We start from the raw sequence: 144,179 nt of genomic DNA on the forward strand, positions 1-144,179 counted from the left end.
ATAATAACAACTTTATTTAATGATATAAGTAAAAAATATAATAAATATGTAATATAGTACACATATTTAGCTAAATACTCTCTATAGCTCTTTTTTTCTAGCCAACTAACGTGCTATAGCCTATATTATGGTCATCAAATGGCTTTCCTGAGGTAAATGTTATGTGACATAATTGATCTCCAGCTGTTTTATTGACCCATTTGTTTGATTGATTGGTCGATATTATGTATGAGGAATATACATTTCGGTAAGTTGTACTGTATCTTTCAACATTGTTCATTTGTGTTTATTTACTAGCAAGAGATGATTTATTGATTTATTGATGATTTATTGCACAAGTCAAGTCATACATAAATGTTTAATTCATTCATTCATAACATGCATGAACGAAGAAAAAAAAAGGAACAGGAAGAAGAAAATCTTATGGTACCTGTCACTTATTTGTGCACATCAAAAAAAAAAAAAAAAAAAAAAACACACATTTCAAGGTATAGTATCAAAGTAGTATCGTGACAACACTAGTGTAGGGAGCCACACATTTTTTTTTTAAATTTCAAAGGGTGCCTTGACTGAAAAAAAGTTGGGAAACACTGACCTAAGTCACTTATGAAATTGCATTTTATATTTATGACAGAGCCAAATATACCTGTATATCACATAAGTGACTTATGATTACCTACACTTTGCTTATTTTAACCTGTGCACTTTCACCTGAAATGTTTTAACATCTAACCAGCATCTTACCGTAAGAGCTAAAATTACCATGGAAATTAAAAGGCATTTGATCTCAAGAAAGTGACATTTTACAAACTTTATTTGACACAAGGTAAGTACAACTTACAACATAAACAGAATAATAAACAGTAAAATAATGTGCAAAGAAAAACAATTACAAATGTATTTAGAACATCTGGACAAACTCCAAGAACAGAAACCCAGCCTAAAAGTCCCTTTGCGTAGGAAGCAGTTCCGGACATGATGATCCTTGTGCTGCGTATCGCCTCGAACAGGCTCCTCAAGTCCCTCTTCAGAATCTCCATCTGCCGCAGCCTGATGTCCTTCACCCCTATATGCAGCACGAAAGCTATAATGCTCGCATCACCATTCAGGGTCTCGGGTATCTGCGCAGTGACATCGAGAACACAAGCACCAGGAAACTGTGACTGTGCCCCTTACCTTCAGCTGAGGTATTGTGGACGTCATGGCCGACACCCGATTACCACAGTGTTGCGTTCCGTACCGCGAAGAGGAGAAAAGCGGTTCTGGGTGGAGATATTAAAGACCGGGGCAGCAGAGGGGGAGAGGTCCTGGGCCTGGTCCGAGTCTTCCCGCTGCTGAAGCTGACATGCAGATGGAGCTCTGAGAACAGAGGCCTCAGCAGGACAACTCTCCAAAGTGAGAGGAAGCCCAGCCACGTTCAGTGCTAAGAAATACTACAAGACTTATGTATCTAAAAATGTGGAATGCTGTCAGCTCAAAGGGAGACTAAGAACCTGATACTGATATCAAAGCGGAGATATGGGGAGTGGAGGCCACAGCAGGAATACTCTCTAAATCGAGAGAAGGCCTAAGAACACTCCACCCTAAAGGCATTTAGCCAAGGAGGCTCACAGAGAGCCTGGCAACTTCAGCACGACTCTCTATACAGAGAGGAAGCCTAGCTACGCTCCACATTACAGACCATCAAACCAGGGAGGCTAAGAAAATAAACATGTATTATTTGGAAATATTAAGGACATTAAACTATATATTAATTCTTGCAGAATTCTTTAAACATAAAGCAAAATGTATCCAGACCCACCTCTTTTGAAAACTTTATAACTGGAGGTAAATATTACTTCCTTAATATTTATGAGAAATAAGAATTAAAGTTGAGATTATTTAAAATTGTGAATGACCTAATGTTTTCAAATATTTTATTTAAGAATTATGTGAATTGGCACAAAGAGGAAATAGTAGTGAGTTGTTAGCTATATGCAGAATTAATATTACAATCAATTATTATAAGGTTACAATCAATTAACCTGTCCGCCCAGCAAACCTTCAGTATTAATTGTCTATCAATTCTCAGAAAGGTTATTTTCGTGGCCACTGAAAAATAACGTTCTTACTGTGTACAGTACTACTACCAGGGGGGCAATGTTCCGGAAAACATTGAAGCTTCCCCGGGCGCCGCCATTGATTAGCAGACCATCACCTGCTGTTAGCATTCCATTGACTCCCATTCATTTTGGCGTCACTTTGACAGCGAATAACTTTACATCTGAGGCGTTTAAAGACTCCATTTGTCCATTATTTATTTCTAAAGAAACACGAAATTGTATAAAAGGCTCCATTACCTTGTATCTTACGTTATGGCCCCATAGAAGCAGTTTTTGTAAAAATAGGCTAACGATTGCGTCATAACCACGCGACTCTCTGTCGCACAGTAGAGAGATTACCGTATGGACGGGAGGAGAAGCTCACGGGCAGTCGGGGGGATGTGGAGGCAAAATGAGAAAGTAATTAATCAGAATACTTAGCAAAAGTTGCTCCTGCTCCTAGCTCATGGACACCTCCTACTCACGCTCTCCGTCTCTGCAAGTTTCGGAAGGGAATGATTCAGATTTCTCTCGGCACAGCTACTAGAATACAGACGGGTTGCTCACGTCACATCTACGTCGTCAAGCTCAGTGTGAGTCTGCGCAGTACGCTCAGCCATCAGGAAGTGAGAGCTTCTAATTGACTTCACTTTTCTCTGTTGAATCCAATGGGGTCGCTGTGTCCATTTATTTTACTGTCTATGACTACTACAGCATGTAGCGAGATCAGGAATTGTTGTGACTTTGATTTGCAAACAGTATATCAGAATCAAATACTCACATGTAGTGTGTTTAAGTTTTATTAACTAAATCATGAACACATAACGAGTCTAAACAAAGACATACACACTAATCACTCATACACACATGGGTAAAATGCAAAGTGAAAGAAACTGAAAAAGAAACAGAGGAATGAAAGCTATGGAAAGAGTCAATTTAACCATCTTCAAGAACCATCAGTTTTCTAATTCACCTTGTTAAAAGGGGTGCAGTGTGTAAGTAACCTTGACTTCAAACAGAAATACATTTTCTACTGCCGTACTCTTTAACAAAGAACACAAACAGGGTCTCACATTTACATGACTTTTCATATGTAATTGTGAGTATGTTTTTATTGCATTGATCACAATTGAATTGTCTTTCTTCAGAGTGAATGTGCAGATTATTATTGAAATTCCTCCTTTTTCTCAACCTCGTCACACTGAGGAAACGTCATTTTCTTTCCAGAATGAGTTTGTAAATGATGTTTCAGGCTTATGTGATATGGGAAACTCATATCACACTGAAGACACTTGTAAGGCTTCTCTCCAGTGTGAACTCTCATGTGAATATTAAGGTTTCCTTTAATTGTGAAACTCTTTTTACACTGAAGACACTTGTAAGGCTTCTCTCCAGTGTGAACTCTCATGTGCAGCTTAAGGTTTCCTTTAACTGTGAAGCTCCTTCCACATTGAGGGCAGGTGAAAGGCTTTTCTCCAGTGTGAACTCTTAAGTGATACTCAAGGTGTGCTCTGTATGTGAAACTCTTTCCACAGTCATGGCACATGAAAGGCTTCTCTCCGATATGAATCTTTACATGATTTTTAAGGTGATTTCTGTCTGTGAAACTCTTCTCACACTGAAAACACTTGTAAGGCTTCTCTCCAGTATGAACTCTCATATGAATATTAAGGTCTCCTTTAATCGTGAAGCTCTTTCCACACTGAGGGCAAGTGAAAGGCTTTTCTCCAGTGTGAATTCTCATGTGATCTTCAAGGTTTGCTCTGTTTGTGAAACTCTGTCCACACTGATGACACATGTAAGGCTTCTCTCCGATGTGAATTTTTACATGATTCTCAAGGTGATTCATGTCTGGGAAACTCCTTTCGCACTGATGACATATAAAACATTTCTCTCCTGAGTGAATCCTCATGTGATGATTAAGGTGTGCTTTACGTCTGAAACTCTTTCCACACTGATCACAAACAAACGGCTTCTCTCCTGTGTGAATTGTCATGTGAGTCTTAAAACTTTCTTTTAGTGTGAAAGTCTTCCCACACTGTTTGCAGGTGAAAGGCTTCTCTCCAGTGTGTACTTTCATGTGGGCATTAAGGTCTCTTTTCTGTTTAAAACTGTGTCCACACTGAGAGCATATGAAAGGCTTCTCTCCAGTGTGAATTCGCATGTGAGTTTTAAGAGTTCCTTGTAGTGAGAAAGTCTTCCCACACAGTTTGCAGGTGTAAGGCTTCTTCCCAGTGTGATTTCTCATGTGGGCATTAAGGTCTCTTTTATGTTTAAAACTATTTCCACACTCAGAGCATATGAAAGGCTTCTCTCCAGTGTGAATTCGCATGTGAGTTTTAAGATTTCCTTGTAGTGAAAAACTCTTCCCACACTGTTTGCAGGCAAAAGGCTTCTCTCTAGTGTGAATTCTCATGTGGACTGTAAGGGATTTTTTCTGTGTAAAACTCTTTCCACACTGAGAGCATGTGAATGGCTTCTCTCTAGTGTGAACTATCATGTGAGTCTTAAGATTTCCTTTTAGTGAGAAACTCTTCCCACACAGTTTGCAGGTGAAAGGCTTCTCTCCAGTGTGGATTTTCAAGTGGATTTTAAGGCTGTCTTTTCGATTGAAATTCTTTCCACACTGTTGGCAGGTCAAAGGCTTCTCTCCAGAGTGAACTCTTATCTGGAGATTTCTAGTTTCTGTTTTATGAGTCTGTGAGTTACTACAGGATTTGTCACTAGTCATGAAATCATGACATTTCTCTTCAATTTCATTCAGTTCTTGACTCTCTTCTTTCAGTTCTTGACTCTCTTCTTTCAGAGCCATCAGGTCTAGGGTAAAAACAAAAACGAGTTAACACTAGTTTAATGGCACAAAGTAACATACATAAAAACATTTAGACATCTAAAACATTTAGTACAACAACATATTCTAGATTGTTCATAGGGACCTGATTATAGCACTTAAACACAGAAAAAGTCAGATTTTCATGATATGTCCCCTTTAACTGGAAAAGCTTTGGATTGGGAAACTGTCGTCTGGTCTAATCAGGGCTTATGTCTCACCTCCTTGAAAAAATTCATTCAACAGTTATGAGAAGTTTTTGAACACCCCGAGGGAGGAAAGAGTGTCGGGGATCAGCTCCTCTCTCTCATACAGGGGGAAAACACTGCTTCAGGGTATGCACTAACATTTCGTACTCTTACTGCTCAGATGGTGTGGGTGGATGACCCCTTTTACAGAAAGGTTTAAATGATGAGGTTCAATCTGAATTAGCCTGTTGCAATGTGGGGAGAACACAGGATCAATTCATCGCGCTAGCAACCTGAATTGACAATCTCAGTTGCTCCAGAAGGCCAGACCGACTCTCTCATCCATTCAGTCAAGCAACTCCCCGTAAAGATGCCCCTGAACCGATGCAGGTCGGAGGTATGGCACCTATCCACTGAAGAACGAGAACGCCACATAAGAGAACATCTGTGCCTGTACTGTGGCCAAGCAGGATATCTGAGAGCGAACTGCCTGGCTTGACTACCACAGCAGAATACTCCCAGGGTGAGTACATTCATTCTTCCCAGTTATTCTACCTCATGTATGGAAGTACCAGTAAAGATAACCTTTTCCACAAATGCTATCATTAGCAAGGCCCTTCTTGACTCTGGGGTAGCAGGCAGTTTTATTGATGAAGGCCTAGCCCGACTGTGCGAGATACCCCACTAATACCCCACTAATCCCCTGTGAATCTCCCTTGACAGTGGCAGCGTTCAATGGATGCCCCCTGGGGACCAGTCATGTTCGAAGCACCACCACCGACATTATCCTGCAAGTTGGTATTCTTCATATTAAAACCACACGCCTCTTTACTCAATGTAAATTTAAGCCCCAGTTCAGGGTACCACCCACAGTCTAATGGCCAAACTGAATGTTTAAACCAAGAACTCACAAGTTTTCTGAGAACGTACTGCCAACAGAATCAATCAGGCTTTCAAATCAATCAATCAATCAACCAGACTGGAGCCACTTCCTTCCCTAGGCTGAATATGCTCAAAACTGTCTTCAGTGAAGCGATATACAACGTGCGTCACCTCATTTGCGCGTGCAATTGAAGAGTACGAGCATAGTATAATGGCTGAGAGGACAGGAAAGTCTGTTTCGAGAGACTTCTCTTTCTGAGTCGAGAGACTTTTTATTTCAGTGTACACTTACTGTACGTCACTGGTAGTTTCTACTGTGCTGGGTTCTCTGAAGTAGTCGTGATTTGCCTCTCGCAATGTAACATCCTCTAAACACACCTCTTAAGCACATTGAATAATGTAAGTGGACTTTTTTGGGGAATTTTTTTTTTTATTGCGGCTTTGAATGATTACATAATCGCGATTAGAAATGCGATTAATTGTGCAACCCTATGTGTTTCTCCCACTTTTTATGTTTCTCTGCTGAAACCTGTCGGGGGCCCGAGGGAAGAGGGCGATATCCAGAGCCCACTACCCATAATCGTGGATGACGAGGAGCCATACCAAGTGTGAGATCTTCTTGACTCCAGACGTCAGGTTTGATGACTGCAATATCTCGTAGACTGTGAGCGGTATGGCACGGAAGAGAGGTCCTGGGTCAATGCAGAGGATATCCACAAACACACACTTAACACATAATTCCATAGGACTCATTCAGAGACCTGCCCCTCAACCCCGTGGAAGACCCTGGCGTCGAATGCACCCTCGCGTCAGGAGGCATCCTCTGGCTGGGGGTGGGTAGTGGGTATTGGTTGTGGGCGGGGGGTTTCTGTCATGAGTGCCACCCCAGAAAATCTTTCCATTGGCCACCGGAGGTCACCCTTTCCTGAGTATTAAACCACAGACTACAATTCCCAGAATCCTCATATACCCTAACTAATCACGCTCACACCTGTCAGTCATTTCACAAACTATTTAAGCCATGAGAACACTAGGTTCGGTGCAAAGTCTTGTATTGCCACAGCCTACATTTCTGAGCGTTTGTCTGTTTGATATACCTGTTTCTTGACCTTGTTTGGATTACGTTCTCTTGACCATTTGCTGCCTGCCTGTTGTTATTTTTCTGCCACAATTCTGCATGTGCAAGATCATATTTTGAGTGCGCAAAATGGTATTTCGCACACGTGTTAAATGAGTTTTGCAGAGAAATGTTTGTCTGGCAAATCTCGCAAAAGAAAATATTTTGAGCATACAAAAACTAATTTTGCTTTTAAAATACATTTTTCCGTATGTGCGCAGACGTTCTCTTTTGCATGCGTAACGTTTCACATGCTTGCTACCCTGATACCCGTCCTGAGAAAAAGTCTGAACCAAGAAAAGTCAAGAGTCTCCAAGCGCCGACAAGATTTGTATTTAATATCTATACTTCAAATTTCTGACAGAAAGCATCCCAGGTGAAAAAGACGTAGTATTAAATGTATTAAAAATATACTTGAAATACAAATAGTATGTTTATAATACACTTGTATTACTAACATGCTTATTTGAAGTGCATTAAAAATACATCGAATTTTAATTTTGATTTTAAAATTGCATTTTAATATATTTCTAAAAAGTATACTAGAAGTACATTGGTAATAAATATATGCTTAATTATACTTTAAATAAATATGCTAAACACAAGCATAATTTTAATATATTTCTGACAAATGTACTACAAGTACATTGGTAATAAATATATGCTTAATTATACTTTAAATAAATATGCTAAACACAAGCATAATTTTAATATATTTCTAACAAATGCACTAAAGGTACATTGGTAATACATATATGCTTAATTATACTTTTAAGAAATATGCTAAGCACAAGCATACTTTTAATATATTTCTGACAAATGTACTACAAGTACATTGGTAATAAATATATGCTTAATTATACTTTAAATAAATATGCTAAACACAAGCATAATTTTAATATATTTCTAACAAATGCACTAAAGGTACATTGGTAATACATATATGCTTAATTATACTTTTAAGAAATATGCTAAGCACAAGCATACTTTTAATATATTTCTAAAAAGTGCACAATAAGTACATTGGTAATAAATATACGCTTAGTTAAATTTTTAAGAAATATAAACAATCATACCATTTGTGTGAAGTTTTAGTGTATTTAAAGAAAACATACTTATGTTGCTCTTACTTAAAGTACATTTGTGTAACTTGTGTAAGAACATAGCAAAATGATTAAGCTTTTAGTGTGTTTAAAGTACTTTAAACACTTAGGCCTACTGCAATATATTTGTAATATTTATGATTTTATGATTGTAATATTTTAGATTTTTGTATAATGTACCAACTTCTAATGTATTATAAACATTTGTCAACTATTATTAAGCATTGCAATAAGCACTTAAAATTAATGTTGTTCACTTTTACTTGTTTGTAGGCTATACTTGTAAAGGGCTAGGCTGTTGTCCATTACATTATATGTTTTTACTACTGAAATTCCCACAAGGATATCAACATCATATTATTTTAAATGCATCATAGATACATTTTCCAAAGATGTTTAAATGTTGTCCAAAAATATGTTGTACTTGTTTAAATTTGAAAAATACGAATAACACACGTGACTAATCCTGATTGGTTCCAGAGCCGTTGAACGGCTGTGAATGGTTCTTGTGATAATAATGAGCTCACACCTCACTCAGAGCTTGCTGTGCGTTCCTTGAATGTGATTAGATTTCTAATAATTTAGATTAAGTCTAAATTTAAACTGGAGCGATCGTGTTTCTTTAGAGGATTTGGAGGAAACCACGCGATTCATAAGTTAAATCTCTCAGGTTTCATTAGCCTACGATATCTCAGTTTTTCTTTTGAAGATTAACGGAATTCTTAAATGTTTTGCAATTACTTAAGGTTGAGTGATCATGACAGCATTTAGATTTTTTTTTTTTATCTAACGTTAATAGAAAACGTAACTGTTAGTGTTGTTTTTATTTTTTCCCCATCTTCAAGTTTGCATGACGTGTGACATTTGGAACCTCATTATGTTTCTAGGTAAGATTTGTATTACATTTACTTTGCCAGTCGTATTTTTGACTCGGTGTAACAGCACATCTTTTTCAGTTTAGCTACATTCAATTTGACCAATCAGAGCCAAGCTTTTCAAGTCAAAGTCGAATCAGACTCGAAGAGATGAAGATACTGCTATCAGAAGTTACTGGTAAGTTTTAGTTGCTGTTTGCATAAATAAATAGCTCACTGTTTAGTTTTTTGCAAAAAAAAAATTCCCAACATATTTTCCTAGTTTCCTAGTCTAATTTGTGCTCATTCATGTAAAAATCTGTTTATTTAATTGTTTTTTGGGACAGCTGCAAGTCACTTGTCCTGGCTTACCATATTTTGCACTACTTCTAATTTCCTTAAATCTTTTTAACAGAGGTGAAGAGTGTATGTGTTTCTGTACAGCACTTTTTATTTTTTTTTACTCTCAAAGTCAAAGGGGGCTGACATTAGGGGGCTAAAACATTAATGCGAAAAATAAAGATTAGCATTTGTTGTGCATTATAATTATTATACTTGTTGGCTGGGTATACTTTTTCAGTTAAACAGTTAAATTGCCCTTTTTTGCTGTGATACAGTTCCATGTAGACTTCACAGTTGTTCAAGAGATATTTTATTAACTCCTTTTCTGAATTACATTAACATTTTATATTGAATGTCTACTGTTAAAATATATGAACTAAGCATTACATGCCATGTTAAAGAATTCCATTTTTACCAGGTGAAAAAGACTTACTATTAAATGTATTCAATATGTACTCAAGTATGTTTTTAGTACAAAACAAATGTACTTTAATGCATTTATAATGCATTTATAATACATTTAACAGTACGTCTTTTTCACCTTGTATGTGCAACATAGGGAAATGTCAAAACATCATACTGTGTTGTAATAAAAAACGTCTAGGTTACAACCTCTGTTCCCTGAGAACAGGGAATGAGACACTGCATCGATGACGCTATGGGGAACACCCTCCATGTGAACCGGTGTTTGAAAAGCTGTACAATCACGGCAATAGAATTTAACTGGCCACAGCCTGTGACACTACTAGTGCGACTCAGAAGTATTAAAGAGGCGCATAGAGAACATCGTTCCCCAATAGCATCATCGAAGCAGTGCAAGTTCCCTTTTGAAAGGGAACAGTTACTTTTTTAACAGAGGTTAATTTTGCTTTAATATAAAAATAAACTCCTCTTTTTCCCCTTTCACAGACACTGTGATCAAACAATTTCCAACATGTCTGAAATGTCCGGAAATGCAACAATGAGGCAAACTCAAAGACCAATCACTCCAATTTACTTGAAGGATGAAGATGGTTTGAGTTGTAACAGTACTGTAACTGTTTGCAGCTATTAATGACTGCACTTTATTGACTGTAGTTAGGTTTATTGACTTAAGTTAGTTTTTTTGTTGTTGTTTATAATACTTCTGGCAGATCACTGTATTTTGTTACTGTATTTTTTTTTTACACTTTACATGCTGCTGTACTGATGTACACTGGGTGTAGTACATTAAACTAGCTTTCAAAGTGTGTGTGTGTGTGTGTGTGTGTGTGTGTGTGTGTGTGTGTGTGTGTGTGTGTGTGTGTGTGTGTGTTTTATACAAATATTTTTTACTGTGTGTTTTACTGAATGATAATTTTTCACTGTATTTGTAATACATTAAAATATATTATTTTCATACTGAATGGTTTTATAAAAATGTATTTTTATTATACTAATAGTGGCTCTTATAGTGTTCTAATACATTATTAATAAGCTGATATTATATTTAAAATATACTGGGAACATATTAATGTGAAGCTAAAAATATACTTCAGCTGTGTAGTTCTAAAACATTTAAAGTGTATTAAAAATACAATTTAAAGAAGTGCTATTAAATTACACTAAATGTACTTAAAATAGTTCCATTTTAACACAATTAAGTATATTAAAATATATCACTATTACCTTAAAATTGAACTTAAATACATATAAAAGTATACTAAGTATATTTGAAGTTGTCTCAAAATAACACATTTAATTCATACTTAATACAGTACACTTAAAATACATAAAATATATCAAAATAAGCATAATTTAAATATATTTCCTTTTCACCTGGGCTAAGATCTTAAGTTTATCTTAAGAAGTACTAAAGAAAAACTTTTAGTATATTAAGTACAAAATTAGTGTGCGAAAATGGAGCACTTTAAGTAAATTAAGGAAGTGTACTTAAATAAAATGTATTTTAGTGCACTTTTTTAACCTAGGAATACATTATAAGTATAATTTGTATATATTAATTATATATTATTATTATTATATTTTAAATAATTTATTATTGTATTTAAAATGCATTAAAGATGGTTTCAGTATTACTAAAAGTGGCAACAAAATACTTTTTTAAAAAGCTGAAATAGTATATTAAAAATACACTTTAGTTCATCTTCAGTGTGTCTCAAAATAGCACAGTTGAGTACACTAAGATGATCTTAAGTTTATCTTAAGAAGTACTAAAGATAAGCTTTTAGTATATTAAGTACAAAATAAGTGCGCGGAAATAGAGCACTTTAAGTACATTATGGAAGTGTACTAAGTGCACTTAAATAAAATGTATTTTAGTGAACTTTTTTTTCACCTGGGATAACAGCATGCCATAACTGCTACATTCAATTTGATCAAACACAGCCAAGCTTTTCAAATCTAAGTCAACTGAAAAAAGACTTGAAGAATGACACCAACCTGTTTGTTCCTCAGTTTCTTCATGTTTGACACTGAATGTTTCTTCAAATTTCACGTCTTCACTCTCCTCTTTAATAAACGCCATCTTTGTTTGTTCCTCAGTTTCTTCATGTTTGACACTGAATGTTTCTTCAATCCTCACGCCTTCACTCTCCTCTTTAATAAACGCCATCTTTGTTTGTGTCTCAGTATCTTCATGTTTGACTCTGAATGTTTCTTCAATCCTCACGCCTTCACTCTCCTCTTTAATAAACGCCATCTTTGTTTGTGTCTCAGTATCTTCATGTTTGACTCTGAATGTTTCTTCAATCCTCACGTCTTCACTCTCCTCTTTAATTAACGCCATCTTTGTTTGTGTCTCAGTATCTCCATGTTTGACACTGAATGTTTCTTCAACCCTCAAATCTTCACTCTCCTCTTTAATAAACGCCATCTTGGTTTGTGTCTCAGTATCTTCATGTTTGACTCTGAATGTTTCTTCAATCTTAATGTCTTCACTCTCCTCTTTAATAAACGCCATCTTTATAATAGTGTGTCACGTGGATCTCAGTCGCTTCACCAGGAGTTTTTCTGTGTGTTTGGACACTCTGTCCTGTTTAAGAGGAGAATAATTAACAGTAAGAAAAACACGTCCAGACTAAGACATTTCTACACTGACCAGTGAAATGTGTCCACGGCATATTAACTCATGGGAACGTGATAATATGCAAGATGTAAATAAGTTCAAATGTTGAGGGAACGATATATTTTTCTCATGGCCACGAGTTAAATGTGTAAACAACCTGTGTGACCATAGCAACCTGGAATTATCATAAACGGATAGGCCTATATTCATATTTATTTTAAAATAAGGGTGGAATTAAGAAATCATTAAATTAACCTATATTATAGCCTTTTGTATTGCGTGCGATGTTGACCATGGCAGCATTAGAATGAAGTTTGTTATTATCAATAAATGATAAAAGAATATGTAACAACATAAAATATTATAGGCCTACGTGAAAGCACTTATCCATCCCATCTCACAGCATTTTAAATCCATTCACGATCGTGTCTTCATTTATTATTATTATTAGCTACTATTATTATGCATATTGAATCTAAATAAAATGAAATATACAGCCTAATATGATAAATTCCCATAAAGTTGACTTCCAGTGAAATTCCTGTGCGCCTACAGAAATAAAGTCAATTAAAGCTGCAAGCAGCATTTATCGGGGTTCAAGTAGTTAAGGCCTTTAAGCACAAGAGCATCAAAAGTTATTAAGTTTTATTTAACAAGCATGTAACCACTGACATAATAGATGGAAAAGACAATTTACACGCAATTTACCATAGGAAATATATGGTTTTAGAGCTTTTTAACAGTTATAGCGCCACCTATCGTCTGATCTCCATTTGCATGCTTGTTAATGATGTTATGTCACATATGCTCACCAATTTTTGTGAAGTTCTGAATTTTCATTTAGGATTTATAGGCTTTTTAGTGTATTTTGCCACGCCCATTTTATAAATGACCCTATTACAGCCATCCACATGCAAAAGTTCAACTTTTTTTTGATAATTATTGATCTAGAGAGTCCAGAGAATTGTCCTAGACTGGTCTGGTTCCGATCGGGCGAAAAACCTAGGACTCATTCGCAAAAGTAGGTTTTTAACATGTTTTCGCAAATATTTAATGAACGGTTTGATTGACATCAGTGGTTCTTGAGGCAAAGTTGTTCAGGATGAGGAGATCTATCAAATGATATGCATATTGTGTGGATGTGTGTAACACCACGTGATTACAGAGCCATAAAACTCATTAGCGCCAACTAGTGGCCAATTTCTTTCAAAATTCTTACAGACCTCTAGGGTCATGAGTTGAACACGCCCATCGAGTTTCGTTCCGATCGGCCTCCGTTAACCTTGTCTAATAGGTGCTCAACTTCATTGGCGAATGGCGGCCATGTTTTTCGAGATACGCCAATGTCCTCAAAGACATACATGGCACCTTGGACCAAGACACTGCATACCAATTTTCAAGTCAATCGGACTAACGGTCAGGTGGTTATAGCCTTTTTCATGTTTTTTTCCTGTTATAGCGCCACCTAGTGTTCAATCGTCGCGATTTTTTTTACTGTGACTCCAAATTGAATTCATACACGTGTACCAGGTTTACTTCTCGAGTTATAGCCATTTTAGTAAAATAGGCTCCTCCCACAACGTTCATTTTGCGTCCCCTAGCGACCATGAATCGAAATATTTTTCAATAATTATTGATATTCAGACTCCAGAGAACATTTCTGCACTGGTTTGGTTCCGAACCGGCGAAAAACCTAGGACTAGTTCGGAAAAGTAGATTTTTGAAAAAATTCTAAATGGCGGGAAAATTTGCATACCGGAAATGAAAGAGATATACAGAGATATTTGTTCTTTAGGAGTCCAGCTTTCCAATGATATAAGACACTTGAGTCTATGACATACGGTCTAGGGGCCCTATCTTGCACCCAGCGCAATTGACTTTGTTCACCGACGCATGTATCATTCCTATTTTGCACCCGCGCAAAGCGCGCTTTTCCCTCCACAGAAGCACGTCGCTAAACTAGGGAATGAACTTGCGCTCCCTGCGTTCAGCGCAAAAAAGGAGGCGTGTTCCGGCGCAAACGTTCCTTCATGCTATTTTGCAGGTTTAGAAAACAATTGCGCCACTAACCAGGAAAAAATAGTTTAAAGTCAGTGGCGCGTTGCGCATGTTATTCAGATGCTATTTTAAGGGCGCATGCTTGGCCATAATCAATGTAGCGTGTGCACAACGCGCATACACTTTGATTCTCTCATCTACACAGAAGCAGCAGTTTTCATTTTTGAAAATCATACATTATTACGATAGATAGATAGATAGATAGATAGATAGATAGATAGACAATTTATTATAAAAGCATACATCTAGCTTACACATTTACCCAAATTATCATACGCCTTTTTAACCGAAGTTAATTTGGGTGGGTTTCTCCATCCCCAACGTCCCTGACGAGAGCGTTGCTCTCCTTGGCTGTGAACCGCTCCTGGCGTGCGCCTGGCAAATCCGCCGTTATAATAGGAATCCGCTTTAGAACAAGCGCGTCTGCTCTTAAAGGGAATGTGAGATGATGCTCTGATTGGTTTATTTCACGTTACGCCCAAACCACACCTATGAATAATGAAGCTACTTCAGACCAACCCATTTTAGATTTGCGCCTGGCGCAAGAGTCATTTATCCCACCGGGAAAATAGCAACAGCGCCAAGACCCGCCCACAAAGTTACTTGCGCTTTGACACTTGCGTTTCAGATCGTTAAAATAGGGCCCTAGGAGTTATGAGCAGTTTTGCGCTTTTGATTGCTATAGCGCCACCTATGGGCCAATCGGGGTCATACTCTCTCAACCTCACCTCGATTTTTGTACTATCATCTGGCAAAGTTTCAAGTCTCCAGCACTTACGGTTTGGGCTGCACGATGCGTTTTACATATAATATAATATAATATGGACTTCCGGTTCCGGTTTGCATGGAGAAAGCTGCTCGTGTCTAAAGCTCCGCGAATCCTCCAATAATTTAACGAACAATATCTGTAATTAGACCTTTGATCCTTAAACTTGTTCAATATTGAGTCAACAATCAACTAGAACCCACAGCAATGCCAAAACTTCAGAAAAAAAACGACAAACAAAATTAAGAGACCGATGACCAGGGCAAGGCCGCAGGAAATGCTACGGAGCCGAGGCGAATTGGCGCTACTGCAGGTGCAACCCCTCCTAGTAATCAAGACATTAGCCGCTTTCCGACCGGAGGAACCTTTTCACAGTTCCTAGAACTATTGGCTAAAGTACCCGGATGTCGGCGTGTTCGCACCGCAGGAACTAGGAACGATTTTAGTTCTAGGAACTCCATTTGGAGGAACTAATTTAGCTCCTACTTCAGAGTAGGGTCTAAACCAGCACTATAGGAACTACCCGTGACGTTAGTGTACGCTGATTGACCGAACGCATGCGGAACACCAGCACCCGCCATTTTTAAAACAGGTAGAATGTAAACACACAGATTATAGCCTATATTTACTCCATAAACTAACTATACAAACATGGAAAACAGTGATAGATGGGTCTCTAAACCTTTATGCTGAAGAGAAAATCCAACGCAACTTTGAGGGGACCAAGCCAAACATGATTATGTTTATCTGCCCAGCTAGCAACACTGGACATCAACCACACAGCATAGGCTAATAATTTTTTTAAATTCTACTTTCTATAACAGTTCTATCTAATAACACGTTAAACAGTACTGTTAGACAGATCGCTAACTAATAAACACAGAGAATGCGAGCATTGTTTGCTCTGGCGTTCTCAGCGCCGCCAAAATAAAGGTCTGTCGCGCCGTCAAAATAAAAGTCACCGTGCTTGCGTCACTCCCTTACCCCTCCTACCAGTTCCTATCGCCACTTGGCCAGTGCGAACGCAAACAGCAAAACTGAGTTTGGGCGAGAGTAGTTCTTAGAACTGTTTAGAAGTGGACAGTTCCTAGAACTAAGTTCCTGTAACTACTTGGTCGGAAAGCGGCTATTGACCCAGTTAAGGATGCACAACCTAGTCGTACCACAAAAAGTTAATCTGCAGCTACTTTACATAGTTATTTAAAAAATCTCAACATGGTAGACATATGGCGATGTTTAAACCCATCAGCTCGAGAATATTCTTTTTATTCATCAGTGCATAAATCCTATTCCAGAATTGATTTCTTTATTATAGATTCCAATCTGTTAAAAATGGTAAAATCCACTCAATACCATAACAGATTAATATCAGATCATGCCCCATTAACATTGGATCTAAATTTAAAGTCAGAAAAAGGGACCTATAATTGGAGATTTGATAACTCCTTACTGAATGATACTACATTTTGTGATTACATAATAGAAAAAAATTGGGTACTTTCTTTCTGAAAATGATATTGGTAATGTGACAGACTCAGTACTATGGGACTCAATGAAAGCAGTTGTTAGGGGCGATGTAATCTCATTTCAAATAAGGAAAAACAAAGAAGATAAAAAGAGATTAAATGAAATAGACAACCTAGTTACTGAATTAGAGAAATGTTACAAACTTAATTATTGTTCAACTACTTTAAAAAGAATTGTAGCATTAAGGAGTGAATATAACTCTATTCTTGCTAAAAAAAAATCACTAAACCGCTAAATCAGATTAAACAACGCCATTTCGAACTAGGTGAAAAACCTCATAAACAGCTAGCTCGACAGCTTAAGCAGTCCCAAGCATCAAGAACCATTCATAAGATTCGGACAGAGAGCGGAGAAATATTAACCGATCCCAAACGGATAAAAGAACACTTTACAGAATTTTATAAAGAGGTATATACATCCAAAGGAAATATAGATACTAATGATATCAATCATTTCTTATCTAAGATTAATCTTCCCCGATTAAGTGAAGAAGCTGTTAAAAGGTTAGATGAGGAAATTAAACGAAATCAGCGAAGTGGTTAATAACCTCTCTAATAATAAATGTGCAGGCCCAGATGGGTTTAGTGCAGAATATTATAAAAAGTTCTGGGGGATTCTTGCCCCGGTATTTCTCCGCATGATTAACCACTCGTTCTCCCAGTTGAAACTCCCCCCCACATTGTACAAGGCTAATATAGTTTTAATACCTAAACCCGGACGGGATAAAATGAAGATGTCCTCATATCGCCCAGTTTCTCTTATTCCAATAGAGGCAAAAATTATTAGTAATATATTAGCTAATAGATTGAAACGATATATATGTTCAATCATAAACCAGGATCAGACTGGATTTATGCCAAATCGGCACATACAGTCAAATCTGAGACGCCTTTATAATATAATATATACGAAGCATGTGACAAAAGCATGTTTGATCTCTTTAGACGCACAACGAGCATTTGACCAAATTGAATGGCCTTATATGTTAACTACTCTAAAAAGATTTGGGGCTAAATTTATTCAATGGATCGGAATTCTAAATGCTAAACCAGAAGCTTCGGTACTTACAAATTTGACACTGTCAGCCTCGTTTTCACTATACAGAGGAACACGTCAAGGCTGTCCCCTTTCCCCGTATTTATTCGCAATAGCCTTGGCAGAAAGTGTTAGACGGAATGTTGAAATCACCCCCATTTTAATAAATGATAGACCCCAATATATATCTTTATATGCAGATGACGTGCTTTTTTATATATCAAAGCCTGAAGTGTCCATTCCTCCTAGGGATGTTAACCGATGACCGTTTGACCGATGGTTGACCGTATCAACGTTAACCGATCAAAGTTGTCGGTAGTCGGTAAAAAAAAAAAAGTGATCTCTAAATTAGGCTATTATAGACAGTGGACTAAACGCTACTACAGTTAGCCATCTCATTCCAAGATCTTTTTGTGTGAAGTGAACAAATCCCTCACACTCAATTTTTCATAACTCGCCTGTTTGTACTTAATAAACCAATAAAAACATTTGGCGTGAGGTCACAGCGTTTGGGTTTGCGAAAAGTAAAGGCTACAGGCTAAAACACTCGAGGTGAGAGCCAGGGCAGACGACAGGATGAAGCGTGCAAAGAAAAGTAGTGTGTGGGACCATTTCACCAAAAAGAATGACACAGATGTAAGTTGCAACTTGTGTGATACAGTGCTTAAATACAGTAGTAGCACATCATCTATGATGTATCACCTGAAAACGCGACACCCACAAGCCTCTTCGGGTGAGAAAGGTAGCCAAAGCCAACCTACCGTGTCATCCATGCTAGCTGGTAGGAAATGTGACAAACAGCGCTCAGAGACTATTACCCAAAAGATATGCGGAATGATTGAAAAAGACATGCTGCCCCTTGACTTTGTAAGCGGTGAGGGCTTTCTAGAGCTTATGCAATTCCTTGAACCCAACTACACAGTCCCGTCTCAACAGACCATAACCACAGCACCTCGGCGCCGCGTTTGCGGGACTCATGTTTTGCGCTGTAGGGGATTTTAAAAAAGTGACGTGAGTGGAAGGGCGGCAGTGTGTGTGTGTGTGTGTGTGTGAGCGGGAGGCAGAGCGGCAGAGAGATGCGACAGAGTTGCGAAATTGCAGGCGCGGCTCGAAATGGCTGGTAATGTATACGGGGTGTGTAAATGTAGGTTATGCTCAACTGATGTATAATTATGTAAGTATATATATTTTATTTAATATATGTGTGTATATATGTACAATATGTATAAGCATGTATATATTAGTACTTTGCATTAAAGTAATTTTATTCATTCATTTTTGTTTATTTTACTTTCCTCATGCTTATATGTTCATATATTTACTATATTTGAGCAGTCTGTCACATTGTAGGACTTGTACTTATAGAATTTATCTACGTTTGAGGGCTGGGGGGAGGCTTTGTTTTTGACACTTATTGTAGAACATATGGTGATTTTAATGTTTCCCTGTTTATGAAAAGCTAAATAAATAATAAAAAAAATATATATAATATAATATAATATAATATAATATATATATTAGGGATGATTCGCAATATTTGAATAGTTAAATAGTCGAACTGCGTGCGAAATTCGAACATAAAATAGCTTTTTTGAATATCGTTATATTTTCGTTCAATTCCAATGTGTTCTACATAATTGACGTTGCGCCCACTGTCACAGATCGCACAGCAGGGTATTTTCCTGTCGGGGACACAAGGTAAATGGAAAATTAAGACTACTCAGGACCTCACAAGATTGTAACTTGTATACACAGCACTTGTTAAAGGGATACTCCACTTTTTTCGGAAATATGCTCATTTTACAACTCCCCCAGAGTTAAACAGTTGAGTTTTACCGTTTTAGAATCCATTCAGCCGAACTCCGGGTCTGACGGTACCACTTTTAGCATAGCTTAGCACAGATCAATGATTCAGACGAGTCCAGTAGCATTTCTTTCAAAATGACCAAAGAGTTTCAATATTTTTCCTATTTAAAACTTGACTCTTCTGTAGTTAAACCGTGTACTAAGATCGACGGAAAATGAAAAGTTGCGATTTTCTAAGCCTATATGGCTAGGAACTATACTCTCATTCCGGCGTAATAATCAAGGAACTGTGCGGCTGTACCATGAGTGCAGCAGGCGTAGTGATATGACGCAGCGCCTGAAAATAGGTCTAATAGGTTAGACAAACTTAGTCCCGGTCACGTTGGAAGAAGTTACCGAGCTGGGGACTATTTTCAGGCGCTGCGTCATATCATTACGCCTGCTGGACTCATGGTACAGCCGCACAGTTCCTTGATTATTACGCCGGAATGAGAGTATAGTTCCTAGCCATATAGGCTTAGAAAATCGCAACTTTTCATTTTCCGTCGATCTTAGTACACGGTTTAAAGGAGTCATAACCTGCAATTTTCACTTTTCCACGAGAATCAATGTATGTTATGATCGACTAACGATTATACACTGGCCGGGAAGCCGATATTTAAAAGTGAAGCGTTTGTTTACCTCAGGGTAAATAAACCAGCGCGCGTGCACGCGCACTCAAATACAAGATTTTGATTTCAGCTCCCTCTTGACGTCATGAGGTAGTAGGATATACCATATATGGACACCGCGGCAGGAAGCCCTGCTTCCCCTCTCCCCCTCATATTCAGTTCAGTCGAGAAAGATGGAGAAACCGAGTGCACACCGGACTTGCTCTGTGGTTGATTGCCATAAAAAACATGTAAATGTGTTTTATCTCCCAAAATCGGACGAAACTATCAGGGTCCAGTGGATGAAATTCATTTTTAATGACGCTGTCCCAACAACCCTTTCAACTAGCGTATTGTTATGTGTGTGCGCTTTATTGTATATTATATAACTATGACAACATATCATTGTATTGATTTTTTATAGAATACATAACGATACATAGATAAATAAAACAAACAGTCAAGTAATAATAAACATAAAGAAAAACAACACGTTACCTGTCTAAAGAAGAAAAATATTGAATGTCTAAATAACGTGAAACAAGGCAAAAACAGCACATGATAGTAAACGTCTCATCTCAATAACCACTGTAAGCTGATAAAATAAGTAGACTACATCTCCGTTAATGTAATCGACATTAAATAAAAGGTAAACCTATGTGGGAGAAAATAGCAACAAACGGTTTAGCTCGTTACCGATGTTAATGTATGTCTCAGTCAAAATGCCGAAGTTACCTGCGTGTCAACCCCACTCCTTCCTTCAACCAATCAACGCGCCCCTCATTTGCATTATTAAAATGAGCGTCCACGACAGCCAAAACATCGCATTGATCTCGCGAGACAATAATGCCTTCAGAAATAAGGGTAAAAGTAGGTCTGTGTTTATTTTTTTTCCACTTTTCTTTTTTAGAAGGGCCTGAAAGACTATAATACAGCAGTAGGTATCCAATGTAATACTAGGTTATGACTCCTTTAACTACAGAAGAGTCAAGTTTTAAATAGGAAAAATATTGAAACTCTTTGGTCATTTTGAAAGAAATGCTACTGGACTCGTCTGAATCAATGATCTGTGCTAAGCTATGCTAAAAGTGGTACCGTCAGACCCGGAGTTCGGCTAAATGGATTCTAAAACGGTAAAACTCATCTGTTTAACTCTGGGGGAGATGTAAAATGAGCTTATTTCCGAAAAAAGTGGAGTATCCCTTTAACACAAGGCATGGTACTGTGATGATTACGATAAATGAGAAAATGAAACACTGTTTGTGAAATAAACATTCTTTTAAAAATTTAATGTTTTAAATATGTAAAATAGGGCTAGGCATCAAACCCCTTTGTCAACAGTGAATGTGTGTGCTAAATCTCATTTTCAAAAAATTGATCCTCATTACCAAAATGGCATTTTCATTACCGCAACATGTATCTTTTTTACAAATTAAGTAATAATTAGATAATCATATTTTGTTTTAAAATGTATATACATATTATACAACACTACTTTTTTAAGGTCTGCTACATAACAAATGTGTAATGTTATCTTTTAGTGAAACAATGAAATAAAATAAACTGTAAATCATCACGTATGTTTCGGTAATGAGAGAAAATAAGGAATTTAATCTCTCCAGAGTTTTACATAGCTTTGAGCATGAGTAATAAGAGTCTACTTTAACAGTAGCCAAAAATACACATTTTTAACCATTTATTTAATGTAATGTCATGTTGCGGTAATGATAATTTTTTATGGACTTCATCTAAAAAATGTAAATAATTGATATTTTTTTTTTTAAATCTTCTAAAAATAATGGTTATAGTAAGTTCAGACCATAATCTTATATGTGCAAAAAGAAAATTGCCTTCAAGGGCATTTTAAAAATTCTGATGCTGGACACCTTCTAAATCTGTTGCGCTCGCGTCTCCTCCCAGAACATGTTGACATGCATATTTTTTTTAACAAAAATATGACATATGCCTAAGCGTTAGGCTATGAATAGTTACACTGATTGAAACTAATTTGTTTAGAAATTTGTTTAAAAAGTAGGCAGTTAAAGTTGTTTAAGGCAGGTTCGCATAAAATCATCATGACATGCATTTATTTTATGTTTTGATCTAACGAGCATCTGGTTTGGCGATGCAGAAACGGACTGTCCTGCTTATTTTTTTTCTTCTTCCAATTAGCCTACCATAGGCCTACTATGTAAAGAAAAAGAAAAAGAAAAAAGACGAGAACATGTTACTTGTTCAATTAATGAACAGTTTGTTTGATGACAAATCGCTAAAGATGAAATTGGCCTCCCTTTCTGTCATTGGTACATGGTACTTTTGCATCCATTAGTATTTTTTAAACGCAAAGTTGAACACCAAAATTAGAATTTGAACTGTACACACCAAATTATGCACAAAAAATAAACATTGACGTATTTTCAGATTTTTGTTTATGACTTTTTGCCCCTTTATTGGACATTTAAAATATTCACAAATTAATATGGAAAATGTTTGATTTTACTGGTTTTCTAAGGCCAAATTAGAACCCGGAAATTATATTTTTCCCGCAGTGCTGAATGAGAAGAGCCATGTCTCTGGAACCATACAGAGAGGTGATTTATAGGCTCATGATAATATATGTGTCTGAAAAAAAAACACAGAGAACAGCAGACTGTTACCTGGCAAGAAGGATACAGTTACAAAGAAAAAGCAAAAAAGACAACGACGTGTGCTAACAAAACCACTGGTTGAGCTACATGCTGAATACCAAGAGATTGGACACACGCCTCTGTCTTACAGACATTTTGCAAGGTACTGCCCTTTTTGGGTAACAGTGGCAAAACCCAGGGACCGCAACACGTGTGCGTGCTTTGACCATGAACATATGAGGCTTCTCATAGAAAAAATGAATCAGAAGAAGATGCTCGAGCTCCTGTCTGCGATCGTGTGTGACCTCAAGAACAAAAAATGTATGTACAGAGTATGTCCTCACTGCTGCTATAATGAAGTTGAAACACCTGAGGCAGAGGAAGTGATCCTCACCTATGAGCAGTGGAAGAATGAAGCTGTGTCTGTGGATGGAAAAACATCGACACACTTTGTAAAAGTGACAGACGTGCTCAATGCAAGATCTTAAAACCTTGTTCAATGTCACATTGGATAAACTACCCAGGCACCAGTTTAATTGTCGAATGGCATTTTTGGCAGAAATTCACATCCCTAACATAAATAAATATATATATATATATATATGAATTAAAAGAACATATACATACATACATACATATATATATATATATATATATATATATATATATATATATATATATATATATATATATATATATGTGTGTGTGTGTGTGTGTGTGTGTATGTATGTATATATATATACACAAATTATAATCAAAATAAGCCTACATATCAGTGAATGGATTAAAAAGACTTTGGGATTATATGATTAAGTTTTTTTGTAGCTTCGATATTCTTTTAACATTTAGCCCATTAATAATAATAACATTATTGTAACTTCATTAGAGTGCGGTCACGGTCACGAGGGGCTACAAATGAAAACAGACGCTTATTTGTCCTCACTATAGGCTATTGGTGTAGTCTATAGAAGTACAGTCATACTTCACAACTTTACTGGCATGATCAGGCATTTACTGTACAGACAAAATATATACTTTAAATAACATAATATACAGAAAGTTAATAAGGTAAAGAGATACAGGGAATTAAGAGGAAAACAAAGTATCTACAATGAATAAATGCAACCAATAATAACAATATAAAAATATATTACATAATAAAAAATAAACGACCAGTGAATGGATTTATTAGATTGGATAGATAAAAAATTTTTATAAGGCATATTCTTCTAACATTTATTGATAACAAACTTATCCACGACATATAATCACAATAAGTGACCACATTAAAACGAAGTGAAGTTAACATATCCAGAACGCACCTCGAGGTGATCGGTTCTGCACAGACTTTGCTAATCTCATACGAGTCTATTAGTTGCCAGAGAGCAAACAGCTGATTCACAACATAGGGAGCGAAATGAGACGCATCTTTGTTATTATTCGCGTGTGGATGCGCTTTACTCACACAACACTATGTTCATTACTGTTATAAGATGCATTACGATGTTAACTTTAAAAATAATTCATTTCAGTTCTCTTTATTATTGTCTGAACGTGTTGTATTGATCAAAACACGTTAAATGATTAAAAAAACACAAACCTTTCTTCAGCAGAATCACAGATGCAGGAGCGCGACGCAGCCTTATGACGTCATATTCCCACACCAAAATAAAAGTTCCGTTCACTCGAAATAGAAATTTACATAAAGAAAACACTTTGAAAGAAGTATAAGATAAAGGATTGATTCAAATGATAAATCGCAGATTCCCAAAGCTATCAGTACCAATGAGATTGTTTTTTTTGTTTTGTTTTTCAAAAGCCGCAGGCTTATATAAGTATAATTATACCAACCATACTACTATTTAATTTATTAACTAAAACTGAATCCTTATCATGATGAATATATCCATCTTATTCCGTCTCAGTTTCTCCACAGAATCAATAGCCTATATAAAATCCATTTTTTTTCTTTGTTTCGTTAAAGTGCATTATATTAAAATGACTGTGACTGTAAAGAAGTACACTCATGATGGGTTTAACATGATGGGTGGATGAAATCTGATTTATATTTCATTATTTCTAATAAAATTGGAGACATGGAATTAGTGCTGAAATGTGACTAAACATCTCTTAGGCTTTCACATTCACAAACAGTTTCTCGTTTCCTGGAAATTGTTTATAAGAAAAAAGAATATAATTCACTGATAAAAGTCATACCTATACAGTTTCTATTGGCAATAATATGATAGCACATTTTTGTTACTTAGTTTTAGCTGTAATTAGGCCTAATAATATTGAAAAAAACAGATATTCTTTTCATGTCCAATCGTAAATATATATTTTTTTAGGAGGTTTTTGTAGTGGAAAATCATGTATTATTTGCAAATATTAAGGAGAATACAAATAATAATCATATACATTGTCTTGTTCTTGTTTAACTGTATATGTTGCACAGGGCGTGCAGTAATAAATGAGGAGACGTACAGCGAGTACCGAACAACTAGAAACTTTTTATTAGCTAACGTGCAGCCGTCTTCACATGTCACATTGTTCAAGTGACCCTGCCAGCAACAATATTTGCGGTGGCGCCGTAAATCACTGTCGCAAATATTCAGTGCTTACGTGAATATTACATCTCCTTTCTTTTGAAAGAATAAAAAAACACATTAAGCCAATGCAGTATGCATACTCAAATCACTGAAACATTACCCTAGCATAAACACAGGGGTTGCTGTATTTCACAAAACATCTAAACACCTGTGACAAACAATACTTATGAACAAAACGTCCATTATTCTCAGACAGCCCATACCAGATCTTAGATTCCATTTCTCTCATAGGGGCAGCGATCCGCCTACACCCCAGACGAAATACCAATCACAAATCAAGGATTGCTCTAGGTCGCACTGCCCGACCCGATCTGGTATGGTATTGTATGGGCTGGATCTCTCTGTCATTTGAATGCTGTGCTGGTACTTCAGTGTGTACCTGAAGCATTGATGAGGCAGTGCTGTTTTGCTCTTCCTCGATGTTTGCAGGAACGCGGGTATTTTCCACAGGCTCTTCTTTTGTGCTGAGAAGATGACGACGGTTTCTGCGATACACCCGACCATCTGAAGTGCAAACATGATAGGATCTTTGTGTGTCGGCAGGTCGTACAACGACAGCTGGTTTCCAAAGACCGTGCTCTTGAATTCGAACACGTTGTCCAGTGTGAAGCTGGGACAGTGGACGAGTCGAGCGATCGTAATACTTTTTCTGATGCTGCTGCTGCTTTACTCTTTTAGAGCGTGCCTCTGTGAGACTGACAATTTCGGGTAGGAGCTGCTTGATGGTGGTTGGCAGTATGGATCGCAGTCTGCGACTCATGAGAAGCTGGGCAGGTGACTTATAGTTGTCAACAGGTGTATTCCTATACTCTAGCAAACTGAGATGGGGATCTTTCCTGTCCATCTTGGCTTTTGTCAAGATCGATTTTGCGATCTGCACAGTCTTCTCAGCCAAACCATTGCTCTGGGGGTAATGGGGGCTCGTGGTGGTGTGCATGAAACCCCATGACTTTGCAAAGTCTTCAAACTCCTTGCCCCGATATTGTGGACCGTTATCGGATACAACTTTCTCTGGGATGCCATGTCTTGCAAAGATGACTTTGAGTTTGCTGATGACAGTGGCAGCTGTGGTGGTGTTGAGTTTATCCAATTCAAAGAAGCGGCTATGGTAGTCTACCGTAACCATGTATTCTTCGCTGTTCCAGGTAAAGAGGTCTGAAGCTATCACCTGCCATGGTCTGGTTGGAATTTCGTGAGGAATCATGGGCTCCTTGGTGTTTGAACAGCGTTGCTCCAGGCAGGTGTCGCATCTTTCGACCATGCGTTCTATTTCTTTACACATTCCTGGCCAGAATAACACATCTCGTGCTCTTTGCTTCGACTTCTCTATGCCCATGTGACCGACGTGAATGCGTGTGAGCATATCTTCTCTGAGTGATGAGGGTATGACTATCTTCTCACCTTTGAGAATGATTCCGTTGGTCAATGACAGTTCGTCTCGGAAATTCCAGAAGTCGCTGATGTCTGCAGGGCATTTTCTCCTCTCTCCAGGCCATCCATCCAGAATCACCTGCCTGAGCTGGACAAGCTGGCTGTCTAACTCAGTCTCAGCACGGATCTGTTGCAGCCTTGCGTCACTGACAGGTAAGCTTTTGTATACCATGTGGACCTGCATGTCCATTCCTTCACTGAGATTGTCGTTCCCTGCCTCTATGAACTTTCTAGAGAGGGTGTCTGCCACAGGAATCTCCTTTCCTGGCCGGTGTGTGATAGTGATATCATATTTCTGGAGTTGCAGGATCATTCTTTGAAGTCGTGGCGGAGCTGCGGCTAGTGGTTTTTTCATCACTGCTTCAAGCGGCTTGTGATCAGACTCCACTATGACTTTCCGGCCATATACGTACTGATGAAAACGCTTGCAGCCGAATAAAACCGCGTAGAGCTCCTTCTCTATTTGAGCATAGCTAACTTCACATTCAGTCAGTGATCTTGAGGCATAGCTGAGCGGCTTCCCGTCCTGCAGCAGGACTGCACCGAGGCCATATTTCGATGCATCCACTTGAAGGTGCAGTTCTTTCTGTGGGTCATAGTATGCAAGTACAGGACCGGGTTCCTTAGTAATGAGATCTTTCATTTTTTGGAATGCGGCGTCGTGCTGGGAATCCCATATGAACTCGCTGGACTGTTTGAGCAGCTGACGAAGTGGTGCATTGATGTCTGATAAGCAGGGTGCAAATTTGGACAGGTAATTTACCATTCCCAGGACTGTTTCGAGCTCCGCCTTGCTCTTTGGTGGCTCCATGTGCTTGATCGCTGAGACTTTTTCAGGGTCTGGCCTGACTCCTTCAGCGGATAAGCAGTGACCGAAGTAGCGAACCTCAGAGGCACTCACAATGCTTTTCTCATGGTTGAGCTTCACACCTTTCTCACGGGACCTTTGCAGCACTGCATGCAAGTTGTCGTCATGTTCCTTTTTGGTTCGACCGTAAACCAGGATATCATCGACGATTGCAACGACACCATTTAGACCTTCATATGTCTCATCGATTTTGCGTTGAAATTCATCCTGAGCTGAAATGATACCAAATGGAAGGCGACGAAATCTGTATCGCCCTAGTACAGTGTTGAATGTCGTTAGCTTGGACGATTCTTCTGTTAGCTTTATTGCCCAGTACCCTGAACGGGCATCTAAAACACTGAAGTATTTTGCACCCGTTAGCTTGGGCGTGATGTCCTCTATCGTTGGCAAGGGGTAGTGTGGACGCTTGATAGCTTTGTTGAGGTCGCGGGGATCCAAACAGATTCTGAGTTTGCCAGTTCGCGGTTTCTCCACGACCACAAGTGCGTTCACCCAGTCTGTAGGCTCTGTTACCTTGACTATGACTCCTTGTTTTTCCATATTTTGCAGCTCTTCTTTCAGTCTGCCACGTAGAGCCAGTGGTATCCTTCTCGGTGGATAAACAACTGGAGTTGCATCGGGTTTTAGATGGATTGTGCACTCCCCTGGAAATAATCCAATGCCATCGAATACATCAGCATATTCCTCCATGATGGACTTTTCCTCTCTAAGTGCGTTCACTGAGAGCACTAGCTTGATTAAATCCAGGTCCAGGCATGCTTTTAGACCTAACACAGGCGGTGCTTGAGTGTCGACTATGTAGAAGCTCATCAGTGTTTCTTTGTCTTTGTATCTGCACATCAACACACATGTACCTTTTACTGTGAGCATTTGACCACCATATCCAGTGAGGCTGTGCTTAGTCGGTGTGAGCTTGCACTGATCTTTTAGCGTATTAAATGTGTGCAGTGGAATGACATTCACCTGTGCTCCGGTGTCCAACTTGAAACTAACTTCCGTTTTTTCTTCACCCAGCAGTATGTCTGCAAATGCTTGTTCTGTGTCACATGACTTTTGTAAGACTGCATCCACGAAAAATTCTTCATTTAGGTCTTCTTCATCATGAGAAACATCTTTGCTCACTGTATGGACATTCTTTTTGTAAAATGAACGACACACTTTGGCGAAGTGGTTGGATTTCCCGCATTTGCCACATTGTTTACCTTTTGCCGGGCATTTTCCAGAAGGACCGTGAGCCTGGTTGCCACAGTAACCGCAATTTCTGCCGCGCTCCGTGACGTCATTGTTGCTTCGATGAAAGGCTTTCATTCCAGATTTTACTGTTCGCTTATGTGACTCTTTCTGCGAGATGACTGCGTGCACGGTTTGATCACGGGGGTTGTATGTGCTGCTTGCAAACGTTTTGAGCTGAGCCTGTGCAACTTCGTGTGATCTAGCAATATCCATGGCCTTGTCTAACGTTAACTCCGAGCCGACGCTCAACAGTTTTTCTCGCACTCGCGGAGAGTGAATGCCAAACACAATGCGATCTCTAACCATTTCCTCGCTGTCTGCATAAGCACAGTCTTTCACTAATAGTCTTAGTTCAGTCATAAATTGCTCAAAACTTTCGTTGGCTCCTTGAATTCTCTCATGAAATTTATATCTGGCGAATATTGTGTTTGTTTTGGGCATCACATATGCTTCGTACTTGTCATAATATGTTTTCAGTACCTTTGCTTCATCTGTTGTCAGCGCCCAGGTGTTGAATATATCTCTTCCTTTCTCTCCTATCCACAGGAGCAAGTAACTGCACTTTTCATCTTCACCTCGTTTCTTTAACGGACCCGCGAACATGAGCTCTGCATGTTGCCTGAACTTACGCCATGCATCTGGTAAGTTGGACGATTCCCAGTCCATGTGCGGAGATGGTACTGCTGCAAAATCCATTTTTAGTTACTTTTCTTCTGACACCATGTCTTGTTCTTGTTTAACTGTATATGTTGCACAGGGCGTGCAGTAATAAATGAGGAGACGTACAGCGAGTACCGAACAACTAGAAACTTTTTATTAGCTAACGTGCAGCCGTCTTCACATGTCACATTGTTCAAGTGACCCTGCCAGCAACAATATTTGCGGTGGCGCCGTAAATCACTGTCGCAAATATTCAGTGCTTACGTGAATATTACATACATATTAATGTAAAATTATACATAAATCAAAATTTATCAAGACCCAACTCCTTTCGAAACTATGTGAACTGGAGGTCAATGTTATTTTCTTTAGATTTATGTAAAATAAGAATGAGGGAGTCACATGGCTCTGGGGAAGACGACTGGTTGATCGATTTTCTCCGACCACCCTTACACCAAAAGTTAGAACACCCCTGTGAATTTAATTAAATCCAATCGAAACGATTCTGACCTGATTGCCACGGCGGACATGTTAGTTGAGGAATAAATATTGACCGTGTCAGGACTTTTTTCCACATAATTTAAAAGCCATGTAACTTGTAAGCCTGACTTTTGCGGGAATACATTTGTTTAGTCAGTATCATGTTCCTTTCATATCCCGTATAGTCTTCGATGGGACAAGGTCATTGTTATGTTATTTATTTTTCCCTCTGTTATTTTGTGTTCTGTGGGATTTGAGCATGATTTCCCTGGTTATGCCCAGAGATCGTTGGATTATGGGCCTGAGTCGTTTGGGGACAGGGCTCGTGCCAGAAGGAGAGGGGTGGTAACTCACTATTTGCTCCCTTTATGGTCAACTTTAAAGGTGATCTAAGTAACTTTTTTACCTTAACTGAACAGCTTCGGAGTCATTGGAATGGTTATATTACTTATTTCGGGTTGAATGGTGGTCGTTTCGCACCCCCCTGGTGCCCATGAGCGGAAAATACGCACTTGCAACTTTGAGCCGGCGGGCCGCCGCGTCAGGAAGTATCGGTTGATATCAGGTCTCGCGATGTAAACAATTGCTTTACGGCCAAAAGAAATCTGCTAAAATGCTGTCATTATTGCGCTCCCTCACGCTGTTTGAACCCGAATGAAGAAGATGTTTTAAAGAATGTCCCATCTGCTTTGATGTCGTTGATCTACTAGCCTCTGGTGTCTGAGAATCGCCAACAAGTTTTTACAACAGTGTTGTCAAATATCTATTCCGAAGCTGTGGGGGGAGCTCTAGAGAGAAACCTGCGAGCAAAAAGCGAGAATACAGCGAAGAAATCCCGAAACTACTGAGCCCCGCTTTAATGAACATCTATACTCCAAAATGTATGTGCAATATTGTACATCCCAATTAATGCTGATTTGAAGCAAATTTAGATAGGTTCATATTTTCTATGAGTGATTACAATTCATCTAAAGCCCTCGAACGGGCCTCCAGTGCAGCTTAGTTGATGTACGGAGGGAAATGAACTCTGGAGCCAGAGATTACACATTTTATTCAACAAGACGTAAATCATATTCTCGCCTAGATATGTTTGTAACAAACTTGAAACCATTTGTTTGTTTTGTTTATTTAAATTCCAACAATCAAAAACATGTCTAATCAATCAAATGTTATAATTGATTATGGATTAGATAAACACATTTTTATAAATTTGATCATTAATAATTTATTAAAATGTATAAGAATAATAGAGTCCTATGAAATGTATCATTTTCATGATTTTTAAAATTTATTTTATGATTTAAAGGTATAGCGGAGGATCTTTCCAAATTTTAGATAAGACCCGCCCTCTCCACTTTTTGAAAAGTTTGATTGATTCACCAGAATGATTGACAATTAGGAGGACCAATAGTTTAGACTACCCACCAGGAAGTAAAACATCCTCCGCTATACCTTTAATACAAACATATTATAAAAAATGGTGGTAATCAAATGAAAGCATAAACCTAACATTGTAATTAATGCTCTTTAAGCGTTGGATATGGTCATGTGTTCACGTCCTCATATTGTGATACGGCCAGTCTGGAGGGATGAGTTTATGATGTGTGTGAGTGCTGGTAGAAGTGTGGGAGAGAGATGGCTTGTAGAAGGTGTGAGGAGATGGGGTCTAGAGGGCAGGTGGTAGGATGACTGGAGTGGAGAAGTTTAGATACTTCTTCATCGGTTAGCGGAGAGAAGGAGGAGAGAGGGTTATTGGCTATGGAAGGGGTCAGTCTGGGTTCCTGTGTGTGTGGAGCTGGAAACTGACTGCTGATAGATGTTGTTTTGTTGGTGAAGAAGTTAGCAAAACCGTCAGCAGTTAAAGAGGAGGCGGGTGGAGGTGGAGGTGGAGGTGGTGGTGGAGGTGGACAGAGGAGAGAGTTGAATGTCTTGAAGAGTGATCGTGTGTTGGAGCTGTTGATCTTGTTGTGGAAGTAGGAAGATTTTGCAGCATGAACATCAACAGAGAAGGAAGACAGGAGAGATTTATACATACTCAGGTCATATGTGTCTTTTGATTTGTGCCATTTCCTCTCTGCTGCCCTGAGTTTGGTCCGATGTTCACAAAGAACCTCAGATAACCAGGGGTAGCGCGTGCAGGCCTGGAGGAGAGAGGGCAGATATTGTCTAGAGAAGAAGTAAGAGTGGAGCATAAGGTATATGTTGCGGATACCTCGGATATAAGGTATCTGTTGCAGATACATTCACATCCAAAGATGAGAATTGTGAGGGTGAGGGAAGAGATGACGACACAGCAGAGGAAAAATGGGCGGGAGAAAGTCGTCTGAAAGTGACTGGTGGGGTAGTTGGTGGTGCACGGGTAGGAAGTTGTAGACTGAAAGTAATGAGGGAATGATCTGAAACATGGAGAGGTCTCACCAGAATGTTGTCTGTGATGCAGTTGCGTGTGTAAACCAGGTCCAGTTGGTTGCCTGATTTGTGAGTACCTGTTAGCAACAGCTACAGCTAAGCACAAAGTTTTATTTATGGCTAATAGAAGTGTCATCCAAAAATGCTGAAATAGTTACTATTTCTTTCTGTTTGAGGATGTATCGTAACAAGATGCTGTACCTGTTTGTGGATACATCCTGACAAGATGTGACTTCACTGGAGCATCATAGCCCAACCATTTCTCGGGGAAGGGATGATCTTCTGTGGATCTGCCAATAATGAAGTGGAAATTAGGTTAGGTTAGGTAGTTTTATTTCATACCCATAGGTAAATTTGTTATGCAGTAAAAAAGAATTCAGTTGTCCACACATAATAGACATAACAACATACAACTAATACACATACAAATTTACAAGTAAGCTTCATGACAAACTGCACCGCAACACATAAATCTTTGCTATCCATATTAATTTACAAATCCTAAAACTTCTCTCGTACTAATATTATTTAAAACTTCAATTGCGGCTGGGACAAAAGTATTCCTGTACCGTCTTGTTTTCCATCTTGAGGCTGCAAACCGGCGACCAGACGGAAGTAACTTAAAATCAATACGTAAGGGATGCGACAGATCACTCAAGACAGTACTTGCTTTCCGATACAGCTGTTTTTTATAAATACATCCTAAATTCCTTTGATTTACACCTATTATTCTACTCGCCCACCTTACAATTTGGTTTAAAGAGTTTTTGTTCTTTACTGACAGGCTTCCATACCACACCCCAATGGAGAATGACAGAACTGATTCAATAAAAGCAGAATAAAATAATGTCAACATGCGTCTATCAATATGAAATTTTGCAAGTTTCCTAAGGCAACTCAAACGTTGGTGACCCTTTTTACATACCATTTCGCTATTCAGCTCGAATGACAATTTAGAATCTATAACTATACCAAGATATTTAAAATTCTCTACCTGATCCACAGCCTCCCCTTTAATAATCGTAGTGACATGATTAACAGGGCGTGTTCTAAAATCAATAATCATATCCTTCGTTTTAGTAATATTTAATTTTAGATAGGAATCATCGCACCAGGTTACAAAATCCTCTACAACTGGACCATGGCCAGACTCATCCCCCTGTAGCAGGCTCACTATCACTGTATCGTCAGCAAACTTGATAAATATCCTATTTTCGTGTGAGCTTTGACACATGTTGGTGTATAGAATGTATAATAAGGGCGAAAGAACACAGCCTTGTGGAGATCCTTTGGATAAACTTAGTACATCAGAAAAGCTACCATTTACTTTTACCCTCTGCGTTCTATTGGTTAAAAAGTCTAGTAACCATCCCACTAAATTGTGGTTCAACTTAAAATATTCTAACAGTCTCCTAGCTAATATGTGGGGTTGAATAGTGTTAAAAGCAGACGCGAAGTCAATGAACAACAATCTTGCGTGAGTATTTTTCCCCTCTAGATGCTTAGTCAGTATATTTAATAACATAAGTGAAGCATCCTCAACACTTCTATTTGCTCTGTATGCAAATTGCAAAGGATCGAGGACTTGTCCAGTCTTACTTAAAAGCTCAGATTTTACTAATTTCTCGAATGATTTCATCACTAAAGAGGTGAGGGCAACTGGTCTCAGGTCATTTAACACTTTAGGCTTGTTACATTTGGGAACAGGAATAATAATAGACTTTTTCCACAGGTTAGGTACTTTTTGTACCCGTAGTGACCAATTAAAAATATCAGAAAATATTGAAGTTAGTTGCTTCGCACAGTGCTTTAAAATTCTCCCACCTATATGGTCTGGACCCGGACTCTTGTTCTCCTTAGTGGAGAGAAAAATTTTCTCCACTGCTGCCTGTTCTAAGACCATATGGGAATCATCATTACACAGGCATCTTAGTTCTTCTACCTCATTTTTAAAATCAAAACTCTCAAACCTAGAATAAAACATATTAAGAGCATTTGAAAAGTAATCATTTGATCTAAAACCGTCAATACACACAGTACTCTTATTTACATTATGCTGTATACCCGCAATTGTCTTCATACCCGACCAAGCTGAACCTAAGTTATTATCTGCCAAGTTTTTTTCTAACTTAACTTTATATGCTTGTTTAGCTTTAAAGATCTCTGTTCTAACCTCCTTCCTCGCTGTTGCCCTCTCTAATCTATCCCCCTGCCTATAGCCTAATTGCTTGTTCCGCAAACTTGATTTGACTGATTTTGTCATCCATGGTTTAGTATTAGAGAAAACCTTAAATTTACGTGTAGGCACAATCATATCCTCACAAAAGGTTATGTATGAACAAACGACATCAGTCAGTTCATCAATATGTTCACAAGAGTCTTTGAAGACCTCCCAATCTGTACAATCAAAGCACCCTTGTAAACGGGCGGTAGAGTCATCTGACCACATTTTAACTTCTCTTGTATGGGGTTGTTCTCTCTTGAATAATGGTCTATAAATAGGAAGGAGCTGTACACAATTATGATCAGCAGATCCCAGGGCTGACAAAGGTACAGACTTATAAGCCCCCTTTATATTCCCATAACAGAGATCCAGCGTCTTATATTGTCTTGTTGGGCACGTGATGTACTGGTAAAAATTTGGCAAGGACTCTTTAAGTGACATATGATTAAAATCTCCCAAAATAAAATTCGGTGCCTCTGGTGAAATGTTTTGAAGTCCTTGAACAACATCAGATACAGTGTTCGATGCAATGACGTTGTTTGCTTTGGGGTGAATGTACACAACAGTTATAAAAATTTGTGGAAATTCTCGTGGCAGATAAAATGGACGAAGAGATACCGACAATAACTCCATATCGGGTGTACAAATGTTCTCCCTAACAGTCACAGAAGTACAATAGCGTTTGTTGACATAAAGGCATACACCCCCACCACGGGATTTACCTGTAATTTCTGCGTTCCTGTCTGTGCGAAATGGAATGCCGAAACCATCAACACTCAAGCCGTTGTCCAAATCCTGCTCAGTTAGCCAGGATTCTGTGAATGCCATTGCACAGCTGTTTCTGTAATCCTGCAGGAAACGAACATTTCCTTGCAACTCAACGTGTTTGTTCCGTAGTGACTGTACGTTTCCCACGATCAATGACGGCAGAGCGATACGTGTCAGCTGTTTACTCCGTAGTCGCTGACGAACACCTCCCCTTTTCCCTCGCTTTCTTTTCTTAACTTTCCCAGCATCATCTCCCGGTGCAGAATTACAATTCTCCCTCCGAAGTATGCCGCCTGGAAGTTTAGAAAGTGGGTACTGACCGCTGAGTAGACTCTGTGAGTTCCAAGCCAATAGTTGATCCCTGGTGTACTGAATCCTCGGAGCCGGCACCATAGTTCCATAGCAAACGAGATTCAGGTCAAACAAAATCCAACAAACGATTAAAATGATCAGCTCCATCTGACCCAATGGATAGTTTGTGTTAAGCACACTTTGTCATGAGAAAAAAAAAAAAACTAAACATAAAACATGCACATAGACTCTTCAAAACAACAAAATAGGACGCCGAGTTTTTCCTTCTGCTGGTCGCCGCGTGCGCATGCGCCCTCTATAGTGTAAAGGATCTAGGAAATAGGAAATGTATGGAAATTTTGTCAGTTTCTTTAGGTTTAAGACTTTTGACCAAAGCCGATGAGCTTAATCACCATTCGGAGGTGTGTGCAGATCATAGATGGACGACGCACCTTCATTCTCCATTGTCCCAATATGGCGCTGATATCTTGCGCTGATTCGGGAGCTGAGTCTGCGCAGTAGTGAACACTGGACCCGAGTCTGCTCAGTAGTGAACGCTGGAACCAAATCTGCGCTGTAGTGAACACTGGACAGAGTCTGCGCAGTAGTGAACGCTGGACCCGAGTCTGCTCAGTAGTGAACGCTGGAACCAAATCTGCGCTGTAGTGAACACTGGACAGAGTCTGCGCAGTAGTGAACGCTGGAACCGAGTCTGCTCAGTGGTGAACACTGGACCTGAATCTGCGCAGTAGTGAACGTGGGACCCGAATCTGCGCTGTAGTGAACGCTGGAACTGAATCTGCGCAGTTGTGAATGCTGGACCCGAATCTGCGCAGTAGTGAACGCTGGAACCGAGTCTGCTCAGTAGTGAACACTGGACCTGAGTCTGCACAGTAGTGAACGTGGGACCCGAATCTGCGCTGTAGTGAACGCTGGAACTGAATCTGCGCAGTTGTGAATGCTTGACCCGAGTCTGCGCAGTAGTGAACGCTGGACCCAAGTCTGCTCAGTAGTGAACACTGGACACGAGTCTGCGCAGTAGTGAACACTGGAACCAAGTCTGCACAGTAGTGAACGCTGGACCGAGTCTGCACAGTAGTGAACGCTGGATCTGAATCTGCGCAGTTGTGAATGCTCGGTAAAAGAGCATGGCTATCATGAAGTTATTCGTTCTCTCATTCAGGACATTGCAACTCTTGAGAAAAGTGGTGTGTATGTTGAACGATTAGCAGAAAGTGTTAATGGAGGGTATAGTACCAGCTGAATTGTCACTGTGCCTTAAGGATTTGATTGCCAAAAAATATATTTCTTTGGAGTCTTTGAACAGGGCTATTAGGCAGTTCCCTTACACATTTTCTGATAAAGCTGACAAACCACAGATCATTCCAAAAACTTCCTTCTCTAGGGGAACTACAGGGGGAAATGGCCATGAAAATTGGTCTTTACTGAGGCTGCTTCCATTGATGATAGGTAGGCTACAATATCCCTGAAGGAGACCAATCATGGGAGATACTGATGCTTCTTAAAGATACAATGGAGTTGGTAATGTCAGCACACTTTACGGAAGAGTTAATCCACTTCTTGGACAGCAAAATCTCAGAACATCGTGAGTTACTGCAGAAAACTTTTCCAAACTACAGACTTCGTCCCAAACATCATTTCGTTGAACACTATCCTCAAATGACACAAATCTTTGGCCCTCTAGTTAGTAGATGTGTGGACGATGAGGTTTGAAGGGAAGCACACATTTTTCAAGAAAGTTGTGCATGACACATGCAATTTCAAGAATATAGCACATACCTTGGCTGTAAGACACCAGAAAATGATGGCCTTCCACTTGGATTCCTCAACATTCTTCAAGCCTCCTTTGCAAATTGATAAAGTGAGATCAGTTATGGTCACATCCTTCCCTGAGAATATTCAGAGTTCACTGCATCAGCAAAGTGGCAAGCAATCTTCAGTGCTGGTTGCATCCTCTGCATGTGTTCATGGTGTCAAATACTGTGCAGATATGATCGTCTCCGTTGGTAATTGCTCAGGTCTTCCAGAGTTTAGACAAATAACACACATTGTTGTTATCAACACAGAAATTCTGTTAGTCTGCAGGATTTTGATCTCCTGGTATATTGAAAATGTACGTTCTTACGAATTGTGCCTTGGTGGGACAAGGTGTCTTACAGTCACCCATCTGTCTGAGCTTAATGATGTTTTCCCCTTATCTGCCTACCGAGTAAAAGGCAATGTGTATGTGACACTGAAACGTTACACATTGTGCTGAATGACAATATATCAAATGGCCACTAAAGTGAATTTTTTTTTTTTATTATTATTATTATTATTTTTATTTTTTAGGAACATGGAAAGATATAAAGTAAGACTCATCCTAACTGAACAGGACATAAGGACGTTGTCACTGGATGCAAAACCAGAAACTGTTGAAGAGCTGAAGATAAAAATCAAAGAAAAATGCAATCTGCAGTATGACTTTAATTTGATGTATGAAGATTCAGACTTTGATAATGCCCTCTGCAACCTTGAAGACATTGGTGACTTACCAGCTTCAAGAGCTGCAGTGAAAGTAATCCCATTGCTGGTTACTGCCGCAACCACCAACATGTCTGATGACTCCTGTGTTTCTGATGATACAGTGATTCTGCCCACACAAAGCTCATCTACAAGACACAATGCATGGCCAGAGATGTTTGAGATTCCAAATTTTTCTGTCGATGTGGAATTCAGACTCAGAGAGGCTAATCTTGCATATCTACGAGTCCAGACGTACCTGAGTGTAACAAGAGACATGAAGCATAATATTTTAGAAAAGCTTGCTGAAACTATATACAAGTTTGATGCCTATCCAAATGAAGAGCGGATCAATTCTGTGGCACTAGCACTCATAAGCAAACATCCCTGCCTTAAGGAGCAAGGTTCACCAGATGGATGTTCTAGCTGGAAGCATAGCTTGAAATTCAAAATGGGAAACTATCGCACGAAACTAAGAAAAGCAGGATTTGTAGAAGTTGGTGTAAATGGGGGCAAAACAGGTGGCCCGGGAATGGCATCAAAAGGACTGAAAAGGCCAAAAAGGTCAGAGGTAAATTACTTACCAGAACACCCTGAGGGGCAGAATGGAGACAGTCTAGAGGCTGCGAGACAGCTTCTGGTTGAAGAAGGTGGCCAGCTCTTTTTACAGAGAGACAAGTAAGTACTTACTCATATCCCTTTTTCCACCATGAGAAACCGCATTCTGTTTAGGTTTGGCTTTAGAATTGGCCTGTAGGCCAGACCATGCATTGACAAATTTCCACACTGTGCCATGCCTCTGTTTTTTTGCCTGTGTTGTAGGTGTTTGCAGAGTTTAACAGGATAGCCACCACAGATCTGCAGAATAACTTTTATGGTGCTGTGGATCGCTACACACCACGGTTTCTCACAATCTTCAAGTCCAAGAAAGGAATCATTGGAGAGAAATTGGATGACCTTATACAGCAAATTAATACAGGGGTGAGTTTACTGCAGCCTTAATTTTATTTATTGATCATGGTTTTGCTTACAATCTCTCTAGCTGTTGTCTAAAGTGTTGTGGGGTTTTGTTGATTAACACTTTAACTGTGGACTGTAAGTCTTAACAGTTAGGGGAACTAAGTGAAGTAAAATGTGTAGAGTTGTGACGTTCGCGAACGAACGGCTCATAAACATGAACGATGGGAGCCGAGTTGTGGCTGGAGGGGAGCCGTTCTTTCTGTCGTTCTTTTTTTCCTATGCGTGTTTCTCACAGATGCACACAAATTAGCTCCTCCACGAGACAGAACAGTTATAGGGGGAGGGGCGCACCCAGCGCAGGGGTGCTACTGCCTAACAGCATGATGATAGTTGTGCACGCATCCTTCACGTGAGTACTCCAGTGGAAAAAAAAACCTGCGTGCCTCTGTCATTGGGTAGGAGCGGAGCCATGACTTGTGCACGCTGCCGTCACATGCTTACTCCAGTTAAAAAAATAAATAAATAAAAACTCGTGCGAGTGCCTCTCTGTCTCAGTACCAATGTCAGTAACAGCGGGTCGTTCGAAGGAAGAAGACACACACATGACACGTCTGAAAATGAGCCAGAGGAAAAGGAGCAGCATTTGAGTGCACTTTTCTCGCGAAGAAAACAGTAAGGCTAAATGCAGCATTTGTCAAAAAGTCATTTCATTTAAGTCTGGGTCAACAAATAATTTACACAGGCATTTGAAGACTCAACACCCAACACTGCAGGTCACAGGTTTGAGAGCAGAGCCAGAATCAGACAACAACAGTGACACTGATGTGTCCATTGCCTCCTCTGCCTCCACATCAAGTGCAACTGCAGCCACAGCAGCCTCTGACCCCACTGGGCCCACCACATTGCCTGGCCAGGCACGACCAAAAAGAAAGCAGACATCCATCAGTCAATATTTACCTCCTGTCTTGACCCCATTAAGACAGGAGAAGATAGACGAAGAGCTGGCAAAGATGATAGCCACTGACTTCCAGCCTTTCTCAACAGTGGAGGACACAGGATTCAAAGAATATTCACAGGCGCTCAACCCCTCCTACATTCCTCCAAGTAGGAAGGCACTAGCCCAGAAGGTCACGGATATGTATGACAGGGAGACAGCATCTTTGAAGAGAAGGGTGTCAAAAGTACCAGCTGTCTGTTTAACCACAGACTGCTGGACTTCAAGAACGACAGCATCATATATGTCTGTAACCTGCCATTTTATCGAGGATTTCCGTGTGGCCTCCTGCCTCCTGGACTGTTTTGAATTCAGTGAGCGGCACACAGCAGACAACATTGCACAACAGCTGCTTAGTGTTGCAGCAGAGTGGGGGGTGGACAAGAAAGTAGTGTGCTGCCTAACCGATAATGCGGCAAATGTTATTAAGGCTATACAAACCATTGGATGGATGCACCTACCATGCCTGGCCCATACTATTAACCTGGTGGTAAGAGATGCCCTGCAAGCTTCAAAGCCCATCATTGATAAGGTGAAAGAGGCAGTGGAATACTTTCACAGAAGCACCGTGGGGGCACAAAAACTGAAGGAGACTCAACTACAAATGAAGGACAGGATTGTCCTACAAGGTGGAATTCCACCTACTACATGTTGAAAAGCTTTATTGCCAGTAAAAATGCCATAATCTCCACCCTGGCCGTCACCAATGCACCTGTCCGCCACCTGTCCCAGGAGGAATGGACCACAGTGTAAGAAATGTGCACAATCTTGCAACCATTTGAGGAAGTCACTGTGGAACTCAGTGCAGAAAGGTATGTAGCTCAGTTGCACAGCAGTATATTTCTTTAGCATGCATGCATAGTACCTGATAGTAAATTATGAATATTTTATACCATATCAGAAATCTGTGTAATACACTGGAGTATATATCATTGTCAGTAGATTTCTGTAGCCTGCATGCCAATTTCCTGATAAAAAATTATGGATATTTGATACCACAATAGATATCTGTTTAATACATTGTAACATTTATCATTGTTTCAGCTTTAAAATTGTAACATTAAAGGTTTTTTTTTTTTTTTTTTTCACCAGCTACTTGACAGCCTCGAAGGTCATAGTGCTGGCCAGGGGACTTCAAAGAGCCACCGCTGATTTCCGGCGAAACACTACAACAGCGGCAGCGCAAGGTGTGATCGACAGTCTGTGTGCGAGTATGTCATCGCGATTCCACAGGATTCATGCCAACCACATACTAGCAGAGACTGCTGCACTTGACCCGCGTTTTAAGAGGATGGCCTTCCCTGATGGCAGAACAGCAGATGAGACGTTTCAAAGGCTGTCAACTGCAGCAGCAAGAATTAGCAGTGGCACACCCATCCAACAGCAACCAGCTGTGGAAGGACTGGAAGGAGCAGGCAGTGGTGCTGGATCAATAGTTTGGAGCTATTTCCATGAGGAAGTAAGGGTGGCAACAATAATTCACATTTTTTTCTCTAAAAATCTCTAGAATAAAATCAGTCTGATATCTCAGTCTAAAACTTCCACTAGCTGTAAATCACTGCATTTAATCTGTACATACTGCACATACTGTACATATGCAAATCTACTATTGTCACTTCTAATTAAATGCTAAACTGCATTTCATTACTCTGTTCTCTTACACTGTGTAATGACAAAAGTTGAATCTAATTTAATTTAATCTAATCACATAAAAATGGTATCTCCCATTAGTTGGGGGCCTTAAGCACATAAATAGGTAATTTCGCGCAAATTCATCTAAAAGCGCCAAATTTGGCACAGATGTAGCTCAGGTCATACCGTAATGATTTAGCTAGGGCGCCGGAGCCAGCGACTCTCGGGGCCAAAATGGCGGCCAAATCCAATATGGCCGCCGCCCGAAAAGGGTTCTGGCCTTAACTTTTGAACCACATGAGTTACAAATACAAACTTGATATGTTTTTCAGCTTAATTGATCATGAGTGTTTATATTTATGACCCAGTATATCTGGACCCCTTGATCCTCCAATTCCAATATGGCCGCTGTCCAAAAAAGCAGTTTTGGGCTGTAGTATGGGGCCTTACACACCATTGTTCGAGCAAATTCATCTACAAGCACAGATGTAGCTGAGGGGATACTGAAATGATTTAGCCAGGGCGCCCGAGCCAATGGTCCCTGAGACCAAGATGGCGGCCAAATCCAATATGGCCGCCGCCTGAAAGGGTTTCGGCTATAGCTTTTGAGCCAGATGAGATACAAATACAAACTTGATGTCTATTTTACCTTCTTTGACCATGGGAAACCCATAGGAATACTTACATTTGTGATTGGGTATATCAGGACCCCCCAAATTCCCTAAATTCAATATGGCTGCTGTCCGAAAAACGGTTTTGGCTACAAATTTTGAACCAAATGTGCTACAAATGAGGATGTGGTGTCTATTTTATGTTTATTGACCACAGGAAGTCCATTGGCATATTTATATTTATATTTATGCTTGTGTAAGTCTAGAACCTGTATTCTTTTCAAGACTGTGGTTGAAAATCCTTTATTTTACCACAACTTTGAAGGTTATTCTCAATGTTGATTCATTTCCTTATAAAAGTGAAATGGTTTTCAGTTTACCACAGGTGAATACATTTCAAAGTGTAATCATATAAGAAAGAATAAGACACAATTATTATTGCAAGGCAATATTTATATTATATCAAATTGTTAAAATAATAATATAGTCAATTTTTCCAAAACTCTTAAAGGTTTGCTTAGCATAACAAAAAAACAGCAATAAAATAAAAAACAACAGTGAATTCTCATGGTCTCTCACACAGAGCCGGACAGTAACAGAGTACATTTACTTGAGGGATCTGTACTTTACTCAAGTATCATTTTTGGGGAGTACTCATGACTTTACTCAAGTACATTTGAGAGGCAAATATTGTACTCTTTACTCCACTACATTTCTATCCATAACCGTGAGTACCCGTTACTTCTTAAAAAATAAATAAATAAATAAATCTCGGAAACCCTCAATTTGCTGGTTCCCTCTCAAACGTGATTGGATTGTGCAGGCGCCACTGATTGGGACAGCCTATCAGCAATCACCTCAGCTTTCCACCAAAGTCAACTCCATGGTCAGATTTAGATAAGAGACGAAACCATGGACGAAACAATGGATGAAGACGCAGCAGGTCCATCCCGGGAATGTGCCAACCCGTGGCCCCACCTCACCAGACGATTTCAATTTTCTGAACAAGTTAATGATAGTTTTCGGTTCAAGTGTTTGCTGTGTTTACCAATGTAAGCACTGTGGCAGTAGTAATGCAATATTTACAAAATTGACTCTTGTACTCTTGATACTCAAGTACTTTTAAAAACAAGTACTTTAGTACTTTTACTTAAGTAAACATCTGACTGTAGTACTTTTACTTGTACTTGAGTAAAATTTAGCAAGGGGTCTCTGTACTTTTACTCAAGTAATGAAGCTGTGTACTCTGTCCGCCTCTGCTCTCACATGAATTATCATTATCACTCACAATCACTGGATCTCTCATTGTCTTCACCATCATTGTTTGTACAAGCACCCTCACATGCACATATAGAAGTGCAACGAACTCCGGCTTTACAGCACTTACAGTGCCCTCTACATGCTGTCTTGCAGCCACAGTGGAGGAGAATGGTGCAGGCTTTACTGGCGTCTCCGAGATTAGTCCAGTAAGGTTCCCAAGTCTTGCTCGTAGAGTCCCGAAACCATCCCCATGCATTAAACTCTGGGATATCTTGCTGGACAGCGGTTGCCTGATTTCAGTAGAAGCTGGCCTGCAGCAGTGCTCTTTTGATGTGCTGAATCAATGCAGCTTGGGTGGGTGGCAGGTTCTCGAGAGACTTGGTACCATTCGAGAAAAGGTGATGTCTAGCTTCATCTACACGGCTGGAACCACAGCTCTTGCTGTACATGATGACGACCATACGCTCCAGTCTTTGGACATGGACGTCATTGTTGATCTGTTCAGGCTCCAAGGTGAGGGTAACCAGAGATTCTGTGAGATCTGGTGTTGCCTCCCAAGCTGCCCATGCACTCTTTTTCCCATGGCACAGGAAGGCTGAGGTTGTGTCACAGCCTGTTAAAGCGTGGAAGAGTGGTAAGGCTAGTGACTTCTGGGGACCAAGATCCTTGCTGATTTCATGAGCAGGAATGTCCCTATAGTTTTTTCCAGCTGCAAAGCCGATCCAGAGCTCTGTGAGGCCGAGTGTGTTGAAGAAGCAGATGGCAAGGATGACAACATTGCTGTCAACGGTCTGGACAAATGCCTTTTTATGGCCATTGACCCCAGCATGTGCAAGATGCAGGATTATTCTAGTGCTTCTGGATGATTACAAGGCTGAAGGGCAGACATGTCATACCCTGGTCTGTTGGAGAGTACAGCATCTTTCTTGGTGGAAAGGAGGAGTTTACATGACATGCCATGCTTGGTTATCTCTTCACTGATATATCCAAATAGTTAGATATATAACAATATATCTAGTATATACTGTATATAATAGATATATCCAGTTACGTTTTGGAATTGGAGTTCTCCTATCTACTTTAGTTCTTGATCCGGTTCCTCTGCGTTGGTGAGTTTGTGTTTTGAGGTTCTCCTCTGGATATGTGTCAAACACAATATCCAATCACGTGACAGATTCATTGCTCATGTGTGACCTCACAAACCCAGCAATATTGGTGTTAACGTAGTCATGGAATGTTTTTTCAGTAGTTGGCCGGACCATTTGGACCATGAGCTATGAATCTGTCACATGAGCTCATCATGTACAGCAAGACCTGTGGTTCCAGCCATGTAGATGAAGCTAGACATCACCCTTTCTCGAATGGTACCAAGTCTCTCGAGAACCTGCCACCCACCCAAGCTGCATTGATTCAGCACATCAAAAGAGCACTGCTGCAGGCCAGCTTCTACTGGAATCAGGCAACCGCTGTCCAGCAAGATATCCCAGAGTTTAATGCATGGGGATGGTTTCGGGACTCTACGAGCAAGACTTGGGAACCTTACTGGACTAATCTCGGAGATGCCAGTAAAGCCTGCACCATTCTCCTCCACTGTGGCTGCAAGACAGCGTGTAGAGGGCACTGTAAGTGCTGTAAAGCCGGAGTTCGTTGCACATTACATAAATGGGTTTCCCATGGTCAAAGAAGGTAAAATAGACATCAAGTTTGTATTTGTATCTCATCTGGCTCAAAAGCTATAGCCGAAACCCTTTCAGGCGGCGGCCATATTGGATTTGGCCGCCATCTTGGTCTCAGGGACCATTGGCTCGGGCGCCCTGGCTAAATCATTTCAGTATCCCCTCAGCTACATCTGTGCCAAATTTGGTGCTTGTAGATGAATTTGCTCGAACAATGGTGTGTAAGGCCCCATACTACAGCCCAAACTGCTTTTTTGGACAGCGGCCATATTGGAATTGGAGGATCAAGGGGTCCAGATATACTGGGTCATAAATATAAACATTCCTATGTGTTTCTCATGATCAATTAAGCTGAAAAACATATCAAGTTTGTATTTGTAACTCATGTGGTTCAAAAGTTAAAGCCGGAACCCTTTTTGGGCGGCGGCCATATTGGATTTGGCCGCCATCTTGGCCCCAAGGGTCGCTGGCTCCGGCGCCCTAGCTAAATCATTTCGGTATGACCAGAGCTACATCTGTGCCAAATTTGGTGCTTTTAGATGAATTTGCGCGAAAATGTGCTTAAGGCCCCCAACTACATTGTTATATCTCCCACCCCTATGAGCAGGTAGCTGGAACAGTGGAAGCCAGGAATCCAACCGCCGATGCTGTCATGGAGGTGCGAGCCTACCTGGAGGAGCCTCTTCTTCCAACACATGAGGATCCCCTCAAGTGGTGGGAGAGTCGAGCCCCTGTTTACCCCAGGCTTAGCAAGCTGATGGCCAAGAAGCTTTGTGTTGTGGCGACATCAGTTCCCTCTGAGAGAATATTCTCGAAAACTGGACAGATAATCTCAGAGAGGAGAAGTCGCCTTAAGCCCAAAAAGGTCAGAGCTCTTGTCTTCCTTAATGCAAATTTGCCCAAGGACAAGAAAGAGAGGCAGAAAAAGCCATAAAGTAAGGAACTGCTTTGTATTTATTTACATTGCATTTTGTGTTCATTTAAAACTTGAAGGGGCTGATCTCTTATTTGCAAAGTTTACAGTAGTTATAGTAGTAATAGTGGACTGTACGTAGACATTTCTTTATATGTCTACAGTATATGTCTAATACTTTAAATATTTTTTGTTATCTAGCAAAATGTTCTTGTGTGATAACAATGTTCTTGTGTGGAAGTGTTTGTAGTAAAAGCTGTTTTGCACAGAAATTCATTGCAGCCGGCTTTGTTTTTGATGTTTATTTGTGAGTAGGTATTGTATGAATAACATAAGTCAACATAGCTTTACACATACACACACTTTGTACTAAAGGTAAATCCAAAATAGTGATGTCACTGTCTAAGCAGAGGGATGTTGTGCAACCCTATGGAATATAGTCCACACATGACAAATGAGGTAATAATCAATATTTCAGAATAATTCAAACTCAGATATTGGTGTGTGATATCTGAGTTTTAATTATTTGACTACAAATCTCACCTCATCATTCCTCCCAGTGATTATTTCCAGGATAAACTGAGATGCACCCAAGCTGGCTTCTTAAAACTGACTAAATATTTAAAAAGAGCCAAAAGAGCCGTTCTTTTGAACGGCTCTTTGAAAGGAACGGATCGCCAAGATCCGGATCCCCTCAAAGAGCCATAAATCCCATCACTAAAAATGTGCACTGTCAAGCAGCATTATGGTAATGACACTTTGTTAACTTAAAATTAATCTTTTAAAGGTTTAGTTCACCCCAAATTAATATTCTGTTGTTAATTATGTTCCAAACCTGTAAGACTTTTGATCATCTTCAGAACAAAAAATGAAGTTACTTTTAATAAAATCCAAGTCATTTCTGTTCCTCCATAGGCAGCAAAAAAAGAAGTCATTAAAGTAGCTCCAACTCATTTAACCTCCGTTTCATGAAGCAACATTAACAACTTAACATAAAAAACTTTATTTACAAAATATTGACAAATGTTCACAGAACAACAACTACTCATACATTGGCAAAACACACATACTTTGTGATGTGCTCGTGAACACGCATTGCAGGTCAGTAATTTTGTAAATGAAGTGGAATATTGTTTATTTGCACAAACAAAGTACTCGCATTGTGTCATAAAATTGAGATTTGACCATTAGACTCACATGGATTTGTCTTTCTTACCTTTCTGGGGCTTTAAAGTGCTAGATGCCTAGGCTGCCTATGGAGGGACAGAAAGCTCTCACTTCATTAAAAATAGCTTCATCTGTGTTCTGAAGATGAACAAAAGTCTCACAGGTATGGAATGACATGAGGGTGAGTAATTAATGACAGAATCGAAATCTTTGGGTGAAGTAACCCTTTGACAAACTTATTTTTACTGTAGTTTTAATGTTTCATGATCTTGAACTTGATCTTTTTTTTTATTTTAATCTACTTCTAGAGTCAAGCAGATGTGACAGCAATGCGCACCTCCGAGGCTTACTTATTCTGCTTGGTGATGATGCCAGTAACTTGTACAACACATGCAATGTAAGTTCTCATTGTAAACATTTTTGAAAGGGTTACTTCTCCCAAATTTTTTAAATTGGCATTAATTGAACTTCTGTGCTCCACTGAAAGTTGTTTTTACCAAAAACTCTACTAGTTACCAAAACTTTTCATAATTTAAATATTAAAATGATACAGCATTTCTTTAAACAAAATATGACAATTCTTGCTTTTTCCAAACTTTTCACTGGAAGTGTATTTACTGCCTTTTTATTTAGACAACGATAAAGTTGATTACATCCTATGAGTGAGGTACAAAGACAAAGGCTCCAAAATGTGGCAATTCAGTTGTAAGCCGGAAGGGTGATTCAGGAAAACTTTAGGCAAGTCACCTTTATTTTTGTAGCATTTATACAATACAGATTTCAAAGCAGCTTTCCAAGAGGAAAATGATTCAGTGAGGCAAACTTTTCTCCAAAGAAAATAGTGTAATTTAACAACTCATTAGTTCAGTGTTGACTTCATCACATCATTGTGAAGATCATCAATTGTGGAAACAGTGATGTTATCGCCTTGTTCCGTTCAGTTATTATACAATTTTATTTATATACCTTGAATACTTGAGAGTCGGGATAAAAAAATAAGATAAATGATAAATACTTAATGGGTCATGCATTAAAAAAGACAGTGTAGACAGGGCAGATAACTTACAATTAATCATGCATTTTCACATTTCCCTGTTGTAATATTTTTATTGTTTGGTTTCATTCAGGCATGTGATGTTGATGAAGCCTGGGCACACGTATCTGTTGGGCTGCTGACTGTCATTGATGAAGAAGTGTCATTGATTTCTTCTGCTTACCTTTAAGTCACTCAATGGTCTTGCTCCAGCCTATCTCTCTGACTTACTTTCTCCTTATATTCCCCCTCGAACTCTCCGATCTTCTGGCTGTGAACTCCTATGTGAGCGGAGATTTCGTCTATCGTCTATGGGTGGCAGGTCTTTCTCTGTTATAGCCCCTAAGCTATGGAACTCTCTTCCGTTGGCTCTCAGGACAACAACCACGTTGCATGAATTTAAGTATAAACTCAAAACACATTTGTTTAATCAGTATTATCAGTCATGAAAATGTTAACTTGACATAACACAGTCACAATGTTAACTTAGGTACCAATAATCTATTGCATCTTTACTCCAACTGCCCACCATGCTGTCTGTAATTAATGTTTGTTGCCTCTGTTTTTTATGTTTGATTTGCAACTGCAATCGCTTATTACTTGGACTGGGCAAATGTCCACTGTCCGTTACCTGTAACCATGTGTAAACTGCTTGTTATTTACTGTTATTGTGAAGCGTCCTTGAGCTTGGGAAAGGCGCTATATAAATTAAACTTATTATTATTATTATTAAGAAGAACCTCTCTCTCCAAATAAACTCTACCTTGACCCAGTGTCTACTGCCATCATTGTTGAGGGAAAAATTGTCAGCCCATTGATTCATAAGCAAGTTAAGAGGCTGCCAGTGTATTCATTCTAATGTGCATGTGTGTCAGAGACATTGCTTTTTCATTGTTTAATGAATGTAGCCACTTTTATGCACTTGTCAGCTTGTTGATTCTATATAGCAAATTTGATCTCCGAAGTGTTATTGATTAAAGTGAGTAATTGTTATTTATTGAAGTGTTAAAGCTGTTTGAGGATGTGTTAGAGTCAGGGTATGGTCTCACAAAATACATTTATTTTATATATAGATTTTATATACATTTATTTAGATTGTACTGTAAAAGGTTTTTGTAAAAAAAAAAAAAAACTTACTTTTTTTTTTTTTTTTTAGGCAATCGGTTTGCATGCTTTTTTTAAGTAAGGTTTACTACCGTAAATCCTCTAATAAAGGCCCGGGCCTTTATTTTACTCAAGCGCATCGCGGCCCAGGCCTTTATTGGAAGGAGGCCATAATTAGAGACAGGCCTTTATTTGTATTTGAGCAAAACGGACTACCAGTAGAATGAATAAAAACGAGATTTTGTGTCTATTTTAACCTATAAAATACTAGGTTAATTTATTGAAAACGTACAGTTAGTTACCATATAACATTATGGTATGCATACAGAACATTAACAACAAATAAATATAATATAAATAATATTTTTTGTGAAAAGCAATGACTCATTTTGAAACAGTATTTGTTCCAGCAGTAGTAACGTTAGCTCCACAACAGCACGCATCTGTGCATTCATTGATTTCATTCATTCATTCACACACTAGAAACGCGTGTCTTTTTGCGTGTAACTTACAGACACTATTGCGATTAGAACAAAGCAAATAGAACTGACCTATTTCTCAGCTGGATCCGTTGCTCCTCGAAATAATACTTCCAAGCACTTCTGAGGTAAATTTTCCAGGATTATTATTACTTAGATAGATGTGTGTTATCCAGCTGATTGTGGGTGTTCAGGTTTGCGTGGATCGCCTTAGATTATTTGCGTTTGAATAACGTGCGCTCTCCGTAATTAAGAGATCAAAGTCAACAGAGTATTTTGAAACTCGTTTGCACTTAAGAAAAAAAGCGAGCCTATCGCGCCAGTGCGATTGTCGATCCCAGGGGGTTAAAAAAATAGATTTTCGCCAAAAATCCTCTTTGGCTCCGCAGCTGCCATGGTAAACAACATTAGCCTACCGGTGACTGAATTCTCACGTGCGAGTCAAGAGCGAAGTGATTGACATAACCAGGCTACCATAGCTATGGCTTGGATTCATTAGCAAACATTGCCCCCCTGTGGTATTTGCATGTTACTATCACAAGCATAATGTTGTGGCCTGCCCAGAAAAACGTTGTATCCAATAATAGCCCCGGCCACTATTAGAGACCGGCCTTTATTTACCTCCGCCAACAGCGAGACCGGCCAATGTTAGAGACCCGGCCACTAATGGAATACAGGCCACTATTAGAGGATTTACGGTAATTGGATTTTACAGTGAAGTTAATAACTCTGGCTTCAAAGGCAGAACCTGAGCAGCTGCCATCTCTGCGATCACACACTTGGGATGAAGCGTAATGTCATGGTCAGTTAAGTTCTTTAAAATGACAGGTATCTAGATAGAAGCCCTGTATGGGACATTCACCACAGCCCTTACAAGTAGAAGCCCACCCGGCAAGGGAAAAGACTTGGGTTGCTATAAAACAAGTAAGGCTTTTGAAATGTCCTTTATTCTCTCTTGACCAGGGACACAGATGTTCTGTTTGGCAGGGATAGTGATACAGGTGGTCAAAACATTTGTTCCAATCAGCAGTGGGGCCTTACTATTGAAGTGACAATCTGGAACAAGAAGTACAAGTGATGAAAGTTCCTCCTCTGCACAGTACAAGGCAAAGTTATGATAACTTGGATGTAACCAAGGTATGGAACCCTCAACCTCAAAAAAAGCATGAATTGGTTGAATGGGAAGGGAAGAAAGATGGGTCAAGTAAAATATCTTTGAAACAGTTGTGACTTGAGCCCCTTTGTCTAAGAAAGACTCACACACAATGCCTTCAACAAAAACAGAAGCAAGGCAATGTTGACCAATAAGAACTTGTTGCAAGAACTCATAGTTAAACCTATCATTTCTTTGGTTTTCTCTAGCGTAACTGACGGGATCATGGACCATCAATATGGGACGGTCATGAGAGCTGGCAGCTCCTGCGTGTCCCGCAGAAGGAGTTGCTACGTTTAACGAAAAACTGAGATGTTCCATGCAAATTTCTGTTTCTCCCTCAGCTGTGATTTCTCACATGTAGCCAGAACGAGGTAGACACTTTTTCCATAGTACTGTGAATGTTTAATGGGATGTGTTCAATAAAGATATTACAGCTTATAATTCGTTTTGAGTTGTTTGTCACGGGGTGACGAGAGACAGGCGGAACCATTCTTCATGAGGATGTTTCCCTGCCGGAGTAGTTCCCGTGCGACACCTGGCTGGTTCCGGTTGCCCGTGAGCTATGTTCAGACGCGGGAATTAAATGAAGAAAGGTGTATCAGGTGCGCGATGAGAGGGTGGAGGTTGGTGATTGGGACATGTAGCAGGAAGGTGGCTTATAAAAGGACACTTTGGCGGTGAGGAACGGGGGCAGCGAGGGAAGGAGGAAGAAACAGCGGGAGAGGTGAGGCACGCAGCACGCGAGCGGCCGTGGCCGCCGCGGGAGAGAGAGAGAGAGAGAGAGAGAGTGAGAGAGAGAGACGGAGACGGAGACGGAGAGAGAAGACTTCGGCTGGATTGCGGGTGTAAAGCCTTGGTTGCACCGTGAGTCTGTTGAATTGCAGTTTTATTGTGGAAATGAGCACGAGTGGAACCTTGCAGTGTGTGGTGGATATGCGAGTGTGGGAATTATTTTTGCTGTTCACTCGCAGTCACAGCTATTCATTCCTCTCTCTGCCTGAGTCCAGTGAAGAGCCTGCTAACGCTTGAAGACCCTGCTAACGCTGTGAGTTACATGTATTCATTCCTCTCTCTGCCTGAGTCCAGTGAAGACCCTGCTAACGCTTGAAGACCCTGCTAACGCTGTGAGTTACATGTATCCATTCTCTGCCTGAGTCCAGTGAAGACCCTGCTAACGCTTGAAGACCCTGCTAACGCTGTGAGTTACATGTATTCATTCCTCTCTCTGCCTGAGTCCAGTGAAGACCCTGCTAACGCTGTGAGTTACATGTATCCATTCTCTGTCTGAGTCCAGTGAAGAGCCTGCTAATGCTGTGAGTTACATGTAATCATTCCTCTCTCTGCCTGAGTCCAGTGAAGAACTTGCTAATGCTGTGAGTTACACGTATCCATTTCTCTCTCTGCCTGAGTCCAGTGAAGACCCTGCTAACGCTGTGAGTTACACGTATCTATTCCTCTCTCTGCCTGAGTCCAGTGAAGACTCTGCTAACGCTGTGAGTTACATGTATCTTCCACTCTCTGCCGGAGGCTAGTGAAGAACCGGCTAATGCCGGAAGGGCCTGCTAATGCTGGAAGAGCCTGCTGATGCTGGAAGAGCCCGTTAATGCTGGAAGAGCCTGCTGATGCTGGAAGAGCCCGTTAATGCTGGAAGAGCCTGAGGCTAGTGAAGAGCCGGCTAATGCCGGAAGGGCCTGCTAATGCTGGAAGAGCCTGCTGATGCTGGAAGAGCCTGCTGATGCTGGAAGAGCCCGTTAATGCTGGAAGAGCCTGCTGATGCTGGAAGAGCCCGTTAATGCTGGAAGAGCCTGAGGCTAGTGAAGAGCCGGCTAATGCCGGAAGGGCCTGCTAATGCCGGAAGGGCCTGCTAATGCTGGAAGAGCCTGCTGATGCTGGAAGAGCCTGTTAATGCTGGAAGAGCCTGAGGCTAGTGGAGAGCCGGCTAATGCCGGAAGGGCCTGCTAATGCTGGAAGAGCCTGCTGATGCTGGAAGAGCCCGTTAATGCTGGAAGAGCCTGAGGCTAGTGAAGAGCCGGCTAACGCTGGAAGGGCCTGCTAATGCTGGAAGAGCTTGTTAATGCTGGAAGAGCCTGAGGCTAGTGAAGAGCCGGCTGATGCTGGAAGAGCCTGCTGATGCTGGAAGAACCTGCTCCCGAAGAAAAGAGGATGCTGAAGGGACTTTATATTGTTTTATTATTTAATAAAGAATATTTATTTTTAATTCTGTGTCTGCCACCTTTGTGTCCACGGTCAGCTCCTCAGGGGCGGCACGCGGGCGGAGGGGGGGGGGCGGCCCGCTGGCGCTTCACCCCGACCTGTGACATGTTCACTTAAGCACATTGTGACTATACTTTTCTGACTTTAAGGAGATCAGATGACATTTTATGAGTAATTAATGCTGAAAACCAACCAATTCAAAATGGTTCACATACTACTTTTTGCCACTGTATATGTTGAAACATACAGTGTGTGAGGATGTTGATACTGTTTATGTGTTTATATTACTTGTCCTTGAGAGAAGAATACAATTTCAGCAGTGGCACTGACTTGAAGTGCATCAGACTGCAGATCAATGAGTTCGTCCTGATTAAATGTGAAGGCAGAAGAAACCATGAGCATGTTACTCTTCAATGTTCTGAAGTCCTCAAATCATCTTAAAAACTTAAAATCATGCAGTAACTTTAACATGGACGAGTATGTGAAGGGTAGGGTGATCAGATGTCCCCATTTTCGGGGGACAGTCCCAGTTTTTGGTGTTTATTCACCAACTTGAGCAGTTATCAGAAATGTCCCCATTTTACAGCACATTCAAAACAGCCCACAAATACATTGCAATAAAGCCTACTTGCATATATAGTCAAGTCAAGTCAAGTCATTTTCATTTATATAGCGCTTTTAACAATGTAGATTGTCTCAAAGCAGCTTTACAGAGATAAATGTATAATTTAACGTAAGATTGTTTTGGCTTTATAGTGGTTCTTTAATAAAGTTATTTTCCAGCTAAAGTTAGTTTTGATTGATTCGCTTCCGTCGCAACGATCATTTGTTTTTAAATTAGGGCCGCCAAGACGACACCATTCTCTCTACACAGACTTTAAACGCGAACCTGTGATAAACGCTGATGGCGTTCAGATGCGCATTAAGAACGGGTTCTATAGTTATGTGCGTTTGAATATATGTGTGCAGGTTTGGAATTCCCTGCAAACCAAGCCTAAACAAATTACTGGTGTTTCCTTATAGTTTTGATTCAGAATTTTATTTTATTTTATCAATTCGGGGTAGATACGCAAATTGAGTTTTCCCGACGACGCGTTATCTGTAGAGTGGTAAAGGGATCCTCCATAGGGAGAGACTAGTTGGCACTTCAGCACTGCGTTGTCATCGGGTCCAGGCGAAGATCCTTCGTCAGATCTGGATACGGCCTGGATCCGGCAGGCTGCAGGAAAACCTTGGGATAAACAAAGACACTAAAATTAGCGTAGATGCCATTCTTCTCATGATTTAACAAGTACATCAGGATATAGCATAGAGTAACGCCTCTACATAGCCAAATTTAAAGGCTGTCTACCTCAACCACTTAATATTTGAAAGTATAGCAAAGAAGTTAGTCAGGTGTGACAACTGGAGTAAATATGCAGGTAAAAATAATAAAAAGCCTCAAGGAAAAGTAAGTAAATTTAATTTATAAAGCACATTTCAACATAGCAGAGCTATCCAAAGTGCTGAACATAGCAAATGAATAAATTAAATAAAAGCACAGTAGCGTAAAACCAAACAAAACAAAACGTGAAACAGGAATATTATCATATTAAAATGCCAGGGAACAGAATTACGTTTTCAATTTCGATTTAAAAATGTTAATGGAAGGTGCCAGGCGGATGTCCAGAGGCAATTGGTTCCATAGACGGGGGGCGGCAACTGAGAAAGCTCTATCTCCGTTAATTTTTAAACGGAAGCGGGGGATATATAATAGAGCCTTGTCTGAAGATCTTAATCTGGAAGATGACAGAGGAATTAGAAGATCTTTAAGATAAAACGGAGAAGCTTGATCATTAAGAGCTTTGAAAACAAACAACAAGATTTTAAACTGAGTTCTAAAATGGATCGGGAGACAATGAAGCGACGCTAAAATTGGTGTGACATGATCATATTTCTTCGTCCCGGTCAGCCGCCTTGCAGCTGCATTTTGTACCAACTGGAGGCGTTCAAGTGATCACTGAGGAAGACCCAGATACAACGAGTTACAGTGATCTAAGCATGAGGTAATAAAAGCATGAATAACCTTCTCCAAGTCTTGGAATGACAAAAACGATTTAATATTGGAAATAATCGGCAATTGATAAAAACTATTCTTAACAACAGAATTAATTTGTTTGGTTAAACATAATTCTGAGTCCACAATAACACCAAGGTTCCTAACCTGGGATGAAACTGAGGGAAAATGATTGCCCAGCTCCTTAATAATACTACTCCTCAATTTCGTGGAACCAAAAACAATTGTATCCGTTTTGTCCTCATTAATTTGGAGAAAGTTAAGTGCTAACCATTTATTAATATCCACAATGCATTGCAATAAAGGTTAAATTGAATAGCCAGCTTTCAACTTTTTTACAGCTGTACATGGCGAAAATTATAGAGGTGAAGGATATGAATAAAAGATCATACAAATAAAAAGTAGCCATGAAGGCAGACAGTCAGATGAAGCCCACATTGAGCAGCGGTGTGAAAGTAACCTTGACTTCAAACAGATACACATTTTCTATTGCCGTACTCTTTAACAAAGAACACAAACAGGGTCTCACATTTACATGACTTTTCATATGTATTTGTAAGAGTGATGTTTTTATTGCTCTGATCACAATTGAATTGACTTTCTCCAGAGTAAATGCACAGATGATTGTTGAAATTGCTCCTTTTTCTAAACCTGTTGTCTGTTATGCCTAGTGTAGGGAAAAGAGTGCAAAATGAAAGAATTTGGTACAATGATTATTTATTGTCTTAATTTGGAACTTTTGATTCAGGAGCTGACTGGGACAAAATAACCAACTTTTTAAACCTCTTTATAATAAACAAAAGTGGCATCAGACTCTTTACTTTCCCAAATACTTAATATTTACAATGTATTTACAACCAAGCAAACAAAATTGAAAGGGCAATCCAAAATCAGCGTCAGAAAACAGGCAAAGGGGTCAAATATGCCAACAAAGTTCCTCAGATACAAACAATATTCAATTCAAACAAACAAGCAATACTCACAGTCTCTAATACTCTTAAACCATTCAAACTCTGCACGATACAATCAATAACTCTGTCTGCTCAAAACACAAGATCTCTCTGTAGAAGAAGTGATGACGTGCTTTCTAAAGTTCTGTGCACCAATCAAGACATAGCTTCGATCAGTCTGCAGGAACCAATCAAATGACGTTCCTAGAAAGAGACACACAAGACAACAGAAATATAACAAAACACAAACCATAGGGTTGTGATATGTCACACTGAGGAAAGGGGCAGTTTCTTTTCAGAATGAGTTTGCAAATGCCGTTTTAGGTCTGTGTGATATGTGAAACTCTTCTCACACTGAAGACACTTGTAAGGCTTCTCTCCAGTGTGAACTCTCATGTGAATCTTAAGGTTTCCTTTAACCGTGAAGCTCTTTCCACACTGTGGACAAGTGAAAGGCTTTTCTCCGGTGTGAATTCTCATGTGATCCTCAAGGTTTGCTTTGTTTGTTAAACTCTTTCCACACTGATGGCATATGTAAGGCTTCACTACGGTGTGAATTTTTACATGATTCTTAAGGTGATTCATGTCTGTGAAACTCCTTTCGCACTGATGACATGTAAAGCAGTTCTCTCCTGAGTGAATCCTCATATGATGATTAAGGCTTTCTTTATATCTGAAACTCTTTCCACACTGATCACAAACAAACAGCTTCTCTCCCTTGTGAATTGTCATGTGAGTCTTAAAACTTTCTTTTCGTGTGAAGCTCTTCCCACACTGTAGGCAGGTGTGAGGCTTCTCTCCAGTGTGATTTCTCATGTGGACATTAAGGTCTCTTTTCTGTTTAAAACTGTTTCCACACTGAGGGCATATGAATGGCTTCTCTCCGGTGTGAACACTCATGTGTGCCTCAAAACTTTCTTTTCTTGTGAAGCTCTTCCCACACTGTAGGCAGGTGTAAGGCTTCTCTCCAGTGTGATTTCTTATGTGGGCATTAAGGTCTCTTTTCCGTTTAAAACTCTTTTCACACTGAGAGCATATGAATGGCTTCTCTCCGGTGTGAACTCTCATGTGAATTTTAAGATTTCCTTGTAGTGAGAAGCTCTTTCCACACTGTTGGCAGGTGTGAGGCTTCTCTCCAGTGTGAACTCTCAAGTGGCCATTAAGGGTTTTTTTCTGTGTAAATCTCTTTCCACACTGAGGGCATATGAACGGCTTCTCTCCAGAGTGGATTTTCAAGTGGATTTTAAGGCTTTCTTTTCGATTGAAACTCTTTCCACACTGTTGGCATGTAAAAGGGCTCTCTTCAGTGTGAACTCTGATCTGAAGGTTATTAGTTCCTGTTTTTTGAGTCTGTGAGTAACTAATAGATTTCTCCCCAGACATGAAATCATGACATTTCTCATACAGATTTTTCTCTTCCATTTCATTCACTTCTTGACTCTCCTGTTTCAGCTCCATCAAGTCTAGGGTGAAAAGAAACAAAAACAGGTTAACACCATTTAGGCATGTAAAACATCAAATCCAACAACATGTATACTTTATTCTATACCTACTAAACAAATGAAAAAGGTGTAACACAGAGGTGTCGACCACTGTGTAAAGCATAAATGACAAATCTAAAAGGTTAAAAACTCAGGTTAAAGTATGGGGTCTGGAAATGGCAAGCACAAGTTTCCTACTGCACAGGACTTGGATAGTCTCATTTACCAGTAAATGAATAGAAAACATGGAACTAGAGCAATAGCTGGAATACTAGATTGGCAAGAAAATTATGGTTTTCCAGCAAAGGGTACACTGAGTGTGACCATGTTAAAATCTACTCACACCTCGTTCACCAAGATTGCCAAAGGAGGACAACAGACTTGAGAAGAAGCAATGTTGACTGAACAGATGGCGAAAATGCAGTGTACAGACAACACGTCCAAGACCCATGTACTTGCATCAGGGAAGCATTCCCTGCAAAGATAGATCCTGCAAAGATAAGCACCTGCAAGCAGAATGAAGACGAAATGGTGCAAGAGTATGCCCGATTAAATGAGGGGTTCAATCGACACAGTGGAATGCCAGAACCAGATCAACGAGGTAAGACAATAGGTCTGTGGGGATCTCACATGTGCAACAGCTTTCTCAATGCTTGAGACTAGAACTGTCAGCAGCTTGGAAACTAAGCTGTGTCAGATGGGACTAAGCATGTCTAGACCTGATCAGAACACATGCTGTTCTGGCTGAAAAACAAAAGAAGGAAAAACTAAAGAAAAAGGAAGAAAAGACTGAAAAAAAGCTGCACATGGCCGCACTAACCATGTATTATAGTGTGATAGACACAAAAGGCCAACCACGAGGTGGGAAGAGGTGGTGGACAAGGACAATCTCAAGGACCAAGACGTGGTCGTGGCTGAGGAAGAGGCAGAGGGTATGTGAAAACCAACCATGGCACTTGTTTTGCCAGTGGAAGTAAAGGATATTGGGAAATGAGCGCCCTCAAAACCCTATGGTGCCTGAAACTGTGACTAACACTAAAGCAGACCGAGAGAGTGGTGGAGCAGGGGAAGAGGGAGTGGTCAACCGCAGCAAGAAGCGAAACTCCCCTGCTAATAGCAATGAAGAAAATCTTGCCTGCTTAAACACTTGCATAAGACAACTAGAAAACCAGCAGAAGGTAGGCACAAATGTTCATCTAACAAATAATGCCTACAAATAATTACCATGGATAAGATTATGGGTCACAAATGTTGTATTAGTATTTAAGATCGAATCAGGAGCTGCAAACAGTGTAATAAGAACAATGGCAAAGTTAAAGGGGAACTATGCAGGTTTTTTAGCTTAATTTACCTTAAGGCCGGCGACACACTGGCTGCGTGGCATTTCTGTTGCGTGTCAGCTGCGTGGAGTTTTCTATGTCTTTGCACACCAGAAACCTGTCTGACGCGGCGCTGCTGCTGCTGCTGCTAGGTGGCATATGATAAGCCTCATTGGTGATATATTCGACATATGGGGAGAGAGTTGTGGAAGGCCTATACTTCATGTTAAACATAAATATATAGCAGCAAAGACAACGTCGGCAGTATTGACGGCAAAATAGGCTACAGAATATTTCGTTCTGTATTGACAGGTGCAATATTTGAAAATCGATAATATTTTTTTTTGATTACATTTATATCTGCATTTATGTCAAAACTTGACTTTCAAACATCAAAATGTAATTTATTAATATGTATTCGTGTCAAAATGACATATACACATCTTTTCCTATTCTATTTTACCTGGAAACGCTTCCAACACGCTTGCGTGTCGCGTGAAAAATAGGCGTCGGTTCTATTTCTAGCATGCACGCGGGCAGTGTGCAAGCTCTAACCTGTTAACATGGGAGCTGAAATAAAAACAGACACGCCATGCAGCTGAGACGCTCACGCCACGCAGCCAGCGTGTCACCGGCCTTACTGAACAGCTTCGGAGTCATTGGAATGGTTATATGACTTTTTTCGGGTTGAATGGTGGCCGTCTCGCTTCCCCTAGCGCCTATGAGCAGAAAAACTACCCTTGCAAATTTGGGCCGGCAGGCGATATTTCACGACAGTGTTGTCAAAAATCTATTCCGAAGCTGTAGGGGGAGCTCTATAGAGAAACCTGCGAGCAAAACAGCGAAGAAATTGCCAAAACTGCATAGCACTTTAAAGCTGCATTCAGTAACTTCGGGATTTCTTCGCTGTATTCTCGCTTTTTGCTCACAGGTTTCTCTCTAGAGCTCCCCCACAGCTTCGGAATAGATATTTGACAACACTGTTGTAAAAACTCGTTGGCGATTCTCAGACACCAGAGGCTAGCAGATCAACGACATCAAAGCAGATGGGACATTCTTTAAAACGTCTTCTTCATTCGGGTCCGAACAGCGTGAGGGAGCGCAATAATGACGGCATTTTAGCAGATTTCTTTTGGCCGTAAAGCAATTGTTTACATCGCGAGACCTGATATCACGCGAGACTTCCTGATGCGCCGGCCGGCGGCCCGCCGCCCCAAAGTTGCAAGTGCGTATTTTCCGCTCACGGGCACCAGGGGGGTGCGAAACGACCACCATTCAACCCGAAATAAGTAATATAACCATTCCAATGACTCCGAAGCTGTTCAGTTAAGGTAAAAAAAGTTACTTAGTTCACCTTTAAGTGGAAACTATGTCTGGTCAGTAACCTGAAAGATACATTTTCTTTTCCATTGAGGAGTTAAGATGAAACTGGCATAACATTCAAACATTGTTTCCTGCTTTCAGATGTACGTCCAGTGAATTTATTGGGATAGGATAGGAATGTGTAATTTAGGTATTTAATTGTTCTCTAACCCAGAGACCGTTCATTTACATAAAAACTGTGTTTTGAGTGCCTGAAAACGCAAACTTTTGAAAACGGGTTTCAAAGTGGAAGTTTTTGAAAACGGTCTCCGTGTAAACAACAAAATGCGAATCTCTAAAGACGATGACGTCATGCATGTGCGTATTACGTGTTCAGTCTGTAGTGTTTCATTGCCATCTAATGGTCTGGCAGTAGAATACAGCGTTAGTAGTAGTTTTTGTGGATCTGTGTGAATGGGTATCGTTTTGACAATGGTGTCGTCTGTCCGCGGAAAACTCAAAGGAAAAACTTAGTTTTAGGCATATCATTGTTGTGTAAACATACCCTGAAGCACATGACACCAACACACAGAAATTAAGTTAACACAAGACACAACATAATCCTGACAGTGCTCCCCCCTGTTTTGGAGGAGGACGAGGAGAGGCTGAAGATGGACAGGAGAAAGGAGGAGACAGCAGAGAGGAATGCCAAGGCGGAACTGGTGGACAGAGGAGCCAAGGTCTGAGTCCTAAACGTCCTACTGGGACATCGCAGGCTTGGAGGGCCGAGGTGATATCGTCGGCTCGCGAGACCAAGGTGGAGGCGGGGGCCTGGCAGAACGGGGCGACACTGGTGGGAGCGAGGACCATGGTGGAACCGGAGGGAAGGTGGATCCCAGTGAAGCTGGAGGGGTAGAGGGTTGAGGCGCAGCCGGAGGCCCGTAATTAAGTCCGCAGCGAAACCAGGGTGACGAGAGACCAAGGTGGAGCTGGAGGGATGAGGAGCCCGGTGGAGCCTTAGTGATGGCGGCGCTGAGGGAGCGCAGAGCCAAGGTGGATCCGAAGTGCTGACAGTTCGAGGTGGAGAAGGTGTAGCCAGGGGAGCCAACGAGCTGGTGGGGATCAGCGGCGAGGACAGAATTGAGGAGCTATGAGACACCAGTGGGGCAGGTAAGTCCGGGAATATGATGGAATCAGTGCAGATGATGATGACTATGGGGTGGGCAGGATATTGTGTGAGTTCGCGTCATCCATGATAGAGAATGTAGTAGGTGGTAAAGTTGATGAGCCAGCGCTCAATAATATAATGGCCATGGATGAATTTGGCTAACTATCCTGGCCTGGGTTATTGTTGTGGCAGAAAGAACAGTGCCACACCTGCACAGCGCATAACGTGGGAAGGCAGAGAGGAAGCAAGCTTGCCCTGTCCACCCCACACTTAACTTTTTTTTATTTTACAGCATGTTATGATGAATTCACTAGAACATAATGGATTCTGTTCCAATTGTAGACAATATTTTCTAGTTACTGTTAACATAAAACATTTCCAAAGGTCACACCAAAAAGGACGACCAGCAAGATAAGCAGATGAATTAATCACGTTTGGCTGGATTTTCTTCACGTAGTAGTAGCATATACATACATGCGTGTAGGTTGCGTGGGTCTCCACATGAACTTGATCATTTACATGCATGGATCATGCACCAGAATGGTACATTTGTACATAATGTACAAAAGTTGATTGTCTATATTGTGGATATTATATTATGTATTTTAACAGTGTTGTTCTATAAAACCATATGATTACGTGCTTTTGATACTTTATTTGACCCAAATATTATTGCCTCATTGTAATAAATCCAATAAAGAGACGCATGAGGCAAAATGACTGAAGAAAGACTTTGAGAATGAAACCAACCTGTTTGTTCCTCAGTATCTTCATGTTTGACACTGAATGTTTCTTCAATCTTCACGTCTTCACTCTCCTCTTTAATAAACGCCATCTTTATAATAGTGTGTCACGTCTGTCCTGTTTAAGAGGAGAATAGTTAACAGAAAAAAAAAAAGAAAAGAAAAAAAAAACTTTCATTACAATAACTGTGTTGTGATTGTCAAAACATTTGGTAACTAAACCGAATTCCATTAAGTTTAGTGACAACATGGTACAATAACTGGTAGTGTTTTTATTAATGCTTGACAAAAATTTCATGAATTCATAAGCTTGTGATTCGATTGCGATTCAATAATCAATATCGATTCATTGTGATAAATATCAGGTAGAGCTTCATGCTAATCTTTCTCAAGGACAAAATCTCTCAACTAAAGCTGTAAACATACAGGGAGCCTGTCAGCTGATACTATTATTATTAAAGGTTAAAATGAAAGGGATAGTTCACCCAAAAGTGAAAACTGTCATCATTTACTCTCTTAAGTTGTTCCAAGCCTGTGTGAATTTCTTTCTTCTGCTGAACACAAAAGATATTTTGAGGAATGCCGGTAACCACACAGTTGTGGGCCCCTTTGACTTCCATAGTATGGAAGAAAAATAAATACTGTGTGAGAATATGGATGTGTGGCGTGAGAACAGTGTGAAATGCCTGAGTCTCAGGCTGAGTGCATGAGAGTTGGCAGTCCTGTAAAAACTATGTTCATTACTGTTATTAGACACATTATAACGTTTCATTCAAAAATAATTCTTTCATTTCAAAGGTCTCTATAAAATTGAACTGATGGGTTGAATTGATTTAAACACTTTAAATGATTAAAAACACAAACCTTTCTTCAGCAGAATCACAGATGCAGGAGCGGCGCAGCCTTATGACATCATGTCACCAAAATAAAAGTCCTGTTTACACAAAATAGAAATTCACATATAGAAAACATATTCAAATTATAAGATAAAGGATTGATTCAAAGGAAAATCACAGATTCCCAAAGCTTTCAATACCACTGATATTTTTTTTCACCAGCTTCTGACTTATTACTTAATAAAATTGTACAAAATACTGAGTATTTGTGATATTCTCAATCATGAACAAAATCAAGTATCTTGATATTCATATTACAAGGATTGGAAATAACTTTTTGAGTATTTCAAACTCATTTAGAATTTGTGATTAAAAAATAAGTTTGTGGTTGCAGAGAAAGATCTACTGTTTAATTTATTAACTATAACTGAATCCTTATCATGATTAATATATCCATCGTGTTCATTCTCAGTTTCTCCACTGAATATATAAGTGCATTATATTAAAATGGCTGTGACTGTAAAGAATTACACTGATGATGGGTTTAAAACAATTGATTTTGACTGTCTGAGTGGAAAACTATGGTTAAAATCATTTCTTCTAAATCACAATAATATCTGATTTACATTTCATTATTTAATAAAATCGGCGGTATGGAATTTATGACCTAATGTTTTCAAACAATTATTTAAACTTTTTAAACTGGATGATGTGTAATTTCTTCTTATCAACCGGATCAAAAAGTTGACACGCTCCATCTCTTAAAGCATTGTGTTTCATTGTTGAACATCAGTGAATGTTTTCACCCTTTGTAATAGTCAAGGCCCTTTGCAATTCGGAGGCCCGTTTCAAAGAAACAGTCGGACCAGCATTACAGTATTAAACAAGAAAACAGTCAGCGTCTCATTTCTTCTGAAATGCTTTATTTTCTACTATAAAGCGGCTCTCCAGTGTGCTCTCATGTTTTTACTCACTGACCTCTGACCTCGACGGACTGAAAAGAAGAAATGAACCAGAGGAGACAGGGCTCAACGCCAAGGATTTCTTCTACTGGTTTACATTTTTACCTGCCCTGCCAATATTTTCACTGGCCCCACCACTAAAAAGTAATAAATAAAATAGGCCTAGTTATTGTTTTAGTTGTTTTTGATCCATGTAACCTTAATAAATAAGGCCACACACCAGCCTAACTCATTTTAAATATTTTTGAAGACAGTAACAAAATACAAATTCTTTTCAGGTTTTTCCATGTAGGTCTAAACTAGATTTGCTAAATATAGATTTGCCCTCATTTAAGGTAATCAGTCAAGATCAGTGAGCGAATTATTATTTCATTTTTTTTGTCTTTTGTCATCTCGTCTTTACTGAGAAAACGCTTCCCTGCCAATGAAGAGATTTTTGGACTCTCAGTGTTTTCACTGTTATACGGTAGGGGGCGCTATTACTCTGCTTCTGAACGAGTCTCCAGATCAAAACACAGGCGAAGTAGAAGCAGATATGAACTCAGCCAGCGCAGCTTCTCAAGAGCGGCTGCACGAGGGCTGATGACGACACAGCTGTTCCACGATTGGCCGGATTCACCGCATGACAATGATCACGTGTGTTTCGTGTTTATTCGAACACCTTTAGTTCCTCTAAAGCTCTCAAATCAGTTTATCATAACAGTAAACACTCTTTTCATGTCGTTGTGATGTTATATTGTGTCATGTTTATCAAATTAAAACTGATTAAAAAACGTAGACTCCACTTCATTGATAGTAGCTTATGTTGAACTTTATTCTTGTTCAAACAGACGCTGTATGAAGCAGTACATAAAGTAATGAATGTAAATGTCTCTGAAACATCTGCGTATTATTTGGCAAATATTGCATTTATTTCACTTCAGCTGTGGTAAAGTATGCAAACACCATGTGAGCGGTCACTACGGGAACCAGAAAGTGTCCGAATATCGGGAATTAGGGGTTCATCTGAAAAACTCTTCCAACCAGATATGTGATTTCATTGTGTTTACTTTTGTCACAAGTTGCATCTATAAATAAAGAGATGCACAATACAGAATGACTAAAGAAAGACTGAATGAAACCAACCTGTTTGCTCCTCAGTTTCTTGGAGGGGTTTCAGACTCTGAATGTTTCTTCAATCTTCACGTCTTCACTCTCCTCTTTAATAAACGCCATCTTTATAACAGTGTGTCACGTGGATCTCAGTCGCTTCACCAGGAGTTTTTCTGTGTGTTTGGACACTCAGTCCTGTTTAAGAGGAGAATAGTTAACAGAAAGAAAAACACACTATACTAAATCTCTGAGTGCGTCTCAATCAGATCTAGTTCAGTAGTTCAGTTCACTGGTAAGAGAGTCAGTCAGAGAGAGAGTTAATGGACTTAAATGATCTGATTAGACTAAAAACACTCTTAACTAAATCTCTGAGTGTGTCTCAATCAGGGGCCGTATTCACAAAGAATTTTAAGGCCAAAAGTAGCTCCTAACTGGCGAATTTAGGAGCAACTCCTAAAAATAATGGCTGTGTCTCTCGTAACTTTAGGACTCCTCATTTTTTTGACTAAGAGTAATTCACAAAGCATTTTAGCCCTAAAAGTAGCACCTAAGCCTGGGACAGCTTAAAAGAAGTCGAGAGGACTCCTAACTCACTAAGACCTATTCACAAACCGCTTTTTGTGGCATTTCACGTTGCGATGTTTTGAAATGCGTATGCGGCGGCTACAGGAGCTTCCAATCGCGAGGGAACAATTTTGCATTGTAGGCATAACTAGGGATGCAATAACACCACCAACAACAACCAAAACTAGGCTACTCATTCATTGCATGTAAACTAATTGTAACGTTTGATTGTGAATCAAATTAAAATGTTCTTCTCTTTGCAAACGTAGGCAGAGGCATATAGTGACAGATTAATTCAATAAGGTTGCAAAGATATTGCATCAATCCATATGTTTCATTAGGCTACTAGGCTATTTGTTTTTCCTTACTCTTTATTCATTTAGGCTATTTATTCAGTTATTCATCATCTTCCGTCCTTCGCACTACTTGTGTAGCGCACGCATTCTCAGACCTGTCACCTGTCAATCATCATCGTAGGGGAGGGGTTTGGAATCATTCCCGCGTTACAATCATCAGCCAATCAAGGTGGTCACTTCAGTCAAGCTCGTGCATGAGTAATGACGTCATCCATAGCAACGAAGACTCACTCTTAGTTTAGGAGTTGTCATTTTTCTTTACTAAGAGTAGGTCTGAAAGGCGTTGTGAATAACTTTTAAGAGAAAACTCCAAGCTAAAATCTTTTAGTGCGATTTAGGAGTACTCCTAGTGGTAAGATAAAATGCTTTGTGAATACGGCCCCTGATCTAGTTCAGTAGTTCAGTTCACTGGTAAGAGAGTCAGTCAGAGAGAGAGTTAATGGACTTAAATTACTTTTCTCTCTAACCTTTTTTAATCTGATTTTCACTTGGTTATTAATGTGGCCAATTGTGATTTTGTATCAGCGAACCTACTATTCTGAGACACTGGTCCAAATAATTGCCATTTTAATATCTAGATAAGTTATTAGATTAGATTAGATTAGATTCAACTTTATTGTCATTACACAAGTACAGGTACAAGGCAACGAAATGCAGTTTAGGTCTAACCAGAAGTGCAATAGCAGCAAGTGCAGGATATACAGTGGTTCCATAAGTGCAGAACATGGATATGTACTGAATAAATATAGAGTTGAATACTATTATAAACAAAAATTTACAGATAGATTGTCCTATGAATATAATATACAGATAACTATTACTGTGAACAGAGTTTACAGCTAGATATGTACTGAATATAATAATATACAGATGGCTATTACTATAAACAGAATGTTTACAGATAGATATGTACTGAATATAATATACAGATGGCTGTTACTATAAACAGAATTTTACAGATAGATATGTACTATGAATATATATACAGATGGCTGTTACTATAAACAGAATGTGAGCATAATATACAGATGGCTATTACTATAAACAGAATTTAACAAATAGATATATGTATAAGTTAGGCTAATGAGCAGTATAACAATGGATTTAAAGTAGTGCAAATAAAGTTTGGACAGAAGCTATCCGAGTGAAAGTGCAGTGGAAAGTAATTGCATATTACAGTTAAGGTACGATATTGCAATGTATATATAAACAGTCGGTACTGTAAATAAACAGTCGGCAGTGCAAATTGAGCATATTCCAGTCAAGGTAGTAGTGCAAGATGCATATGTAAACAGTTGTTACTGTAATAACAGTCAGCAGTGCAAATGAACATTATAGTATTGCAAATAACAAAATGGAGGCAGGTGTGAGGAGGGAGAGGAGAGTCAATCAGTATATGAGGGGAGTGGGATCAATGAGGGTTAGAGTTTAATAAAGAGACAGCTCTGGGGAAAAAACTGTTCTTTAGTCTGCTGGTCCTGGTCCGGAGGCACCTGAAACGCCTGCCGGAGGGCAGGAGAGAAAACAGTCTGTGGGCTGGGTGAGAGGAGTCCTTAAGGATGCTGCGAGCTCGATGCAGACAGCGTTTCCTCTGGATGTGCTCGATGGCAGGTAGTGGAGTCCCAGTGATGCGCTGGGCGGTTTTCACCACCCGCTGCAGTGCCTTGCGCTCTGCAACAGAACAGCTCCCATACCACACTGTAGCACAGTTGGTCAGGATGCTTTCTATTGCACAGCGATAGAAGTTCACCAGGATAGTGGAGGAAAGCTGATTCTTCCTCAGTGTCCTCAGGAAGAAAAGGCGCTGGTGAGCCTTCTTGACCAGGCTGGAGGTGTTGGTTGTCCAGGTCATGTCCGCCGAGATGTGGATCCCCAGGAACTTGAAACTGGAGACACGCTCAACAGCCATTCCATTGATGTGGATGGTGTCGTGTGTGCCTCTTGACACTTTCCTGAAGTCCACGATGAGCTCCTTCGTTTTGGTGGTGTTGAGGAGCTGGTTATTTTCGGTGCACCATGTGGCCAGGTGCTTGATCTCCTCCCTATAGGCAGTCTCATCGTTGTTGCTGATGAGACCAATCACCGTAGTGTCGTCCGCAAACTTGACGATGGAATTAGATCCGTACACAGGCTTGCAGTCGGAGGTGAAGAGGGAGTAGAGGAACGGGCTTAGCACACAGCCCTGTGGTACACCAGTGTTGAGTGTGATGGATGTGGAGCAGTTGGAGCCTGATCGAACATTCTGGGGTCTGTTGGTCAAGAAGTCCAAAATCCAGTTGCACATGGAGGTGTTGAAGCCCAGGTCTCCAAGTTTGGCTATTAACTTAGTTGGGATGACAGTGTTGAATGCTGAGCTGAAGTCAACAAACAGCATGCGTGCATAAGTGTTCTTATTGTCCAGATGTGTGAGCACAGAGTGCAGTGCCATGGAGACTGCATCCTCTGTGCTCCTATTGCTACGGTAGGCAAACTGGTGTGAGTCCAATGTGGATGGTAGAGAGTCTTTTAGGTGTGCCAGGACCAGCCGCTCAAAGCACTTCATTACGATGGGTGTGAGTGCTACAGGGCGGTAGTCATTAAGGCACTTCGGGCTGGAGTGTTTTGGCACTGGCACAATGGAAGTGCATTTAAAGCATGTTGGTACAGCTGCTTGGGCAAGAGACAGGTTGAAAATGTCTGTAAAAACCCCAGCGAGCTGCTCCGCACATGCCCTGAGTACGCGTCCAGGGATGTTGTCTGGTCCAGCAGCCTTGTGCGCGCTGATCCTGCTCAGTGCATTGCAGACATCTGTGGAGGAGAGTGTGATCGGTGGGTGGTCAGCTGAGGATTTGAGCTTGGTGGCAGTTTCTCTGTTGTCTCTTTCAAAGCGAGCATAAAAGTCATTTAGCTCGTTCAGGAAGTTGACAAGTATTAATAAAAGATAACACGCTACATATTTCTTTTACACAGAGGAGCAACAAGTAAATGCAGGGGAGTCTTTGCAGACACATTTTGAAGACGTTTGAAGATGAAGTAATTGAGAGATACTGACAGTCTTTGTTTTTCAGTTGGATTGGAGATCTTGGATGGATGGGATGAGTGAACACACATCTCGATGAGGGAACAGGTAAGAATCAGATTTGCAGGAAACATGGAACAGGAGACAATGGAGACAATGAGGAACTGAGCGGAGCGGGCTGAGGACCCCCTACATCACGGTGGCCGGGCTTTTTTTCTCTGGGTGCTGGATGATCTGGGTAAATCTCATGGTAGGTGGTTAGAAGGGCTGGATCTAGAGTGTCATCACTGGAGACCCATGAACATTCTTCTTGTCCATAGCCCCCACCCCCCAAAATACTCAATACTCTAAGCGACCACCATGGCACCAAGAGTCCCAAGATCTCACAAGTGTGTAGACTGCTCTGTCCTCCTGAATTGATAAAAGGGTGTTCTTCTGTCAAGCCAGGCTCTGTGGGGGGAAAAAGACAGATTAGTGGTGAAACGTGAAAAAAGGGTGTTTTCTGTAGTGTGTGTTGGAGAATTTTCCCTTGATTCATGTCTAAGTATGATGCAATGAAAATGACAAGCATGAAAAAATAGTTCTGAAAAAGATGAGATAATGTAAAAATACCTAGAAATGCAGAGTGTCAAAATACTGTATGAAACAGAACACCATTGTGTGAGGTTTGACCAATTGAGAAGACATGTTTAACTGTGTCAAGGTCACCAGGCATGACAGAAGGGAGGAGATAGATTTGAGGGTATCCATTGGAGACTTGATGATATGAAAAAGGTATAAAAAAATGGGTGCTTGATACTGTAACTTCAGATGTCTGGATGGCCAGCCGGTGTCTCACTTTGTTGCTTGTCAATAAAGTTAATTCTTCTGACCTGGAACCTCGACTCTGAGAAACTTCTTTGAGACCTGAACCAAAAAGAACTATGAATTTGCCACAACATGTGGAGGTAGTTGTAACTGGTAGGTCATGGGGTATGATTTGACAAATGATGGTGAAGGGGCCAACATATCTGGGACTCAACTTCTTACAGGACAGGCGCATTTTGATATCATGAGTGGAGAGCCAAACTTTCTGTCACGGTTGATATGTGGGAGTTTCAACTCTCCGGACATCAGCTTGGGTTCTTTGTCTGCGCACTGCACTCTGCAGGTAGTGATGAACAGCTTTCCAGACCCTCTCACTCTCTCAAAAAAAATGATCGACTGATGGGACATCCGATGTTTCCCTGGACCACAGGAACAGTGGAGGCTGGTAGCCGAGCACACACTGAAAGGGAATGAGTCCAGTGGCAGGCTAACAAAAGGGAGTACTGCACATACTCAGCCCAGCCTAGGAACTGGTTGTAAGAGTTCTGGTGGCCATGACAAAGGGTTCTCAGGAAGCTCCCAAATCTCCTGTATTTTCATCCCTGTTTGCCTGTTCGACTGGGGATGATAGCTAGTGTTTAGTGTGTTTAATTAGGGTTTGAACAAAACCCAATGGAGGGCCACAGTGTTGAGCTGTGGCCCTCCAGGAACTTAAACTGGAGTTTGAGAGCAGTGCTTTAGAGGAATTAGATGACAAGACATAGAGAATCTGTCAAACAATGTAGGTCTGTGGCAAAGTCCACTCCTAGGTATGACTACGGGTGCTGTGAAATGGGTAACGGATGCAGTTTGCCTGGTGAAAGATGGCTCTTGGAGATGGCACAGCTCAACTCATTGTCATGGCACTGGCACTCATCACTCATTGTTGGGGTATGGATTAGGGCTTTGACTTTTGCCCAAAAATCATATTCGAAGTTCGTTTGTTTATTAATATTAATATTCAAATATTTATTAATAATATTTTGACCATTAAATGCCATCAGTAAGACCTAATTCTTTATTTTTAAGCAAAAATTATGCACAAAATTTTATCCAAAACTGTAAAAGGTTAGGTTATAGTCAAGTCAAGTCAAGTATATTTGTATAGCGCTTTTCACAATACAGATTGTATCAAAGCAGCTTCACAGTATTAAATTAAAATAATACAACAAGGTTTGTTTCTAGTGGAATTTATTGATTGATAGAATTAAATTAAATATCCCCAAAATATCCCCAACTGAGCAAGCCAAAGGCAACAGTGGCAAGGAACCGAAAAACTCCATCAAGTGACCTAATGGTGTCCTAAAACTCCATCAGGTGACCTAATGGAGAAAAAAAAACCTTGGGAGAACCCAGGCTCAGTCGGGGGCCAGTTCTCCTCTGGCGTTTATGAACTAGAGGCCGGATTGTAATTTGAACTGTAAGATTAAAAATATTATATGAATGCCTGGCTGAAGAGATGCGACTTTAATCTAGTTTTAAATTGGGAGAGCGAGTCTGAGCAACGAACAGTATCAGGAAGACTATTCCAGAGTTTTGGAGCTAAATGTGAAAATGCTCTCCCTCCTTTGGTGGTTCTGGATATCCTAGGTATGACCAAAAGCCTTGAATTTAGTGATCTTAAAGAGCGCGATGGATTATAGGGCGATAGAAGATCCGTTAAATAGACTGGAGCTAAGCCGTTTAGGGCTTTATAACTTAGCAATACCTTATAATTAATACGGAACTTTATAGGTAACCAATGCAGTGATGATAAAATCGTGTTATATGATCATATTTTCTTGATCTAGTAAGAACTCTAGCGGCGGCATTCTAGACTAACTGTAGCTTGTTTATTGAGGATGCAGGACAACCAGCTAATAAAGCATTACAGTAATCTAGTCTCGAGGTCATGAATGCATGAACTAACTTTTCTGCATCAGAAACTGATAGCATATTACGTAGCTTAGCAATGTTTCTAAGGTGGAAAAAGGCTGTTTTTGTAACATATGAAATATGATTTTCAAAAGACAGGTTGCAATCGAGTATAACACCCAGGTCTTTAATCTACTAAATTTTTCATGTACTCGTCGGTATGTGGGAAGCAGTCCGGACATGATGATCCTTGTGCTGCGTATCGCCTCGAACAGGCTCCTCAAGTCCCTCTTCAGAATCTCCATCTGCCGCAGCCTGATGTCCTTCACCCCTATATGCAGCACGAAAGCTATAATGCTCGCATCACCATTCAGGGTCTTGGGTATCTGCGCAGTGACATCGAGAACACAAGCACCAGGAAAACAGTGACTGTGCACCTTACCTTTAGCTGAGGTATTGTGGACGTCATGGACGACACCCGATTACTACAGTGTTGCGTTCCGTATCGCAAAGAGGAGAAAAGCGGTTCTGGGTGGAGATATTAAAGACCGGGGGCAGCAGAGGGGGAGAGGTCCTGGGCCTGGTCCGAGTCTTCCCGCTGCTGAAGCTGACATGCAGATGGAGCTCTGAGAACAGAGGCCTCAGCAGGACAACTCTCAAAAGTGAGAGGAAGCCCAGCCACGTTCAGTGCAAAGAATTACTTATCAAGATTTATGTATCTAAAAATGTGGAATGCTGTCAGCTCAAAGGGAGACTAAGAAACCTGATACTGATATCAAAGCGGAGATATGGGGAGTGGAGGCCACAGCAGGAATACTCTCTAAATCGAGAGAAGGCCTAAGAACACTCCACCCTAAAGACATTTAGCCAAGGAGGCCCACAGAGAGCCTGGCAACTTCAGCACGACGCTCCATGAGTGGAGACACCATTCAGCAGAACGTGAGAGGAAGCCTAGCTACGCTCCACATTACAGACCATCTAACCAGGGAGGCTAAGAAAATAAACATGTATTATTTGGAAATATTAAGGAGAATAAACTATAACTTTATAACTGGAGCAGTAGCGTAGCCAGAAAACAGACTTTGGGTGTGCATATGAAAATCTGGGTGTGCCACATTTATTGTCAGATTACTGTGCAAAATTATTAACCATAACCATATAACCATGGCCCACATAACTAGGGATGGGCATGATTAATCGACGATCGACAATTGATCGTTAAGAATTTCGTCGATCACGTTTATTTGTTATCGATTAAACTAATGCAGGTTGCGTTGCGTAGTGTGAGTCTTGAAGCAATGGAATTAATTTTATCGCGGAGGTAGGCTACCTGCGCATCCCGGCAACGTCAGTCCCCTCAGAGCGGGTGTTTTCGGCGGCTGGACTGGCTGTCACCAGGTTGCGGTCGCGTCTGATCCCAGATCATGTCAACATGCTTATCTTTCTCAACAGAAATCAGTAAACTGGTGCAGAAGTTCTATGGGAACTTCATGCATTTTCTCAGTTTGGATAGCAATCTGATTTATCAAAACGACACCTGGTCACATAAATGTGTTTTTGCAAAACGGATATAAATCCGATCTTGAATTCCCGCGCTATATGCATATTTAAATTGTTGCACGTCACCGAAAGCAACTGATATGAGCTGCATTTTATTGATCATCAGCGAACATTTCTAAATCAAAGACCGCAACAAGATATTGCGGCAACAGCCCTGGTAAGATCATTTCGGTTCTTTACTTTTAATGAAGATGATTGTGTGTTGATGAATGACTTTCAATTTGATTTGCGATACTTTGCACATTGGCATGATGAATAGATGCTCATCTGATGTGATGCGTGTTGAAGTAGCGTCGTCATATCTGACTATAACATGACATATAGCCTATAACACGCTCTCACACGTTTATTTCTTAGCATTTTTGGGATAAGTCAAATTTACATATGTGGTTTCAACAACCAGATGCATTTACTCTTGTCCAGTTTCGTCTGGAATGCGTCTCAGATCTCCTCCTGAAGTGGTTTGAGCGATCGGATTTAAATCCGTCTCGAATGCGTTTCAGAGGGCATTTACATTTGGTCTTTTCACGATCGGATAGCAATCCGATCACAGAAAACGGATGAAGTGGCCATGGGTCTCTGTTTAAGAACGCCTGCTCGCAGCTGCAGGTTCCGCTGTTTTAGAGCACCGCAGGGCATATCTTCAAGTCTACCGAACGTCCAGTTTCACTGCCACAAGTTGATCTTGTAATAAAGATCTTATCGAGGACAAACAAACTGTATTTTTGTATTTTCATTGCATTTTTAATTTATAAACAGTTAAAGAAATAATGAATTTCAATATAAAAATATTAATGAGTAATCGATAGTCGATCGTTAATTCTCCCGACGATCGACTAAGAAAATTTTATCGAATGCCCATCCCTACACATAACCATAAAACTATATAAAATATAACTATACATTACACTCAGGATCGCCAATAACATAGTCATAAGTTATAACATAGTGCCCGTTAGCTGCTTAAAGGGCGAGACGGCGTGGCCTGGCCTTGAAAGCCTCAATTATATCATCCAGGTCCAGTGTCTCTCCGAGTTCTCGTTCAAATGTCAGCAACGAGAGGCTATTTAGTCTTTCTGTGAGCATGGTTGCTCTGTTGCTGGATTTAATTTGGTTCACTGCTGAAAACAATCGCTCCACAGAACAGCTTGTAACAGGCAATGTGATCAAAACACGCAGTAAACTGTTCATGTTGGGGAAAACGTCCTTCTCACATGAGTCTAAGACTTCAATTAAGGATGGGTACAGGTGACCCCCATCCACCTTTCGTTTGAGCAGTTGCACAAATACTGTAAATTCAGGACCTTCCACTAAAGTCCATAGTGCTTGCTTGGTGCCTGTAATATTTCCATCTGGGCAAACGCGTCAGATCCGGGCAGCAAGGAAGCAGCAGCGTTCATTATTCCGTAGGAGTCACTCTGAAAACGGTTGTTAAGTTCCATTAGCTGTCTGTCAAGAATGGAAATCCACAAGGATTGCAAATCTAAGTCACTCCTAATGGGCGCACACCTGCCCACTGTAGAGGTCACATGCGAGTCGGAAAGCCTGGCAGGTAATTTTTTGTTACGTGCACCCACTATGTCCCAGTTGTGCACATCATTCTTCTTCATGACGTCATCAGTAAGCCCAATGATTCTTTCAAATTCCCCATCTGAGTTATTCCTAAATGTAGTAAAAGTTTCTTTTAAACCCTCAATCATGTGGACAGAGTCAGTAACCGAAAACGATAGGGACTGTAGGCCTTTTGTCGCAAATTCACTTGCACTAAACAGTTTAGAAAATGCAACAAGGAGAAAGATGAACCTCTTGGTCTGTATTTGTTGCAAAAGAGACTCTGCATCTATTTTGGTCTGGCCTGAGCCTTCTGCAAACTCACTCAGTGTTTCCAATATGACGTCGTACAACTTCAAGACTCGACTCACAGACTCAGATTTTGAACTCCATCTAATATCCGTGGAGCGCACAAGCTCCAGACAGGGTTTGTCGGGGTGTAGCTCTTTTTGGATCTGTAGAAACCGTGCGTGTCTGTTGGCTCCGGTCATGAAATGGTGCAGTGAATTTATAACATCAAAAAAAGTGACCACAGTAGGAGACACTTTTGAGGCTGTTGAAAGAACAAGATTCAGGCGGTGCGAGTGGCAGTGTACATACACAATTCAGGATCCAACTGCAGCGGTTCCAGTAATTCCAAAATTTTGCCAGCGATGCCAGAGGATGTCATATCATCTGTTGCCACAAATCCGACAGCTCTCTCTCTTAGATTGCCATTAAATATATACCTCACACAGACAGCAATTAGTTCCTTCTTTGAGAGGTCCTTGTATTCATCAGCTAAAACGGCATAATAGGTGTCAGCCTGTGCATGCAATTATGCTCTGATTTTTTGTCTGAGAAGTGATGCTGCAGTTTCAAGTAGGTCGTTTTGAATATCTGGGCTCATCATTTTTGCATTAGCTGGAAGCTCATCAAGGTGTCGTTTTATCTCGGGGTCATATTTACAAAGCACTTTAAAGGTGAACTAAGTAACTTTTTTTACCTTAAATGAACAGCTTCGGAGTCATTGGAATGGTTATATTACTTATTTCGGGTTGAATGGTGGTCGTTTCGCACCCCCCTGGTGCCCATGAGCGGAAAATTCGCACTTGCAACTTTGGGGCGACGGGCCGCTGGCCGCCGCATCAGGAAGTATCACGTGATATCAGGTCTCGCGATGTAAACAATTGCTTTACGGCCAAAAGAAATCTGCTCAAATAGTGGCCATATCACCCTGTAGCCCAAGACTGGTTGCCCACTAAAGCTAAGCAGGGTTGAGCCTGGTTAGTACCTGGATGGGAGACCTTCTGAGAAAACCAGGTTGCTGCTGGAAGAGGTGTTAGTGAGGCCAGCAGGGGGCGCTCACCCTGTGGTCTGTGTGGGTCCTTACGCCCCAGTGTAGTGATGGGGACACTATACTGTCAATGAGCACCGTCCTTCGGATGAGACGTTAAACCGAGGTCCTGACTCTCTGTGGTCATTAAAAATCCCAGGATGTCCTTCGAAAAAGAGTAGGGGTGTAACCCCGGCATCCTGGCCAAATTTGCCCCTTGGCCTCTGTCCATCATGGCCTCCTAATCATCCCCATACACTGATTGGCTTCATCACTGTCTCCTCTCCACCAGTAAGCTGGTGTGTGGTGGGCGTTCTGGCGCAATATGGCTGCCGTCGCATCATCCAAGTGGATGCTGCACATTGGTGGTGGCTGAGGAGATTCCCCCCTTTCATGTAAAAGCGCTTTGAGTAGGCCTACCTAGAAAAGCGCTATATAAATGTAATTAATTAATTATAAATACTGTCATTATTGCGCTCCCTCACGCTGTCCGAACCCGAATGAAGACGTTTTAAAGAATGTCCCATCTGCTTTGATGTCGTTGATCTACTAGCCTCTGGTGTCTGAGAATAGGCAACGAGTTTTTACAACAGTGTTGTCAAATATCTATTCCGAAGCTGTGGGGGGAGCTCTAGAGAGAAACCTGCGAGCAAAAAGCAGGAAAACAGCGAAGAAATCCCGAAGCTACTGAGTGCTGCTTTAAACAACTCCAAAAAGTTTCCTCTGTTAAGACTTTCTGTGTCTTCCTTGTGACCACGCAGTGCAATCCCTTGTTTCGCACAGAAAAGCAAAATGTCAATGATAACTTTGACATGTGCCCAGTTTCTTTCAATCAGGTCAGTAAAATGCTCATGTGCGTCTTTTGTTACCTGATGCATGATGTCACCTTTTCCAGCCCTTTTTATCTCCACGAAACCTTTGTGTCGGGCCACAGCAGCAGCACGGGCTTTACTGGCTTCATGTTTTATACAAAACTGACCAAGATGCCCCCAGTCTCTCAGTCCTGCTTTGCTGAATCTGTCCACCTTGGCATCAGTGTTAAAGTGGCAACAGGAATGGCAAAAAACAGCATCCATTGTGATATTGTACTCTAACCAAGTGTACCGGTCATACCACTTAGCAGAAAAATTCCTCCTCTTTCCACTGACTGTTTGTGTGACTGGAAAAGCACACAGTTTTGGCTGACATGCAGGCTCATCTGCTGCAGAAAGGTTTGTAGGCTTAAGCTCTGAGATGGAGGCCATTTTGGTGTCTTCTGATTCAACAGTTTTTTCCGTAGCCAGGAGTGCAGGAGGAGTCACATCTGTTGATGTTGGGCCCGGGGAGGGAGAAACATCCTCATCAGGTGTAACGTTAGGCCTTGTGTCCGGCTGTCCATCAAGCCGAGGTTTTTTCCTAAAAATATTAAGCAGGGAGCTCTGCGACATATTGCTAGCTAAAATTCTCTGTTTATAATATATGCACGGCAAACACCTCTGGGGAGCTGCTGGGGTCACAGTCAGCTGCTGTTTTCTGATTGGTTGGCAGTCCGAATTTCGGCCGATTTTTTTTTTAACGAAAATAATTTAAAATGTAAATTATATTTTAACATTTTGACATTTTAACATATGGCACCATATATTGGATTCTTATTTCTGTGCCCCTGAGAGTATTAGAATGTTCAGTGACGTCACGTCACAGAACTGCCAGATTCAAACTGCTTTCGCAAGTTGGCTGGCGCTGAGCCAGAGTCGGACGCGCTCAGCGCTTGTCATATATATCACAACTAATATGCAGTGTTTTCAACCACATAATATTTATTTTATGTTTCAGACATTTAAATACACATAAGTACTAGTAAAACAATACATTTGTAGTTTGTAAAATACACACTGATGTCTATGGAAGCAGCAAAAACAATCTATTCAAATGTAATTTGCCAACGTATTTTATTCATATATCAGACACAGCGGAACTATAAAGTTTACTCTATTCTTCTCCCAGTTCAACAGCCACTTACTTTCATGTATTTCGGGAGAAACTGGGGAATTCAGGTGTTGTAAATCCGGCGGACAGGACTCTCTGAACTGCGCGCTCATCTCGTTATAGATCAAGATAATTTATAAAGGTTTTTAAACGAAGAATCGGAATATCAGTTAGTTGACATGGTAAGCAAGTTTGTGAATATTTTTAATAAAAAAGGAAAAACGAAATAAAACGAATAGCGATACATCTGTTAGTGATTGTGGCGGCGTTGTCACGTGAAAATCATGACGCGTCGCCATGGAAACAAGGGGTTAGTTAAAATATTTGTAACTTAAGCGTGAAAGGGTTGATTTAAAAAATATATATTTTCTAAGTAAACAACAATAGCCCAAGTTTAGTAAAAAAATTTTTTTTGAGACTATAAAAATTAATTCTGCATCCATTTTTATGTGTGCCAGCTGCCACTGGGTGGCACCGGCACACAATGGCACACCCGTGGCTGGAGGTAAATATTACTTCCTTAATATTTATGAGAAATAAGAATGAAAGTTGAGATTATTTAAAATTGTGAATGACCTAATGTTTTCAAATATTTATTTAATAATTATGTGAATTAGCACAAAGGGGACATATTAATAAGTTGTTGAAAGGGTTAGCTATACGTAGAATTAATATTACAATCAATTATTACAAGGTTACAATCAATTAACCTGTCCGCCCAGCAAACCTTCAGTATTAATTGTCTATCAATTCTCAGAAAGGTTATTTTCATGGCCAGTGAAAAACAACGTTATACTGTGTACAGTACTACTACAGCATGTAGCAAGATCAGGAATTGATTGCAAACAGTATATCAGAATCAAATACTCACATGTATTGTGTTTAAGTTTTATTAACTAAATCATGAACACATAACTAGTCTAAACAAAGACATACACACTAATCACTCACAATTTAACCATCTTCAAGAACCATCAGTTTTCTAATTCACCTTGTTAAAAGGGGTGCAGTGTGTAAGTAACCTTGACTTCAAACAGAAATACATTTTCTATTGCCGTACTCTTTAACAAAGAACACAAACAGGGTCTCACATTTACATGACTTTTCATATGTATTTGTGAGTATGATGTTTTTATTGCATTGATCACAATTGAATTGTCTTTCTTCAGAGTGAATGTGCAGATTATTATTGAAATTCCTCATTTTTCTCAACCTCGTCACACTGAGGAAACGTCATTTTCTTTCCAGAATGAGTTTGTAAATGATGTTTCAGGCTTATGTGATATGGGAAACTCATATCACACTGAAGACACTTGTAAGGCTTCTCTCCAGTGTGAACTCTCATGTGAATATTAAGGTTTCCTTTAATTGTGAAACTCTTTTTACACTGAAGACACTTGTAAGGCTTCTCTCCAGTGTGAATTCTCATGTGAGTCTTAAGATTTCCTTTTAGTGAGAAACTCTTCCCACACAGTTTGCAGGTGAAAGGCTTCTCTCCAGTATGGACTTTCAAGTGGATTTTAAGGCTGTCTTTTCGATTGAAATACTTTCCACACTGTTGGCAGGTCAAAGGCTTCTCTCCAGAGTGAACTCTTATCTGGAGATTTCTAGTTTCTGTTTTATGAGTCTGTGAGTTACTACAGGATTTGTCACTAGTCATGAAATCATGACATTTCTCTTCAATTTCATTCAGTTCTTGGCTCTCTTCTTTCAGAGCCATCAGGTCTAGGGTGAAAACAAAAACGAGTTAACACTAGTTTAATGGCACAAAGTAACAGACATAAAAACATTTAGACATCTAAAACATTAAATCATTCTTTAGGACACATCCCAAGTGGTGGGGTGGCGCAATGGATAAGACACATGCCTTTGGTGTGAGAGACCCGGGTTCGAATCCACTGTGAGACACCAATGTGTCCCTGAGCAAGACACTTAACCCCTAGTTGCTCCAGAGGCGTGCGACCTCTGACATATATAGCAATTGTAAGTCGCTTTGGATAAAAGCGTCAGCTAAATGAATAAATGTAAATGTAAAAATGTAAATGTAAAAATAAGTTACTGGGTTGTCACTTTTTACGTTTTCAGGGTTGGTAGATGCACCAGGGACCCGATTATAGCACTTAACCCTCTGGGGTCTGAGGTGTTTTCTGGGCCCTGGAGGTGTTCTGACATGCTCTGACATTTGTGCTTATTTCTGTTACTTGTGACATTTTCATGGCTAAAGTCTGATTACACTGTATTCAGCACAAACTCTGCTACAATAATATATCAGCAGCATGTATGTAAAAGTTCATAGTTTTGAGATAATGACATTTATGCGTGGTTTGTGAAAATACAAAAAAACATTGTCACTGAAATAAGGCCATGAAACCCATACTGATTATTTCTTCACAAGACTTTTGAAAATTGTATCACGTAGCCTAGAATATTTTCTCTAAAACTATGTGAAAATCGCCCTGACTGCTCATTCAGATAAGACAATATATTGATTTAAAATTTGTAAGACGTGTTTTCTGTAAGAAAGCTTTATGCGAAGAAGCGTGATCACATCATTAATATGTATGGCTTTCACACCTGAGAAAGACAAAGACCCACCCCTAATGCCCTATTAGGAGCTATCAGGCCCTGTCATTCTGACCAACCTTGCACAAAGAATGAGGAGATTTAAAAAAGAATGGCTTTTTGATTGTTTGGATTTATTTACAACACAACATAATCCAAAGATACACAACAAATGACAAAAAAGCACATTATTGAAAACAATGATCCAAAGACAGAGACCTTTGTGCCATTCCTAAAAACATTGTACATACCTTTCATTTGCAAGGTGTTTGATTTTCACTTTACCATGTTCATGTACAGAGACTCATGTGAATGTTGAAGTCAGCAGGACTCAGTGGCATCTGGTCCCTGTATAAAAAAATAAATAAAAAAAAAACCTGTGAACATACTGATATCAAGAGAAACTGTAGGGCTGCATGATTTTGGGAATAGATTTTAGATCTTTCTGGTTAAAATTGCTTTTTAAAATTCACAGAATACACACACACACAAATGTTTCCAACAATGTATAATGATGCTGCATAAAATAATAATAACAATAGCCTATAGCAGCCTATAAATCTTCCAAAAGATTTCAGTAACAACTACGTTAGAGAAAAATATATTGATTATCATATGTTACTTCAAATGTTTCCATTCGTTATGATGATATGAAATGAGATAATAGTAAAAACATGAAGCCTAATGTTTGGTGCGTTTTGCTTTTCAAACGCGATCGCGCTCCAAAATATAAAACATTTTGGTTACCATATTATTCATATCTACATTTGAGCAGATATCCACAAACACAGTAACAGTAAACACGGGTCTAAATATTATAATTTATATCTAGCAACAGTTCAACTGCAATGTGAAGTTTATGCAACAATAACATGAACTAATAATTAAGAATTTCTTACCTTACATCTTTCTTGTCTTCAAATCGCGCTATTCTTCTTCTGAGGTAAATCCAATGTAAGCTCACGGCGCGTCTTTCAAACTCGTCGAAAAGCAGAGACTTGTGAAGTGTTTTGGTGCTTTGTTTTTGAGGTAATGAGCGCGTTCGCATTCCATGTGGAGATTTGCATGTGAATCTCTTTTGCGCGCGTGGGCGTGGTCAAATTAAAAATAATGAGCAAGCGTTTGAGATACTGGACATCTTGTTGTTTATTATTATTTTATGCAGCACTGCGCATAGCCTATGCCTACAAGGCACAACAAACCTGGTGTTCATTATATTATATATTGTTGGAAACATGTGTATGTGTGTGTGTGTATTCTGTGAATTTTAAAAAGCAATTTTAACCAGAAAAATCTAAAATGTATTCCTAAAATCGTGCAGGCCTATATAATTTCTCTTGATATCAGTATGTTCACTTTTTTTTTTTTTTTTCAGGGCCCAGATGCCACTGAGTCCTGCTGACTTCAACATTCACAGTACATGTCTCTGTACATGAACATGGTAAAGTGAAAATCAAACACCTTGGAAATGAAAGGTATGTACAATGTTTTTAGGAATGGCACAAAGGTCTCTTTCTTTGGATCACGTTTTCAATAATGTGCTTTTTTGTCATTTGTTGTGTATCTTTGGATTATGTTGTGTTGTAAATAATTCTCACACAAAACATGTCTTGCAAATTTTAAATCAATATATTGTCTTCTCTGAATGAGCAGTCTGTGATTTTCACAGTTTTGGAGCAAATATTCTAGGCTATGTGATACAATTTTCAAAAGTCTTGTGAAGAAATAATCAGTATGGGTTTCATGGCCTTATTTCAGTGAGAATTTTTTTTTGTATTTTCACAAACCACGCATAAATGTCATTATCTCAAAACTACAAACTTTTACACACATGCTGCTGATATATTATTGTAGCAGAGTTTGTGCTGAATACAGTGTAATCAGACTTTAGCCATGAAAATGTCACAAGTAACAGAAATAAGCACAAATGTCAGAGCATGTCAGAACACCTCCAGGGCCAGAAAACACCTCAGACCCCAGAGGGTTAAGCATGAAAATAACTGAAGGAAGTATATATTTACTAAACAAATTAAGCCAACTTATATGATTCATATTCTTTTGGTTTCTCTACCCAATATATTAAAAAGTTACAAATTTAGTGAAAATACAGGTATCGGTCTCGGCAAGTACCAAAAACAAAAGTATCCAGAGGGTTAAGCTATCTATGTTCTATCTATCTATCTATCTATCTATCTATCTATCTATCTATCTATCTGTCTTTCTATCTGTTTATCTATCTTCAAACCTTATCTATCCATCTATCTATCTTCAAACCTTATCTATCCATCTATCTATCTTCAAACCTTTTCTATCTATCTATCTATCTATCTATCTATCATTATCTATCTATCTATCTATCTTCAAACATTATCTATCTACCTATCTTCAAACATTATCTATCTATATCTATCTATCTATCTTCAAACATTATCTATCTATCTATCTATCTATCTATCTATCTTCAAACCCTTTCTATCTATCTATCTCTTTCTAAGTAATCTATCTTTCTTTTTAACTTATCTTTCTTTTTAACTAATCTATCTTTCATTCTTTTTTCTTTCTTTCTAACTAATCAATTGTTCTTTCTAACTGATCTTTCTTTCTAACTATCAATTTTTTTCTTTCTAACTTCTATTTATCTATCTCTTTCTAACTAATCTATCATTCTTTCTGTCTAACTAATCTATCTATCTATCATTCTTTTTTTCTAACTAATCTATCTATCATTCTTTCTAACTAATCTTTCTTTCTAACTATCTATCATTCTTTCTTTCTAACTAATCTATCTATCATTCTTTCTAACTAATCTATCTATAATTCTTTCTAACTAAGACTGTCTGTCTGTCTATCTATCTTCAAACCTTATCTATCTATCTATCTATCTTCAAAACCTTTCCATCCATCTATCTATCTTTTATAACTAATGAATCTTTCTTTCTTTCTAACTAATCCATCCATCTTTCTTTCTAAATAATCCATCTTTCTTTGTTTTTCTTTTTCTTTTTTCTTTCTTTCTTTCTTTCTTTCTTTCTAACGAATCTTTCTTTCTTTCTAACTAATCCATCTTTCTTTCTTTCTAACTAATCTATCTTTCTTTCTTACTAATCTATCTATCTATCTATCTATCTATCTATCTATCTATCTATCTATCTTTCTCTCTTTCTTTCTTTCTAACTAATCTTTCTTTCTAACTAATCTTTCTTTCTTTCTTACTAATCTTTCTTTCTTACTAATCTATCTTTTTAACTAATCTATCTATCTATCTTTCTTTCTTTCTTTCTTTCTAACTAATCTTTCTTTTTTCTTTCTTACTAATCTATCTTTCTAATTAATCTATCTATCGATCTATCTATCTACATATCTATCTATCTTTCTCACTAATCTTTCTTTCTCTTTCTTTCTTTCTCTTTCTAACTAATCTTTCTTTCTTCCTTTCTATCTATCTATCTATCTATCTATCTATCTATCTATCTATCTATCTATCTATCTATCTATCTATCTATCTATCTTTCTTTCTTTCTAACTAATATTAATTTTTTTCTTTCTTTCTAACTAATCTATCAATCAAACTTTAAACTACTTTAAACTTCAAACTACCTTAAACCTCTTCAAACTCACTGGTCCAGCTTTCTCAAGTCAACTTAAAGTTTGTCTCAACAAACTTTTTTTTCTAGTTAGTATTTAACTTTCATTTTTTCTTGACTAACTAATATACAATGTAATGATGTTGCATGCCCGTAGTTTCTTTTGCACTTTCTAAAGTGAAGCGATATACAGCGTGCGTCACCGCATTTGCATTTGGGTATTGGTTGTGGGCGGGGGGTTTCTGTCACTAGTGCCACCCCAGAAAATCTTTCCATTGGCCACCAGAGGTCACCCTTTCCTGAGTATTAATCCACAGACTACAATTCCCACAATCCTCATATACCCTAACTAATCACGCTCGCACCTGTCAGTCATTTCACAAACTATTTAAGCCATGAGAACACTAGGTTCGGTGCAATGTCTTGTATTGCCACAGCCTACATTTCTGAGCGTTTGTCTGTTTGATACAGTGCTATGCATAAGTTTAGACACCCATGCTAAAGTTGACTAAAAAGAGGAATAAAAAATCATCTTTTGGAAATTGAACTTAATGCCTTAATTTAAAAAATTAGGATAAATCCAACCTTTAAGGACACCAATTTTCTTTGTGAATGAATAATGTATCGGAAATAAATAAATGTTCTTCCTTAAAATACAGGGTGCATAAGTTTGGACATCCCTATGTTAAATTCCCATAGAGGCAGGCAGATTTTTATTTTTAAGTATTTAAAAAAAAATTTTTTAGGATACTATGCATCCTGATAAAGTTCCCTTGGCCTTTGGAATTAAAATAGCCCCACATCATCACATAGCCTTCACCATACCTAGAGATTGGCATGGGGTACTTTCCATAAGATCATCTCTCAATGCAAATCAAACTAGCTATTAGGCTAACTGAAATAAAACCATGCCAATCTCTAGGTATGGTGAAGGCTATGTGATGATGTGGGGCTATTTTAATTCCAAAGGCCAAGGGAACTTTATCAGGATGCAAAGTATCCTGGATCCATGAAGTAAATGGCCTTTAAAAATAAAAATCTGCCTGCCTCTATGGGAATTTAACATAGGGGTGTCCAAACTTATGCACCCTGTATTTTAAGGAAGAACATTTATTTATTTACGATACATTATTCATTCACAAAGAAAATTAGTGTCCTTAAAGGTTGGATTTTTCCAAATTTTTTAAATTAAGGAATTAAGTTCAGTTTCCAAAAGATGATTTTTTATTCCTCTTTTTAGTCAACTTTAGTATGGGTGTCTAAACTTATGCATAGCACTGTATATCCGTTTCTTGACCTTGTTTGGATTACCCTCTCTTGTCCATTTGCTGCCTGCCTGTTGACTATTGCCTTATTGACTGGATTATTGTCTGTTTGCTGCCTGTCCTGACTACCTGTTATGTATGATGTTATTTTTCTGCCACAATTCTACGCGTGCAAGATCATATTTTAAGCGCGCAAAATGGCATTTTGCACACGTGTTAACTGAGTTTTGCAGAGAAATATTAGTTTCGTAAATCAGAAAGTACTTTGAGCGAACAAAAACAAATTTTGCACTTAAAAAAAATTTGTGTGCAGACGTTCTCTTTTGCATGTTTCACCTGCTTGCTACCCTGATACCTCTCCTGAGAAAAAGTCTAAACCAAGAAAAGTCAAGAGGCTCCAAGCGCCGATAAGATTTGTATTTAATATCTGTACTTCAAATTTCTGACAGAAAGCATAACAGCATGCCATAACTGCTACATTCAATTTGACCAAACACAGCCAAGCTTTTCAAATCTAAGTCAAAGCAGAGACGAACAGATGAAGATACCACCCACAGAAGTAGCAGGTAAGTTTTTAGTTGCTGTTTGGATAAATAACTTTGAGCTCACTTTTGGACTAATGTTAGCTAACACGTGGAATACTGACGTTAACTGCTGTAACATGATATGGACGCTGGTGTTTATATTTGTTCAAGCCTGACAACCTTACTGCCTTTTTATTTCTAATATATATTTCTAATTACAGATGGGTACAAGGATTAACTTGTTAAAAGTAATGCTTATAATAGGGCATTCATCTGAAACTGTTGAGGCAGTGAAGAGTTGTGAATATATAACCCACCAGGTACATTGTACTCAGCATACTGTCATTCTAAAGAAGAAAACAAATCATGCGGAAGTGTTTTGTTTTGGCTATTTCTTTGTTTTTTCTAATTTAAGTTGTGACATGTGTTGACACAGAATGACTGAAAAAAGACTTTGAGAATGAAACCAACCTGTTTGTTCCACAGTTTGTTCATGTTTGACTCTGAATGTTTCTTCAATCCTCACGTCTTCACTCTCCTCTTTAATAAACGCCATCTTTGTTTGTTCCTCAGTTTCTTCATGTTTGACACTGAATGTTTCTTCAATCCTGACGCCTTCACTCTCCTCTTTAATAAACGCCATCTTTGATTGTGTCTCAGTATCTTCATGTTTGACTCTGAACGTTTCTTCAATCCTCACGCCTTCACTCTCCTCTTTAATAAACGCCATCTTTGTTTGTTCCTCAGCATCTTCATGTTTGACACTGAATGTTTCTTCAATCTTCACGTCTTCACTCTCCTCTTTAATAAACGCCATCTTTATAATAGTGTGTCACGTGGATCTCAGTCGCTTCACCAGGAGTTTTTCTGTGTGTTTGGACACTCTGTCCTGTTTAAGAGGAGAATAATTAACAGAAAGAAAAACACGTCCAGACTAAGACATTTCTACACTGACCAGTGAAATGTGAACACGACATATTAAAGCTGCAGTAGGTAACTTTTGTAAAAATGTATTTTTTACATATTTGTTAAAACTGTCATTATGTCCTGACAGTAGAATATGAGACAGATAATCTGTAAAAAAAAAAAAAAAATCAAGCTCCTCTGGCTCCTCCCAGTGGTCCTATTGCAATTTGCAGAAATACACCACTCCCGGTCAGAAACAACCAATCAGAGCCAGGAGGAGTGTCTTAGCAGTGTCAATCAAGCTCGTGTACGCGCTGATCACACCCCTCTCTTGCCCAGCGCGCACCGTCGTTCAAAATCAAGATTGCCGGTGTGCCGCAGCTGTGCTAATGGCCGCGGCGGGGACAAACAACCAAAACTGCCAATTTCTCAAGTGGCACCTGCTCATACAACAAAGACAGTCAACACTCTAGCCGCATAACATACCTAAAATGTCACGCGCTGTGCAAAGCAACAATTGAAACCTGCTAATTCACTGGCTTGTCATGTTGCTGAAATAAATGTACTATCAAACCTTATTTAGCATTACACATCGCTAGAATAATTACTTACATACTGTAACGTTACCGTTATATTATCTTGCCAGCTATTTATAACTTATAGAAAGAGTGCAACGTTATGAAGTTACATTACATGTATTGCAAAATACGTAATGATTTGAGGACCAAGTTTGTAGTCAATGTATGGGCAGGCCATAGTCAATGTAAAGCATATTGTTGATGTTTCGTCCCTACCAGTGAATGTGCAATAACTGTTTATCTGCCGTCATCGGTGGCCCTGCTTGCTTACTAGCCTGCACGTTCATGGCAGGCTCAGTTGTGGGGGGAGGAGCTGTGGAGGGAGGGCTGTAATGCAGCAGGGAGCAAGGGGGAGTGACCTGTAAGTTGTGCTTGTTAACATTTTCAGGCTAAGTCAACGTTTTCTAAAAGCTCCCTACTGCAGCTTTAACTCATGGGAACGTGATAATATGCGAGATGTAAACAAGTTCAAATGTTGAGGGAACGATATATTTAAATGTTAAATGTGTAAACAACCTGTGTGACCATAGCAACCTGGAATTATCATAAACGGATAGGCCTATATTAATATTTATTTTTAATTAAGGATGACAAAGTAAGGGTGGAATTAAGAAATGATTAAATTAACCTATATTATAGCCTTTTGTATTGCGTGCGATGTTGACCATGGCAGCATTAGAATGAAGTTTGTTATTATCAATAAATGATAAAAGAATATGTAACAACACAAAATATTATAGGCCTACATGAAAGCACTTATCCATCCCATCTCACAGCATTTTAAATCCATTCACGATCGTGTCTTCATTTATTATTATTATTAGCTACTATTATTATGCATATTGGCCCTCATTTATCATTCTTGCGTAGAAACGGGCGTATATGTTGGCGTAAGATTATGCTTACACTCCTCTCACCGCCTGATTTATGAAGCTGTGTGTACCTTTGAAATCCAGGTGTACGCAATACCTGCGCTTGATAAATGCCGCGGCTGAAAACGAGCGTCATTAGAATAACACGCCCCTATATATTCAAGTCTCCGCTTCCCCCACGCCCTCATTTTACGCCATGGGCACACGGAAGACGGCAAAGAAGAGAAACTTCTCCGACGTGGAGATCGAGACCATCACCAGGGAAGTGGAAAGAAACTAAATTGATTTCTAGATTTTTATTATTAATGACACTTATTGTTATTTAGAAGAAGAATGTCGTTATTATTTGTATTATTATTATTATTATTTAAAAGAAGAATGTCATTTTTATTATTTTGTTAGTCTGAATTATTTTTTGGTCATTGAAAGCCTTTCATTAGGCCGGTGACACACGTGAGCATGGCGTTTCTGTTGCGTGTCAGCTGCGTGGCGTTTTCTATGTCTTTGCACACCAGAAACGTGTCTGCTGCTGCTATAGGTGACATTTGATAAGCCTCATTGGTGATATATTTGACATATGGGGAGAGAGTTGTGGAAGGCCTATACTTCATGTTAAACATAAATATAGCAGCAAAGACAATGTCGGCAGTACTGACACAAAATAGGCTACAGAATATTTCGTTCTGTATTGACAGGTGCAATATTTGAAAATCGATATTTTTTTTAATTACATTTATATCTACATTTATGTCAAAACCTAGAGACTTTCAAACATCAAAATGTTATTTATTAATATGTATTCGTGTCAAAATGACATATAAACATCTTTTCCTATTCTATTTTGCCTGGAACCAACACGCTTGCGTGACGCGTGAAAAATAGGCGTCGGTTCTATTTCTAGCATGCACGCGTTTTCCGCGCGTCTCGAGCTGCGCCTGAGTGTCACGCAGGCAGTGTGCAAGCTCTAACCTGTTAACATGGGAGCCGAAATAAAAACGGACACGCCACGCAGCTGAGACACTCACGCCACGCATCCAGTGTGTCACCGGCCTTACTGAACCCAGTCCGTGCGCACCTGCCGGGCCTAACCCTGAAACGTCAGGCAAAGCGCACAGGCTCGCAACTGAAGGAATACATATGCCTACAATTCAAATGCTTTGGTAAAGTCACACAAATTAAACATTGAAGTCCATGCTGCACAAAAATAAACACTGAAGTTTATAATTACTATGTTGTTGTTTTTTTACAGTGGGTCATAATATATCATATCTTTTAGTTTGTCAGTGCATTTTGTGGTGTTAGGAATTGTTTTTCTGCGCATTTCCGCACTAACTCAAAACGTGCGTACATGTACACCACCTCCTGAGCTGCCGTAGGATTTGAGCGTGCCGTACGCCAACGTCCATATTGATAAATCTCAAAGTCACCATGGTTTTGGGTGTACGCTGGAAATTTGGTGTACGCACTTTTGATAAATGAGGGCCATTGAATCTAAATAAAATGAAATATATGTTCACCACTGACCGTGTGTGCTGCCTTATCAGACAGGAGTGTCACTACGCTATCAGATGCACGCACAATAGAATTGACAGATGATAGCTGGATTATAATGGAGGAGGTCTTACCCGTGTTGCACTCGCTAAAATGTGCCACCACTGCCTTGTGTGGGGAATATGACGTGTCCATCTCCATGGTGTACCTGGTGACCGTAACTTTACTGTCCAAGCATCTCAAAGAAATCCCAGGGAAGAACGCCAAAGTCAAGGGATTCAAAAGCAGTGTCTGTCTCACTAGAAAGGAGACTTGGGCCCACAGAAGTCAGCAACGCGCGAAAGGTTGACATGGTGGAAGGCCGCCTAGCAAAGTTAGCAATCTCCTACTTGAGTGTCTCTGCGACTTCTGTGCCATCCAAGCGGGTGTTCTCCGCATCTGGACTAATTGTTAATAGGTTGCGCTCACGTCTCCTCACAGAACATGTTGACATGCTCATTTTTTTTAAGAAGAATATGACATTATTCAGAGACAGAGCGTTAGGCTATGAATAGTTACACTGATTGAAACTAATTTGTTTAGAAATTTGTTTTAAAAGTAGGCAGTTAAAGTTGTTCAAGGCAGGTTCGCATAAAATCATTATGACATGCATTTTTGATCTAACGAGCATCTGGTTTGGCGATGCAGAAACAGACTGTCGTGCTTTTTTTTTTTTTCAATTAGACTACCATAGGCCTACTATGTAAAGAAAAAAAGAGAGAGCATGTTACTTGTTCAATTAATAAACAGTTTGTTTGATGACAAATCGCTAAAGATGAAATTGGCCTCCCTTCCTGTCATTGGTCCGTGTACTCTTGCGTCCATTAGTTTTTCCTTTTTTAACCCGTCATTGACAAACAAAAAATTAATGATTGTTGTATTTTTAAAACGCAAAGTTGAACACCAAATTTGAATTTGAACTGTACACACCAAATGCTGCGTATTTTCTGATTTTTGTTTATGACTTTTCGCCCCTTTGGACATTTAAAATATTCACAAATTAATATGGAATTTTTTTTTATTTTAGTCAATTTTTTGACAAGTCAATGGAGTTGGACAAAAACTACGATAAAACCTGTTGGAAAGCATCTTTTGCAACGATTTCTGTGAGAGCATATCAGTGAACACCCCTGACCACTCGGTGAGTTTCACGTCTTTGTAAATGAAAGTTTAATGCGTTTTAGGAAGGATTGTTCCAGTGCACCTATGCAGCCATTGCGGTGGGGGGGGTGCTACTACAGAAACCGAAAATTCTCGGGCCAGCAGCATGTGTCCAAATTTCAATCTTAACCATTCTATTTCATCAGAAACGATCTGAAAACAGAGCTTTAAGTGTAAAATACCGAACTTGTCCTTTAAATGCGTCACCTGAAATCCCAATGGATGAGGTACAACAGGAACCACCTTTGGCATCAGAGCCCGCCCCTGAACCTTTACCTCCAGTGGTCTCATTTACAAAGGGGGGACCGCCACTAGCTACCTCAACTCCACAGAGGGATCCACTCCCTCCCACCTGATCTGGGCATTCACTTGCAAATGATTGCAAGCGATTGAAACAAAAAAATGAGCAATTAAAAAAGCAGACAGTAAGACTAAAGCAACAACTGGCAAAGGCAAAAAAGCAATGTGACCGAATCAGAAAGGTTTCAGCAAGAAAGAAAACTCCCCATGCTAAGAAATTCAACACCAGGGCTGCAAAAAAATTTGCTTTTCAAAGAAAAGCCAATGTGAAGGCATTTCTCTGCTGGGATGAGAACAGCAGACTGTTACCTGGCAAGAAGGATACAGTTACAAAGAAAAAGCAAAAAAGACAACGACGTGTGCTAACAAAACCACTGGTTGAGCTACATGCTGAATACCAAGAGATTGGACACACGCCTCTGTCTTACAGACATTTTGCAAGGTACTGCCCTTTTTGGGTAACAGTGGCAAAACCCAGGGACCGCAACACGTGTGCGTGCTTTGACCATGAACATATGAGGCTTCTCAAAGAAAAAATGTATCAGAAGAAGATGCTCGAGCTCCTGTCTGCGATAGTGTGTGACCTCAAGAACAAAAAATTTATGTACAGAGTATGTCCTCACTGCTGCTATAATGAAGTTGAAAAACCTGAGGCAGAGGAAGTGATACTGACCTATGAGCAGTGGAAGAATGAAGCTGTGTCTGTGGATGGAAAAACATTGACACACTTTGTAAAACTGACAAAGACGTGCTCAATGCAAGATCTTAAAACCTTGTTCACATTGCATAAACTAGCCAGGCACCAGTTTAACTGGATACACCAGGTTGAGGCATGTAGAGCACTGAAGGAAAGTTTAATGGAGGATGAAGTGGCCATTCACATTCACATTCAAATTTTAACTGCAAGCTGAACACCGGGGTGCAGGCTTTCCACTTTGGCGGTAGTAGGCAGCAGGCCACCATCCACACCAGTGTGGTATACACAGCGCAGGGAAGCTAGGCCTATGCCATTCTCTCCGATTCCCTCCGACACGACGAGAGAGCAGTATGGGCCCACTTGGAGCCAGTTTTAAAAGATGTAAGAGAGCTAAACACTACCATTGCTAAAGTACATGTTATAAGTGATGGTCCGGTCACACAATACCGGAACAAGAAAAACTTCTACCTCACCAGCACAATCCCGTTCCTTAAGGGGTTCACTCGGGTGACATGGAACTTTTCTGAAAAGGCTCATGGCAAGGGGGCCCCAGATGGTGTTGGTGGGGCTGTGAAGCGATGTGCCGATGCTTATGTTCATCGTGGGCAAGATATCCAGACACCAAAAGAGCTTTTCAATGTGCTCAATGCCAGTGACTCAAAGGTCAAATTCTTTTGGATTGAGGACAGTGGCAAGTACGATGAGGCATTACCCTTTTATCTCCCCGCCGTTAAAGGTACAATGAAATTGCACCAAATAACCTCCAGAGAAGCTGGGAAAATACATCATGGTGAAGTTTCCTGCTTTTGCAGCAGACCCCTCCTGTGCATGTGTTATAGCCCTCAGGAAGTTGATTTCAAAAATGCCCCAGGAAAGAAAAGACGGGCCTTAGCCGCAGACCAGCAAAAGGAGTACCTTGATAAACTGAGGGGAAAGTTTGTCATTGTTTCTTATGATGACCATCCCTTTGTTGGCCAGGTCCTTAAGGTGATTGAAGATGAGCTTGAGGTCAACTGCATGCAGCAGTCAGGGGAGAAAAATGTCTTCATCTGGCCAGCCAAACCTGACAAAATCTTCTACTTCAAAGAAGACTTGCATGCAACAATTAGTGAGCCAGAACCTCTAAATGCACGGCCCTCTAGATTATGCTCCAGAGACTGGATGGCTTTCATGAATGCATAGTAGCTTTTCGTTGTAGCACTTGGTCCAAGAACCATTAAATGGTTCAATGTTTTAATGACTTTAACCCTCTATGGTACGGTGTTGCCTCCAGGCAACATAGTCTATTTTAGATTTTTTATAATAAAAACGTAATAAAATTTAATTGGTAAATCCTCTCTAAGGGGAGGGGAACTCAAATACTAACCGATGAAAATGCAAAAGAGTGGCCACATGACCCAACAGGGGTCCATTTTGGTCCCTCTTTCAGCACACGTGCACATGGCACATATTTTTTCCACTGAAAAGGGCATTTTTCACTAATTTCTGTCCAGATAATCAGTTACAAAAAATCAGAGTCACCTTCATTGGTAAGTAAAGAAGTATTTTCAAAAACTTTACATTATATATATCATCAAATGTTTCATAGGAAATTACATAAAACTGCATGTTGCCTCAAGGCAACATTGTACCATAATGGAATCACATAAGGCCATACCAGGCATACTAGGTTTGAATACTTGAAAGTATATTTTATTTGTAAGGAAAGAAGTGTGAATTATCTAAATGTATTTGCATTTTTGCAAACTGAAAACTCAGCATGGTTCGACAGGACATTTGACCACTATAGTGGGAAATCGGACAAATAGCGGGTTCGTGGACGAGGGCGTGGCTTGTGAGTGGTCAGCGGGCGCCGACTGGTCATTTGGCCACTATAGTGGGTAATCGGACAATAGTGGGTTTGTGAGACAGGGGCATGGCTTGGGACCGGTCAGGGGGGTCAACGGGACATTTGGCCACTATAGTGGGCAATCGGACAAATAGTTGGTTCATGGGATGGGGGCGTGGGGCTTGGGACCGGTCAGGGGGGTCAACGGGACATTTGGCCACTATAGTGGGTAATCGGACAAATAGTTGTTTCATGGGATGGGGGCGTGGCTTGTAAGTGGTCAGCGGGGGCCGAGGGGACATTTGGCCACTATAGTGGGTAATCGGACAAATAGTGGGTCCGTGGGACAGGGGCGTGGCTTGTGATTGGTCAGCGGGGGTCGACGGGACATTTGGCCACTATAGTGGGCAATCGGACAAATAGTGGGTTAGTGGGACAGGGGCGAGTGGCGCCAAACTGAGGATGAAGGCGGCGCTACTTCTGGGGGTCTCGGATAATCGGGGGGCTCCCGTCAGGCCCCCCATGACCCCACGCGGGTCATTAGGTCGGCCAGGGAGGTCTTCCACATGTTTGATCTTGCTGTTGTTGAGGCCTGGCTCCTCTACCGGAGAGACAGCAGAGTTAGGATGAGGCTATGGTGATTGTTGATGTTTTACCTTGAAACAACACCGATTGTAATGTTTTGATATGATAACTTGATGATATGATGGTTTGTAGTACTTGCGTTCTACGATGGTACAATGTTGCCTGAGGGCAACAGCTGGATAATAAATGTTACTTTTTATTAAATATGAAATGTGTAATTCGTTAAAAACTTGATAAATATGTTTGTTCAAGTGTTTAGTTAAAGAAATTGATGTTTTCAATAAATATATAAATTTTTTCTTCATGAAAATGTCAAATGTTTAAATTTGTCCATTGTGGTACAATGTTGCCTTGAGGCAACAAACTTTTAATTAATAAATACATTTAAAAAAGAATGATAATGTTTATTGATATTGTTATGTGTCCATTTTTCCATTTTTAAGCAGGAAAAACATAAAAAAAATTTTCCTCGATATCATATTGCGTACCATAGAGGGTTAATAATATAATTAATAATACGAGTTGTATGTAATGTTTGTTCCAATAACAATGAGATGTCTTAATGTTTGACGTTATTTTTGATGAATTTATAGCCTAGCAGCTCATTGTTTAACAATTTAAACACTTGTTCCAAGACCAATTAAATGCTTCAATGTTTTAATTAATATAATTTGCGATACGAGTTATATGTTCATTCCAATATCAAAATGTTTTAATGTTTGAAGTACTTTTTACATTAATAGCCTATTATATTAACAATAAAATGTGCTTTTGAAGCTATTTGTGTCTGTTTATTGTCTTAAATATTCATAATGTCAAGGGCAGCAGACATGGTCATTTGGTATAACCGGCCTTGGTCATTCGGTAAAACCGATATAGTAACTATTTAAATGTAATAATATTGTTTTTAATAACTAAAGGAACTACAATAATACAAATATAAAGCAGATAAGGCTTTTTTTTTTTTACATTTCCCCTTTTCTCCTTTTCCTGTGCAATATTTTACTTGAATATGTTGGAGTGTTTAGAGTAGTCCAATAAATGATTACATTTATGAGATCAGTGATAATTTTATTTAATATTTCTTCTGTGGTACACACTATATACTATCTCAACATCAATGTCAAATCAGGTTTTTTCATGAATAATTATCTGCAAATTAATAATTTTAGATATATTCATGGTTAAACCGAATGACTTTTTTAGTGACAAATTTAAAAAATGACAAAAACAGTGTTAATTGATTGTACAAAGCACACAATCTTATTGTTAACACCTAGGTAAACTAAAAAAAATGGTTTCAAATATAGTTATATCTGCATTCTATTTTTTTTACACTTTTAAAAACCTTATTCGTCAATGACCCTTAAAAGTGGGCATTTCAAGCTTTATATAGGTATAGTCTATATTTTGTTTCAGTTCATTATTGAGACGCGCTCCAGTTCACGGAGATCATGGAAGCGCGTCTGATTGTTTTATTTTATTTTACAAAAGCTCAACGTTTTCTTGTCATTGTGAGTTTACACAAATAAAAGTAGTTGCGAATTATACATTATTCTTTTCTGTATGACCAGAAATGATAAGAGTATTTTAAGTTGTTTCCACTGTTGATAGGAAAATGCAAAGTTCGCTCCACACTCCGCACAAACCCTTGGATATGCGTGAAAATATTGTGCTTATTTGTTATAATCTTAGCCCTGTATTATTATTGTCTAACCTGTATTATGACTGACACTTGACGGATTGCTTTGTTCCTTTTTTGGATAATAGCGTCTTCTAAATATGTCTATATGCAATAATAATAACGAACAGTTTATGAATTTGTGGGTAATGTTACAGATTGCAAAAACTGAAGGCACGGTTTACAAATCTGAGAGTGCGGATCAGGATATTGTGGGTACGGTTTATTAATCCGTGTGCACGATTTGTTAAACCGATCGAGGGAACAGTTGTAATAATTCGTGAGTACGGTTTATAAACTGAGGGGACGGATTTTCACAGGTGACTTCCCGGGCTCCATATTATCTAAATGTTCCGGGTCAACGCAAATAAAATGCAGAAATTAAATTTCGCATTTTTGTAAAACGAAAAAAAAAAAAAAGTTGTATGTTGATTATTTCATTTTCAATTAAACAAGCATTGTATAAGGAACATAAGTTTGTTTGTGAATATTTTTTCACCAGTCTAAAAACGAATAAAGAAGAAAGCATGTTTTTCGTTTTTCAATTACGAGTTAAAAAAGGAAAAACGAATGGACGCAAAAGTCGCCTGCACGGACCGTCATTGGGAGAATTTTTTTTTTTTTTTTTTTTTGCTTTTCGAACGATATTCGACTTTTGCTCCTCGATTGTTGAATGGCATTTTTGGCAGAAATTCACATCCCTAATATATATATATATATATATATATATATATATATATGCAAATTAGGCTATAGGCCTAATCAAAATAAGCCTACATATCAGTGAATGGATTAAAAAGACTTTGGGATTATATGATTAAGTTTTTTTGTAGCTTCGATATTCTTTTAACATTTAGCCCATTAATAATAATAACATTATTGTAACTTCATTAGAGTGCGGTCACGGTCACGAGGGGCTACAAATGAAAACAGACGCTTATTTGTCCTCACTATAGGCTATTGGTGTAGTCTATAGAAATACAGTCATACTTCACAACTTTACTGGCATGATCAGGCATTTACTGTACAGACAAAATATATACTTTAAATAACATAATATACAGAAAGTTAATTAGGTAAAGAGATACAGGGAATTAAGAGGAAAACAAAGTATCTACAATGAATAAATGTAACCAAAAATAACAATATAAAAATATATTAAATAATAAAAAATAAAAAATAAACGACCAGTGAATGGATTTAAAAGACTATTGGATTGGATAGATAAAAAATTTTTATAAGGCATATTCTTCTAACATTTATTGATAACAAACTTATCCACGACATAGGCTATAATCCAATAAGTGACCACATTAAAACGAAGTGAAGCGAACATGTCCAGAACGCACCTCGAGGTGATCGGTTCTGTACAGATTTTGCTAATCTCAAACAAGCCTATTAAGGGATAGTTCACCCAAAAATGAAAATTCTGTCATCATTTACTCACCCTCAAGTTGTTTCAAACCTGTATGAATTTCATTTTTCTGATGAACACAAAAGAAGATATTTTGAAAAATGTCGGTAACCAAACAGCTGATGGACCCCATTGACTTCCATAGTATTATTTTTTTTTTCCTACTATGGAAGTCAATGGGGTCCATCATCAACTGTTTGGTTACCGACATTTTTCAAAATATCTTCTTTTGTGTTCAGCAGAAAAAAGAAATTCATACAGGTTTGAAACAACTTGAGGGTGAGTAAATGATGGCAGAATTTTCTTTTTTGGGTGAACTATCCCTTTAGTTCCCAGAGAGCAAACAGCTGATTCACTATATAGGGAGCGAAATGAGACGCATCTTTGTTATTAACTTTATTCGCGTGTGGATGCGCTTTACTCACACAACACTGTGTTCATTACTGTTATAAGATGCATTACGATGTTAACTTCAAAAATAATTCACTTTCACAGTTCTCTTTATTATTGTCTGAACGTGTTGTATTGATTAAAACACTTTAAATTATTAAAAAACACAAACCTTTCTTCAGCAGAATCACAGATGCAGGAGCGCGGCGCAGGCTTATGACGTCATATTCCCACACCAAAATAAAAGTCCCGTTCACTCGAAATAGAAATTCACATACAGAAAACACATAAAAAAATTATAAGATAAAGGATTGATTCAAATGATAAATCACAGATTCCCAAAGCTATCAATACCAATGAGATTTTTTTTTTCAAAAGCTGCAGGCTTATATCTAAATGTAATAAAAAAAAATCTAATAAAATTGGAGATATGGAATTTGTGCTGAAATGTGACTAAACATCTCTTAGGCTTTCACATTCACAAACAGTTTCTTGTATACTGAAAACGATTTGCAGACATAATTGTACTCCTCATAATAGCACAATAATATGGAATAACAGATAAATCTGTCTTCTATAAGAAACATCTGGTCTGTCTTTGATCTTATTAATTTCAGCAGTAATGCTATATGAGCAATGTTGTTTATAATAAAAAGGAATATAATTCACTGATTAAAGTCATACCTATACAGTTTATATAGGCAATAATATGACAGCATATTTTTGTTACTAGTTCAGTTGTAATTAGGCCTAATGATATTGAAAAAACAGATAATCTTTTCTTTTCATGTCCAATCGTAAATATATTTGTCGAGGAGGTTTTTGTAGAGGAAAATCATGTATTATTTGCAAATATTAAGGAGAATGTAAATAATAATCATAAACTACATATTAATTCTTGCAGAATTCTTCATACATAAATCCAAATTTATCAAGACCCAACTCCTTTCGAAACTATGTGAACTGGAGGTCAATGTTATTTTCTTTAGATTTATGTAAACTAAGAATGAGGGAGTCACATGGCTCTGGGGAAGACGACTGGTTGATCGATTTGCTCCGACCACCCTTACACCAAAAGTTATAATACCCCTGTGAATTTAATTAAACCCAATCGAAACAGAAATCTCTGGCGATTCTGACCTGATTGCCACGGCGGATACATCAGTGGGGGAAAAATTTAAATAAGTCAAGTCAAGTCAAGTATATTTGTATAGCGCTTTTGACAATACAGATTGTATCAAAGCAGCTTCACATTATTAAATTAAAATAATACAACAAGGTTTGTTTCTAGTGGAATTTATTGATAAAATCAAATTAGATATCCCCAGAATATCCCCAACTGAGCAAGCCAAAGGCGACAGTGGCAAGGAACCGAAAAACTCCATCAGGTGACCCAATGGAGGAAAAAAAACCTTGGGTTTTTCAAAACTTGCCCAAGATGCAAATACAATGCATCTTGACATTTTGGTTGTGTGTGTGTGTTCATATATATAGGGAGAAAGAAGTAATATAAGATCTTGAAAGGATTTGTGTAAAACAGTATATTTAATGGCCTGTGCATTGAGGAAGCCTCACTGAATAATTCCAAACAATGATTGAATAATTGAATAATTCCAAACAATGGAATAATTAATAATTCAATTAATTGAATAATTCCAAACAATGTATTGTAGCCAAAATTACAACACCAATCTAAATGTCTTGTAAAAAGGCTTTTCACTGGCTTATCTAAATTATATATACAACACTTAAACTAAAAGTATAAACTATTTACCTAATATACGTAAGCTCAAGTTTAACAAACAGAGCTGATGGTGAACAATATATCAGTTTTTATTCTGTATCCTCATGGATGATTCAGCTCCTGCACACACTTGAGGATTTTGTCCATTTTGTGTGCCATGTTAATAAGGACAGACAACACCTTGAGCCATCTGATAACTCTTTCCACATGTATGCAAACTTTGGCGATCCTCCTTGTGTCTGTAATATCTCCGTCAGAAACTGTCCACCATTATGGGTAAATGCTGGCATGATAAGATTTACCTCTCTCTCAAACAGCAAATCGTGAATTGTGAAGCTCTGTCTCTGTCTCACTTCATCAACGTGCTGAAGATCGTCCTTGAACTTGTCACTACATCTGCCCCCATAAGCAGAGGTCATGAAAATAATAAGTCCACATGGGGAGTATTGTTTGAATAAAGGTGACTATACAACTCCCCTCTGGAGTCAAGATTGTGTGCTTTTTACAGTTGTCTCAAGGCAGGTGGTGTTTGGGGAGTTTTCCTTAAAGCATGAGCCAGTGTACTACGGATTGTTTCCCATGGCAGACATGGAATGCAGACTCTCATGTGCTCCTCCATTGTATCAATCCAGCGGGAGAGAATTCGGCTCACCACACCCTGGGACACATCAAAGCGTTCAGAGAACTGTTGTCTTGTGTAACATTATCTTGTCCACTGAGGCATAAGTGTGGTCTGTCTCCCACTGAGTGCAGGCATCACTGTACTGTATCACTGCCACATCTGGACGACACTAAGTTGCTGTCTAGGAATGGCACTATCTGTGCAGTCTCATGGTCACCTTACCCATCATCTGCAAAACACAACACCAGAGTAAGTCGGGTGCTCAGTAAAAACTGATAAGCCCTCTACCCCTTATTTACAAAAAGTATAACAAAAAAGTAGCAAAAGTATTTTGTACATGGTACCATGGTGTTCCGAGTTGCAGTACAGTGGTATTTTCATTCAATACCATCACAGTACTTGCTGCACTTTTTTGTAACACTGTTTGCCATTGTTAGCAACAACTACAGCTAAGCACAAAATTTTATTCATGACCAATAGAAGTGTCATTCAAAAATGCTGAAATAGTTACTATTTTTTTCTGTTTGAGGACGTATTGTAACAAGATGCTGTACCTGTTTGTTTGTGACGAGATGTGACTTCACTGGAGCATCGTAGCCCAACCATTTCTCGGGGAAGGGATGATCTTATGTGGGTCTGCCTTTAATGAAGTGGAAATAGGAAATGTATGGAAATTGTATGGAATTGGCTTTTGACCAAAGCCGATGAGCTTCATCATCATTCGGAGGTGTGTGCAGATCATAGATGGACGACGCACCTTCATTCTTTATTGTCCCAATATGGAGCTGATATCTTGCGCTGATTCGGGAGCTGAGTCTGCGCAGTAGTGAACACTGGACCTGAGTCTGCTCAGTAGTGAACGCTGGACCCGAGTCTACTCAGTGGTGAACGCTGGACCCGAGTCTGCGCAGTATTGAACGCTGGACCCGAGTCTGCTCAGTGGTGAACATTGGACCCGAGTCTGCTCAGTGGTGAACGCTGGACCCGAGTCTGCTCAGTGGTGAACGCTGGACCCGAGTCTGCTCAGTGGTGAACGCTGGACCCGAGTCTGCACAGTAGTGAACGCTGGACCCGAGTCTGCACAGTAGTGAACGCTGGACCCGAGTCTGCTCAGTGGTGAACGCTGGACCCGAGTCTGCTCAGTGGTGAACGCTGGACCCGAGTCTGCACAGTAGTGAACGCTGGACCCGAGTCTGCACAGTAGTGAACGCTGGACCCGAGTCTGCTCAGTGGTGAACGCTGGACCCGAGTCTGCTCAGTGGTGAACGCTGGACCCGAGTCTGCTCAGTGGTGAACGCTGGACCCGAGTCTGCTCAGTGGTGAACGCTGGACCCGAGTCTACTCAGTGGTGAACGCTGGACCCGAGTCTGCGCAGTATTGAACGCTGGACCCGAGTCTGCTCAGTGGTGAACATTGGACCCGAGTCTGCTCAGTGGTGAACGCTGGACCCGAGTCTGCTCAGTGGTGAACATTGGACCCGAGTCTGCACAGTAGTGAACGCTGGACCCGAGTCTGCACAGTGGTGAACGCTGGACCCGAGTCTGCTCAGTGGTGAACGCTGGACCCGAGTCTGCACAGTAGTGAACGCTGGACCCGAGTCTGCACAGTGGTGAACGCTGGACCCGAGTCTGCTCAGTGGTGAACGCTGGACCCGAGTCTGCTCAGTGGTGAACGCTGGACCCGAGTCTGCTCAGTGGTGAACGCTGGACCCGAGTCTGCTCAGTGGTGAACGCTGGACCCGAGTCTGCTCAGTGGTGAACGCTGGACCCGAGTCTGCTCAGTGGTGAACGCTGGACCCGAGTCTGCACAGTAGTGAACGCTGGACCCGAGTCTGCTCAGTAGTGAACGCTGGACCCGAGTCTGCTCAGTGGTGAACGCTGGACCGGAGTCTGCTCAGTGGTGAACGCTGGACCCGAGTCTGCTCAGTGGTGAACACTGGACCCGAGTCTGCTCAGTGGTGAACGCTGGACCGGAGTCTGCGCAGTAGTGAACACTGGACCGAGTCTGCTCAGTGGTGAACGCTGGACCCGAGTCTGCTCAGTGGTGAACATTGGACCCGAGTCTGCACAGTAGTGAACGCTGGACCGAGTCTGTGCAGTGGTGAACGCTGGACCCGAGTCTGCTCAGTGGTGAACGCTGGACCCGAGTCTGCTCAGTAGTGAACGCTGGACCGAGTCTGTGCAGTGGTGAACGCTGGACCCGAGTCTGCTCAGTGGTGAACATTGGACCCGAGTCTGCACAGTAGTGAACGCTGGACCGAGTCTGCGCAGTGGTGAACGCTGGACCCGAGTCTGCTCAGTGGTGAACGCTGGACCCGAGTCTGCGCAGTAGTGAACACTGGACCGAGTCTGTGCAGTGGTGAACGCTGGACCCGAGTCTGCTCAGTGGTGAACGCTGGACCCGAGTCTGCTCAGTAGTGAACGCTGGACCCGAGTCTGCTCAGTATTGAACGCTGGACCCGAGTCTGCTCAGTGGTGAACATTGGACCCGAGTCTGCACAGTAGTGAACGCTGGACCGAGTCTGCGCAGTGGTGAACGCTGGAACCGAGTCTGCTCAGTATTGAACGCTGGACCCGAGTCTGCTCAGTGGTGAACACTGGACCCGAGTCTGCTCAGTAGTGAACGCTGGACCCGAGTCTGCGCAGTAGTGAACACTGGACCGAGTCTGTGCAGTGGTGAACGCTGGACCCGAGTCTGCTCAGTGGTGAACGCTGGACCCGAGTCTGCGCAGTAGTGAACACTGGACCGAGTCTGTGCAGTGGTGAACGCTGGACCCGAGTCTGCTCAGTGGTGAACGCTGGACCCGAGTCTGCTCAGTGGTGAACGCTGGACCCGAGTCTGCTCAGTGGTGAACGCTGGACCCGAGTCTGCGCAGTAGTGAACACTGGACCGAGTCTGTGCAGTGGTGAACGCTGGACCCGAGTCTGCTCAGTGGTGAACGCTGGACCCGAGTCTGCTCAGTAGTGAACGCTGGACCCGAGTCTGCTCAGTGGTGAACATTGGACCCGAGTCTGCACAGTAGTGAACATTGGACCCGAGTCTGCACAGTAGTGAACGCTGGACCGAGTCTGCGCAGTGGTGAACGCTGGAACCGAGTCTGCTCAGTGGTGAACGCTGGACCGAGTCTGCGCAGTAGTGAACACTGGACCGAGTCTGCGCAGTAGTGAACACTGGACCGAGTCTGCGCAGTGGTGAACGCTGGACCGAGTCTGCGCAGTGATGAACGCTGGAACCGAGTCTGCTCAGTAGTGAACACTGGACCGAGTCTGCGCAGTAGTGAACACTGGACCGAGTCTGCGCAGTAGTGAACACTGGACCGAGTCTGCTCAGTAGTGAACGCTGGAACCGAATCTGCGCAGTGGTGAACGCTGGAACCGAGTCTGCTCAGTAGTGAACGCTGGTGAAACGTTTTTTTTTTTTACCCCAACCCAACTGCCTTATATCACTGCTGATATAATGATCCATCTTTTAACAAGATGACAAACTTAGTAATGTTAAGTGATGTTAAAGTATTGTTAAACTTAATGTTAATATCACACGTTTTACGTTTCTGTATTTGCACACCATTACTGAAAGTAATCAGTGGAAACACTGTTTTTTAAATTGTCTGTACTGAGGTCACAAATACATATTTATAGAAATGCGTATTTAAAGGTATATGTTCTGTATATAAAAGATGTTCACATATCAAGGAATGTGTTTGTAATCTTGCAAAGCAGAACTTAATTATTTTTTGCCTTTTCTTTAGAAGAAGTCTTTCTGGCAGCGTGCCTCCTGAGTGGTCTTCAAAGCACAGGTCTTGATACACTGGTAAGGACTTTTCCTTTAAAGAAGTCATAATAGATCAGTGTGTGACAGTGTTCACTACGCTGCACTTTTATTTTGTTGAGAGACTAAATCCATGTAAAATATATAATAATTTCTTCAAATAATTTCTTGCAGATGCAGTGGAACTGCAAACAAAAGAGGGTAGTTCTTAAAACATTATTGTCTTAAACATGGAGCCTTCACTCGGCAACAGCCAATACTAGGGCTGGGCGATATGACGAAATATATCGTCTGGACGATAGAAAATGTCTATCGTTTTATATAAGGCTCTATCGTTTACGCCACGATAAGGCGTTTTACGGCAGAATTAACCTCACGGCATGCCCATGCACGCTGCAATACATAAACAAACATGGAGGAAGACGGTAGTAGACGCGGTTCAGACCAGGGTAAGTTAATTCTCAACTAGATGACCAGCCAACCCAACCCGTTAGTAGCTCCACAACAGCGCGCATCTGTGCATTCATTCATTCACACACACACACACACACACACACACATACAGAGAGAAACGCGATTCATATTTAAACAGTCTTTTTGCGTGTACAGACACTATTGCGATTAGAACAAAGCAAATATAGAACTGACCTATTCCTCAACCGGATCCGTTGCTCCTCGAAATGAAAACGAGGTGAACCTGAAAGTGAACATATCCAACTGATTGTGGGTGTTCACAGGTTTGCGTGGATCGCCTCAGATTATTTGCGTTTGAATAGCGCGCGCTCTCCGTAATTAAGATCAAAGTCAACAGAATATTTTGAATCTCTTTTGCACTTATAAGAAAAAAAACCTATCGCGCCGGCGCGATTGTCGAACCCAGGGGGTTAAAAAATAGATTTTCGCCAAAAATCCTCTTTGGCTCCGCGGCTGCCATGGTAAACAACGTTAGCCTACCGGTGACTGAAGTCTCACGTCACGTGCGAGTCAAGAGCGAAGTGATTGACATGACCAGGCTACCGTAGCTATGGCTTGGATTCGTTAGCAAACATTGCCCCCCTGTGGTATTTGCATGTTACTATCACAAGCATAATGTTGTGGCCTGCCCAGAAAAATGTTGGTTCTAATAATTATTTACCTCCGCCAACAGCGAGACCGGCCAATGTTAGAGACCCGGCCGGTAATGGAATACAGGCCAATATTAGAGGATTTACGGTAGACTATTCATGAACTGAATTAACAGAAAAATTGCTATATCGTTATGTATATCGTTATCGGGATATCAAATGAGCTATATCGGGATATGAAATTTTGGCCATATCGCCCAGCCCTAGCCAATACCATGTCTTCATATGGATTGCTTGTGCACTTTCAAATCTTTTAACGCACTGAAAGTGCACTTATCTGTTTGGCACTCTCAATCAGACAGACAAGCAAGTGAACCCAAAGTTGTGTTTCACTGCCAGTTATGCGAGTATGTGCAGCCCTGCACTGAAGCTGATTTTTTTTACACATTTACGCAGCCATTTAAAACTTAAAGCGTTTTATGCCCATATGAAGGCTGTCAGTTTCAGAGTAATGCTTATTCAACGTTTAATGCTCACAAAAGCAGAGTACGCAGTGGGATTGCTACAACCCAATTTAAAGTCCAAATACTTTCAAACATTAAACAATCAGATCAACTGACTGAAGTGGTGGAAGAAGAGGTGCCTTTACAGGATGACACTGAGTATGAAGAATCTGTAGATGACTTGCAAGACTTAGAAATTCAGCTGAAACGTAACCTGGCTTCATTATTTTTGAAAATGCAAGCAATCCTGCACATATCTGAGAGCGCTGCACAAGAAGTAATCCAGCAAATTAATCAGATCCATCTGCTTTCATAGCCGTTACTACAAATTGCTGTACAGAAACACTCATTCAGAGACGGCTCTCATTTCAAAGAAAATGTTTGTTTTTTTAAATGTGGAAGAATATAGGACTGCCCTTGGGCTATACATTGATGATTTTGAAGTTGCTAATCCAATTGGAACCTCCAAGAAAAAACACAAACTATGTGCCATATATTGGGTACTTGCTAGTCTTGATTCCAAGTATCGGTCAGCTCTTCACTCTATCCAACTTGCACTTTTGTGCAAGGTTAACACTGTAAAAGAGCATGGCTATCATGAAGTTCTTCGTCCTCTCATTCAGGACATTGCAACTCTTGAGAAAAATGGTGTGTATGTTGAACGATTAGCAGAAAGTGTTAATGGAGGGTATAGTACCAGCTGAATTGTCGCTGTGCCTTAAGGATTTGATTGCCAAAAAATATATTTCTTTGGAGTCTTTGAACAGGGCTATTAGGCAGTTCCCTTACACATTTTCTGATAAAGCTGACAAACCACAGATCATTCCAAAAACTTCCTTCTCTAGGGGAACTACTGGGGGAAATGGCCATGAAAATTGGTCTTTACTGAGGCTGCTTCCATTGATGATAGGTAGGCTACAATATCCCTGAAGGAGACCAATCATGGGAGATACTGATGCTTCTTAAAGATACAATGGAGTTGGTATTGTCAGCACACTTTACGGAAGAGTTAATCCACTTCTTGGACAGCAAAATCTCAGAACATCGTGAGTTATTGCAGAAAACTTATCCAAACTACAGACTTCATCCCAAACATAATTTTGTTGAACACTATCCTCAAATGATACAAATCTTTGGCCCTCTAGTAGATGTGTGAACGATGAGGTTTGAAGGGAAGCACACAGTTTTCAAGAAAGTTGTGCATGACACATGCAATTTCAAGAATGTAGCACATACCTTGGCTGTAAGACACCAGAAAATGATGGCCTTCCACTTGGATTCCTCAACATTCTTCAAGCCTCCTTTGCAAATTGATAAAGTGAGATCAGTTATGGTCACATCCTTCCCTGAGAATGTTCAGAGTTCACTGCATCAGCAAAATGGCAAGCAATCGTCAGTGCTGGTTGCATCCTCTGCATGTGTTCATGGTGTCAAATACTGTGCAGATATGATCATCTCCGTTGGCAGTTGCTCAGGTCTTCCAGAGTTTAGACAAATAACACACACTGTTGTTATCAAATTCTGTTAGTCTGCAGGATTTTGATCTCCTGGTATATTGAACATTTACGTTGTTATGAATTGTGCTTTGGTGGGGCAGGGTGTCTTACAGTCACCCATCTGTCTGAGCTTAATGATGTTTCCCCTTATCTGCCTACCGAGTAAAAGGCAATGTGTATGTGACACTGAAACGTTACACATTGTGCTAAATTACAATATATCAAATGGCCACTAAAGTGAATTTTTGTATTTTTTTATTATTATTATTATTTAGGAACATGGAAAGCTATAAAGTAAGACTCATCCTAACTGAACAGGACATAAGGAAGTTGTCACTGGATGCAAAACCAGAAACTGTTGAAGAGCTGAAGATAAAAACCAATCAGTGTTCGGCAACAAAGCTAGCATTGACCAGTTATTTCATTAGACTGGTGGCGCCTTGGGACCCGATGGCAAGATTGATGATGATGATGATGAGAAGTTATGAACAAATCTTCCCCCTTTCATTCGGCGAGAAGCGGAGAGTTTGAATTAATCTTCTGGAAGAAGATTAGTCTGTGTTTGGTTCATACTCACAGTCGTTACAATCTCAAAATCATTCAGACAGTGTTTTAAACAGGGCCGTCCTCAGATGAAACCCACACTCAGCTGTGGTGTGAAAGTAGCCTTGATTTCTAACAGATACACATTTTCTATTGCCATACCAAAGAACACAAACATTACATGACTTTACATATGTATTTGTAAGCGTGAAGTTTTATTGCACTGATCACAACTCCAGAGTGAATGCGTAGACGGCTATTTTCTTTCAGAATGAGTTTGCAAGTGCCGTTTCAGGTTTGTGTGATATGAGAAACTCCTCTTACACTGAAGACACTTGTAAGGCTTCTCTCCAGTGTGAGCTCTCATGTGAATCTTAAGGTTTCCTTTAATCGTGAAGCTCTTTCCACACTGAGGACAGGTGAAAGGCTTTTCTCCAGTGTGAACTCTCATGTGATTCTCAAGGTTTATACTTTTTGTGAAACTCTTTCCGCAGTGAAGGCATGTAAAACATTTCTCTCCACAGTGAATCATCATATGATGATTATTACAGCTATCTTTAAATCTGAAACTCTTTCCACACTGATCACAAACAAACCTTTTCTCTTTACTGTGAACTTTCATGTGTGTATTAAGGGTTTTCTTCTGTATAAATCTCTTTCCACACTGAGAGCATATGAACGGCTTCTCTCCAGTGTGAATTTTCAAGTGGGCTTTAAGGCTTTCTTTTCGACTGAAACTTTTTCCACACTTTTGACAGGAGTAAGGCTTCTCTCCAGTGTGAACTCTCATGTGGCCTTTAAGGCTTTCTTTTCGACTGAAACTATTTCCACACTGTTGGCAGGTGAAACGGCTCTCTCCAATGAGAACTTCCATCTGGACTTTAAGGTTTCCAGTTCCTGTTTTATGAGTCTGTGAGTAACTAGTAGATTTTTCCTCAGTCATGAAATTATGACATTTCTCGTACTGATTTTTCTCTTCAATTGCATTCAGTTCTAGACTCTCCTCTTTCAGAGTCATCGGGTCTAAGGTGAAAAGAAACAAAAACAAGTTAACTCCAGTTTAATGGCACAAAACAACATGCATGAAAATATGTAAAACATCAAATCCAACAACATGTATACTAAATCCTATACCCACTAAACAACTGAAAAGTGTGTAACCTGTAATCTCAGAACTTCTCAAAATTGTTATTAATTGCTTTCTTTAGGATACGTCCCAAATACTTTCAAACTGGCAGATATCTAACCCTTTGAATAAAGAATGAATTAAGTTTGGCATTTTAGTTCCAATTATGATTAATCAGATTCAAAAGTTTATTTAACAAATTTATTAAACAAAGTACACTGAGATAAAGCTCAAGGACACAACACAGCATGTTACACACAAACAAACTGAAGGACACCCGGGGGATGACAGAGATGGAGCCATTGGAACAGAAATATCTGTGGAGACCAGAAAGATATATGGGCGTGATGTGATGTAGGGTGGCCATACATTCGGATTTTGGCCGGATAGTTCGGATTTTAAGCCCCCTGTCCGGCGCAACCTCAAGCCTCATTTGTCCTCCTTTTTGGAGTTGCATTGAATCGGCCTGAAAAAAAACCCTCTCCAAAATCTTTATTGGGACGCAGCAGCATAGTGTCTAATGCCGTAAGATCTCTGGTCAAACAAATGATTGGCTGAAAGTGGTGTGAAATAAATATCTGATATATAATTGGTTAAAAACTTAAACAAGCCTCCACGTGGAGTCCACGTGCTGCCTACGTCATATCATAACGTTAACATGCCGAAATGACAGAGCTCATTTAATCTGGAATGGACAGAAGAGCACGAGTTTGGCCATGATGAGCCTAGAGGAGCTGCTGTCGCCTGAGCTTCTGTTGCGGAGGGAGATACCATCGATATGATGGACAAAATTGTATTGTAGTTGCGACTACACCAGAGTCCTATGCAATTATTCTTGCCTCACTAAATGCCGCAAAGTGTCCTCCTTTTTGGTGTTATGGAAATGGCCACCCGAGCGTGATAGCACTCCTTATCATAAGTGCACATACATACTTTTATAACAAGACAGTGATTATCTAGTCTCAGTCAATGTTTAGTTACAACTCTTAACAACTGAACAATAATAAGAAGGAAAGCAATGTATTTACAATTTGACATTGATTGACTATTGATTTATAGGCTATATTGAATTTAAAATGTTGATTAGCTGGACATACTAGTCAATATGGATGCACATCCCTCAGTAAATAATAACCATAAATCAAGTATTGCTTTAACATGCATAATAAAACAGTGACATTAATTTATTCATTCACAGTTAATGCATTTTTAGATTTAAAGAATACATTTTTCACTATTTACAATGTAAATTCTTGATATTAGGAATGGAATTTTTACTAGTAACAATGTCTATTTTTGATATCAGGAATTACATGTTCACTTGTAAAAAAGTGAATTCTTGATATCAACAATGACGTCATCACTCACAGATATTCTTGATATAACAAGAATCAAGATATTTTAAAGATTTTTTTTATATCTGCATCACTAGTTCACTAGTTAAATATTACACGAGCCAAGCCATTGTATAAATAGTATTTTATATTTGAAAATGCATAAAAGGAAATCTGGGGGAGAAGGTTTGAATGGGTCTGATGCAGCTTATAAAATTAGTTGTTATCTATAATTTGCAGGTGCTATGCTTAAGTTTGTCCGTAGAGGAGATGCTGGATCATCAGCCAGTACAAGCACAGACTAAGTTGATCCACATCCAGCCTCAGCCAGTACTAGCACAGACCCAGTACAGCCAGCTTCAGCAAATACAGTACAGACGTTTTCTGCAAGTACTAACACAGACCCAGGTGAAGTAGAGGCAGCCTCAGCCAGTACTAGCACAACCAGGGGTGTACAGCCAGCATCAGATACAAGCAGCTCAGACCCAAATAGAACAGTTGCCGCTTCACCAAATGACCCAGCAGATTGGCCCCCAGTCTTAAGAGACTTTATGAGGACTGAGTTAGTATGCAGAGTATGTTAGTATCCATTCAAACCAGGACTGGATTTTCTTTCCCTAAAGGCAAGTCTAGATGAGCTTTCCATTCAGGGTTATTACAGAGACAGCTGTCAAATGGGGAAAAGATTCCCAGGAGATGGCTTACGTACTCAATCAAAAATAATGCTGTGTATTGTTTTTGCTTTAAGCTCTTTTCTACAAAAGGCTACAAAATTATAAAGGAAGGTGTGAATGACTGGTCAAATATCAATGCCATTCTGAAACACCATGAGAGTAGACCTGAACACACACAAACATATGATTAAGTGGGGAGAACTTGACTAAGTCAGGGACAGACTCTTGACCAGATACAAAAGACCATTTTTAAGGGCAGAAAGAAAGAGATGGCGGGATGTCCTTACACGTTTAATATGTATCACCCAGTCTCTGGCTGAACGAAACCTACCATTCAGGGGTTCATCTGAAAAACTCTTCCAACCAGATAACGGAAACTTCCTAAAAGAGGTTGAATTACTGGCAAAAATTTACCCCATTATGGAAAACCATCTCAGCAAAATAAAAGATGGAGAGAGACATGCTTATTACCCAAGCATAGATTATAGCTTGTGAGTGACAAGATTCTGGAAGCAACAGTGCCTTCAAATAAGAGACTCAAAGTACTTCTTCATTATCTTGGACGGTACACCTGACATTAGTCACCAGGAGCAAATGTCCATTATTCTGAGAAGCGTGGCTTTAGGGGGAAAGCCAGAGATCAAGGAGCACTTCCTCTGCCTTGTGAATGTTGAGGTTACAACTGGCTTGAATCTGTCCACTGTCAACTTAGATAAGCTGAATGAGCTGAAGATTCCATTTGAAGATTGGATAGGGCAAGCTTTTGATAATGGGGCCAACATGAAAGGCAAGAACCAAGGAGTACAAGCCAGACTGCTCAGAAGAAATCCCAGAGCCGTGTTTGTCCCATGTGGAGCACATACTCTAAACCTTGTCATTGCAGACACTGCCAAATCTTCAAAAGATGCAGCTGGGATTTTGGGCATGTGCAAAAGCTCTTCACTTTCTTTTCAGTTGGCACACAAAGATGGAGTGTTTTAAAGAATCACATGAACATAACCATGAAGTCATGGAGTGACAAAAAATGGGAGGGTAGGCTCAAAAGCGTTCAATCAGGTATCAGGCTTCTGAGGTTCGGGAGGCATTACTGGAAGCCAGACAGACGATCAATGATCCTGTGGCCAAAGTGGAGGCACAAGCACTTACAGAGGAAGTTGGGTCCTACCGCTTCTTGATTTGCCGTGTCGTATGGTGTGAGATACTGACTATTACAAACAAGGTGAACAAGCTTGAGAATGGTGAGAAAGGCCAATAATATTGTGAGTGATTACACACACCAGTTGGCATCTCATTTTAAACTACTGCCATCTAGGCGTCGTTTCTGCCCAGCCCTTCTGACCGAGAACAGATCCAAATTCTGTTTTGTACCACAAGCCATAAAAGCCTTAAATCAGTCAAAATAAGCTAGATGTCCAGCTGGCCTGGTCAGATGCAGGGGTGTATAGTATAGTGTATTGTATTTTATTGTATTTGTTTGTGTCATATGTCTGATGTCCTGTCATGTAGTGCCTTGCGACTGTGCCGCAAACAAAATTGCCCCACCGGTACAGTAGTACAGTAGTAAAGTTATTTACTACTACTATTGTACATACCGGGAAACTGGATTCTCTGAGGCCCAGACAACAGTCGAAAGCATTTGTGAAGAAAGTAATGTGGAGGCTGTTCTGAAAGAGAAGAGACAGAGAAACAGCAAGACGCATTTCAGCTATTAGGCTCCTGATGAACCTTCAAGTCAACTTCTTTAACATTGTGGTCGACTTTGCTGTGACATCCATGGCTGAGAGATTTGAAACACTCAACCAAGTGAAATGCATATATGGAGTGCTGCTAAACTTCAGTACTGCCTCTCAGATGTCTAGTGAATCTTTAAAGGCTCACTGCATTAGAGTTCAAAACACTCTAACCTTCAGAGATAACTGTGACATCAGCGGAATGGATCAGGCACACGAGATTCAGAATTTACCTGATCTGCCATCAGATAAGATGACTGCCTTTGAGCTGCTTTCCTTTCTCTGTGAGAAAAACCTGGAGGAACTCTATCCTAATCTTTGGATAGCCCTAAGAATTGCAGTCACCCTGCCTGCAAAAGTAGCATCGTCAGAGAGGAGCTTTTCAAAATTAAAGCTCATCAAAAGCTACCTGAGGTCTTCCATGTCACAGGAACGTTTGAGTGGATTGGCCATCATGAGCATAAATCATGATGTGGGGAAACACCTGTCCTATGATGACATCATTGATGATCTTGCCTCAAGAAAGTGCAGAAAAGGAATATTTTGATGGTTAGATTATAATTCAAGATTGTATGGCAGAAATGCATTTGTGTAAATGACTGCTTAATAAACTATGTGATATTCTTTCTCAGTTTCTTCTAGACAGTCCAAATAGACTGGTGCCCATACTGAAAATGCCCAGGCTGTAATCCCAAAAGCCAAAAGCTCTTGAAGTTTACATAGCTCTCGGGTCAGGTAGGAGGGCCCCTAAACAGAATTTAGCATCAAGCATATTTTGCGTTCGTCCATCTGTGCAAGAGATTTGAACCCTTTATGATTTAACCTATTCCAATTTAACCTAATGTTTCAGATAGTATGGCAAGTGTGAACACATGAATCGGATATGGGTAACAATTGAAAGAACGTGTAAACGGATGGTAAAAAAAAAAAAAAAACGGATATAGCAAAACAAATCAGAATTGGGCATCAAGACCTGCCGTGTAAACGAGGCCTTATAAAAGTTCAATGTGTTACTCTCATCCTTCCCTGAGGATGGTACTCCTCTGGTAGTCCTCCACCTAACTCAGGCTGCTGACTTCCACATTCTGCTTTCCTCGTTTGACCTCAAGCGAGTGTCTACTGCAGCTACTCACAAATCAGGTAACTAATTGGACCTTAATCACACATGCCACTATTCCATTTATCACTGATTTGCTCCACTAAACACCTCAGATCACTTCCTCATCACTCCTAACTCTTAACCTCAACCTGACTCCTGCATAGGGGTGGGCGATATGGAAAAAATATCATATCACGATTTCTTTCAGGAAAATCACGATTCACGATTTTATCACGATTCTCTTTCATGTTGGTTTTACTATTTTGCAAGTGACTGAGCATTACAGCCAATCTAATTTCCCTATTTTAAAACCAAAGCCTTAACAAAATATGAAATAAAAAAAGAATGGCAGACAATTAGGCCAAAGTGGCGCAAATAAAAATAGGCTACACAATAGGGGTGGGGGAAAAAATCGATTCTTAGATGAATCGCGATTCGGGACGTGGACGATTCTGAATCGATTCACAAATGTCAAAAATCGATTTTCTAAAAAAAAAAAATTCTAATAACGTAACATTGACGGAACGCAAAAGGCGGAACTCTGAAGCGGACGTGCACGTGCGCGGACAGTCTGTGGCGTGCACATAACAGAGACGCGCACATAACGGTCGCATGATGGCTGAGCGCCAAATGTGCAATGCCAGTCACAAAAAGTTACATTTTGACTGTAAGTTACTCTCTGCAGATGTTCATTCACTTTCTTTGTATAAGCTGTTTTTGATTGTGGTATACAGCAAACATTTCAAGTCATAACTCTTTATTATTTAGTTGTGTATAAGTCAAGAGAGACTTTGTATGTTACTAATTATTCAGAATATGCATAAGTCCACAAGCATTATACATTATGATAGCATCTGGTACATAATTCTATATTTTTGAACGAAAACTGTTTGTGAATTTGCTACAGCAAAATGTTTTTTTTTTGTCTGAAGGATTATATTGCTCATTGGAAATAACAAGAGGATGTTGGTTAGAAGTCTATTATTAAATGCTACTATGCTAGAGATTCAGAATATGCTGAAGTTTTTATTAATTTACTACAAGTATGCTGCTACAAGCACACATTTATTTTCCTGTTGGTTCTCAGCAATGTTGGGACATATGCTGGCAAATGTAACCTTACAGTTGACTTGCCAAATCACTTCCATTTGTTTTATTAATACAATTAATATAGGAAGTATTGGAAGTAAGTTCGTTATGGGTCATCATAAATACTTTGCTTTAAAAGTACCAAGTAAAAACATTTTTTCAATGTTTTTGATAAAAGGCACTTCCCTGAGAATTGAACTTAATAAATGTGAAAAAGACACTTTAATGTCTCCGTTTGTCATTCTGTATTGCAAAGCAGATGAGAGTAGATCATGATCAGAAACCTGATTAGAAATAATTATGAATAAAATCGAATTGTTTTGAATACAAAATCTTTTTGAATACAAAATCGATTTTGAATCGAATCGTGGCCTCAAGAATCGGAATCGAATCGAATCGTGAGATGGTAAAAGATTCCCACCCCTACTACACAACATAATATACAAATGAAATAAACAGTTTTTCAGCTACAGTAGGTGTATTTAACAGTAGCATTCTAGAAAAAAATTAAATGAACAAATTTAACAGCAAGATGTCCTATCCACACAGAACGTAGGCAGGCATTATGCAAGTAGTGAAGTAGTGACATGTGAACTTCACGAAAATAGATTCAGACTCCTAACGACTCGTTTGAGCGGTTCAGAGACAACTTTCTGTTGAGATAAACTAATTTTACTTATGATGCACTTTCAGCTTTACAACTTTGCAGACTGTTTACATTCACATACAGCTACATCACACAAGCATGAAAGGTAACTTTAAAAAATCCATAATAAGGGCTTGTTATTGTTTCGAGGAGTAAAGGTGTTTTAATCAGTATGCCTGGAAACAAAGTAGTACATTCTCAGAATCAGCCGAACGCACAAGCGCTCTTCTTCGTCAGCATTTGAGTGTGCAGTTAAAAACTAGCCTAGAGCGCCGTCTGCTGTTAAAAACTAGCCTAGAGCGCCGTCTGCTGTTATAAACTAGCCTAGAGCACCCTCTGCTGTTAAAACTAGCCTAGAGCGCCGTCTGCTGTTATAAACTAGCCTAGAGCGCCGTCTGCTGTTATAAACTAGCCTAGAGCGCGCTCTGCTGTTAAAACTAGCCTAGTCTGCTGTTAAAACTAGCCTAGTCTGCTGTTAAAACTAGCCTAGTGCGCCGTCTGCTGTTAAAAACTAGCCTAGAGCGCCGTCTGCTGTTAAAAACTAGCCTAGAGCGCCATCTGCTGTTAAAACTAGCCTAGAGCGCCGTCTGCTGTTAAAAACTAGCCTAGAGCGCCGTCTGCTGTTATAAACTAGCCTAGAGCGCCCTCTGCTGTTAAAACTAGCCTAGAGCGCCGTCTGCTGTTAAAAACTAGCCTAGAGCGCCGTCTGCTGTTATAAACTAGCCTAGAGCGCGCTCTGCTGTTAAAACTAGCCTAGTCTGCTGTTAAAACTAGCCTAGTCTGCTGTTAAAACTAGCCTAGTGCGCCGTCTGCTGTTAAAAACTAGCCTAGAGCGCCATCTGCTGTTAAAACTAGCCTAGAGCGCCATCTGCTGTTAAAAACTAGCCTAGAGCGCCATCTGCTGTTAAAACTAGCCTAGAGCGCCATCTGCTGTTAAAACTAGCCTAGAGCGCCGTCTGCTGTTAAAAACTAGCCTAGAGCGCCATCTGCTGTTAAAAACTAGCCTAAAGCGCCATCTGCTGTTAAAACTAGCCTAGAGCGCCATCTGCTGTTAAAACTAGCCTGCTGTTAAAACTAGCCTAGAGCGCCGTCTGCTGTTAAAAACTAGCCTAGAGCGCCGTCCGTCTGCTGTTAAAATATAACCTAGAGCGCCATCTGCTGTTAAAACTAGCTGTTAAAACTAGCCTAGAGCACCATCTGCTGTTAAAACTAGCTGTTAAAACTAGCCTAGAGCGCCATCTGCTGTTAAAAACTAGCCTAGAGCGCCATCTGCTGTTATAAACTAGCCTAAAGCGCCATCTTATTGAATTTTATTGAAATTTATTGAAAAGATTTCTGGTACAGGATATACAATCCTCTATTCCAGACTCTAAAAACACAAACAAATATACATATAAAATTTCAACATTTAAAAAAATAAACATTACATTTCATAATTGAAGTTTTTCTAACAATCATAACTAAATTACACAAATTAATTACATTAGTTAATAACAAGCTTTATAGTTATACATAACATCTTTTGACATGCAAAATGCGTCCAACCTGTTCTTAAAGGAATGAATAGAAGGGGAACACACAACTTCTTCTGGAAGCTCATTCCATGATTTTACCACTCGAAGTGTAAAAAAGTTCTTTCTCTTTTCAGACAGACATGTTCTAGGGTAGAGTTTTAAAGAATTCCCTCGTGTCTCGTACCTATTGTTCCAGAACTGAAGAATAGGCTCAACTGTTACATCGTATATTCCCTGTACAAGTTTATATACCTGAATCATATCTCCGCTATAGGCTATCTCCTAAATTTGAGTGTTGGTAAACTTAATTTCCTCAATCTATCTTCATACGACATATTTTTCATTCCTGGAATTAATTTAGTAGCTCTTCTCTGGACTCTTTCATTTTTTTCTACATATTTTAATTTATATGGACACCAGACCAAGCTTGCGTATTCAAGATGTGATCTTACCAGGGATGTATACAATGGTAAAAATAGATCCTTACCTAAATTTTGAAAAGTTCTTCTTATTATTGCAATCATAGATGTTGCTTTTTTAAAACTTTTTCAGAAATATGTGTGTTGAATTCAAGTGAACCATCCACCACAACACCTACGTCCCTCTCCTCACGTACAGAATTCACCACTATATCCCCAACTACATAATTGGCTATAGTGTAATTTTTTTTTCCCCAATATGTAAACATCTGCTGTTAAAAACTAGCCTAGAGCGCCGTCTGCTGTTAAAAACTAAGCTTAGAATCAAATCGGAAAAATCTGGAAATGATCCATGAATCCGCAGTGCATTGATATATTGTCCCAGCCCTAATAACTCACATTTCATGATTTGAATACTTGTTTTGTTTTGGCTATTTCTTTATTGTTTTTTTTTCTAATATAATATGTGATTTCATTGTTTACTTTTGTCACAAGTTGCATCTATAAATAAAGAGATGCATGACACAGAATAACTAAAGAAAGACTTTGAGAATGAAACTAACCTGTGTGTTCCTCAGTTTCTTCATGTTTGACTCTGTATGTTTCTTCAATCTTCACGTCTTCACTCTCCTCTTTAATAAACGCCATCTTTATAATAGTGTGTCACGTGGATCTCAGTCGCTTCACCAGGAGTTTTTCTGTGTGTTTGGACACTCTGTCCTGTTGAAGAGGAGAAAAACACTCTAATCTAAATCTCTGAGTGTGTCTCAATCAGATCTAGTTCAGTAGTTCAGTTCACTGGTAAGAGAGTCAGTCAGAGAGAGTTAATGGACTTAAATGATCTGATTAGACTAAAAACACTCTAAACTAAATCTCTGAGTGTGTCTCAATCAGATCTAGTTCAGTAGTTCAGTTCACTGGTAAGAGAGTCAGTCAGAGAGAGAGAGTTAATGGACTTAAATGATCTGATTAGACTAAAAACACTCAAAACTCACTGTGATGAAAACATTGTCAGCTGATTTGTAGAAGTTGTCACTCTACATGTGTGTGTTGTTGTTGTTGCTGCATTTACACTGGTGAACTGCAGGAGTCGTCAGCGTGATTCGGTGATTCGAGCGCTTACAAACTCTGAATCATTTGATTCATTTGAATCTGAACCGGTTTCGAAAAGCTCCGTTTCTCTCTCATTACTTGCCAGAGAACAAACAGCGTGTTTATGATGAACTGACTCACAATATAGGGAGCGAAATGAGACGTAATGTTTCTGTTATGTTTACTCATTCATTCACTTTCCTTATAAAAACTATGTTCATTAATAGATACAATACATTACAATGTTACATTCAGAAATAATTAGCTTATTTCACAGTTCTCAATATAATCGTTTGAACGGGTTGTATTGAAAAACACTTTAAATGATTAAAAACCACAAACCTTTCTTCAGCAGAATCACAGATGCAGGAGCGCGGCGCAGCCTTATGACGTCATATTCCCACACAAAAATAAAAGTCCCGTTTAAAATAACAACAATTCACATATAGAAAACACATTAAAATGATACGATTTAAAGATTTGATTTAAAGGATAAATAACAGATTTCCAAAGCTAGCAATACCACTGAGAGTTTTTGCCTTATAAATGTAAGCAAGAGTAATCGAGTGTGAAATGATCACAGATATACAGTTGCAGAGAGATCTACTTTTTAAAAACTAAAACTGAATCCTTATCATGATAAATATCTTATTCCATCTCAGTTCCTCCACAGAATATATAAATATAAATAAATAAATAAATAAATAAAATCTAATTTCAGCTTTGTTAAATTGTATATATATATATATATATATATATATATAAATGGCAGTGATTGTAAAGAATTACACTGATGATATGTTTAAAATAGATTTTGACTGTCTGGGTGGAAAACTTAAAATAAAATGTTAAAATCAGTTTGTCTAAATGGTAATGAAATCTGGTTTAAATGTTATTATCTTTAATAAAATTGGCGAATGGAATTTGTGCTGAAATGTGGCTAAACATCTCTTAAGCTCTCAGTTTCACAAACTGTTTCTCATTTACTGGAAACTGATTTACAAACATAAATCAGTTTAAAAAATGTACCTCTAAAATCTGAAAAAAAAAAAAAATATACTATTTTGCACTAGTAACACAAACTAGTTCCTCTCAGCACCTTTTGGACAAAAATGTCTGCAATGAAACCCATTAAAATTGCAGTTTTTCATCCCAGGGCCTTTTAACTATAAAATGATGCAATCTTTGTTAAGAGGCTTTTATTCCGTTGGCAAGGCTTGAATTAAATCAAAATGTTGCTCTGCGCCCAAACAAACTATTACTGAAAGGTAATTTTTTGAGAGATCAACCTCAAATTTGGAACACAACTTCTTTAGATGTATGACTTTAATTTCATAGCAGTTTTAAAGTTAAACACGTTTCATAAAATATACATTTTATATATAAAAAAAAAAATCAAAAATAATTTTCATAAACTTAAACCTTATTTGGTTTCACTTTTTAAAATGTTTTTACTTCAACAAAAATCTGCCAAGGGTCTTCTTTAAAATGAGGCTCCCAAGCCTCAAATTGTTATGACAGTTTTTTGACACAGACATTTATGGACCTATGTGTAACTTTATTTAATTGATGCACAGGGGTTAAATATTCACAAATATTGAGAGATGAACAGAGGGACCAAATCTAAGGCCAACAGAAACCCTGAAAAGCAAGAAAAAAGCAAGTGCTGGAGGACACCGGGAAGGGGTCTATTACTCGTGATAGATTCAGACAGTCAAATTCAGCGGGCACACAGAGCTCTAGCACCAAAGCCTAACGCAAAACAACCCCAGAGAGCCATAGCTGTGAACCTCTTACAATACACTACAATAGAGCATGTCCTGAGAAGAAAGTAATCGGACTCGGAGAGCGGAGGATTTTCTCTGACCATGATTATTCTTCGGCATTGCCAGAATTGTAGACCTATATCACTCCTTAATACAGATTATAAAGGTTATACTTCTATCTTAGCCTCCATATTGCAGGTGTTTTTAGGTGTTTAGATGAAGACCAAACAGGTTAAAGGTCGACAAACATATGATTAGGGCTGGGTATCGAGTTCGATACTTTTTAGGCACCGACTGAATTGCCTCGATACTATCGAGTATCAAAATATGTCTCGTCTATCGGTACCAAATTTCGATACCGGAGGTGTTAATCTCGTCAACGTCAGTGAGCCAATAAGCATGCAGCATGATTGGCTGTGGCGGAAAAACACTAGTTTACACGGCTGCCCAAAGAGTCGTGGCTCGCACGTGATGCTGTAGTGTGTGTGTGTAAGTGTCCTAACCCACATATTTTCAAAAGATCAAAAGTGTAGCTTCGTTTCACCAGAATTGCAGCGCGCGATGCAATTTTTGCGACAAGATCATTGTTGCCAAGACCGGCAACACGACAAATCTGATGGAACACTGAACAGCGCACAGAATAAAGTAAGAGCAGAAAGTTGATCCATCTTCGACTGCAAGAAAACCGAAACTCAGCGTGTAGGACACTTGCCTCACAGACAGGAGAAATAGGCCTTGAGATGCTTGAAATATGTCTTTTAAACTAACCAATTTGAAACAAAAAGCTTTATTATGTAGTCCAAATAAAAGGTGCATTTCTCTCTATAGGCGAGTCAACACAGCACTAGTTTATTAATAAACAATTAAAAACAATTCCAGATGAATTCATAATCATAGGCTACTTCTGCCAGTGCTTTGCGGCAAGCTTTATGTGTGCTGAGCGCGAGGCATATATCCCGTCCCCAGTGGACTATATTTAATTCAATTCACATTTATTTGTATAGCGCTTTTCACAAAACATTTAGTTTCAAAGAAGCTTTACAGAAAATGAGTCCACATTACAATCTACAGTGATCTGTTATCAGAGGTGACTGTGTAAGTAATGCATTTCAATTAAATTCTCATTCAGTTTCATTGTTAAACAATGCATTAAGTTAAGGCAGAAACAACAAGCTCACTGAATGTTATTTAATGATTGGGATAAATAGAAAACTTTAGCATTGGTGCTTTTTTTGCTTTGCAGACAACACCTGATCATTACAAGCAGTTACAGAAGTATTAACTCATGTTACTGATGACATGCAGATGCGATGAAGAGGATCAAGTGAGGCGAGGGTATTCATTTGCCAGGTCATTAGGGGTGTGTTAACGCAAAGCTGGTGTTCACTGATGATATGTTCCCCATGTCAAAGCACTGAGCCCCTATGATGCAGCTGCTGCTGGCGCTGTGAGGCGGCGATCGATGAAATACAGGCTGGAAACCTTAAAGGATTAGTTCACTTTAAAAAAAACACTTTTGCTGATAATTTACTCACCCCCATGTCATCCAAGATGTCCATGTCTTTCTTTCTTCAGTCGAAAAGAAATTAAGGTTTTTGATGAAAACATTCCAGGATTTTTCTCCATATAATGGACTTCAATGGGCCCCAAACGGTTCAAGGTCCAAATGACAGTTTCAGCGCAGCTTCAAAGGGCTTTAAACGATACCAGACGATGAATAAGGGTCTTATCTAGGGAAACGATCGGTCATTTAAAAAATAAATAAAAAAGTTTAAGTTTTATAAGCACAAATGCTCGCCTTGCTCTGTTCGGTGATGCGCGTTCGTGACGTCACGTAATACGCAATTACGTTGAAAAGGTCTACGCCTTTGTTATTGTAAAGAGGTTAGCGAAATCACAATGTATGATTTTTTAACTATTTATTTGTATGATACAGCTGCAAATAAGTATTTGAACACCTGAGAAAATCAATGTTAATATTTGGTACAGTAGCCTTTGTTTGCAATTACAGAGGTCAAATGTTTCCTGTAGTTTTTCACCAGGTTTGCACACACTGCAGGAGGGATTTTGGCCCACTCCTCCACACAGATCTTCTCTAGATCAGTCAGGTTTCTGGGCTGTGGCTGAGAAACACAGAGTTTGAGCTCCCTCCAAAGATTCTCTATTGGGTTTAGGTCTGGAGACTGGCTAGGCCACGCCAGAACCTTGATATGCTTCTTACAGAGCTACTCCTTGGTTATCCTGGCTGTGTGCTTCGGGTCATTGTCATGTTGGAAGACCCAGCCTCGACCCATCTTCAATGTTCTAACTGAGGGAAGGAGGTTGTTCCCCAAAATCTCGCAATACATGGCCCCGGTCATCCTCTCCTTAATACAGTGCAGTCGCCCTGTCCCATGTGCAGAAAAACACCCCCAAAGCATGATGCAACCACCCCCATGCTTCACAGTAGGCATGGTGTTCTTGGGATGGTACTCATCATTCTTCTTCCTCCAAACACGTTTAGTGGAATTATGACCAAAAAGTTCTATTTTGGTCTCATCTGACCACATGACTTTCTCCCATGACTCCTCTGGATCATCCAAATGGTCATTGGCAATCTTAAGACAGGCCTTGACATGTGCTGGTTTAAGCAGGGGAACCTTCCGTGCCATGCATGATTTCAAACCATGACGTCTTAGTGTATTACCAACAGTAACCTTGGAAATGGTGGTCCCAGCTCTTTTCAGGTCATTGACCAGCTCCTCCCGTGTAGTTCTGGGCTGATTTCTCACCTTTCTTAGGATCATTGAGACCCCACGAGGTGAGATCTTGCATGGAGTCCCAGTCCGAGGGAGATTGACAGTCATGTTTAGCTTCTTCCATTTTCTAATGATTGCTCCAACAGTGGACCTTTTTTCACCAAGCTGCTTGGCAATTTCCCCGTAGCCCTTTCCAGCCTTGTGGAGGTGTACAATTTTGTCTCTAGTGTCTTTGGACAGCTCTTTGGTCTTGGCCATGTTAGTAGTTGGATTCTTACTGATTGTATGGGGTGGACAGGTGTCTTTATGCAGCTAACGACCTCAAACAGGTGCATCTAATTTAGGATAATAAATGGAGTGGAGGTGGACATTTTAAAGCCAGACTAACAGGTCTTTGAGGGTCAGAAATTAACAGGTCTTTGGGGGGGGCCCGTATCACCGACGATACAAGCTCGCTTTTTTTCTTATCAGTGCAAAAGAGAATCAAAATACTCTGTTGATTTTGATCTTACATATAAGTGTTATACATCATTTGATCCTGTTGAGTGTCTATTTTTTGTGTATACTCACAATAAAAACAAAGTGTTGTGCTTTTTGCCAAATAAAGAAAAATAAACATGATGCGAGTTCTACATTCTCTCTGTCAGCCATTCTGAAACGTGTCCGAAAATAAACTAACTCAGCAAATACTCAGTTAAACAGGCATACAGACACACAGGCATGAAGCTTGAATTCTCTTCTTTTAAATTAGGTAATTTATATAAAGATGTCAGTCGTTCTCATTACAGCTCATTATAGCTCATTAAGTATTAATGTGAACACGCCCACGGAGAGCGCGCGCTACGCAAATGATCTGAGGCAATCCATGCAAACGCCCACATCAGCTGGATAAAACACAGTTTAATCAGACTCATGTACTTTACGTGGTCTAGCTACGCTGTGAGGAATAATACTATCATAATAAAAATCCTGAGAATACCTCAGTGCTGGTTTGTTTCACTTCGAGGAGCAACGGATCCAGCTGAGGAATAGGTAGCTAAGTTTCTTTATTCTTATATGCTTTGTTCTAATCGCAATATGCAATAATGTCTGTAAACCGCAAAAAGACTGTTTAAATATAAAGATGAGTAAAAATCGACTGAAATATGTTTAAATAAAATGTCTTCGTATAAGCAACGTATTAAACTGCAAATTAACATTAATATGCTAATATATCATAAAAATGATGTTACAGACAAAATATGATTGTTTAGACAAGATTTTGTTGATTAGTTTTGGATAGATTATAAAGTTTTTTACTGTAAAAAGTCTATTGTAAAATTAAATAAGCTTTTGTCCACCAATTTCTGCTCATATGTTAAATATATAGTATGTGATGTTTTGTCAAAAATAAAGTAGGTATATTGAATTATCAACTACCATGTTATTATAGTGTTTGTTCCAATATTCAAACTAATGAATCCTTAACCCTCTGGGGACCAAAAACGCGCCCGCGCGTTTTGCTCGTTTTTTTTTTTTAGCAATGAAAAATAAACACAAAATGCTCTGTTAATTTTGATCTTTAATTTTCGTGTTATACATCAATCGATCCTGTTCAGTTTCTATTTTTTTTCTGTATACTCACAATAAAAATAAAGTGTTTTGCTTTTTGACAAATAAAGAAACTTTAACATGATGCGATTTCTGCCTTCTCTCTGTCAGTAAACTCCCATTTGAAACGTGTTCGAAAATGATCTATAACTCCGCGAAAATTCAGTCAAACAGGCAAACAGACCCACGGGCATAAAGCTTGAGATCGCAGCTTTTAAATGAAGTAATTTATATAAAAAACAAATATTATCAGCTTCTGTAATCCGTATAAAAAGAGAGCGATTCCAGTCGAGCTCATTACGAGCTCATTGATTTTAATTCGTTCACGCCTACTCACGGAGCGCGCTATTCACAAGATAATGTGTTAAGCCATCTATGCAAAACAGGTAAACGCCCCCAAGCAAATGCATTAAACGCTTCAAGTTTCATCATTCAGTCACCTGCGCGTTGGGAAGATGACACGGTACTTCGGTGCGGAAGCCCTTCAGTTCGTCCTGGATACTAGCGACGAAGAGTCCAGATTTTCATCAGAAGAGGAGCGCGACTACTCTGATGACGACCGTTTGTATTTTGAAGAGTGAATTGTTCCAGCCGTGGATAGAATTTCGGATGAGTAAGTATTTATTCTTACTTGCATTAGTTGACAAGCTATTCAAAACATGAGCTTACATATTATACTGGGTGGACTTGCCATCCAGAGTATTGACATTTGATATCTACCTATATTCAACACGATCTAATGAAAGTGCATATCTATACCATGAATTTAATATCTCGTACCATTTCAACGTCAAAAATGTTTTGTTTTGTTTTTTTGTGTACATATGCTACACCCCTTGGTTAGGAAATTTGTATTTGTATGTGTAGCCTAAATGATATGTTTAGATCATTATGTATGAAAGAAAGAATTTAGAAATTATTTTAGAAAGGAGGCCTAGTAGGTGTTTAGATTATATTTTGACTATATAAATGCTGCCTCATTATCATTAATGATGCATGCTCGCAAATATCAGTTGTAAATGTGTGTAAATGTGCTGAAATGTGTAAATATACCCAGTTAATGAAGTGCACAAATGTGTTAGGCTAATGTTTGCGGTGTGCCTCTCCGGTAATGGCTCATTGACACGCATATAGGCTTATTGCACGCGTCTAAAATTATTTACATCAGTTATTCATTATAGACTAATGCTACTATAGTTATATTTATGTAATAATATTCTTCAACTTTTTTAAAAGGAATGTAGCTTCATCACTACCTCCGCCTGCAACTCGGAGTGCGCTTAGCAACACAGTCAGAAATCAGAAAGAGTAAGTACATATTTACTTGACTCACTTGATGGCCCATTAGCACTTGGGGGAGCGTCTATGTCACACCCCTGGTCTGAATCTCATTAATATTGATGACCCATTACCACTCCCACGCATAAACCTCTTCTGACAAAAAAACTGTTTTACAATGTTTAAATCAATGTAGTGTTTTATGTGAAAAATTAGGCAGGATGATTTTCACATAATTTTGAAGCTAGAACTCAAAGGGACAACATCCATTAGTCAAAAGTCTTGTGGACACATATTTAATATGTGTTTTGTGTTCTTAAATCAGCAACTTTCATTTTAATTTTTTCCAATAACCACGCATAAACATTATTCTCTTAAAAATACAAACATCTACATACACGTTGCTCGCATATTATGGTAGCCCTGTTTGTGCTATATAGAGTGAATTTACACCTTTGCCATTAACATGTTTATAAATAACTGAAAAAAGCACAAATGTCAGAGCATGTCAGAACATCTCAAGGACCCCAAAAACAGCTTGGTCCCCAGAGGGTTAACTTTGAAATACATATGATAAAATGTATACTTTTTAAAAAGAAAGATTACACTTGAAATATTGTTAAAATTGTAATTGTTGTTGATTTACATGTGAAAACTTTTTAATAAAATAGCAAAACATATATTTACAAGGTAGATGTAAGCAACATCTTAATAGGTCAATATAAAACCTTCTTATTAAATAATTTATAATTTTTTATTAGTGACACATTTGGGGAAAGGATATATTCCATAACTTTCTGAAAATACTGTATGAGAATTAACTGAATTAACTTAACCAATGAGGTTCATTCTCGTGTTGTGCAGCACGTTTTAGCTTCAACAAGAACCAATGAGGTTCATTCTCGTGTTACGCTACACTTTTGTGCTTCATCAAGAACCAATGGGAATCATTCTTGTGTTACGCTACACTTTTGTGCTTCATCAAGAACCAATGGGAATCATTCTTGTGTTACGCTACACTTTTAAGCTCAATCAAGGACCAATGAGGTTCATTCTGTTCATCACATAAAAGCGATCGAGTCTCTTTAGAAAATACATACTAAACCACTTGATTCAAATAGATTAGTTTAATGAGCTCTTTATGAAGTTCAAAGCAACAAAAAGGTAGAAGCAGATACATATTTTCTGATGCCATCTTAAATTGCTGAGCCAGTTAAGCTTTAGAGCATTTTCCAAACACACACAAAAAGAAAAGAAATAGGGCCCCAAATCTGCATAACTTGTCATATTTCATTTTTTTTTTCTAATTCTTTTCTCACTGAGGAACATTACAATTATTTTCAGAATGAGTTGGCAATTGACATTTCAAGTCTCTTTGATTTATCTGAAACTTTTTTTCATACTGAAGACACGTGTAAGGGCTCACTGTGTGAACTCTGAGGTAATGTTGTTATTAGTAGTGAATTCTCATGTGGCAATTAAGTCTAACTTTAAATCTGAAACTCTCTCCACACTGTTGGCTATGGCTTCTCTCCAGTGTGAATTTTCATGTGGCCTTTAAGGATTAGGCTACTTTATCGGCGAAGCCCTTTCCACACAATTTGCAGGTAAAAGGCTTCTCTCCGGTGTGAATTCTCATGTGGACTTTAAGGCTTCTGTTTTGAGTGAATGTTTTTCCACACAATTTGCAGGTGAACGGCTTCTCTCCAGTGTGGATTCTCATGTGTCTATTAAGTGTTCCCTTTCCTGGGAAACCTTTTCCACACTGTTGGCAGGTAAAAGGCTTCTCTCCAGTGTGAATTCTCATGTGGCCTTTAAGGTTTCCATTATGATTGAAACCTTTTCCACACTGTTGGCAGGTGAACGGCTTCTCTCCAGTGTGAATTCTCATGTGGCCTTTAAGGTGTCCTTTATCAGCGAAGCCCTTTCCACACTGTTGGCAGGTGTAAGGCCTCTCTCCAGTGTGAGTTCTCATGTGTTTTTTAAGGTTTCCATTATGATTGAAACCTTTTCCACACTGTTGGCAGGTGAACGGCTTCTCTCCAGTGTGAATTTTCATGTGGACTTTAAATTTTTCGTGTTCAGTGAAACCTTTCCCACACTGTTGGCAGGTGAACGGCTTCTCTCCAGTGTGAATTCTCATGTGGCTTTTAAGATTCCATTTTTTAGTGAAACTCTTTCCACAATTTAGGCAGGTGTAAGGCCTCTCTCCAGTGTGAGTTCTCATGTGTTTTTTAAGGTTTCCATTATGATTGAAACCTTTCCCACACTGTTGGCAGGTGAACGGCTTCTCTCCAGTGTGAATTCTCATGTGGCTTCTAAGGTGTCCTTTTACAGAGAAACTCTTTCCACACTGTTGGCAGGTAAAAGGCTTCTCTCCAGTGTGAATTCTCATGTGGACTTTAAATTTTTCCTGTTCAGTGAAACCTTTTCCACACTGTTGGCAGGTGTAAGGCTTCTCTCCAGTGTGAAATCTCATGTGGACTTTAAGATTCCATTTTTCAGTGAAACTCTTTCCACAATTTTGGCAGGTGTAAGGCTTCTCTCCAGTGTGAGTTCTCATGTGCTTTTTAAGGTTTCCATTATGATTGAAACTCTTTCCACACTGAGAGCAGGTGAAAGTTCTAGTTCCTGTCTTCTGACCTCTTTTTAGTGTGGAAGTCTTTTTAGTCTGCGAGCAACTTAAAGATTTTTCTTCAGTTAGGTCTTCATGATCTTTCCCTTCCTTTTCATTTAATACTTGACTTTCTATTTTCAGCAGCATCAGGCCTAAGGTGAACAGAGACAAACACAAGTTAACTCCAGTTTAATGGCATTAAACGACACATATAGCAACATTTATACCTATGGTTCACAAAGTGGTCCCATACTTCCCCCACTCATTTTACAGGTCCCTCACCACCCCAATCAAATACAATGTAGTCTAATTGTTTATAATAATGTGGATTATTACTATTTTAAATTGAAAATCATTCATTAAATTGGTCAAAATAGACAGTAAAGACATTTATACTATTATAAAAAACATTATAAAAAGGATTTCGGTTTCAAATAAATGCTGTTCTACAGTTTCTGTTCATCAAAGAATCCTGTTAAAGATAAATAAATAAAATCACTTCCAGAGTTCATCATAATATTTCATAAGAAGAAAGGATTCTTCGGGTGTACGTACTAGGGATGTTTCGATCCGATCCACGTCATCGTTATCATGCCGATACTGGCCCAGAACGCAAGATCGGAGATCGGAGGGGAGAAAAAAAATATGATCCGATACCTAGGGGTGGAACGGTAGGCCTACATGTATTCGTATTGAACCGAAACAGTACGTGCGTCACAGTTCGGTGCATTGATTTACACGGAGAATACACGGTATAAAAAATGAATAAAACTCGCGTGCATATTAACTAATGTAATGCGGAACTACTGTTAGACATAGACATATGCGGGTTCTTTAGGGACACCTAATCTAGCCCCGTCTTAGCTCTGAACGCGCATCTATTTCGCATCAAACGCTTGGCGCGTCCTATTCGCTTTGGACGAGCGAATGGATTCAAAATGTTCAAGCGTCGAACTAGACGCGAATTTGACGCTCTATTCGCGTTTGGTGTGAACGCAGCATAATGAACAGACTGCGATGTCAAGATTGCAATGCTGGTGTGTGTGTGTGTGTGTGTGTGTGTGTGTGTGTGTGTCAGAGAGAGAGAGGCACAGGCGCGATCGAACAGTGGAAACATAAAAACATACTCCGTCATTTTGTTCAACATCATTAAAACTGCAAAGCCTACTTATATTTGTATAAAACAACACTGTGCTTTTGTCAAACTGTAACCTACAACTGTTACTAGGGCTGGGACGGTATGGATTTTTTCTTACCGCGGTTGAAAAGCAAGAAATTCCCGCGGTATTGCGGTAAACCGCTTTAAACCTCAACCCCCCTCCCCACCCTCCCCCAGTTTTTTTCCCCCACGTCGCGGCTGGAACAACAAACAAAGCGTGGCGATGATGATCTCAGGTACTGTTTATGTGCTTTATTTAATGTTAAAATCATGCAATGTGACTTTGAATATCGTTTAGTGCTCCAGCTTTGTAGCTGTAAAAGCAACAATGAATAATTCACCTCAGATCTTGAAATTAAACAAATGGAAACAAGAACGTTCAAACTGTGAACATACAAGTGTATTCTTTGGCAAATATTGTTTTAGTAACTCAGTAGCCTATGTATTTTTAATAATGTTTAAATGGTGTAATATTTTTGAATTTAATTATGTAGCCTACTTATCCATTTTCTTGCAAGTGCCGTCAAAGATTCCTCTCTGGTGCTGTGAGTGTGCACTTGCCGCGACTCCGCGAGGGTTAACAAATGCGTTCTTCACGTGAGAGAACTGTGTTAAATAAGCACGTGCAATTAAAAGTTGAGGTCCTGCTTTTACTTTTTTTTTTTTTTTATTTACGGTGCGGCTTGGACGCGGCGTCCGTCGAAAATAGACTAGGCGCCTATCTTTAGCGAAGCGGCGCGGAGAGAGCTTCTGAAACGCGCCGCGTCGTGGCTGTTGTAAACACAAGCATTGACTAGAGTGGGCGCGATCAGCTCCGGTAGCCGCGTCGCAGCTGTAACGCGCCACAGGGGTTATAGTCAATAGCCTACAAATGGAATGTTATTATGTGTCATGGAACAACTTGCGAACGGTCAGATTTGCTCCATCTTTTGATGATGTTTTGTTTAGAAAACCTTGAATCCATGTAAGACACAATGTTTTTAGACACAATCCATGTCATTAGAATCAATGAATCTATGTCATTAGACACAACGTGAACACATGTGAAGGCCAGTGTTTTTTTTTTTTTTTTTTTTTTTGCGGTGATGACGGTGACAAGCTCAGACCCGCGGTAGGCGTCACGTGACCGCGGTATTGCGGTAATGCGGTAACCATCCCAGCCCTAACTGTTACACAGCTGTTTAAAGCAACAATTATCTCATCTTTTGGACAATCATCATATTGCATTGGTATTCATTTCTTGTCCTAAAACAGAGCACTAATCTGTTTAAGTTACACATTCTACATTGATTAAAAAAGAAAATCAAATGTGCTTTAAATGGTAGTATTATTTTACACAGAAATAAATTATTTATAATTCAGATGAGAATAAAGTTAAAGTTAATTAAAATGTTAAGAAATCAAATATATTGATCTGAAATATAGCAAATTAATTTTAAATTAATTCAGGTACAATTAACAAACATATCTCAAGGTCTTTGAATCCACGATCCGATTCCAGAACGATTCTTTATCTACAGCACATCCTATGCAATGAAGCCTGTGAATGTCCTTGTAACTCGCTTCAACCTTTCCGAACTTTATGAAAGATTATTTTACGGAAAGTTCGAGTAGTGTATGTGTGTGAATTGGAAGCAAGCAGATTACGGGTATTTCTAAAGCAAACTCAGCGTCATCGCGTATCTGGTTAAAAACTAAGCTCAGAATCGTTTCTGAAATTCTCCGAATCGATCCAGAATCGTTGAAGAGAGAATCGCAATGAATCGATTTTTTTCTCCCACCCCTAATCGGTATCGTATCGGAAGTGAAAAAGTGGTATCGGGACATCCCTAGTACGTACGCGCTCAGAAAAAGTGCATCATGTCAGAACAGAACGCCAATGAAATGTTTACCCGGCAAAGCTTTACATGAAGCACTCGCGTTTGGTTTTCGCTCATAACTTCACAAAGCATGCACAGATCGTAGAAAACTGTACATCATTATTTTCAGCAGACTATCACGATTAAAAAGAGCCCAAACTCAGCATAATCCATCACTCAGATCTAAAGATATTCCTAATGGAGTTGTTACACACGAACCCCCACAGGCGCACACAGAGCCTTGAATATAGATGTAGCACTTATGTTGCGTTTTAACTCATAACTCAATGAAGCATGAATAAATTGTGGAAAATTGCACATCATTATTTTCAAGAGATTGTCAAGATTAAAAAGAGCCCAAACTCACCATAATCCATCACTCGGATCTAAAGATATTCCTCATAGACTTCTTTTTTTTGTGTAAATCTTTTTATTGGAGAATCAAGGGTGTTACATTTTACAGGAAGTGAAACAGTTCTCCAGTTTCGTTTTATCTTAAACAACTAAAACCTTATACAAACCCCCCCAAAAAGAAAAGAAAACAAACATTAAAGTAGACTAGTGTGATCAACAGTGCCAATTTTCTTCAGATTTTATTTTATTTTTCCAAAATTATTCAAAAATAACTGTTTTTTACTCAAAAAATGAGATGCCTACTTTCAAATAAATGAGGCCTACAATTAATCAGATGCAAATAGAAATATAAAAGCAATCACTGTACTGAATTTAAAATAAAATATATTTTTTCTGTTGGTGAAATATGAATCACTGATACAGTATGCTTAAGTGAATGATATTTTAAAACATGTTTATCAGTTTTATGTGATTTACAGGAAAATAAGTCTGTTAACTACATTTAAGAAGGCAACTCTAAAATTATAGGGAAAAAAATGAGATCATCATTTACACAAACTCAAAAGAAATGCAAATACTTTGTTTCTAAACACTTTAATTACTAAGTACTTAGAACTAAGAACTGTTAAACATGTTAAGGAAATTAATTAATTTTAAGATTTTTTTAAGGCTATGGCCAATTCATCTAGATGAAGAAAAACTAAAATCACTATTAAAATTTTTATATAAATTTATGTGTACACAACATCCTTAAACGTACAGTATGTAATTTTTTTCGCCGCTAGGGGTCGCTAACCTCTTACAATAACAAAGGCGTAGTTTGATGACGCAACATTTGCTAAGAACTATGGATCTTGTCGTCAACGTCAAGCCGACCGATTTAATAATGTTTATGGATGACTGAATACATCAATGCTTTTATCATGGCTGTGATATGAAGCAGGTCAACTCGGGATTGCTAAGAGACAGCTATCAGCTCCACACGCGACGTGAGTACCGCGGATATAAAAGGAATATGGACATTTAATTCTACCGAACTACATGCAAGTGCAGAATTACAACTCACAGGTCAGTTTATTAGACAAATTAAACTTGAGGTAACGCAGCGCTGTTTCACTTGGTCTAACATTACACTAGCACACTAAACTGCATTTAAATGTGTTGAAATTTATGTGTTAGTTTGTCTGTATGAGCTAGATCAACATTAGAATAACATACAGATCATATTCTAACATTTTATCATTGTTGAACTATATAACATTGATTCGTTTTATGTAAATGTGGAGCTCTCGACATCCCAAAAACACCGCGCTGATATTGATTCTCGTTTTAGTTAATCCTTTTTTATCCAAAGTCTGCTTGCCATGGTCCATAATGTTTGAACGAAACAACAACAGCGTGCAAATAGACATTGCGAACTACACAGTTGTCCACGTCTGTCGCCTTGGTTACTATCATAGGGCTCTGGTTGCTATGGCAGTACGAGCGGAAACCAGGGAAAACGCGGATATGACGCCATTGACGGCGACAAAACGGAAATAAAGAAACGTGACGTGTCTTCAAATTAAATTACAAATTTCTCCTGGTTTGAAAGTTGTTGGAAACAGTCGGGATAATGTAAGTACACAACTAAAAATATATATATAACATAGAGTGATTTTTGCTATTTTTAAAGCAAAAAAAGTTACATATTGTACCTTTAAAGGGATACTCCACTTTAAAATGAAAATTCTGTCATCATATACTCACCCTCATGTTGTTTCAGTCCTTTATGAATTTCTTTCTTCTGCTGAACAGAAAGGAAGATATTTAGAAGAATTCAGTAACCAGACAGTTTCTGGTCTCATTGACTTACATAGTAGGCCTATATTTTTTTCCTACTATGGAAGTCAATGGGACCAGAAACTGTCTGGTTACTGAATTCTTCTAAATATCTTCCTTTCTGTTCAGCAGAAGAAAGAAATTCGTACAGGTTTGAAACAACTTGAGGGTGAGTAAATGATGACAGAATTTTCATTTTTTGGGCGAACTATCCCTTTAATGTTTGAACAATTGCAACAGGTAGGCTATTATTTTTTTTAATTTATTTTTTTAAATGGCCTGTCAAAAATCCTTATACGTCATTGACCCAAATCAGTTATATTTTTTATGAGTAATATAATTTAATCTAAAAAGTCTAGTCATGTGATCTCAACATGTCTGTCCACATGAGGCAACCCGCACCATTTCAAATAAAACCACTTTAACTTTAATTTAGACTCACTTCAAAAATATATCACTCATTTCTGTAGAGCTGGACATTTTAATAAGGATCAAATGACTGAGATCAGCTTTGAGAATTAAACTGACCTGTTTGTTCCTCAGTTTCTTCTTGTTTCACACTGAATGTTTCTTCAATCTTGAAGTCTTCAATCTCCTCTTTAATAAACGCCATCTTTATATTTTCACTCTCCTCTTTAATAAAAGCCATCTTTATGTCTTCACTCTCCTCTTTTATAAAAGCCATCTTTATAATAGAGTGTAACATGGATCTCAGCCGCTTCACCATGAGTTTTTCTGTTTGTCCTATTTAAGAGGAGAATAATTAACAGAAAGAAAAACACTCAAAACTAATTATCTGTGTGTGTCTCAATCAAATCTAGTTCAGTAGTTCAGTTCACTGGTAAGAGAGTCAGTCAGAGAGAGAGAGTTAATGAACTTAATGATCTGATTAGACTAAAAACACTCTAAACTAGCATTAGAAGCTGATTAGTAAAAGTTATCATTATTGGTAGATAAAGCTTTAAAAATTTGTTACATTCAACAATCAAACGTTCATTTAACCGTTCTTGTTAAACCTATGAAATTGCGCGAATAGTTTGCACACAAACCTTTCTTCTTCAGCCGAATCACAACAGATGCAGCGCAGCCTTATGACGTCATACACACAGACCAAAATAAAAGTCCTCTTCACACGCTGAAATCACAGAAGTGCATATATAAAACCTCTGTTTGCGTGTAAACAGGACTTTTATTCGGCGTTGAAATCTTGGTGAAATATTTGAATGTTGATGAATGAGGGGATAAAAATAACTGCCAAGAAAGAGGTTGAACTAAAACAATAAATGTTTGCCAATATAATAAACCTTTTTTATGTCCACTGACTCAAAAAACAACAACAAAAAAGCATATACATAATAGTAGGTAAGTGTGGTGGAAAACTGAATATCATTTTTTCTCAATGAAAGTTTCTGTCTCTTAGTTTTCTGACATACCTCAGTTCCTCTTATTCTTCAACATCAGCATTGCAATGTTTGAAGCGGATGTCATAAGAGATGTCAGTTTACCAGGACGGCTTTAAAACGAGTGGTTCATTTATAAATCCGCGTGTTCATGCAGAGCTACCTCAGTTTAGTGCTTTGAAAATCTAGTACTATTAAACACATTTAAAGGTGAATCTAGTGTTACAGGACCCACCCTAAAGTAAACAAAGCACGACTCAGGTTCATTATATAGAAAAATACCCAAGATTTATTTTTGGCTTACACAAAGATATATCTCACACACGAGGATGCTTTCATCACAAACTACCTGAACAGAAGGAGCCTTTACACCACAAAGCAAAAGGAAATCAAAGAATCAAAACAAACCCATAAGTTAAATTCATTAAACAAAAACTTGTGAATCACTCAGTTAACTCAAAGTAAAATACATGCAAAAATAGCTCCTCTGTTCAAACACTAGACCAGTAGCATCCTCATGCTGCAATAATAAATAGTGGGGGAACAAACAATATACAAACAACAAAAAAAAGGAAAAGAAAACTAGTCCGCCCCAAGGGCCTTTCCCATTTCTTTTGGGCCCGATTACCAGCTCAAGCGCCTGGGCGGACTAGACAATATACCCAAAACAAACAAACAAAACCAAAAAAAATCAAATACAACAAGAGCAACAAATGGGCTCCGTAGAGCTGAAAATACAAACATTAAAATACCTTTATTATTCGTATTAAAACAATCACCCCATGTTAAGACGAATTAATACTTTAAATCAACTCATACCTGTCTCCAAGATCCAAACAAATTCACATGCGAACCTCTCGCATACGAACACCACGAGTGTTGATTTATTTCCGCCGGCCAGAAACAAACGCACCTACTCTTTTTCGTTCCTACCCCTGATATTTATACTTGGCTAACCACACCCCCTTGATTCATACTTTACTGCCTTGATATCACCCGCTACATTCCACCCCCTCAAAATGCATCGACGACCCGACGATGTAAAAAAACAGACTACAACTCAATCTTCTTCTTCCACTACCGATCTTGGCAAATGATAGGGATTAGAATGTTGACCTGCTGTCCTTCTAGAGGATCTCCGAGGACCTCCCTCTATTAACTGAGGGCCCCTGTCCATTTCAATCACGTGACCTTGATCCTCCACTACTGACGACCCTAAATGTTCAAAGGGAGGGCCCAACTGTTCAGAGGGAGGGCCAACATCTGCAGGAGACTCAAATTGCACCATTCCCAAAGGATAAAATTCTACCCCATCGTCATCTGTTGCAACTTTCCCTTGTTTCTGCATACCAGCCCTAGGAATCTCATCAACTCCAACTGTGGCCATTGGCACACTTCTAAGCTCAGTTCTATATACCTGTCTCATTGGGCCATCTTGATCTACTGGAATAATCGAGTAAGGAGCCCCCCACTCTTTAGGCTGTCGCACAACCCTATACAAAGTAGAGTCCCACATGTCCTGAATCTTGTTACGACCCCTCACTGCATGATTACGTGTATAAACAAGAGCACCTTCTCCAATACCCGTATCTGTTACTTTGGACTCATAACTTTGATCTCTTAGCTGCCTCCTAGACTCCAGCCGCCGCCTCACATGATCATAGGCCCCTTCCAATAGCTCCTGGTGCTCTTTCACCCATTCTTCCACAGAACATTCTCCTACCTCTTCTGCCTCAGCACCCAATACAAAATCAATAGGTAGCCGAGGCTCTCGACCAAACATCAGATAGTATGGAGACCTACCAGTTGACTGATGAACTGTAGTATTATAGGCATAAACTAACTGGGAGAGGTACCGTGGCCAACGCCTCTTCTGGTCAGGGGGTAAAGTACGCAACAGATCATGCAGTGTACGGTTAAACCGTTCACACTGACCGTTGCCCTGTGGATGATATGGTGTTGTACGGCTTTTTTGAACATTATAAACCTTACAGAGCTGCTGTATCAGAGTACTTTCAAAACTTCTGCCCTGATCTGAATGTATCCTACTAGGGGGGCCAAACAAATTAAACCAATGCTTCACCAACACATCAGCCACGGTACTAGCTCGCTGGTCCTTTGTGGGAATAGCCTGAGTATATTTGGAGAAAACATCTGTTAATACCAATATATTTTCCCTGCCATCCGATGCTGGCTCCAAAACGGTAAAATCTATTGCCACTACCTCATGTGGACGACTGGCCTGAATACTCCCCATGAAGGGCCTAACTTTAGGTTGCACAGCCTTAGCAAGAATGCACCTTCCACACTCATGACACCATTTCTCGATGTCTTTCGCCATACAAGGCCAATAACAGCGCGATCGCACCAACTGTAAAGTGCGTTCCACGCCTTGATGTCCATGGTTATCATGAAGACTGGAAAGCACATTCTGCTGCAAACACTGAGGCAGAACCAGCTGAAAGACCTCCTTACCTCCGTCTGGAGCATAAATGCACCGATACAGCACTGAATCTTTCTCCTTAAGCCGCTCCCACTGTCGAACAAGCTCCTTAGTACCTGGCCCAAATGTAGCTCGCTCCTTTGGACCCGGAAATCTATCTTCCATCCAATGAACCAAAAAAGGTCCAATAACTGGATCCTGCTTCTGCAGCAAAGCAAGATCTTCCCCTGACCAACCTGGAAGAGTAACGATCTCAGACTGAACACACCAAGGTATTCTCTCCACGGTATTCCCTCCACTATGAACTTCAGACAACTTCGGCTCCATATACTGACGGGATAATGCATCTGCGTTCCCATTTCGAGACCCTGGGCGATACTGCAAAGTCAAATTAAATGCAGCTAACTGAGCAGCCCATCTCTGCTCTACCGCACCAAGTTTGGCAGTATCCAGATATCGCAATGGATTATTGTCAGTATATACTGTGCAAGATGTACCCAACAAGTACTCCCTGAATTTTTCTGAGACTGCCCACTTAAGGGCAAGGAACTCTAGCTTCATGGAGCTATAGTTCTGCATGTTTTTTTCAGATGGTCTAAGCCCCCTACTAGCAAAAGCAACTGGTCGTAACTTGCCATCATGCTCCTGTGACAACACAGCTCCAAGACCCGAATGGCTAGCATCTATTTCTAAAACAAACGGCTTCTGAAAATCGGCATAAGCCAGAACTGGAGCAGATATCAGAGCTTGTTTCAACTGATGGAAAGAATCATCACACTCTATATTCCAATGTAAGCCAAGTGGCTTCCTTGGAGTCTTACCTCTTTTTCCTGTTACACTTAACTGGGCCACCACTCGATGCAATGGTGCTGCCATCTTTGCAAAACCTGCGACAAACCTACGATAGTAACTGGCAAAACCAAGGAAAGATCGCAGTTCTACCAAATTACTTGGAGTTTTCCAATCCCGTACTGCTGCCACCTTATCTGGGTCTGTAGTAACTCCTTCCGCTGAAACCACATGACCAAGGTACCTAACCCTAGTCTGAAAAAAATGACACTTGGACAATCTAACCTTCAAACTCTGTTTCTGAAGACGCAAGAACACCTCCTCCAACCTCTCCAAATGCTGTTGAACAGAGGAAGAAAACACAATTAAATCGTCCAAGTATAACAAAACTGATTGATACCGGCAGTCACCAAACATACGCTCCATGAGGCGCTGAAAAGTACTAGGAGCATTGCACAACCCAAATGGCATCCTATTGAATTCAAATAATCCAAATGGGGTGCAAAAAGCTGTCTTAGCCCTATCTTTTTCAGCAACCTCGACCTGACTATAACCACTGGCTAAGTCCAGTGTCGAAAACCATTTTGCACCAGTAAGACCGTCCAATGACTCTTCAATCCTCGGCAACGGAAAAGCATCTTTCCTGGTTTTTACATTTAACTGCCGATAATCTACGCACATTCGAAGACCTCCATCCTTCTTCTGTACTAGTACAATTGGAGATGAATAGGGGCTACTACTTTCCCTTATTATTTGGCTATCTAACAGTTGTTTAATGTGAGCTCTCACCGCCTCATATTGTGAAGGGTGAATCCGGCGATAGGGCTGGCGAACTGGAGTTTCATCTAAAAGAGGAATTTCGTGAGTTATCAGATTAGTACACCCAACATCCATATCAGTCTTAGCAAACAAGGAACGATATTTAATTAATAAAGCTTTAGCTTTCAGTTGCTCCGTCTCATCTAAACCATCAAAAGATGGAAAATCCATCCACTCTTCCTCCAAGTGCTCAACTTGCTGAGAGGTAACATAAGCCATGGATTCATTACCATCAACCTTCTCCGAGAACTTAGCTTGTGGATCCTGCTCAGCCACCACATTAGCCACAGAAACAGTTGCTATAACCCTACGTGGGGTCAACCAAACATCAGAATAACTGACATTGGTTACAGGTACATAAGCAATTCCCCTCTCGGATGAAATAAAAGCCGTAGATACCAACAGCCCTTCCGGCAAGACACCCTCATCAAAGTCTAGTGATTCAACTAAAAATTGAATTTGTTCTTGTGAGGGAACCTTAGGACACGTAACTGGAACAAATGTTAAAGCACCTGCAGCAACACACACTGAAGACCCACCCCGCACTTTTACCTTATGGGTCTCCAATGAATTCAATATAGCTTCCTCAACTTGGCAATGCCTCAGGGCTTGCCTCCATCCTGGGGCATAATCCTGCACAGAAGGGATGTCAAAAAGACTGGCACCATGCTGTTGAAATAACTCTTGATAAAACCCTTTAATGATATTCATGCCTAACACAGCAGGGGTTTTCAATTTTTTAGACTGCATTTGAGGGTCTCTGGGATCTTTCACTACAAGGATACCCATAGATGGCATGCAATTTCCAAGAACCGTGATGTCCAACTCTAAATAGCCCAAATAAGGCAATTTTAAGCCATTTCCCGCTCTAAGATCTAACCATGAACAATCATGAAGTGGGACATTCTCAAGGTGAGCAAAGTGTTTATTATAACAACTCTCAGTTATGGTGGTAACCATTGAACCTGTATCCAATAATGAAGAAATCACTACATCCCCAAACTTAACTTCCATCACTGGACAATTACTCACAAGTGTGGATGTGGTATGTACATCAGAGCCTAATGATACCCCTACCAGTGTGTGGCTCTGTACACTGGCGGGTTCTAGTTTTCCGACTGAGTTACATTCTCTTTTTCTATCTGTGCAGGTCTAGGCTGTGGGGGGGCTAAACAATAGCGTGCAATATGCCCCAACTGATCACAGCGAAAACATCTTAAATCACTTTCAGCCTTTCTTCTACCTCTAGGAGTAGAGAAAGTAGTAGAAACATTTGCTCCAATTTTTAAGGGGCTCAGTGCCTTCATTAGTGAGTCCAACTGACTCTGTTGTGCCTCAATAAGAGCTCTAAGCTCTGAATATTCACCCTGATTTGCACTTTTGGGCTCACTAAACACCCTAACTTGGGCCTCATTAGAAAAGTACAAGGGGTCATTTTGTTTTTGTTTAAAAGACTGTCCTTCACATTGAGCCATCCACTGGACAGCTTCCCTACGTACATCACGAATTGTCCAGTTAGGATGTGCACGCACTTGGTCTCTTAATCTCACACCCAAGTTTTGATCTCTAACCCCATCACAAAACTGATCACGGAGATCTCTTTGAGATTTAACATGAGCCAATTCATTTGACTTCACAATTTGATCCATTAAAGTCATCAATGCATGGGAGTAATCCAAAAGAGACTCTCCCTCTTGTTGTTTACGATTAAAAAAACGACGCTGCAAGGAAATATGAGAATGTAAACACCCATAAATTTCTCTTAACACTCTGAATATATCATCCACACATTCTTTTTCCACCCTTGGGAGATATTTGATCTCTATTCGAGCAGTACCCTCTAAATGATTATATACCCACAGAGCTTTTTCTTTCTCAGTTGGTTTTGTTTGAATATGGGTCTCTACCAATTCAATCCATTCTTCTATGGTAAGAGAATCAGATCTATCCAAATTTCCTGAAAACTTGGGTACCTTCTCAGTTTGTTGAATAAACACCACTTGTCTCCCTCTCTCCAGTTCAATTGCAGCTGGACCCACACTATCCACACTACTGCTTGAAGGCCCAGATGGAGCAGTTGGTGAATAAAATCCTTGTGCATGTTGTTCAGGATCCATGGTGCCTCCTACAGCTCCTTCCAACGACATGACCCTGGAACTTGTCTGCTGTATAAGCACAACAGCCCAATGTTGCTCTTGTTGACACTCCAAAAAAATAAAAGAAAAAAAATATTCCCCCACTTACAATTATAATGCTTTGCCACCAATTATCTTGAGAGAAAAAAACTCCGACTACGCCAGAATGTTACAGGACCCACCCTAAAGTAAACAAAGCACGACTCAGGTTCATTATATAGAAAAATACCCAAGATTTATTTTTGGCTTACACAAAGATATATCTCACACACGAGGATGCTTTCATCACAAACTACCTGAACAGAAGGAGCCTTTACACCACAAAGCAAAAGGAAATCAAAGAATCAAAACAAACCCATAAGTTAAATTCATTAAACAAAAACTTGTGAATCACTCAGTTAACTCAAAGTAAAATACATGCAAAAATAGCTCCTCTGTTCAAACACTAGACCAGTAGCATCCTCATGCTGCAATAATAAATAGTGGGGGAACAAACAATATACAAACAACAAAAAAAAGGAAAAGAAAACTAGTCCGCCCCAAGGGCCTTTCCCATTTCTTTTGGGCCCGATTACCAGCTCAAGCGCCTGGGCGGACTAGACAATATACCCAAAACAAACAAACAAAACCAAAAAAAATCAAATACAACAAGAGCAACAAATGGGCTCCGTAGAGCTGAAAATACAAACATTAAAATACCTTTATTATTCGTATTAAAACAATCACCCCATGTTAAGACGAATTAATACTTTAAATCAACTCATACCTGTCTCCAAGATCCAAACAAATTCACATGCGAACCTCTCGCATACGAACACCACGAGTGTTGATTTATTTCCGCCGGCCAGAAACAAACGCACCTACTCTTTTTCGTTCCTACCCCTGATATTTATACTTGGCTAACCACACCCCCTTGATTCATACTTTACTGCCTTGATATCACCCGCTACACTAGTTTTAAGGGAAAGGGAATCCAACGTGCATTCTAAAAATAATTTGGATAATAATGTGTTCAGGATATATATAATAATATTGTTTCATCCTTTTCTTAACAACAGTTACAATGTGAAGTTTATCATTTTATAAACTCTCTGTTTTGAGGATGTTACCATAGACATTTTTTTAGACAATAAAAAATATGAAACCGATTTTTAAACACGTTGCTGCCTAAACATGTAGTTCTAATATAAGAATTCTCTGAAATAATTCGAACTGCTTATTCTATGTCTATAAAATGTTAGTTGCTGCTGTTATAGTTGGTAGAATGTCTAAAGTGGTCAATCGAAATAAAGTGTTACTGTTTATTTTAGTCTAAACACATTTTTAACAGTCGCTTGTCACCACCTGATGGTCTAGGTTGTAATTGATACAATTGTTATATGAAAGATCATGTTATTTTCAAAATGTGATTTACTCTATTTTGATCACTTCAGTGTTTATATCCAAACTATAAACATTTATCCCAGTACATCTGTGACAATATGAATATTCGTAACCCAAATAACAATGTTGTTGAAGAGACCGTTTGTGAAGCTGTAAGAACTTACACATCCCCGCCCCCTTTTTTCCTAAGAAGGTTGACCACAAAGCCAAAAATATGATACTGAGTGGTTGAAAAGACTGTGTTATTCATACATAAACTGCTCTTTCTGGGTCAGAACGCAGATCTGAATGTTAGCTGTGATCATACTTCTCAAATGTTTAATCTACAGAGCCGAATCACGAATTTAGGAGTAATATTGGATGGGTGTTTGAATCAAGATCACAATCTTTTAATGATTAATCTTTTAAATTGTATCGCTTTCTCCGATCAAAGAAATCAACTAATTCTAGTATCAAAATGATAAACCTGTCAGATAACTCGTTTAGAGTAACAGTACTAGAGCATAGACTGCCTTAATGTTGAGACAACAAATGGCAGAAGTGTAAAAGGGAAAAATTAAAAACAGAGAATATGAGGTGGTAAAGAAACAGTGAAATAATAAAGAAACAATGTGAAATCTGGAGGGAATAAGTGAATTCTTCCTGGTGCCTTGAAGGGAAGAATGTAGTGAGCAAGTCTAAGCCAGATGTGTGAATATTCCAGATGTGACAAAACTCTTCTAACAATGAGACACACTTTGAAAAGCTTATCTATTCCTCTGTAAGGGATTTTAAGGATGTTATTTTGCTTCTATTACTGGCAATGTGAGTAATGTCAGAGGAGAGGATTATGTCAAACATCTTTTAATCATGACACAGATCGAGAATTGAATCTCTGAAACTGAAAATATGATCAATGTACAGAATGAAGTACAGGCACTACATGAGGCCACCTTTGGTGTTTGAGGACACAGCAAAACTCACTTAGTTCTGTTGCTGACATTGCAGAAGAAGTGCATGTAATGAGGAAGCTTGTTTTACTAAATCGAATGGCTCTTGATATTCTGTTAGCCTCCCAGGGAGGAACATGCAACTGTTAATGTTCATATATCCCAGACAACACTGGAAGAGCAGTGCACAATTTAGCTAAACTCAATACGGATCATGTCTTTCCTCCTCTGAGT

At 39.6% G+C, this 144,179-nt stretch overlaps 3 protein-coding genes and 1 long non-coding RNA gene across 8 annotated transcripts; all 4 read right to left on the reverse strand.

The window, feature by feature from the left end:
- Nucleotides 1–2,692: 2,692 nt before the first annotated feature.
- Nucleotides 2,693–63,557, reverse strand: LOC311289551 (uncharacterized protein). 2 transcript variants are annotated; one of them, XM_084407650.1, is made up of 3 exons: nt 63,491–63,557; nt 11,819–12,410; nt 2,693–4,898 (listed from the first exon to the last, which is right to left on the reverse strand). In XM_084407650.1, the coding sequence occupies exons 2-3, from the start codon at nt 12,336–12,338 to the stop codon at nt 3,247–3,249; spliced, it is 2,172 nt and encodes a 723-aa protein (XP_084263776.1). In that variant the 5' UTR covers nt 12,339–12,410; nt 63,491–63,557; the 3' UTR covers nt 2,693–3,246. The 2 variants fall into 2 exon arrangements, with proteins under 2 accessions (XP_084263776.1, XP_084263775.1); XM_084407649.1 differs by lacking the exon at nt 63,491–63,557 and adding an exon at nt 24,513–24,577.
- A 15,828-nt stretch (nt 63,558–79,385) lies between these two features.
- On the reverse strand, nt 79,386–98,636 carry LOC311289569 (uncharacterized protein). Of its 4 annotated transcripts, none has more exons than XM_084407677.1 (3): nt 98,575–98,636; nt 86,932–87,349; nt 79,386–80,250 (listed from the first exon to the last, which is right to left on the reverse strand). In XM_084407677.1, the coding sequence occupies exons 2-3, from the start codon at nt 87,275–87,277 to the stop codon at nt 79,712–79,714; spliced, it is 885 nt and encodes a 294-aa protein (XP_084263803.1). In that variant the 5' UTR covers nt 87,278–87,349; nt 98,575–98,636; the 3' UTR covers nt 79,386–79,711. The 4 variants fall into 4 exon arrangements, with proteins under 4 accessions (XP_084263803.1, XP_084263804.1, XP_084263805.1 ...); XM_084407678.1 differs by lacking the exon at nt 98,575–98,636 and adding an exon at nt 90,442–90,573 and having other exon boundaries at nt 79,404–80,250; XM_084407679.1 differs by lacking the exon at nt 98,575–98,636 and adding an exon at nt 88,161–88,259 and having other exon boundaries at nt 79,404–80,250.
- Nucleotides 98,637–107,602: 8,966 nt separating this feature from the next.
- Nucleotides 107,603–119,267, reverse strand: LOC311289579. The gene is made up of 3 exons (XR_014627156.1): nt 119,208–119,267; nt 118,337–118,493; nt 107,603–109,165 (listed from the first exon to the last, which is right to left on the reverse strand). It is a non-coding gene; the product is annotated as an uncharacterized lncRNA (long non-coding RNA).
- Nucleotides 119,268–127,011: 7,744 nt separating this feature from the next.
- On the reverse strand, nt 127,012–135,156 carry LOC311289563 (uncharacterized protein). The gene is made up of 3 exons (XM_084407668.1): nt 135,097–135,156; nt 134,576–134,791; nt 127,012–129,006 (listed from the first exon to the last, which is right to left on the reverse strand). Exons 2-3 carry the CDS (start codon nt 134,772–134,774, stop codon nt 127,802–127,804), a joined length of 1,404 nt encoding a protein of 467 aa, XP_084263794.1. The 5' UTR covers nt 134,775–134,791; nt 135,097–135,156; the 3' UTR covers nt 127,012–127,801.
- Between the last annotated feature and the right edge of the window lie 9,023 nt (nt 135,157–144,179).

The sequence above is a fragment of the Rutilus rutilus genome (genome assembly GCF_951802725.1).
Source record: "Rutilus rutilus genome assembly, chromosome: 4".
NCBI lineage: Eukaryota > Metazoa > Chordata > Actinopteri > Cypriniformes > Leuciscidae > Rutilus > Rutilus rutilus.

What these genes read in the sequence shown, in the direction of transcription:
- LOC311289551 (XM_084407650.1), bottom strand. Translation starts at nt 12,338, where the DNA reads ATGGCGTTTATTAAAGAGGAGAGTGAAGACATTAAGATTGAAGAAACA. An exon ending in AGAAACTGAGGAACAAACAG is followed by an intron (nt 4,899 to 11,818) that starts GTTGGTGTCATT and finishes TTTTTACCCTAG; the next exon opens with ACCTGATGGCTCTGAAAGAA.
- LOC311289563 (XM_084407668.1), bottom strand. Translation starts at nt 134,774, where the DNA reads ATGGTGAAGCGGCTGAGATCCATGTTACACTCTATTATAAAGATGGCT. An exon ending in AGAAACTGAGGAACAAACAG is followed by an intron (nt 129,007 to 134,575) that starts GTCAGTTTAATT and finishes TGTTCACCTTAG; the next exon opens with GCCTGATGCTGCTGAAAATA.
- LOC311289569 (XM_084407677.1), bottom strand. Translation starts at nt 87,277, where the DNA reads ATGGCGTTTATTAAAGAGGAGAGTGAAGACGTGAAGATTGAAGAAACA. An exon ending in ACAAACTGTGGAACAAACAG is followed by an intron (nt 80,251 to 86,931) that starts GTTGGTTTCATT and finishes TTTTCACCCTAG; the next exon opens with ACCTGATGGCTCTGAAAGAA.